Here is a 144,179-nt window from a genome sequence, read left to right on the forward strand (position 1 = left end):
AGGGGCCACCTAGGGATCTGGGGCAAAATCAGTACTTGGTTCTGCTAGTGAAGGCAGGGGACTCGATGACCTTTCAGGGTCCCTTCCAGTTCTAGGAGATAGGGATATCTCCATATATTAATGTAATTCCAGGCTCCTACCTTTTTCTCCAGATTTCCTGAATTACTTGGAGGGTATAAATAAAGAAACCACTTAGAAGACAGACAGACGACTGAGCAGATACCAGCTTCCATGGTCTTCTTGCTCAGGGGAATAGAAATAGATAGTCCATGTTGATGGAAGGTTTCTCTCTAGCTTTCTGAAGAGATGTGGTTTACTCGTTAAATGTCACTTGGGGTCATTGGGTTATGTACATGTCCCTTGATAGAACAGAAACCCCAACTTCATGTCAGATTGAGTGGCACGGGTTGCCATTTATAGATACTAGAGAAGGCACATCCATGATAATCTTTGTTAAAGGATCATTCCTATCAAAGGCCCAGTGGTGAGGAGCAGAAGACCTGGGTTCTATTGCCAACTCCAACAGTGATTTGCTGTAAGAGTGTAGGCAAGTCACAGCTATGTGCCTAGGTTTAGCCATCTAATGGGAGAGTGTTTATGCACAAGCATGAAGCACTGAAAAATCCTTGGGCAAGCGGTGCTATAGACATGCAAAATACTAGTTATAAGAGTAGCAGTTTCATCACATGATTTAACAAACAAAGCTTATTGTGACAATCAGAAAAGCAAAGCATGGAAAAGGAATTATCTCAACAGTAACAAAGCACTCTCTAGATCGGGGTGGGCAAACTACGGCCCGGAGGCCGCATCCAGCCCATCAGACCTTTCAATCCGGCCCTCGAGCTCCAGCCGGGGAGCGGGGTCGGGAGCTTGCCTGGCTCCACGCAGCTCCTGGAAGCAGCGGCATGTCCCCCCCTCCGGCTCCTACATGTAGGGGCAGCCAGGGGGCTCGACGCGCTGCCCCCTGGCCAAGCACCGGCTCTGCAGCTCCCATTGGCCAAGAACCATGGCCAATGGAAGCTGCAGGGGCAGCATGCGGAGCTGCCTGGCCGGCGCCGCGCCTCCACGTAGGAGGGGGCACATGCTGATGCTTCCGGGAGTTGCTTGAGGTGCCTGGAGCCTGAACCCCTGACTCCTCCCACACCCCAACCCCCTGCCCCAGCCCTGATTCCCCTCCTGCCCTCCAAACCCTTTGGTCCCAACCAGGAGCACCCTCCTGAACCCCAAACCCCTCATCCCCAGCCCCACCCCAGAGCCCCCTCCCACACTCTGAACCCCCCAGCCTGGAGCCCCTTCCCCCACACCCACACTGTAACCCCCTGCCCCAGCCCAGAGCCCCCTCCCATATTCTGAACCCCTCTGCTCCCCCCTAGCCCGCAGTCCCATCCTGCACCCCAAACCCCCCATCCCTGGCCCCACCCCAGAGCTCACACCTCCAGCTGGAACCCTCACCCCCTCCTGCATCCCAACCCCCTGCCCGGAGCCTCCTCCTGCCCCCTGAACTCCTCATTTCATGAGCATTCATGACCTGCCATGCAATTTTCATACTCAGATGTGGCCCTTAGGCCAGTTTGCCCACCCCTGCTCTAGGTCAACCTGTATCACCACCACCCTGTCTTCCTGCTAGGACACGTGATTAAAGCAAGACTGTAGCGTGATGAAAGAAAGCAATGTGAAGACCACAGCCTAAACCTCTGGTGACCATTATAATGTGAGTTACTTACTGATAACTCCTCTCTAGGGTTACAGAATCCTAGAAAACGCAGGGCTGGAAGGGACCTTAAGAAGTCATCAAGTCCAGCCCCCCGAGCTGAGGCAGGACCAAGTTAACCTAGACCAGCCCTGAAAGATGTTTGTTCAACCTGTTCTTAAACTCCAATGATGGGAATTCCACAGCCTCCCTTGATAAGGGAGTTTCTTTATTTATTCCAGAGCTTAACTATCCTTCTAGATAGAAAGGGTTTCTTAATATCAAACCTAAATCTCCCTGGCTGCAGATTAAGTATTAAAGAATGCTATATTTAACAAGCATTGTACTGTCCTAAAGACTCATTTGTAGTACCGTTCGCACTTCACCATAGCAAAAACCGACCTTGTTTAACACACTAAAATGCTGAGCAGTTGTGTCATTTAAATAGCTTCTTCCATTTTTGGAAGAGGATTAGTAAGTGATAGAAGAGAACTATTTAACATTCAGGAAATGTAATGCACACGTGCAAGTTATCAATCATTGTAGGCAGATGGTAAATGTATCTCCTTTCACCACAAATTGAGCAGCAAACATTCAAATTCATCACCAAGACAACATATTTAAATTCACTTCTATTTTCAGTTCAGACATTCTTAACAAATTGCTAAGTAATGAAAATCAATACTTTTGTTCAAATAGTTGAGGGAAGATGCTGGAAAGTCTGAATCATTCTAGCAGAGCCATGGTCTAGCTATTTGAATTGTATAAAGTTGTTAAAAAGACACATTAACTCACGGCTTACATACGTATGTAGGTCAGAATGTTCTTTGCAGCTAAAAATCATCTGACTTTTCACCTCCAAGCTACTAGTGACGGAGGCCACAGGAGTGACTAGCAAGGTATTTCCAAATTTGCTGTCCCTGTGTGTTAAGCAGGAAGTTTCACTTCAGTCTTGGAATCATAGAATATCAGGGTTGGAAGGGACCTTAGGAGGTCATCTAGTCCAACCCCCTGCTCCAAATGCGCAGACAGATTTTTGCCCCAGATCCCTAAATGGCCCCCTCAAGAATTGAACTCTCAACCCTGGGTTTAGCAGGCCAATGCTCAAACCACTGAGCTATCCCTCCCCCCAACAGAAAAAGCCTTGCAGAATAAAATTCAAGGGGCCCCCCCAATTCCTTTTTTGTTGCAATTTCAATTGCAGTAAGTTAAACTTTAGTAGCCTTAACAAAAAGCCACGTTTAACTTTTCTACCTACAGGTAAGGCAGATGTATTTACACAAGACGTATTTAGCAAAAGCGATAGATAACAACGAGACTAGTAACACTCTTGTATAGATTACTGCAAATGCAGACCATCCATTTGCTTTGTTAGTTTATTGTCCAATGATTATCAGTTCAAATTTAGAATGATCACACAGTCTGAGAATTAAATATATTTAGGTTCTGGGGCCCTTTAGTGGAAATAACTGACAGTATCCAGCTTATTTGGGAGGTTGGGGATCAGAGGTCTGAGTGGAAGTCACCTCAAAGATTAAGAGAAGCCCCAACAAGCAAGCTAGGAAGAGGCAGAAAGAGCTTGCTCCACTTTCACCATAGAGGGTCACTGCTTCGAGGATACTGTATCCTGAAAGGGACATTTATCTAACCATTAGGAAGATTGCTAACCAGATAATGGGGTTGTTTTGACTTGCGGGCAATCAAGCAATTACTTTTTCCTCATGTAGGTGATTCATATGCCAATTAAAAGGTAACACCCAAAACCATGTCTTAAGATAAAAAATTTTATTTTACAATTTTATAAAGCAGCTTTACATTAAGCACAAATGTTGATCCATTTAATTTGTATATAAACATAATAGTACCTCTTTCCCTCTGCAAAAAATCATGTCTTGCTGTATATAAAACTAACATGTGCACATTGTGCTTAAACTGCAAAGTCTATACAGCTTTACAAAGGACTACCCTTTAGAAGGGCATCCTGTAAACAATTTATTGCATATTTAACACATGGTGTGTACCCCCCATGTCGAATGTAGAAAAGAATAAAGTACAATTACAAAGTGAGTGAAAATAGCAGCTTTCAGTGAATGTCTCACACAATGGCCAAGAAAAACAGCACTGTCACACTTCTATAGTTGTGCTTGTGTCACTGGTTTGCATATACCCACGTGCACTGTGTTTCTGATGAAATACATATGTACAATAATCCTAGCGAATGGGTTAAATAGACCTTAGCATCGAAGATCTTTTGTCAGTTTAAAAACAGAGGTACAAAAGGGATTATACAGTGAAAACAAATAAATGAAATTACCGGCACTGGTGTCAATTAATGCTCTCCCAGAGCCCACTTCTTTTTTAAAACGAAGAGGAATCCATGCTTTAGGTTCCATAAGCACTCCTGGCTGATTGCTTAATTTACATGCATATGCACTCCAACAACAAAAATGCAATGTGATTGCTTTAAAAATAGAATGGTACAACATCAGTTTCTCAGTTGAAATGACTAACCTATGTTTCTTAACAAATCTATTTGTCTGCTGCCGGATGGACTCCAATGTGAGGTATGAAACATGGAAAGATCAATGCCACTATTTGTTTTTAACACTCTTTTCCTAATCACTAGGAAAAGGCGTTCACAGTTAAGGCACTGATATTTGTCACAGAAGCAGTACCCAAACCTCCTCATTTGATTCTCCAAATCTAAAATGGGTATAATGTTGAGGAAACACACCAGAAAGCTGTCTCTGTCACTCAGATAGCGATCAGCTATTGGAGAAGTAGTTTTTTTTTTTTTTTTCTTTTTTGTAATTTGAGGAAAATCTCCTCTCTGAACACTTTGGTATTGATAAAGATTTTAGGGTTCAAAATAGTTCTGCTGTGACATCTACTTTTTGTTGGAATCAATACGATCATGTTATGTGTTTGCAAAGATCAAAAGAACTACAAACCTGTTTCGTACATTGGTGAGCAAAATAGAAAAGGCTTTTAAAGTCTTACTGTGATCTGCCACATCTCTCCTTTCACTGGTTTGAATTTATTTTGTCCCTAATACAAACATCTCTCCCCACTCAAACTCTCCTTGGTATTTTTTTTAAACCACACATAAAAATTAGGAACGTACAACAGGACCAACAGAAAAAAAAAATCTGTTAACTAGCGGGTGTACTCTACTATGCTGGAATGTGTCTACAACTTAAAAGGTTTGAGATCCATCATCTGTACTGACCAAAATATTAGCAGATATTAGTGATACAGACTACCATAAAAAACACTATTGGTCCAATGACATGAGTTGGTTCGTTTACTCTCTCCGAACTACAAGGAGGCAAAACACATGTTTAGAGCCTACCAAATTCATGGATTATTTTAGTCAATTTGACAGTCATAGGATTTGAAAAACAGTCAATTTCACACTGTCATATGATTACATCTGAAATGTTACAGTGTTCTAGGTGTGGGGTTCCTGACCCAAAAGAGGGCAGCGGGATTGCCACCCTCACTTCTGCGCTGCTGCTGGCTGGATGCCAAGCTCTAAGCCAGCATCCCTGCCACCAGCAGTGCAGAAGCAAAGGTTGCAAGGTCTGGGGAGGTGGGTTAACATATGTCCGGGTTTTCCCCGCAGCCTCTCCACCAGGATTGGGGGCTGACAGCTGGGGCCGCAGCCTCTCTGCCTGGGTCGGGGGGCTGTCACAGCCAGCAGCTGCAGCACTTCCTGCAGGTGGGGGAAGTTCCTGGAGGTGGGTCTGACCCAGGATTGAGAGCGGCCCCTGCAGGGGAAGAGGAAGTCCTGTCCCTCCTCACCCTGGTCTGGGACTAACAGCTGGAGCCCAGCCCATGGTAGGAGGTCCCAGCTGGGGCGCCCTCAGCCCTGCCCTTCCCCTACAATAGCCAGATTTCATGGGGGAGATCAGATTTCACGGTCCACGATGCGTTTTTCATGGCCGTGAATCTGATAGGGCCCTACACATGTTGAAATGAAAGACTGCAATGGCTACTGAAAAGACTTTATAAATATCAAAAGGAAATGTCAGGTTAATTCTGAACAATAATGTATGTCACTGAATGCATGGGTTCGACACATTCAGTTATTGCACAAGTACTCTTCCTCACTTGTCAGAGCAACTGAGAATACAAAAAATTAAGCCAATATTGTGGGTATAACTAAGCGTAGACACCTAGATTGTAATTTTAACATTAAAATGCTTGATCCACTTTTTAAAAAACAGTTTAAAAATTAAATCACCAGAAAAAAATCATATTGATACAGAAACCTCTCAAGTGTGGGTGAAAATACAGTACAAAACATCAGATTCCACAACAAGAGATTCCAACTACGGGGGGGAGGGGGGGGGAATGTTGATTAGCAAGCCTCAAATATGATTGTAAATTCAAATTTAAATGGTATGCTTGCAGTTTTTGTGCAGTCAACTAATCCCACTTTGAGTTGTGCTTACATAACTTAAGAAGCCTGAATGCTGGCTGTGTGTGTTTTCCATTTACACATCTTTAAAGAAACCATATGTTCAACATATTTCTTGATATATAGAATTTAAAACAAATTTTGTGTATTTTCCCCCCCAAGAAAAAAAAACTATTAGAGAAACACTTTTTAAAAGATACACTGTCGACTACCCAGGTTACAAGTAAATACACATTTACTGCATTACATCACATGATCTGTAATTCTGTTTCCAACATATATACAGATAATTCCATTTTAAAAGAGGCCACATACTAACTTTTCAGGCAAGTGCTGGACTTTAGAGACCTGTATGGCTTCTGTAAATTATCTTTTTCCTACAAAAAGGAAAAATAAAAAACTCCCCACCCCACCCCACCCCCAAACTCAGGAGTACAATTTTGTTCAGTGCGAATAATTTCGCTATGGAACACTATGGGCAGGTAAACAAGATAAAGTACCAGCTTTTATTCAGTCCTTTGACTGGACCCCTGCTTCAAATTCCACCTCCCAGACAGAAGTATTCTCATGCTGGAATGCAATTACTTTCTGAAGATCAGTTTTGAGGACCACTTTGAAATAGTCCACAAAAAACTTAGTATGCAACCTTTTAAAATGTACCTTTGTTTAGCTTTAAGGAGTCCAATAATTCCTGTCAACAGCAGATAGCTGAAACGGGGTTTTGGTTGTGAGCTCTAGTTGTGCTTTGCCCTGCCACCTTTAAGGTAGCTCTTCCATCTCTTGACGAATTCTTTGAAAATTGGGGACTCGTCAATCGTGCTTAATAGCTGGAGTTGGTTTATGTGGGTGGTGTGATAGTCCCACCGGGCCAGGTTGGGAGCAGAGCCTAGCATGAAATGACGGAGGTCGTAGATCGTTCCTGAGCCAGTATCATAGAGCGGCAGCATGGCTTTGAGGGACTCCATTCCTCGATCATAGAGAGATTTTGCCTCTTTCCCTAGCTTCTCACCTGCAGTTTCTTTTAAGTCATACAGTCCAATCAGAGAGTACATGAAACCGTTTAAAACAAATGAGCTAGGGGAGGTTGGGTACTCTTCATACCAGTCATGTTTGTTCATAAAGACAGCTTTCACTCCATGCTGCTCTGACGGGAGCTTGTACGGTGCTGTGGCCTGTAAAGCGGAGCTGAGGAATGTGTGGTCTTTTGTTAACAGATAAGCCCTGACTAACGTTGAAATGGCCTGCCCTTGTGCCATGGCAGAGTACCAGCCAGGGTCTAAAGATTTAAACCCTTCCCCTAACTTCCGTGTCACCATAATTGGCCAGCCACCTTTTTCATCCTGGTTCCTCACTAGCCAATCACTTGCAGCAAAAAAAGCCGCCATGTGGGCAGTTGTCGATATAGTGATGTTATCAATGAAGCCTTTTCCCTTTGTGATCAACCGAATCACTTTCTTAGGCATTATTTTTGTCTGCTTCACAGCTTTTGTATTGGAGAGACCAACTCCTTTCCTTAAGTCAGTTACCAGATCTCTAGTGACTGTGCTCCAACTGGTCCTAGGTCCAAGGCCATAGTAAATATCTCGGTCTTTAAAAGCGATCAGCTGAGTGTTCGAGACATAGTGTATGGTGAAGAGCTGGTTCTTCTCAGTTGTTTCTAGAACCACAGATATGCTCCCATTTGTGATGAATTTGAGGTCAAAAGAAATAATAAAATCTCTGGAGTTCCCAAGCTGCAGAGATGCCCCTTCAGTATTTTCTGGAAAAAACACAACACACAAACAAAAGAAAGCGGTTAGGGGTAAAAAATGATCTGCCAGGATGTATATTAATAAAACATTTAAAAGGAAGTTACGCCATGCAATTAGGTTTGCCAGATAAAATCTGAAATAATTCAATGGCACTTGACCTAAAAATCTGCATTTCCATTGTGTGTGTCAGTTCATTATTGCTTATTACTAAATTAAAAACACAGCATCAATTAATGGGTCAAGAATGACTCCCTGTACCATAAGGGAAAATTTCCCTCCTCTAGCCTACGTTAGCGCATTACTGCATTCTGTCTAGGAGAAGTGCCAAGGTATTGGCCAAATTGCTTCTTCAGGATCTATGCTAGCTGATCAACACCCCGGATGCAATGCAGATGCCCAAATGGACTCTTCAGGCAAAGGACAACTGGCATAAGAGGAGACAGAGAGGGAGAGTTGAAAAGAGGTAGATGGGCTGCATCACTGAGAACCTGAAATATGTTTGGTAGTATTAAGCTATCCATAGTAGACAGCAATATGAGCTAACCAAGCAACACAATTCAAAAAATATAAACCCCTCTAGCTACAATAAATCTTATCCTAATCCGGTCTGGCATTCTAGTAACACAGTATGGGCAATTTGTTCCAGCTGGTTATGATTCAAAGAAAGAAAAGCAGAACAAAAAGTCACTTTACATTGCATGTCCTCTTTCAATAAAAATCCGATTGTGTGTGCGCAAATTGGGTGTCTGACACTAATTTGGCATTCCATATTCTGGAACTTGGCACATAAAGCAGTTGACATGATTTGTGCCAACAGATTATTAACTGCCCACTTCTCTTCAATTCCCCAGTCAGAAAATTGTATACAGAGGTGCTGGAACTAGGGTGCCGCACCCCCGGCTTGAAGCGGTTTCCATCGTATACAGGGTTTACACTTTGGTTCAATGACTCTCAGCCCCCCACTGTACAAACTGTTCCAGCGCCCCTGCCTGTGTAGCTAAAATAAAAGGCAAAACACCCCACAGCAGATTCTACGGTCATCAGCTTAGATGTTCACCAAGTTCCACCACAGGGCCCACCAGCTAACTGTGCAAATCTACTGAAGGCAATGGGTGTTGCGCAAGCATAACTGAGGCCCTAATTGGGCCTGCGGGACATCTGTTACTGGCGATGCACCAGAAGGAAAGAACCTAGCTTGATTTACAGAGATTCCATTGAGCTTATTGGAAAAGAACTCTTTCTAGTTGCAAACTGAAAATATTTGAAACTGAAATTGAAAGGAAAAAAGAGCTCCAGCTATGCCATTTTTGGTCACACTTCAGACTAGAGCCACATTAAGCAAAACAGCTTGGAGAACTGAGAAAGCAACAGGTAGTTAGAGATCCATTGGGACTAAAATTAAAATCTATTAGCTGAGGTTTTGCCTGCTTGACAGTTGCAAGAGCAGGGAACTGATCAATTTAGTGGAAAAATGAACACAAAGAAACTTTACATTAATTTATTAACCTCTGCAAGGGCAAAACTCAGTGCTGTCTGGTTTTATTTATTTATTTATTTTTTTAACATATGTCAACCATTAAATAAGGTTCCAAAGCAATACACCATAAGGAAACCCTGTTTCTTCACACATTAGCTTTTAAGTACAAGACCAAATCTCCCCAAAACTGTAGTAGATGATCAAACAGCTAATTAGTTTGTAAGACTGTACAGGTCTTGTAGTTTTGAAAGCACAGAGGTATGATAAACGTTTAAAGACAGTCATTTTCAATTAATGTTTCTAATGGAATAAAATTCTCATGTGTGAAAGGTGATTGTTTCTTTGCTTGTGCTCCTTGATGTGTGAAATACCCCATCAATATTTCTAGGAGCAACAACTGAGTTATGACCCACATTCCCTCAAGAATACAAGGCTTTCCCCATCTACCAAACTAATCCATTATGCTTTGCATCAAGACTATCGTTTCACATGCTACATTGTACAATCTCAGTTCTACCGTATCTCCTTTATGACTGAATTGTATGTGGGTTTTTTTTTAAATAAAGCTTGATTTCCTTTAAGCTCTGAAGTTCAGCATCTGCCTTTGGAGTAAAGAAATAGCCATGTTTTGTTACACTAGTGTTCTTCTTTCTGTGAATGACTAACTCCACCACCACCACCAAAATTCTGTAAAATAAATTAGTTCTTTAAAAAAAAAAAGTTAAAATGTTGACTGTCCCCATCTATCACTACTACTTATTCCTTTTGCTTTCTACCATACAAAACGCTATGGGAAGAAAGGCAAAAGTTAAGACCCAAATAAAAAAGACCAAAAAACTAAAGGTTGCCCATTACTTGTACTGCATTAAGCACCTATAAATCCATTACTTAAGGCCAGCTAAGATGAGTGGATTCGTACTGTGGCCTTCAAGGTCTGGAGATTACTCTGCCATCAATAAAGGATGAGGGGAGAATACATAAAAGATCTTATAACCTTTCCTCTCCTTATATTTATCTACTACAAAGACACAAGAGTGTTCTGACAACTTTTTCCTTAGAGACCCAGGCCTAAGGTGCTGACTAAAATTACTTCATTGTCTTTTTAAGTAATGGACTCATTAATTCTAATGGGTATTGATTAGGAAGAAAAATACATTCAGTCCTTACTAATGAGGCTGTCTTAGTACAAGGGGAAAATGTTGCATAAAATAATGCATTTTGTTGCATCGATGATTTGTTTTGTTAAGTATGAAACAGAATATGACAACTCAAGAGGAAATAAAAGTATATTTTAGAACACTGAGTGGAGAAAGGAGCCGTAAACACATGGTGTCTTAGCAGCTAGATACATACTGACTGGGAAAACTCAGAGGGGCTGGGTAAGAACAAAGGCTCAGAACATTGGCTATAGCCGCCAAGCAAACGGTGCAGCTGGGAAGGTAACCTTTCGCTCCCCATCTAGGCTAGTTGTAGCTGTGTGTCACTTAGAGCAGCCTGAAGGCTATTTGACATTACCTCAGCCACCCATGACCCCCAAGGGACTGACATGTAGCTGGGGCTCACAGAGCCCAGGGAAGCCCTCAGTCTAGCTTTTCCCCAGCCATACTCCCTTACACTGGCAGTAGGAAGCCACTACACCACTGGAGGATCCTCCTATGCTGAGATGACCCTTCAATTATCAGCTACTTTGGAGTTTCAGGGTCGGATTCTACCAGCAATGGCGCATAAAGCAATTGTGCTAGACCTCTTAGGATCTGGGCCAAGGTAAGAATACCAGAACACCTTCGGCCAGATTCCAGGGCCATCCGGTGCACGGAAACTCATGCACAATGAACAGAGGGTAGGTTACAGAATTAGACGTTCTTGATTTCCTCCATTAAACAGTAGTACATCTTTCAGTTCAGGAGGGTTTTGAACATGTTGGTTATTTTAATGTACAAGATATGCTAAACCCACCTTATGGATTAACCCTTGCTGCATGAATCTGCAGTACTGTTACAGAGCAATAGAATATTTAAAAAACCTGAAGCCACATGTAGTCCAACTTCCCCTCTTTCCTTAGGCTTAGGAAGGCCTGAATTGACTGACTAAATATCGTAAAACTTGTATGCCAAGTTTCAGCACAACACAAGCATTTACATTCTAATGAAAAATCTTTGGATACAGGGATTGATAATGGAAACACTGATGGGAGCCCCCTATCTGTAATTCGTTAGCACTAAGACTGCAAATTTATTTTACTCCCATTTCCTATTCTACAGACTGGTTCCAAGGTTATTTGCTTCCTCCTATTCCTGTGATAGGATTTCATCTGGAGCTTTTCTGTTCTTTATCTGTGTGGTAAAATCTCATCTATAATACAGCTTCTGTTCACTTTAGAGTTAGTTACAAAGTTGAGAGAGAATATAGAAGGAAAATAAAAGAGACAGACAAAGGAGAAGACAGGTTTTCAGGTGAGATTTCAAAGATGAAAAGTCAACAAGGTTATAGACATATGTATTTAATAAAGGACTCCCATGGTAACATCTGCAGAAAATTAACACAAATGGCTTATCTGTGATGTAGTTACAACAACACACCTGGAGCGACAAACTGTTTAACATTAGTGAACCTGGATTTATCAGGTACTGTTAAAACAGAACAGCCTTTTGGTACAGTCCAATCAACAGGTCTGCTGCTTTTGTCCTTGTCTTCAGCTGTTTCATACACCTCTATGTGAGGTGGTTTCTCAGTCAGATTTTTACTATAATGACTTAGCCCATATTGTGCAATCTGGATTGGGTAGAAATAGCCTTGAGGTCCCCACTGTGTGGATAATGGCACACCTGTAATATAGGAAAAACATGAATAATTGTTAGAATATTTAAAATACAGTTTAGAATTCTGTCTCCCTTCTCTCCCCCACAGTTTTACATAAATAAATGCCATTTACCAGAAGTAACTTTCACCATTAGTTCTCAGGCACAAAGAAACCCTGTTCAAAAAAGGTGAATTATTCTCCTCCCTTTTACCAAGGTCTGCAAATACTAAAAACTGATATCAAAACCGACCAGATGCAGAAGGCAAAGTGAAGTTCTCACCACGTTCTACCATACCTGGGCATTTACTTGCTTATTGCAATACCATACTTTAATACATAAACATTTTTATGGATTTTTCCTTCCACTCTGGAGACCATTAAATCCCTCTAATACCACATAAATCTTTGCAAATTAAATGTAAAACAACATTAGTAGAATTTTACTAGCATTGTTTCATGGTGAACCTGCAATTTTACTCAATACTTGCAAATCTAAACTATTACAGCTCCCGAACTATAAGGCTATTACAAATACATCTTGAAATAATGTCTGTGTAATCAGAGATTTCCCCCACCCTGCTCTTTACAGAATTTACACATACTTTCTGGTCTAAACTTCTCTCCTTCAGGTTTAGCTCAACATATAAATAAAAGACATGGCAACCTAAACCTTTGTCCCTTAAGTTAGGGTTTCTCTGCAAAGGCTTCCTTATCCCAGACCCTAGTTGCCTCTGAGGAGAAAGCCACTTCCTCCCCTTATATTCAAAGTGGAATTAAAAAGTCACATCTACCAAAATCAGTCAATAAAAATTAACTGGCACATCTGTGCAGAGCTCCTACATCTGCTAACAGTTGGGCCCCCAGAGACCTGCTACAACCTGGTAATTTGTATAACTGAAGCTCAATGCGTAATGTAATGCTCTTGAAACCTCATTCATCAATACATTTTCTAACATTCTCTCATGACCAAACCTCCATGATGTGCTTAAAAAGAGCTCCCCCCCTTGTAGTCAGCTTCCTTCTGTCCAACTTACTCATTAATGTCCATTCAGTAAGGACCACCCCCATTATCATAGCCATAACTGATAACAGACAACATATCACATCACTGACTGACCAGGGGAAGCAAGTGGAGCCTTAGTATATGGAAAGAGGCTTTAATTTATATGCCAATATCTGGATAAATGGTAATATGAAAAGAAATGCACACAGAGCATGAAGCACGGATAAAAATTTTTCAAAACCTGCTGGAGTTTAACAAACATGATTTACTGGTCTTCCAACTTAGTCTCAAAGCTGAATCTTAAAATGGAAAGTGTCTTGAATCCCCTGCAGGAAACAAAGGATCCCAGCCCTTCAAACCTTTGAATGGCACAAAGTGAAGAAAATTAAAAAGTGAAAATAAATACGGTGGCATTTGCACCATTTTTGTCCCTTGGAAATGTCCAGCTTGGAAGCTAGCAATCCCTGGAACCTGGTGTAATGAAAAGATTAAATTAAATTAAAGATGATACATGTTACGAATAATAAGTGTTCCTGAAAGTAACTTGATGGACTACTTCTGCCTGAAGAGTAAAAGCATCAAGGGAAATATTTAAGTACTATGTATTATCTCAACTGCTGGAAGCTAGCTCACTTATTAATACTGAGTGTTCTCAGTTAAGGGTGCATGTATTGGGATCATAAGATGAAATCTGCTATAAAAGCTTTACTTGTAGTTGTTAATTTAAGAAGAGGACATGATTAAATTTTCCAGGTCACAGGACACAAGGCAACATATTACCTTGTACAAAAGAGACAAGGTAAAATATAACACGAGCTCTTCTGGTGACAATATAAGAACTACTCGATATAGACTCCCATCTCACATCGTTCTATTAGTTTGCCTTTGAAACCTAAAACCTTTTCAAACGGTTTTACTTTGATATCCATCCTCTCCCCCACAAACAGTCATTATTTCTCCTTGGAAACCTGTCTGCCAGATGCTAGCAAGTCTATTTCCCTAACTACATTAGGGATCTTGGCACCGCATTGCAAGACAACAGCTCTAAATGGCATAATGCAGAAAGCCAAATTTATAGGTAAATGACACTTGACACGTTGATTAAATTCATTCATAGAAATGTGTGGTTGAAATATACAGCAGCTAGACATATTCCAGATCGGCGTGGAGCCTACATATTTTGCAAGTTGAGATGCTGCAGGACTTGTCCTGCCTGGTTTTATATTGCGGTTCACTTTGCTTTTCAGCCTAAAAGTCAGCAGTACTGCAAAGTGACCAACTGCAGTGATCTTCCAGATACAGTCTACATTTAACATCCAAGACTGATAGCACATTGAGCACCACGTATGCGCAAAGAGGGGAATTTTTAATGAAACAGACTATCGATTAGAAAGTCTGATGTCGATAACCAGACTTTCTAAATGATATTCTACATCAGACTTTCTAATCAATAGTGTGTTTCATTAAAAATTCCCCTCTTTGCGCATGTGCGCTGCTTACTGGGTCTCTAATTTATTTGTAATTTTGGGAGAGTCACAAGACTCAGCAACATGCACTCTCCCTTTCCCCTCCAATCAGAGACGAATTATAGTCAGGCATCTTAGGGCTGGTCTATGCTCAGAACTTACATCGGCAGAGCTACGTCTCTCAGGGGTGCGCTATGCCATGGAGCTATGCCAGCCTAACCCTAGTGTAGACAGTGTGTGGTGGACGGAAGACTTCTTCCATTGACCTAGCCACCACCTCTTGAGGAGGTGGATTACCTATGCCAATGGGAGAACCTCTCTTGTCAGCATAGATGGTGTCTACACTGAAGCACCACAGCAGTACTGCTGCAACACAACAGCTGTGCCACAGCAATGTTTGAAATATACAGACAAGCCCCTAGGGGGGAAAAAAGTCTACATTCAGAGCTAGGCCACCTTGCAACCCAACTGAATTGGCATTAGTAGAATTAATAAAACACCTTTCTTGTAGGGCACAAGAACAGCTCCAGATGTCCCCCCTCTCTTTCCATCTCATTCCAAAGCAAGGTGGCAGTTTAAAAGACAGGAGGAGAGTACCACTGCATTGTGAGATATTAGAGCTAAGATGTCACCTGGCAAACGTCCAACATTAAGATAAGATGATTTTTTTTAAAAGCAGCTACAGTGAATCCAAAATGGCAGTTATGGGACACCGGAAAAGAACACTAATTTAAAGAATTGAATTCAATAGTCTTGAAGTGATATTTTAACACCATCTCCACTAAAAATAATAGTTTTTAGAAATGTGTTTTGATAGGGCATCTTATATTTTTTTCAAAATATATGCCAGAGACTAAAATAATTTAATATATTGACTGAAAAGATATAATAGTATTTGCTTGGCTGATACCTAAATTAGTAGGAATGTGATAATATAACCTGGAAGGATCATAGTACATGGTATCACGATTAATTCAGACATGGTTCATTCACTCCTGTGCATCTTTTAAAACAAACCAATCTACTGACGTGCAGGGGTTTAGAAATGACCCTACCCTGGAAGTTAGAGCTGATACTAGCATACAGTGAAACATCACAAATGACATTACAAATTACTGAGTTTTCCAACTAGTAAGTTAATTATCGTTAGGAAAAGCTCAGGAATACAACACCACATTATGCACTTTGTTCATTTATTTCACAAGTGCAGTTTAGTTTTAGTTATTTATAGTATGTGACAGTATGCCAGTAAGTTTGCTATAGTACGTTTTGTAAAATTAATTCTTAGTTAGGAGATCTCACTGGAGTTTTCTGCTATTAAATCTTTCCTATGAAATGGAATGAGAGCTGTTTGTGTACGAATTATCGATTGAGTGGCTCAGCAAATTAGAAAAGTTCTACTGTACTGTAATTTTATTCAGAGTCTTACGAGATAATGCTTTAATGGCTTAAATGCCTTCCCATTCAACTCACACCATTCTTCAAAATCTCTCCTGTAATTACACAGAAAAGCATGAACTCTCATAGTACACACTTGAAAAAATACTCTTCTCCGGCCTTCAGAAATCGCAGTGACTCTGTTACCTTGTTGCATACAACCTGTGCTGGGCCAACCTAGATCTGGAAGAATCTAATTCTGCACTGTTTTCTGCTTGTACACATTTCTTGTTTTGCTCTAAAAATGTTCCAAAGCAGAAGCTTACATTATTGTGCTAGCTCAGACATTTATAAACCCAAACACATAAAATTCATAATCTTGTTAAATACAACATAAAAAAGAAAATACAATAGACGGTTTAGCCATCGGGTATTGTATGGTCTGCAGAGCTCTGCTGTATGGTTTGTCATCTCTCTCCATGGGTGCTAGTAAAGCATAAGAGTACTTTCTAGCACTGCAGGTGTCTGCTGTAAACCAAGATTAGAGATGTCAGGACGACACTAGAGGAATAGTAAGGGACAGACTAGAATAAACTTGGATGTCACTCATGACTCACATCCCCATTCTTTCTTAGGGAGGCTGAGAAAATGAAAACAAACATCTTGAATATCAAATTAGGAGAGCCAATTTTCAGATGCATTTCATTCAGTTGTAAAATACATTCCCCACCTACCTTCAACACCACTTATGCACTTCACTCTATCTCGAACTTCTACATTGTAGCCCTCAAAGGACATGAAGACTCCATCGGGGTGGTAAGGTGCTCTCTGTGCATATACTTTGGAGTAGCTATGAGAGAACTCAAATCTGTCATAGCCATCATACTGAGCAATTTTCCCATAAACCTCAAAGTATTTCTCCACCCAACTGAAGGGCAGAAAGACCTCGTTGCCCTCTCTCCTCCCTTTAATTGTATGCTCATCATTGATCAGACAGTCAATTTCTTCATATTTAAGTCCCAAAATTTTGTTTCCATTGCTATTGAACCCTCCAACAACAGGGGGTGCTTTCTGTTGCTCTTGGGGGGACGCCTCCTCGCTCTGCTGCTTGGCTAGGTTGTTTACATAGTTGTTACTTTCAGATGCAGCTGTTCGTTTTTCCAATCCGTCTACTCGGAAGCCATTGTTCAGGTTTCGGGGAAACTGAGTAGTTTTATCACTGGAGCATCTATTCCACAGCAGGACTGTGACCAGAGTGAAGAGCGCGCAGATGATGATCAAAGTCTTATAGTTGACCCGAGCTGCCAAGCAACGCATATTCACACCATACCTACAAAATAAAAGGAGATGTTCTCAAGTATAAATGTGAAGCAGATTAAAACAGGGGAATGGACGGTTTTTGCTTTTGCTTCAGTCAACAGCGATAGAGCTGGTGACAGGGCAGTGCACCAACATGTGGGGGAGAGAGGGGGGAAAGGTGTCAGTTTGGATTCAACCTCACCCTGGCTCCGGTGGGAGGGGGTACAGGGGAGGTGGGCAGTAACACCTTCCGTGATTCGCTAGCAAGCTCTCTGTCCGACACATGGATTCTTTAACAATAGTATCCGGAGGGAGATGCGTGAAGCGCTCAAACAGAGGGAAGCGTGACCGAGGGCTTTCATGCAGCGGGGTTGTGCGCAGACATGACTGAATTAGGAGCAGCATATAGTGGGGTATCCCCCAGGATCCCTCTCGGTCACCTCCATCCCAACAAACCGATTGGTAGCTCACATCACCAACTTTGGACTATAACAGAAAGGCATTTATCAACACAAATTTGTTGTGCAGCATGAGCAGGACACACCACAACTGGCAGTAAGCTTTAGAGCCACAGTATATTTTTTCAAGTAAAAAGTCATAAATCTAGCAACGAAATGGTCAGCAGCAGGCAATTAGAGCTGCAAAAGCGCACTAATCACAGTAATCCACTCCGCAGCGCACACAGACAAGTCAAACAAAGTACACCGCTACCCAGTGAGACATGATGAATCATTTCTGCTCCAACTCCAGAAAGAAGAGGGAGTCGGAGCGGAAAGCTCAGACAGGTAATAGAACAGTAATTGGTTAAACGCTAATGATGCACATAATACTACCTATAAATCATAAATTTCTGACAAATGAAAAGACTGAGCTCTAAACTTGGATGTGCTTTGCTTTTGTTGAACTGAGATGCCACTGAAAGATGTTCTTAATTGGTGTTTTTAAAGAACTCTTTGTGGTTTGGAGTTCTGTGACAGGCTGGCACACCTGTTGGCTTATGTGTATTTGGAGAAGAGTGAGTAAAATGTTTATCTAAAGTCATTGCTGATCATTTTAAACTGCCTCATTTCAAAGATTAAATCTCAATCATTGCTTTCTTCAAACAGAGACGCTTTTGAGATGTTAGCAGCTAATGCTTAAAAAAAAAGTACTTTAAGTGTTTAGACCAATAAAAAAAGCGAGCGGATTTAAAAGAACTGGAAATATACAACATTTGCGCCGTGTGGACCTTGACATTCAAACCTAGATCAATTTTTTAAGTTTCAACTCTTCAAATACACTTTTTAAAGTCACAGTTTATTACTGGAGCAGGCAGGCAACTGGACTAGATAGTGCTAACTACAGCCAGATCTCAGGCTGGGAAAGAAGCCAGGGAATTAGAGGCCTCTCTAAAGTAGGAACAGAAATGGGAAAATGGGAGAACATCCCAGGGGGCTACAAACTCCCAACAGAAGTGTTTTTGGGACAGATTTCTTGCACAAAGTTTCCACAGGGTTAATAACATAAAAAATGAGCTGGAAAGGCTTCTCTCATAGCAGAGGTCCCACTCCCCCTTACCAGTTTTCTTGCCAAAAATTCCCCCTGCCTCCCCTTCCCCACCCTACATTATAGTAGGTGAAAGATCATGGTGAAAGAACACATCAAAAGACCTAAGACTGGGAAATATAGGAATAATGATAATAAATTTAAATTATAAAGCATACTGGCATAAAAAGCTAGTTTTACTCAAGGATGAAGCAAAAAACCTGACACCACAAGGAAAACGGGAGCATTTTTAAAAAAAAACAACCCACTGAATTACACAATGTGTTGCAGACTACTATGTTTTCAATTTTTGATACCTGGATTTCTCTTGACCAAGGAGCTTAATCAACAGCTTAATTCACATATATCCTTCAGGCCAACATCTTCTCCCTTTGAAATGTCTCCTGAGTTGATGGCAAAGAGTGCCCAAAGGTTAAACATGTAAGTACCTGATCCGATTTGTGAAGCACAGAGCTGAGTTTTTATTTAGCACTGTGCTGCAGGAGCGGCCCGTCTTGCCAAGACGCTTAGAAGAAATGCTTTTATAAAAATCTTAGGGCTACTCTCACACATAGAATTCAGTATGGAGGTGAGACATCACTACATAACTGAGAAGCAGTCAGAAGCGATGGGGCAGAGGTGAGGACTAAGAAAGAAACAGCAGATCTGATCTGGGCCATTACACAAACCACCCATGCTAATAAATAATTATTATAATACAGGCTGAAGTACTACAGATTAAGACCAGGAAGTCAGGTCAAGAACAGTTACCACTGCAAACATCTCATTGTATGCAACCATCTGTAACAGACTTTTCCCCCTTAGCTGATTGGTGTACTAAAGAAGTATCCACTCCCACCCACAGATCAGCATTAAGAAGGTATCAGGATGACAACATAAGATTTCTTGTATCTGGTGGCACAAACAAAGTAATGGTTTAATTGCAATTGAGGAATATGAAAAACGGCTTGTGGGTTCTTAAGTTTATTTCTGAATTCAGAAAATGTTTGGCCCACAACATTTTAATAAATGCCATAACTGTACAAAGTTGTAGCACTATGTACTGCCTTTGGGCAACTACAGAAGGAACCAAAAGGAATACCCAGCGAAATAAGTATAGGAGTACTTGTGGCACCTTAGAGACTAACAAATTTATTAGAGCGTAAGCTTTTGTGGGCTACAACCCACTTCTTAAAGCTTATGCTCTAATAAATTTGTTAGTCTCTAAGGTGCCACAAGTACTCCTGTTCTTTTTGAGGATACAGACTAACACAGCTGCTACTCTGAAACCCGAAATAAGTATGTTAGCTCTTAATATTCTTTGAAGCACAATTGAATAGACAGAGCTGGTGGTTACATTTCACATTTAAAATAGTGGTCACACACATACCCCGCTAAGGAATATTCACACAACTCTCTGAATCGACCTCAGATGACTAAATGAAATGTTGCAACAATGGCTGTAGTTTCTGCAGACAGACAAATATGCACGAATGATATGAACAACAAGGAAGGTTCTTACCTTCAGGTTGCCTTTTTTTTTTAAATAGAAAATGAATCACCTCACTAATTTTATACTTCCATATTGTAAGCACCATCTGGCCATCTGAAACTGGACTTTAAATGATAAGTGGCCTCTTTTCCTGAAAGCCTAGTTTACTACAAGCTTTTAGAGAATATAAATTTGTATATAATTGTATTTTTATGGAAATGCTAACATAAGAATAAATCTAATTTTCTGCATCAGCAGATAATTTTTAGTGATGATGCTTTCAGGATGACCTCAACAAGTACACTTTGCTTCTTTTATACAGAGAGATAATTCACTTTTAAATGGAGAACAGTATTTCCTATACTTCACCCCTAGCCATAAAGCACACTTTACATTTAGTTAAGCCATCTGTATTATGGGGGGGAAGGGGGAGAACAGCTCAATACATTTTTACGTGCTTATTACTGCATATTTAAAACAGACTATTAGATGTCGTTTTATGGCAGTGAATAGGCCCAGCTGTCCCCCAGTTATAGAATATCTTTGTTTTAATCTGTGTGTGTCCAGTGCATTGGGAGGCAGCACGTCTGCTGGTTAGAGCAGAGGACTTGGACTAAGCACAGCAAATTTCTGCTCAACCTTTCCCACCAACTTGAGACGCGATCCTGGGCGCCTGGATCCTCAGAGCCTCACTCTGCTTAATGGAGAGGATTCCTACTATTGTGACAGCACTGAGATCCTCCGGTGAAAAACAGAAGCGCGAAGTATTAAATTAAACCCAACATTTTTGTAAGATGACCAACAGCAAGCTGCAAGTAAACTCTGGGATGGGAGCAGACAAAAGCCAACCACCAAACTTCAGAATACCTATCATTAAGAAGGAAATCGTCTTCAGCCTGCTCTCTGGTTAGAATTCTCTGGGTATGCCAGAATTAGTGTCATGAGCAAGACCTGTCATCCTATACCACCAATACTCTGAGTTGTTGCCTATGCAATATGGCCTCCCTTGACTTGGGTCACACAGATTGACGCCTACCATTCTTCTAAAATGACAGCTCAGATTGGCAGCAATGGCATGGCTAACCATCTTCTTCTAGGTACCACTGGGAGAGGAGGAGACCCAAGTTGCATTTGGCTCACAAGTGGAAGAGAACGGTGTTCGCAGTCCAGGATTGTGAGCATATTTGATCACAGTGACAACTGTTCACCTCCATTTAGAAGCCTATTAGTGGAGGATTAGGCACTGCTACAGTTTGGGGTTAAAGAGCCCAGGAAGCTTTGTGGGAAAGGCTGCCTGGTGCCAGTATATTTTAACTAGAACGATTCAGAAAGAAAAAAGTGAAACATTTTGGAAGAACCATCATATTAGATTTCATCGTGCAATGAAGAGGGCCTGATCCAAAGCCCATTGAAACAAATGGAAGTCTCCAATATCATCAGTGGGCTTTGCAACACATTGCAAGGAGAAAAGCATTCCTGATGCACTCAAGACGGGAAAATGATGGAACATTAATGTTGGAATTAAGCATTTTTTGTTTTGCTCTAGCCCAAGTTTAATACTACAAAAATATTTGTAATTAGCCCCCCCAAACACCATGTTAAATAGGACTCCAAAATGGTATTTAAAAACACATGCAACCTTTATGAACATTAGCTGAAGACACCACAAAACCAGAGGTATCCAGCACTCACGTTAAGAAACAGATCAATTATCTGCAACCAACAAGTCCCTTTCCTCCCTTGCTTTTCGCGGTTCTGAATGCGCTTCTCTATTATGAAAAATATTTAACATGTAAAGGTAACTGTTTTTGAACTACTCCTCAGCTCCTCCCCTAAAGTCACAAGTCCAGTTTATGACAATTTCACAGCAACCACCTGTGAAACCACAGATAGGATTTTGGGTACAGAACAAGCAAAAGGCGGAGAAATGTAGTTGTCAGACAAATGCCCATAGTTACCAAGAACAAAAACACAAACATTCTCTGAACTTGCATAGACATCTACACTTTGAGACATTCCTTAAATCTTTAAAGCAAGCGTACACACTAGATGTAAATGGATGCACCAATAACTGTACAAATCTCAATAATGTAAAGCAGACCTACAAAGGATTGTTTTAAATTGAAATTGTGCCTTTTGTTCTTCATTATGCTATATAAAGGAATACATTTTATTTCAGGATTTTTTTAAAAATTAAGGTAGCAGATATGGGAGGGTCTGCTCTCTCTCTACACTTACCTCCGGGTCCGGCGCGAGGTCTAGACGCGATAAATCGATCCCGGAAGTGCTCGCCGTCGACGCCGGTACTCCAGCTCGGCGAGAGGAGTACGCGGCATCGACGGGGGAGCCTGCCTGCCACGTCTGGACCTGCGGTAAGTTCAAACTAAGGTACTTCGAATTCAGCTATGTTATTGCATATCTTAGTTCGAAATGGGGGGTTAGTGTTGACCAGACCTCTGTATATCAGGGGTATTATGTCTGGTCTTCCTGGATTTTGCTGGAGTATACTAGGAGAATCTCTGGATGTGTACTGAGAGTTCTCACACCATAATTGAAGGTATAGATTAGATTGTCTTTCATAAAGATTCAGCATCTCTTTCTCCAAAGTTTCCATTAGTATTAGAGTTCTAGGTATTAGCAAAATGCAAGCATTTCTAAACAGCCTGACAAACGCCCAACTGCTCAGCTGTTAAAAGTCGTTACTACCTGTGATTATTGAGACCTACAACTAATCTATGCACCCATCTGTTTGATGTTATTGTGACCAATTCCCCCTCTCATTTGTCTTCGGATTAACCAGTACAATGGGGACTCTGATCCCCAACTTGAAGTCCTTAGGTGTTATCACAAGAGGAACAAAGTTACCTTTAAAGAATAAGTTTCTAAAAATATAGTGAATCCAAATTACCTTTGAAAGTTCAGTATATTCTTGTTGAAGCAAAAATTACTTCACAGAACCCTAATTAATATGCAAGACAATATGCAATATATTATTGAGAAAATAACTAGTCAATTTCAAACACGTTAATGGATATAACTTAGAACAACTTATTTTGACCACACAAATGAAGTGTCAATATTCTTTGTTTTGAATACAAAGAATAAAAAACTAGGCTAAAGAAAAACTAAAACTTCAACTATTCCTGCTACTACTGTTATATTAATTAAGTCTGCAAGCAAAGAAGTCTTGGTACTCTGTGCTATGAATTATAAATGAGGAGTCACTTTATACCTTGGGCTGAGAATGCCAGAATTTAATGCAGTGTTATTGTAAGCGTGTTGGTCCCTGGAACTAGAGAGACAAGGTGGGTGAGGTAATATCTTATTCTTTAAGAGCTCCGTGTAAGCTTGAAAGCTTGTCTTTCACCAATAGAAGTTGGTCCAATAAGAGACATTACCTCACCCACCTTGTCTCTAATATCCTGGGATGAGCATGGCTACAACACTGCAAACAACTAATATGCAAGGACACCTTGCCCTGGAATCACCTAAAGGTAAGCAGCTCATGGGTCCAGGCTGCTGTCAGGTCTCCCTGCACACTGGACACAAAAGACCTATTTATAAAGAGATCATGGCAAAGGAGGATGTAAACTGTTTCACAGCCTCTAACCATCAACTCCTCTGACTTTATCTACAGCGGTAACCCAATCCAAAGCAAGCTTGGTGGATGAGAAGCGCTCCAGCAGGAATCCTACACATATAACAGTTTGTTTTGCAGATGCTCCTTTGTTCAAGCCTCTTCATCTCATTACCTACAGATTAACATACAGGAACTAACAGACATGTTTACTGGCTAAATCTTTTCTTGACTAGGTTACCCCCAGGCCAGACCGGCACACCCCAGAACAGCAAACAGGCAACAATCAGAAGCAGCTAAACATGTGCGCCTCCAGTAAGTCTAGCTATCTGCTCTTCAAATCAGTTGAGAAACTGCAGGACTAAACTTATTTCTAGATCAACCTTTGCAGAGCAATTTATTGACTAGAGATCAAACGGACAGGTTAGCATCTCAACTAGGGAACAGTAGCAGAAGAAAGCAGGCAAGATCTTTTCTGAACTGGACGACACTAGTACAGATGGATTGGACTGGAGCAGCAATAACTAAACATTAACTAAACATTACCAAAGGAAGGGAAAGAAAACGAGAAAGCAGAATAAGCAGGAATAGATGTTTCCTGGAGAAAGGATGCACACAAAGAAAGGGAAAGCTCAAAACCAACTCCGCAAGCTGTGGACAGTAGTCTTCTGGGTTAGCGAGGCACCTAGGACAGGGCCCCAAAAGAGAACATTTTGCTGCAGAATGTGTATAGGGAAGGGCAGGTGCCTGCCTTATACAGCTCCACTTGTGTGTGTGCGCAGCCGTGTCCCAGCCAAACAAGTGAGATTTGTATTCCAAATGTATTGATCCTAGCAAGCGAAAAAGCACAGGATGTTTTGCTCACCAGCCATGAGAATATGGAAATGTGTCCAGCAAGAAGTGGACATCTGTGAGGAAGTCCCTTTGCCTGTAGCTACAAGCACAGAATAAAAAGTTACCTATTCTCCAGGGCGTTTTGGTCCTCGGCAATTTTTTTCTGAACAATTTAAAGACCTGCTCTGGCTGGTCTCCCTGGGGAATGACATTAGGGAAGAACAAAAGTCAATAGTGCTAGTTCCCAGTGACACCGTGTCACGGAGTTCTCTGGAACTGTGCCCCACAAAGCCAGTCAGGACTTAGGGGAGCCTCCTCTCCCATGGAGCAGACTGTCTTCAGGGCAAGAAGCTCACACCGCTTCCATCTTCCTGGGTCTGACCTTGGAGCATTCAGCATATGCTCCTCCGTGCGCTTCCCACAGTGAGTCCGCCCAGGCGGGGTCCTGGGGAAGCCAAAGGGTCCTGCATGCACCCCCACTCCATTTCGCAGTCAGATGTGACTCTTAGCCAGCCAGTAAAACAGAGGTTTATTAGATGATAGGAACACTGTCTAAAACAGAGCTTATAGGTACAGAGAACCAGACCCCTCAGCCGGGTCCATTCTGGGTCCCAGCGAGCCAGACAATCCCGTCTGCACTCACTCCCCGTCCCCAGCCGGCTCCAAACTGAAACCCCCTCCAGCCCCTCCTTTCTGGCCTTTGTCTCTTTCCCGGGCCAGGAGGTCACCTGATCTCTTTGTTCACCTTTAGCTATTCCCTTGTAGGGGGTAGGGTCCCAGCCATTTGTTGCCAGGATACAAAGTGTCAGCCATTTATGCACACTGGAGACTTAAGAAATGCATAGGGGAAACTGAGGCACCCACACAGTATTCAGAGGAAACATTAAGAACAGTCCCACTTTGTCACACAACAGCCCAAAGGAAAAGGATGTCTGTGTATGGCTATCACAAACCTTCCCACCGAGGATGGGCCGCCACAGTGGTCTACTGGTCAGCATGGCTTCTCAGGTGACCCACGTTTGAACGCTGGAGTGAAATCCTGGCTCTGCTGAAGTCAGCATCAAAATGCCCATCAATTTCAATAGGGCCATGATTTCACCTGGTCTCTTCCTCTGAAGGTCAGTGGAGGCTGGGAGTGAGGGAATGTGCGAAGCTGCAAAGAAAAGGACGGGCACCTTGTATAACTAAATGCAGACCTCCATATGATTAAGCAGGAGCAGCAGATAGGCTCAGAAAGGAGTCCTCAACTTGGATGGACATATACTGTATCCAAGCAAAGGCCTTGAAGATAGGTGGAAAATAATTGTGGATCTGTATGTATTTCTCAGGGCTTCAAGGGCACAGAAATCTTATGCTCTGGGAGCAGGAGAGAGATCTTTTACAAAACAGACTACTGGCGAAAGAATTAAAGACAGGATTCTGGGAGGAAACACTGGCACTCAGAAGAGAGTGACCCAAGTGAATCAATAGTGGGGATTTATGATGGATCACCAAGATAGAAATAATGAGGAAAAACAATCAGACTTCAAGTGGTTACTGCAGCTTGTAAATTTTCAGAAGTCTGGAATGACCGGAGGGTAGGTATTGTCACAGCTTTGGCAAGCCGAGTTCTGATTTGGCACACAACTCACAATCCCATGAAAGAATGAGCAGCGCACAAAAACACTGACCCAGCTTTTGACCCAAATTGTTAGCATTTAAAAATTGAGAATATGGAGGGACTTTTTAGGGAACTATTGTTGCTCTGAATTAAAACAAAATCTTTTAAGCTCCAGTTTACAAAGGCAATTTCAACACTAATGAAGCATTAGGATGGGGAAAAAAGGTGTTGGGATAACTAATTAAGGTGTAAACTTCATCAGAATGATGGATTTAGTTGAAAACTGCAAACTAGTCTTTGGTTCCATTTTCAGTCAGGCCCAAGCCAATTATTGGCAAGGATTTTTAAACACATCATGTAAACCCCTCACCTCCTAATACACTGTCTACTCATCATTCTGTCTCCTGGACTAAAGAAGGCTCCTGACAGCATGAGTCGATGTCAAAGGGTGTCTTTGTTCCAAGGCCTGACAGGATGTAACTGTGGAAAAGCTTGATATGGAGGAATTAGGCCATGTCTACATGACAGACTTCTGATAGCACACCTACGTCGGTCAGGATGTGAACAGGAGCGAGCCCTAACCCATATGATGTGCTGGCAAAGTCCCTAATATAGACACAGTTATACCTGAAAAACTGTGCTTTTATGGGTAGAGCTTTTTTCAGTTGGGGGGTGGGGGAGGGAGAAGACAGAGGAGAGAGAGAAAAATAAGCTCTACCAGTAAAAGCACTACTTTGCCAGTATAAATTGGTGTCCACACTAGGGCCAGGTCTACACTACAAAATTGTACTGGCATATCCATCAGGCATGTGAAAAAAAATAAAATCTCACCCTTAAAATCTCACATAGCTACTCCTGCAAAAACCCCAAGGTAGACACAGCTTATATTGGCAAGAGTTCGTTTGCTAGTATACGCGGCTTAAGTATACAGGCCAAAGACCTCCTCCTGCCAGAACAAGCAGTGTCTCCACAAGGGGGTTTTGCCAGCAGAGCTATACTGGCAAAGCTTTTATAGTGTAGGCTAGCCCAAGGAGCTCTTTGTGGTAGATTATACCAGTCAAGTGCCCCCTAGTGCAGACAGGGCCTTAAACTGGAGCCTTCAGATGGAGGAGAGGTGTTAGTACCAAAGAATTCCACAGAAGTGCCTAACCACGCTCACCTTATGCAAGCAAATAGCTCTGCTGATTCCAAATTAGGCTACTTGCATGAACAGTGTCAGCAGGATGTCCCTGAAGATCAGTAAGTCAGAACAGACTAACCCATTGTGCAGAATGATGAATAAGAAAAGAACTTTCAGGTAAGAAATTAGTCTATTTACGATAAAGGTCAGGGCTATAGTTATTGCCCGTTCACTCAAGACACATCATAATGCAACCATGACACGCTCGGAGTGTAAAGTAATGTTAGATGGCAAGAAAAATGTCCCAGAAAAGGACTTTGTTACCATGTAAGATGATGAATCGAAGTCCCCTCAGCACTAAAAAAATAAATAAATAATGAAAATGAAGTTGTCCATTATCAACCTTCACTATGCTACATACAAACTATGAAACAGTTTGTAGGTAGGGCAGCACACTCCTTTTTTATTTGTTCACAAAAAACTGATAATTAGTCATAGAAAAAGACAAATAAAAGAATAAAACTTACAAATTGATTTGGTAAACAGACAGGACCAAACAGTTCAGGTCTACAGAAAAATCTTGCAATGCTACTCAAAGACAATTTTGTTCTACCTTCCTTACAAAACTTCACTATCCAGTAAATGCAGCAAAATAAGTCCTGCAATTTGCTGGCCAAAACCCTTAGTTTGCAGTTCTGACATGCCTTCAAAATACATGGTTATCATTTTGTAAATTCAGTGTGCCTTGATATATGCTAAGAAGGGCAAGTTCCCCCCCCCCCCCCCCCCGCCAGCTACTGTACTAGCTAGTTTGAAGTGCTAATGTAATTCTGACAACTTCACCTTACAAGCTGTTCCCAATCATATTTGCCATTAAAGATGCAGGGTTCCTCATTATTCAATCTAAAGAATTCTCACTTGTGAGGAGGATGCAGAGATGTAGAATTGAGGGGGAAGGTTTCACTGGTGGATAAAGAGCAGTGTCAATTTGCACTACTCTCCTTCACAGATTGTAGCTATAGTGAACAGTCTGCAGTTAAGAAAGGAAGGTATATTGTACAAGAAAAGGGAAATTAGAGAGACCAAGCTTATTAAACTCTACAAGAAAATGAATCAGCCAAAGGAGCTGTATCTATTTTTTATTTAGCAAATATCCTTTTCACATTCTAGATAGCTGCTTTGCAAGACTTTGTGCTGGGGGATTCTCTCTTCATCCAAACATGTGCCACTCCTACACGGAGCTATTGTAGCAGGTCTGTGTATAGTTACCCTGAGGAAGCCATCACCATAATGTTTACATAGCTACATAACTGGTCATTGACCTTCTGTAGGTCACTCCTGGGCAAGCATGGTCTAAATTAGGCAGCAATGGGGGGGAAGGATTTCACAGCATTCCAGTGCAGCATACTGGAGATTCCAGGGCAGCTTTCAGATAAAATACCTCCATTAAAAAAACCGAATATGAACATGAATACAGTCAGTACATAGTTCCTTGTGCTACTGAACACAATAGTTAATTGTATACTGACCGTACATTTTTAATGGGATGCAGACCTGTCGGCTGAAAACGCACAGTGGCACTATAGAAAGCAGGGGTAAGTTGGAGGTTTTGGGAGCTGGGGAGAAGACAGCTCTGGCTTTGGATGCCTGGGAAAGGGTGGGAGGCAGTGTGCGATTGTGGGGTAAAGCACATTAACTGAATGTTTCTCCTAAAACACTCAGCAATGAAATGATCAACAACGTTAATCTTTAAATCATCACTGGTGGTTTCCCAGGCACCACCCCACTGAGATGAACACGGCAGTTCACACCTCCCTTATAGCTATCATTACTACAGACAATATGCCATTCCTTGGCATGTCATGCGCGTTTTGGAAAGTTTTCTTCACAATGATATAGGCTAGATTTTTTTTTTTTTTTTAAAATGAACACTTAGGCTTTGGAGCACCCAACTCCCCAGCCACAGAAAAGCAAAGCACACAGGATCCCAGCTATAAATCGCCTGTTTGCCAAGAGCCGTATGCCACAAGCATCCAAATACAGGCTCATTCTTGCTTGCTCAGTCACAGCCAGAAGGCTCAGAGTTTGTGGAAGAAGCAGCTCCTCATAGCAAGTTGAGTAGGAGATCTGATTTCCAGTAATCCCTTCATTTGGCTTTTTGATCCCAATTCCCCACCATCTCGTTTCAGAAATATTAATACTGTTGCCCCTTCTTCCAATACTAGTGTCCCATTCTGAACCCGATGTCTCTCATCCTCTGCCTGGACGCAACAGTTGTTTGGGGCTATGGAGGTCAGCTTTCCAGTGGAGGAAAAACCAGTGACAGGGAGTCTGGGTATACTAAAGCACGCAGACTCTTACAAGTACACAATAGTCCGGTCACAACAGTGTGCAGGCAAACCCTTCTTCCAGAAATCTCTGCACCAAAGCCCGGTTTCTCTGGAAGCAACTCGGCACTAAGACTGAGGCAGAGCACAAGCTCCCCCGCTCACCGCATCTTCTCTCAAAGGATCCTTGCGTAACCAAACTAATGATTACATAAGCATTTCTACCAAGAATAAAAACTTGTTTGTATGCCAAGAAATAGCTCTTAGAAGAGGTGTAGCCTTGTTATGGCGGAGGTCACCAAGAGGCCCTACTTTGCACCGTTATAGTCTGAACACTTTGCCAACAGGTATGAAACCTTCTCCCAGATCTGGCATCCATCACGTCTGCAATGTCTGCAGTGCCCACTTGATCTAAAAATCACCTCCTGCCTCACCCCCAAAGATTTTGTTGGCTGTATCCAGGCTAGGAAGTTAATGGGAAAAAATCCCACCAGTGCTGCCACAAATTCACCGGCAAGAGCAGGAGCCATAGTGTAGATAAGGTGATGGCAGCTTCCAGCATTTTACAATCACTTCATTTGCCCCTGCTTAGCATGGGCTTGTAGGGCACTCCCAGGCACTCTGCTAACCACAGGCAATGGGCTATTTTAGTGCTACAGTTCTTTTCCCTAACATTGTATGGATCACTCTTGAATGGACTAAATTCAATGATTACATAAAGCGGGGGTGGCCAACCTGTGGCTCCGGAGCCGCATGCAGCTCTTCAGACATTAATATGCGGTTCCTGGCATAGGCACTGATTCCGGGGCTGGAGCTACAGGTGCCAACTTTCCAATGCTCACTGTTCAACCCCTGCCTCTGCCACAGGCCCTACCCCCTCTTCCCACCTTCCCCCAAGGCCCTGCCACTTCCCGCCCCCTTCCCCGAGCCTGCCACACCCTTGCTCTTCTCTTCACCCCCCAGAGCCTCCTGCATCCTGCATGAGGCACAGGGAGGGAGGGGAGGCGCTGATGGGCGAGGCACAGGGAGGGAGGGGAGGCGCTGATGGGCGGGGCGCCTGGCAGGCGGGGCAGGGGAGCTGCTGACCTATTACTGTGGCTCTTTGGCAATGTACAATGGTAAATTCTGGCTCCTTCTCAGGTGCAGGTTGGCCACCCCCGGCATAAAGCTTTTTCAAATGATTAAATTCTAGCAGTCTTTCGGCATAGAAAGCAGAGAAACCTTAGCAAGCATGAAGCACAAACTCCATTTTCCAAACAGGCTATATCAGTTGGTAATGCATCAGAGTATTCAGTTTAAAAAGTAATGTGTTTAAAAACCAGTCAAAAATAAGTTGCCCACCGAGATTTTTAAACTTCAGAATAGTTCAGTACACTGACCTTCTGTTTACTACATATGAAGAAAGACTGTATTTTAACTGAAGACCAGGGATTTCTGCTGAGTAGTGATAAGCTACCGATTTACTTTGAAGCTTCTATACCAGGCTAAACTATTTAGTCAAGGGGGGGGGGGGGACCTGAATAGTAACAGCCCATCTTAGATATGTTAAATATGATACGAAGAAAAACAAAAGCCAACAACAATTTAGCAACCAAATAAATCTGACAGACTAGAATTCCAACAGATATCCTGATCACAATAATGAAAAAATAAATATTGCTATAGGTACCTAAGAGTAAAGAAAAATGTTTGAAGCAGAACATGTATATTTAAGCTGTCATGTTCAATACTATAGAAACAGGTCAGTTTGTCTCAGTTGTGGTCATTTTCCTTCATAGGAAAATAATTTAATAAAAACTCCATTGTACTTCTGTACCACTGATGTTTACTTAAGCCTTGAAAGCCAGATTTTTTTCAGTATTTATGAAGCCTCGCTGACAGAAATTCTGCAATGCTCTCAAACACTAAGTCTGCCCTTCGAAAGCTAATTAAAGATAATTTGTTACTAGAATTGGCTTCATGAGTGTTTGCCAAATTCTGCTTCACAACATATTTATTCCCACAGCAGCAGATGATGCAACAAAACTAGAACTACAATTCTGAAATAGGCAGAACTGAGAAATAGATGAGAATATGGCTGCATTTATTTTAATAAATATACACATTGGCAGGGGCATTAAAATATCTAGTAGGAAGTCTGTTTTAGTTGAACGTTAATCTGTGAAAACTGGTTTGAGTACAAGCGCCTAATTTACTACATTAATTATAATTAATCTGCATTTAATCTATATGCAGTTAGCATTTTAATATGTTTTGACTAAATAAAATCAGAAGAGAATGTGAACAATACATATGGTTTCCTTTTGTGCTGAGAAATTATAATACTGTACAAATACAAATGAATAGACCTAACATAATTGAATCTAGATCACTACTCTACGCTGGCTGACTCCAAGATAGATTTACTATTTAATTATGGCAGTTAGCAATATTCCATCTGTATACTACATGAAAGGAAGATCTAAATTGTAAAGTAAAATGACAGCGTCCAGTAATATACCCTATAATTCTCTAATGTGACTAGAGCCTAATATAATTTCCTTTATTGTTCAACAAATTCCATCTACTGCTTAGATTTAGAACAGAAGTCTATTTACATTACATTGCTGTGACGAGGAGTTGTTTTAAAAAAAGCTTACTATAATTTTATATCAGTGTATTTGTAATCATTACCCTAATTAAAACAGCGGATTCCTTATTTCGTTTCAATGCCAGCCACACTCAGAACATTCATATTTTTTAATAAGATTTTGAGCATCATTCCTTTGGTGTAAAACTGCACAACTGATACCATTTTCATGTACACTTAGCTCCTGGCTAGACAGATTTGGTGAGAACTGAAGGTTAGATCACCTTAGAAAAAGCATATTCACTCATTCTCTTCAGACCCTGGCCCCCTTCAAGGCCAAGCTCCCTCGTGTTTTCTTCCAGTTCTGACAAAAAGCACATCTGTGTGCACACAAGCACAGACAGCTAACACAGGCTGGGCTATCAAACAGGCAATATATGCAAACTACCTTCCAAGTCAAATTGCAACATTTTTGCACTATGCATATACATATACAATATACTAAAAATAAACAGCAGCACACAGTACAGATGTGTGTCTATCCTTAGTCTGTAAAGGTAATCAGGAATGGTTTAATCAATAATGAAGTTGATTCTGCCTTGATGCAGAGGAATGGACAAAGTAACAACTTTGTCAAATGAGGGTGGGGGTTTCATTTTTTTTTTTCCTTCATTTTTCCTTTCACATCAGAATATTCTTCAAATCACTGACGTTTCATGGTAGATAACCTGTCTTTATAATTGCAAGAAAGCATTAGTTTTACATTATAGAATTTCATAATTTCTATCCAGATTTAATATATCATAATAATTCTGTATATTACTTTAAACTCTTTTGTAATAGAATTTTTGACATCTAAGCCATAGTCTTTGCTAGACTGTTTTTAATCTTTCTACACTTGACAAATGACAATATTACTGGGTTTCTCATGCAGCAGAAGCCAACTTATCTGTGCAGCAGTAATGTCATGAGCAAGATACACAACCTGAGGAAGGGTTTTAAACAATAAAGAGCTAACACAGCAAACATAAGACCTATTTAAGTGTTAGTTGTAGGGGCGTTTGTCTGTCTCCCTCCCTTCTTTCTCAAGCCCACTCATGCTGTACAGACTCTTGAAAGCATTCCCCATCAGATTTTATTAATTTTAAAAAACTGATCTAGGTCAAAGTTCAGTCGTGTCCTCCTAAATCTACATTACCACTGAAACATTTCAGGCTAGATGACAGAGCCTGAGACACCTACAGGAGTTACACAGCCAACAACCTGAATTCAGCTTATGTGCACAAATACCCCACTTGTGGGTGCATTTGTGCTAAATGGATGTGCAAATCAGACATTCAGTTACATGCCTATTTTTAGAAGTCAGGACTTCAGTTATCAAAGTAAGAATGCATAAGATGTCTGTGTTGTGTGCAATGATGTAGCTGTGACGGTCCCAGGGTATTAGACAGACAAGGTGGGCGAGGTGATATCTTTTATTGGACCAACTTCTGTTGGTGGCAGACAAGCTTTTGAGCTACACAGAGCTCTTCCTCATGTCTAGGAAGCTCACCCACCTTGTTGTTAAACTACTCATGCTAAAAGAACTAATTCCAACTTGTATATAGCAGCAAGACACTGTTTCCCAGACCTGAAAAAGCTCTGCGCAAGATCGAAAGCTTGTCTCTCTCACCAACAGTATTTGGTCCAATAAAAGATATTACCTCACCCACCTTGTCTCTACGATGCCTTAGTCATTCTACTGAATTAGAATTTAACATAAAGCTTTGTTACAACTCATTTAAATTTTCTCAATATTTTTTTCCATATTTATACGCCATACTGGGAAACACAGAGTTAGTGGAAATTGCTGTCGTGATTATGAGCTCATTTAGCAGAAAGTAATAAATCTACTTGCTCTCCAGATGGATTAGGCTATTAAAACACTTGTTAACGGCACAAACTCCAAAATCTAGCAACTTCTTACAAAAGTATTACTATGCTTTTTAAGGTAAGTATTACATTGTTAACATATGAACGGCCATACTGAGTCGGACCAAAGGTCCATCCAGCCCAGTATCCTGTCTACCGACAGTGGCCAATGCCAGATGCCCTAGAGGGAGTGAAACTAACAGGTAATGATCAAGTGATCTCTCTCCTGCCATTCATCTCCACCCTCTGACAAACAGGCTAGGGACACCATGCCTTACCCATCCTGGCTAACAGCCATCAATGGACTTAACCTCCATGAATTTATCTAGTTCTCTTTTAAACCCTGTTATAGTCCTCGCCTTCACAACCTCCTCAGGCAAGAAGTTCCACAGGTTGACCGTGCGCTATGTGAAGAAGAACTTCCTTTTGTTTTAAACCTGCTGCCCATTAATTTCATTTGGTGGCCCCTAGTTCTTATATTATGGGAACAAGTAAATAACTTTTCCTTATTCACTTTCTCCACACCACTCATGATTTTATATACCTCTATCATATCCCCCCTTAGTCTCCTCTTTTTCAAGCTGAAAAGCCCTCGCCTCTTTAATCTCTCCTCATATGGGACCCATTCCAAACCCCTTATGTTAGTTGCCTTTCTCTGAACTTTTTCTAATGCCAGTATATCTTTTTTGAGATGAGGAAACCACATCTGTACGCAGTATTCAAGAAGTGGGCGTACCATGGATTTATATAAGGGCAATAAAATATTCTCCGTCTTATTCTCTATCTCCTTTTTCAATGATTCCTAACACCCTGTTTGCTTTTTTGACTGCCGCTGCACACTGCGTGGACGTCTTCGGAGAACTACCCACGATGACGCCAAGATCTCTTTCCTGATTAGTTGTAGCTAAATCAGCCCCCATCATATTGTATGTATAGTTGGGGTTATTTTTTCCAATGTGCATTACTTTACATTTATCCACATTAAATTTCATTTGCCATTTTGTTGCCCAATCACTTAGTTTTGTGAGATCTTTTTGAAGTTTATCAGAGTCTGCTTTGATCTTAACTATCTTGAGAAGTTTAGTATCATCTGCAAACTTTGCCACCTCACTGTTTACCCCTTTCTCCAGATCATTTATGAATAAGTTGAATAGGATTGGTCCTAGGGCTGACCGTTGGGGAACACCACTAGTTACCCCTCTCCATTCTGAAAATTTACCATTTATTCTTACCCTTTGTTCCTTGTCTTTTAACCAGTTCTCAATCCAGGAAAGGATCTTCCCTCTTATCCCATGACAACTTAATTTACGTAAGAGCCTTTGGTGCAGGACCTTGTCAAAGGCTTTCTGGAAATCTAAGTACACTATGTCCACCGGATCCCCCTTATCCACGTTTGTTGACCCCTTCAAAGAACTCTAATAGATTAGTAAGACATGATTTCCCTTTACAGAAACCATGTTGACTTTTGCCCAACAATTTATGTTCTTCTATGTGTCGGACAATTTTATTCTTTACTACTGTTTCAACTAATTTGCCCGGTACTGATGTTAGACTTACTGATCTGTAATTGCCGGGATCACGTCTAGAGCCCTTTTTAAATACTGGCGTTACATTAGCTATCTTCCAGTCAGAAGCTGATTTAAAGGACAGGTTACAAACCATAGTTAATAGTTCCACAATTTCACATTTGAGTTCTTTCAGAACTCTTGGGTGAATGCCATCTGATCCCGGTGACTTGTTACTGTTAAGTTTATCAATTAATTCCAAAACCTCCTCTAGTGACACTTCAATCTGTGACAATTCCTCAGATATGTCACCTACAAAGGATGGCTCAGGTTTGGGAATCTCCCTACCATCCTCAGACGTGAAGACTGAAACAAAGAATTCATTTAGTTTCTCCACAATGACTTTATCGCCTTTAAGTGCTCCTCCTTTGTATCTCGATCGTCCAGGGGCCCCACTGGTTGTTTAGCAGGCTTCCTGCTTCTGATGTACTTAAAAAACATTGTTATTACTTTGAGTTTTTGGCTAGCTGTTCTTCAAACTCCTTTTTGGCTTTTCTTATTACATTTTTACACTTAATTTGGCAGTGTTCATGCTCCTTTCTATTTACCTCACTAGGATTTGACTTCCACTTTTTAAAAGATGCCTTTTTATCCCTCACTGCTTCTTTTACATGGTTAAGCCACGCCACGGTGGCTCTTTTTTAGTTCTTTTACTGTGTGTTTTAATTTGGGGTATACATTTAAGTTGAGCCTCTATTATGGTGTCTTTGAAAAGTGTCCATGCAGTTTGCAGGGATTTCACTCCAGTCACTGCACCTTTGTTACCAAACAAATAGATGAAGCAGAAGCCTAAGCAAAGCTGAAACAGTTTCATCACCCTCTCATTTTATGCTTTAAAACTGTAATACACTAAATGCCAAAAGTCTCAAGATAGCAATGTCTAATCACTGTAACTAGCCTCTCAGGGAAACAAAATCGTTCACCATATCTTGTAATATATTATTTCAGGTGTCAGGATCCTTTCATTAGACAGGTAAAATTGCAAACAAATTCTCATTCTTGTTTTTAAGAAGTGTTTTAATTTCTTTTGGTGTTAGTTGGCACATCATCTGTGTCACTGTACAGTAGTTACCTGCTCTGGACTGCCATAACTGAGGAGACTGTCTCATTGTCAAGAGACGTAGGCAGGTGGGAATTTAAACTCCAGTCACTTTCACTAAGGCATATTTGAAAATTTTTCCAGGCTGACCTGACATCAGTTTAATTCACTGACTACAGTTAATCCCTTTGTTCCTTTAATAAATCATTTGTAAATGTGAAACATGTCTTGATAATTTTATGTAGCCAAAACATTTAAGGTTTTGTTTAATAAAAATAAATGGTATATGCTGCTTTGTCTAAATTCCAGGTACCATCCTAATGCAGCTTGACACAAATCATGAGCAAAAAGTTGATCTAGTAAATAAGCACTATATCATTCACCACTTGCTAACATACTAAACATGTACAATTAATAAGAACCTGAAAATATTAAGCTATGTAATTGCTTAAATAAATGTTTATAGTTATAATGTATCCTCTTAGGTAGCAAAGAGATCACTAAATTTGGTGTAAAGGCTTTATTTAGTTTTAAATCAATATGCTTTAATGGTTATACCAACCAATGAGAATGCATCTTTCTTCAAAAAAAAATGAAAGTACAAATGGAAAAGATTAAAATAGTTTATTTAAAATTGCCTTGATTTAAATCAATCCACGCTGGGTGAAACAAATTGCACCATCTCCTTTGGTAGCTAAGAAGAGACAAGAGACACAACTACATAAGACTACTGGACGTTTCAGAGATGCAAGAAAGGAGAAATAGCAAATAGCTTATTTGTGGATCTATAGGTAGCAGCCACTCTGCATTCCTCAAAACAACCCTGGGAGCTGACTGGAAACAATGAGCAGTTTCACAATCGTCTCACGTCACGTAAGGAAGTTACTAAAAATAGATGAGCACCTGATCCATGGACTCATAAGGAAGTGCAGGAGAGTTAGGAGTCTTGCCTTAGGTCAAATCCAGCAAGCATATCCTCCTCCAGTGACATGTACCCTGGCCCAAACCCTGTCGTTATTCATTCTTGCTCCTTTCAGCTGAAAATCCATGGAAATCAGATGAACTGGCAGATGCATTCTTTACATTAAGACAGCATAACAGCTGCGTACTGGGTGGTCAGATCGGTTGTCAACTCACATCCCAAGTAATTCTACAGGAAATTAACAACAGCACCTGAAGACCACCACTGAATAAGCTTGAAAGCTTGTCTCAACACCAACAGAAGTTGGTTCAATAGCAGGTATTACCTCACCCATCTTGTCTCTCTAATATCATGGAACAAACAGGATTACAACCACACTGAAAACAGCAAAGTCTTTCAAGGCTAGTTACCAGGAGACTTCTGAAGTTCCAACGATCATTAGATACGAAGGTCAAGTGTCTAAACCACCTCCTTCAGCCATTCCTAAGGATTTTAATTGTCTGCTGCAGATTACTGCTGATTAGTTTGAAATTAAATTTCAGAAAGAATCAAATCACATGCTGCTATGAATGGTTAGTTGCTTTAGGAAGCAAATAGCTTTTACTTCAGTAAAAATGGCTTACAATATTTGTTAGTTTGAGTGGTCTCACCTTTTATCCTTGCAAACATTGGGGCTTCATTGGGTCTACGCTGTGCCCTATGATTCTGCCACTTATTATACTTATGCAGTCTTTGCACAGGTCACATTTAATCATGCATACTGGCAACTGTTACAGATTATGTCAAGCCCTATTTGTGAACTCCCTTTAACAGTGTGGGTAGAGGCTAGAGAAATTTGAAACTGGTATAACTCCCCATCTTCCCCCTTGTGGAGGAAGGATGGAGTCATTCTTGAATTAATTCCTGCACATATACTATGGTAGAAGTGCTAGCAATGGACAGTTCAGCAGGGCACTATGGTTTCCATTCTACCTCCATTTTTGGTTGCCCATAATGTCCCCTAATTTTAGCTTTTTGAGCTCAATGTTTCAAGAGTGATCTATGTTCACAAATTTATTTTTATATATATATATATTTTTAAGTTTAAGCAATCATCCATTTGGGAGCTCTATGATACAGAAATAACCAAGTCACCTGCCATTTCTCATACAATACAATTTATTCTACAACCATAGATACGCAACATCTCCTAGTGCTGCCCAGAGCTCTGCACGTTGAGCTCAAATATTTATGTGACAAGTATATCATAAAACATCCTTACACAACATACTGTGTATTAAACATAATACAGTAATGGTGACAGGGTGTTGGCATATATAGGCCACCAACATTTTCAGCTATGTTACCTTTGTAGCTGAATGACTCAGCCACAGATTTGGATCTAAAAGGCTGTGCTGGTGGCTGAAAAGCAAGTGTATCGTATGTGGCTGCCCCTTATATTATTAAAATATACACACCTTAGAGAGAAGATACTGGTTAAGCCAAAGTCAAAGATACACTGGACCATTAGGACACGGAATATAGGGCAGGTATATAAAAATGGAAAAACATTATACGATATTATGCTATCAGATTATGGGCAAGATTGTACATATTCTATTATATTGGAGAAAAAGTATGTGGTCATGTAGTTAAACACCACATTGATGTCATAATGCATACGCACATGGGGCCAGAGTAGACTTGAGCATTCAACTTTGTCTTGGCAACGTCCATGTTCTCTTAGCAAAGCTATTGATAGAATGGAAACTTATTACCTTAGCCTGAACTTTTTGCTGGAGATCAAAAGTTTTGCAATGTGGCTAACCCTCCAAACACTGATCCAACAAGTCCTGCTGCCACTTCACAAGCATCAGGGGGCTAAATTCATCTGATGCAAGAAGTGTGTCCAATACACTGGAGATAAATTTAAATTTTGATCACTCTGCTGGAGAAGGCACAAACGGGACAATGCTGGTATAAAAGGGAAATTGCTTTGGCCAATGCCCATTAGACAAAGGTCTCACACTGTAAAAATACGATACACGTGATACCTTTGAAACACAGGGGCAGTTTTTATACACATGCTCCAATATATTGTCAGTCTAGTCTATTTGTTGGAGGTAATCCCCCTCGGTTTTACTTTCACTATTTCTGGATGATTAATTTAGCTTGCTATTTCTTGCAGTAAATCCAGGATACCATGGGCTACAATATCACAAAAAACAGATTTTTATCAATCAATATTCATGGTGGAAAAGAAGTTTCCATTTTCCTTATTCTGTATCCATCTCTCTCTGGGCTTGGGCTTCTCATTTCCCCAAGATAATAAAAAGAGTGCCAAGATGTGTGTTGATGAATACAGATCTTGTAGTACACACACACACACACACACACACACACACACACACAGAGTGCAACATTGCACATGGCTGTGTTACACTTCCACTGAAAGTTACCTTATTTGCAGCTTAAGTAATTTGAGACCATATACTTGTATAATTTGAAAATATAGTTTTCCTCCTTTTATTCTCTCATACAATACATAAAATAAGTCAAAGAAATATTGGAAACTTTGCCTTAAGTCAACTTAAAATATCTAAAATAACTGGTTGACTATGCCTTTATTGCTTAGCAAATTTTGGAATTCTGTACAGATGGTGCTGCATGAAAGACCTATGGCTGACACTTAATCAGCAGCAGAATTATTAAACATTTCAGTGAATTTTTGCTGTTTCCAATTACATATCTTCAAAGAGAATGGTCTGCAGAACACCGAAGAATATAAAATAGGAAAAGTTTATAAAAACTATTTTCCACTGAAGGTTTTGCTGCTTTGATTGCCGCTACTTACCCCAATGGATGTATTTTCCCCCCTAGCTCTCAATTATGAGATAAAACAACAATTGTAAATATTCCCTCTCTTCTCAGAGTACATAATACAAGATATTGGCAGTGACTGTGAACCTTATCACTGATAAATGTGAATTAAGCATGAACCTATGATTTCCCAGATGGACTATTTTCAAAAGCAAACAGGAAGGTTACAAAACCAAATTAACTTGAGCTCAGCAGCAGACTTTATTCACCTCCCACTTTGACCTCATGGCATGCTCAGCAAAGGGTAAAGATTCCTTTTTGTTGGCTTGAATATTCACACCGAACACACGTAACTGCAATTTGCCAGCGTCCTAGAGGAACACCACAAGTATTTTACTGAGTTAACAGTCAGCTCAAACAAAGTGAAAAGTGTGCGTCACTTTGTGAAATCTTGCTTGCTAAGGCCTAGCCTGGTAAGTAAAAAAGTGTACATACCAGTAAACAGTGGCCAAGTTCTAGATAGTTGAACAGAGAAAGTCCAAGAGCTAAAATGATGAGCATTTAACAATGGATTCTTCCACCTATGTTATATCGGTCTATTTTTGGGAGGGATACTGCATTTTCTCCCTTTAATTCCTGAAAACAAGCCCTATCTGGTACTCCGTACTCTGTTTAGACTCCAGCATTAACTTCACTGACAGATCTGTTTAGGACACATTCTCTTTTTACAGTTTTTCATATCCTGCAAGCCAGAGGAGCACCAAGCATTGGGTAGGAAACAGACTAAGATAACATTCAAATCCTCTTTTCTATTGAAAACTCACCACAAAGGCAGATCTATCTTTTACACAAAAACAGAAGAGGAACAGTTTATATACCATATTTCACAATATGCCCCATGAAAGTGCATATGTAATAAGGTACAAGATTGCACAGTATCCTCTTATAGTTACTGCTTTTGTTCTTCAGAAAAAACTAATGAAAAGCTAGAAGACAGAACAAATGATAGGTTATAAAAATCTGCTGAAAGTCAGTTGATAGCAAAACAGTTTCAGACGCAGAGGGACAAAACTAACTTCCTTACAATGAATTGGTTATAAAGGAAGCAGCTACTTAATGTCCAATAGACAGAGAACAGAATTATGACTTTAAGAGGCGGTCCAAAGAAAGGTCAAAAGGATTTCAACCTCTGTTCTTTATAACAATAGGAGCTGTGGAATAAAGACAATTCCCCCACTATATGTGCTTTGAGCTCATTGTATCCTAAGTTTTAAGACTTTTGCAGTAAAGCTTTTTGACTTCGGGAGGAGAGGCAAAATTAACAATGAAAGGAATTTTGGGGGGGAAATATTCTGACCACTGTTAATGCTACATTCTCGTTATTTGCAAGATTACTTTCAGCCAGTTGATCTGAGTTTAGAATTGCCGGGTTGGGATGTAACAGGCATTTGAACGTGGAACATATTACAGGGACGCTAGTTTTTAAATTCATTTTGGCCACTAGGAATTTGAGTTGGCTGGCTAACATAAAACTTTTATATTATGCCAAACCATTCTGAGAAGGCAGTCTGCTTGAGGGTCAAGGATGTTAGCTCAAAATAAGAGGCAGGTCCCATGTAGGATATACATTGGGGTTACACATCTCCCATGACCTCTCTGTCTGGAAGGACATTTTCTTTAGTGTCCAGATTCAGGCTTTAATAATTCGCTAATTAGATCAACCTGTAGTCTTCCCTGATCTTCGAGATTTTCCGCTCTGCTGGTTTTGCTATTAAACTCTATGTACAGTAGTTTTACATTTTTCTAATTTGAATCTTTGCCATATCCATTTGCAGCTCTGTCAGGCACAGCTAAATGTTTCATATTTTACAAATCTTATATTAGGACCCTATGAGAGGACTAAAATGGTCTTAGTTATGCAAATATTTGGGGGCTTTATTTTCAAAGTTTTCACCTATGCTTTACTGCAGTGGTTCTCAACCTTTCCAGACTACTGCACCCACTTTCAGGAGTCAGATTTGTCTTGTGTACCCCAAGTTTCACCTCACTTAAAAACTGCTTACAAAAAATCAGACAAAAATACAAAAAAGAAGTGTCACAGCACACTAGTACTGAAAAATTGCTTACATTCTCATTTTGTCTGTATGACATTTTAGTTTGTGCTGACTTCACTAGTGCTTTTTATGTAGCCTGTTGTAAAACTAGGCAAGTGTCTAGATGAGTTAATATACCCCTGGAAGACCTCTATGTACCCCCAGGGGAGGGTACATGTACCCCTCGTTGAGAACCACTGCTTTACTGTATACACACTCTACAGAACACAACCCATAATTTATGGAAAAATGGACAACCTCCCACCAAATCTAGACCTAAGTATGTACTTGCATTAGTTGTATACAAGTCGTTTATTCAGGAAGAGTGGTCTTGAATTGTACCAGCAACAAACTTGCCAAGGAATTTGGAATATGAGAGCACAGGTGAGTGGAAGAACAAAAAACAAACAAACAAAAAAACAAAAACAAAAACTGTACAGCCTCATATCCATCCAGTCCTTCCCCACAAAACACTGGACTCAATAAACACCAGCTATGTTGATTCCTGAGAACATTCAAATGTAATATTCTAAAGGGAACTACAGGCAAGTACCTATTCTATTTGGTCAGGTTGCTCATTATTATTATTTGCATTGTGGTAATGTCCAGCAGCCCCAGACAGGATTAGGGACCCTTCCAGCAAAGGTCTGTACGGACAGGCAGGCAAATCCCAGCCATGCAGAGCTTAATATCCAAGATTAACTGCTATCACCAAATACTCCCTCAGACAAAGTTTTATTAGTCTCATATCCCTGCAGCCTTAGCAATTACTTAATGCCCAATGTCACTCCTTGGTTAACTATTAGGAGATCAGCATGTTTAAATGGTTTGTCCTTAGGAAACCTAAAATAACGGCATTACGGACTGCATGGTAAGGCACACCCTACTACAGGACTGACATTCTAGTCAATGTGTCATCCATCAGAAAGACCGAAGGCTATTTTATTGGATACTACTCCATTATCTCTGCCTTATGGGTCCTTCTATGGATGGAATTATGGTGTGTGGGGGAGGAGAGACCTATAGCGATTAGTCCAACACCTTATAATGCAGTGAGCCTGGAAAGCTCTGCTCTTGATGCACAAGCAGAAGGTAGTTTACACACAGACATGTAGCCAGGTCTTTTAGTAGCCTGTACTGTTAAGGTTTAGGATTGGCTATTTCTTGACTCAGGGAAAAGGTTTGAGTGATGGATTATATCTGTGTGCTTCATAATGATGCACTAAAGAAAAAAATAAAGACTTAAAATGAGCTGCCTCACTGGTGGAGCTAAGCTTATCTGCTTTAGACTTTTCAAATTATTACAAAGTGTCCCTATGACTAGGAAATAGTGATTACACCATAGTTAAAGGGGAGATATTTTCTAGGTGGAATCTAATGTGATTCTACTACTACCCAGTAGCGGAGATGGTTTGAGGAAATAGTCTAATAGACAAAGTAACATTTTCACAGTCAGCACTGTTGCACAGCTGAATTATTTTCAGTCTTTACAGAAGGGAAGTGCACTAGAGGGATCTGACACAGCTGTAATGTCATATGAGAAAACCTAGCTGCAATCACTGGTTATTTAGGACTGGCAGTGCAGTAAAAAGCCATCCTGTACCCTGCATTACCCTCTATTAAATTATAACCAATTGCCAGACTCTCTCTAGTAATGGCTGGAATGCTCCCATCCACGAATGGCCCAGTTCAAAGTATAAACACTAGAGACTGTTACAAGCAGAAAGGTAAGGAGGACAGATCAGGGAGTGAATTCCTAAAGCTATTACGTTGCATTGAATTCTTAATGCAACTGTTTCTCTTACACAGACCTCCTCCTACTGCAGTCAGCTCCAGACTGTGAAACGTTACAGGGGCAAGTGTTAATTACTCAACGGTCTCAAATGTTGTTGCCACACAGAGCAGACAATAAAATAAAGCATGGCTGTAAAGTAGTCACTTCCATGAAAATTCAAAGTTCTCTTCTCCAGATCACCTTTAACAGAGTAGTTCTGTCTTTAAAATGGTGTTGGGGTCTTGATCCCTTATACATGTGACACCCCAATTCACTCGAAAAAGACAGAAGGGGAGGAACAGACTTTCCTTCTCAGTATACTCAGACTAAACAGCTTCCTCTGCAAAAAACCAACCAACACTCAAGAGAAGGATAGCCTTAGTTTGTTTCCCAAACCCTTTTGAGGTCCATCTCTCATTTCTCCCACCACCCTTTGTTTTTGCTTGTCTCTTCCCCCGATTTTTCCTGCAGGTTTCCGTATTCCCCTCCTTTGTTTCAATCCTCCATTAGATGCAAGGTCCTTATCTTCCACTTCAATGGGGCCATATTAGTAAAGTGCTTTAATATAGCAGACATGATTTTCTGCTAATGTGGAAGAAAATAAGTAAAGTAGGGCTTTTGCTGACCCTACACATAACTGCCTTGATCAGGATCACATCCGTTTTACTCGGTTGACAGGGAAGCACTAAAGAGAAGCAACAGCACCAACAGCATCCTCTTACAGGGGAATTTCCTAAGTGCAGAGAATAGGAACCACATCTTCCATGCCAACACCGGATTTAGATCCCCTCCGTGGGGAGTGTGGCAGACAGCTGTACTAACTGGAGTCTTGCACAATCGAACTAAAATGCAAGGTGAAACTGCCTCAGTCTCTTTGGATCCTCAAGGAAAACACGCAAAGCCTAAACCATGGCTAAATTCAAAACACTATCTGCTACTCTCCCAATGCAAACAGGTCCTAAAATCTAGTTTACTCAGCTCCTGGAGAATCACCCCGGTGTAGGAGAATCCTTGGGCAATGTATCCGTATGCTCTCCACTCCTGGTCAGCATTGGCTGGACAACGTAATAGCATCTTGGGGCCTTTAGCCTGCTCCAACTTAACCTCAGGAGACCTGACTAGCTCACAGCCAGCCTCAGACTAGGGGAGCACAAAGCTAGCTCAATGCACCGTTAGTACATGTACGTTAATATCCTCTAATCCTCACATGAAGCTAAGGGTCTGGGCCATAGAGTTGCCTCCAACTTCAGGATACTGTAGCCATTTGGTGTTTTGAGAAAACCATGACAATATTTATAAATCTGGAGACTAAAAATAGATAGACCACAGCAGACTGGAGAGAAATCTGTTGTGATCAGTTATCTTTTTCACAGGGGAAGACAAAATAGCCATTCTAAGCATGTTGCAAATTATTTTACACTATGCTCCAAGAAAAAGGAATGAGCTAAAGTTATAGAACAGCAGAAGTAATGGAAGGAACAAAATGTGAAGGAAGGAAATGTTTCACTTTATTAGTTCAGTACTCGTGATTAGCAAAAAATTTTATTTTCTGGGATTAAAAGGATTACGTGGACAAATGCCAACATCTCTCCCTCTCTCTCTCAATATATACATAAATGGTCTTTAGGATGCTTCTGTTATTTTTTTTTTTCTATCCAGTAGCCTCTATGACTAAAGGCTCCAAGTACTTAGGGGAGCCAGGAAGATACAGATCTCTTGTATACAAAACAGGAATAAGAATTAGCAGACAAGGTTCACAATCTACCTTAATCCAGAGGCTCCCTCTAAAAAACTTTGGTTTAGCTTCTCAAAATAGATTAAGTGTTCTTATTGCTGAATTATACAAGGAAATATTTTAAAGCCCACTATAAAGAATTATATGCAGCATCCCCCCCTCCCCCAAAAGTGATACTAATTAAGCTTCAACCCCTATACGTCATATAGCCCACAAAGAAGAAAACTCTGACCCAGGTCTTTTTACTATCGTTCAGGGAATATCTCCCGCTCTGCTTTTCTGCATGGCATCAATCTTTGGTAAAAAGTCAGCTAGAGAAACCTTGTTTGTCCATCAATATAAATTAACTAGAGCAAAGGAACAGCAGCGACCTTTTACTCCGTTTCATGAGAAAGAAATTGCAACAGAACCATCTTTGTACTGGCATGAGTAGTCTGATTTGTCTGGGTTTGCAACACGGTTTTTATTTCCTGCATGAAAGGATTAGCTCCCGTCCTGTAGACTTCAAGGTGCAACTTCCAACAAGACTCACAAAGGGATTTTTGTCTGAGGGACTGCAGGATTAGGCTTTGTGAGCCTGTGTTCAGTTGGGATCTGGGATTTTAGGAGCTTTCTTCAGTCCTAGTAACAGTCTAGATAAACATTCCTCAGCTACACGGTCGTCAAATACAGGTCTGCACAGCTCAGAGGATGCTGTAGTCTGAGTACAACAATGGAATCTTTAGACTATTTCGCTACTTAAGCAGCTGCTGTCAATAAAGTCTCTTAATTTACTCCCCTACCAAAAGGTTTCTGAACAGACAAGATCAGCTAAACTCATGATTTTTTTGATAGACAAACTTGCACCTAAAGCCCACCAGTATTTTGCTTAGGCTTATCACAACCCTAACATCTGGTGCTCAGAGAACTGCAGAACTCAGCTTTACCCAATTTTGAAGCTTCCAGTGCTTTTTAATACGCTATCTCATTCCACTACATCATACTAAAAATATAAGGAAAAAGAAATAATTACTGTTTCTCTCTTTGTGCCTTTCCAAACAGCTGAAAACCCTGTAAACCAGAGACTGATCCCATTCTCATTGAAGGTAAAGGGACTTCTGACTTCACTGAAAACAGGATTAGGCCCCTGTCTGGGAGTTTTGTCCCCTTCCCAGGAGCTTCGTCCCCTTCCCCATCAGACATATTGGTTGCCTCCTTCACACAGCTACATATGACAACTATCATCCAAGTTTCCAACTGATTCCAGGTCCTCAACATGGAAACTGTGGAAGATACTGTGGTCCAAGGGAATGGAGAGATGTATGGGACACACGTGTGGAAGGCAGCTAAGCCCAACCTACAAGAAAATAAAGCTGGCCCAAAGAGTTCTCCAATTGTCTAAGGAAGATAAACGATCCTTACTGGGGATTCAATATTCAGAAGAATCAAAAAGAACATTCTGCAAGGAACAGGTGGACAAGAGGACTGTGTTGCCTTCCTGGAGTCAAGAGACAAGACATTACTTAGATTGGATAAGCTTCTGAAGTCAGTGGGCAAGCATCCACTGGTGATGGTTCACATCAGCACTAATGCCAATGCATAATAGAGGACTTCAAGGAACTTGGAAGCATGCTGAAGAAGAGCCTTCAAACAAAATTGTCATATCCTTCTTGTCTCACAAGTGATGGAAGTAGAGCCTGGAAGTGGCGAGGTATGTGGAGGAGCGTTTTGGTTTTGTGGAACACTGGTTCATCTTCTATGGTTAGAGGAGGCTGTATAGTTTGGATGGCCTCCTCCCTCTGTAGAAAGGGCAATCTCCCCAGGGACAAGCTATCTAGCATAGTCAGTAGAGTGTTCAACTAATAACAAAAGGGGAGAGTAAGAACAGGGAAGATACGAGCATTCCTTTAGCACAAAATCAAGATATTGATAACATATGCTGGAGGTCTCATGCTGCCAGTACTAAAACATCCTTGGAATTTCTAAACATTATACATGACAGTTCCTTAAATCAAAAAGTGTTGCATCCAACGCTGAGGAATTCTATATTAGACTTCATTTTGATGTATAAACAGGAACTGATCACAGAACAAATGGTACTTAAGTACAAGTGGCCATGACTAGATCACATTTATAATGCACATACAGCATAAAAGTCCAAACCATTTATTTTTATATGTATAATTTATGTATGTATACAATTAATACCAATCAACATGAGTTTATGGAAAATAGATCCTGTCAAATTAAATTTGATATTTTTTTTATGAGATTACAAATTTGGTTGATAAAGTTAATAGTGCTGATGTAATATACTGAGATTTCTACAAGGTGTTTGACTTGGTACCATATGACATTCTGACTAAAAACTAGGACAGAAAATTAACATGGCATCTATTAAATGGATTAATAACTGGCTAATTGATAGGTCTCAAAATGTAATTGTAAATGAGGAATCATTGAATGGGAGCGTTTCTAGTGGGGTCCCACAAGGAACGGTTCTTGGCCCTACGCTATTTAACATTTTTAGTGGAAGAAAACAAAAAAGAGTCACTTGATCAAGTCAGCAGATGACAGACTGGAGGAGTGGTGAATAATGAAAACGACAGGTCGTTGATACAAAGCAATCTGGATTGCTTGGTAAAATGGGTGCAAGCAAATGACATGCATCTTAAATTGCTAAATATAAATGTATTGATCTGGGAACAGAGAACATAGGCCATACTTACAGGAAAGTAAACATGAACCAGTCTGTCTACGCAGCGTGGACTTTGGTGGAGCTAAGGTTAATGGAGAAGAGCAAGTTTGCTGCTGAAGATTGAAATGTCAAGTGAACTTTTACATACGCATCTTTGTTTCCTGGTCCTCTCCATTCTATTCATCCCCAATTTATTACATTTGTTTTAAATCAAGAGTGAAATCCTGGCCACTCTGAAGTCAATGGGAGTTTTGCAATTGACTTCAGTGGGGCCATGATTTCACCTCCAAGCGTGCAAGCTCTTTTACTTCACGTCTGTACAGCTCTTAGTGTAATTGGCACTAATCCCTGAATGGGACCTGTAGGTGCTGCTGCAATAAAATTCATAAATCATTATCAATGTTGTGAGGGAAAAAAAGGAGCATTTTTTCCAGAGGAGGTATTGACATCAAAACGGAACACAAAATAACCAGAGTCATGTAGCTCTCTACAAATGGAGTGTTTATGAAAAACCCATTAGTCACAAGTAAGAAGCCATGCAAAGGTATTTTCTCATCTTCAGTAATCTTCCAACAAAAGACTATAATTTCAGTCTTGCATCATTTTCCTCTGGTAACAGGGAACAATCTGTCACAGGGACGGGCAAATGTTTTCGCCTGAGGGCTGCACCGGGCTTCGGAAATTGTATGGAGGGCCGGTTAGGGGACACTGCCTCCCCAAACAGCCAGGCGTGGCCCAGTCCCTGCCCCCTATCCGATTCCCCCTGCTTCTCGCCTCCTGACAGCGCCCTCCGGACTCCTGCCCCATCCAACCCCACTCCCCCGTTCCCTGATGGCCCCCCCCCCTCTGGACCCCGTCCCATCCACCCCCTGCTCCCTGTCTCCTGACCATCCCTGGAACCTCCACCCCTGACTGCCCCCCACCATCCCATCCAACCCCCCTCTTTCCTGTCCCCCCGGGACCCCTGCCCCATCCAACCATCCCTTCTCCCTCTCCCATTACTGCCCCCCACCACTCCATCTAACCACCCCTCTCCTTCCTGACTGCCCCCCGGCACCCCTACCCCCATTCAACCCCTCTGTTCTCCCCCCCCCCCCCGACTGCCCCACCACGCAGCTCATAGCACCGGGTCAGGCCGCAGCTCTGCAGCTGCACTGCCCCAGGAGCTCGCAGCCCCGCCGCCCAGAGCATTGCGCCGGGGGCGGGGCGAGCTGAGGCTGTGGAGGAGGGGGAACAGCAAGGAAAGGGCCGGGGGCTAGCCTCCCAGGCCGGGAGCTATGGGGACCAGGCAGGAGGGTCCCGCAGGCCGTAGTTTGCCCGCCTCTGATCTGGCATATACAAATGTTCTTCAATCACACATTTTAAGATAGGTTGCCTACCCCTGGTTTAGAATCTATGGCACGCATGCTGATTTTCAGTGGCACTCACACTGCCTGGGTCCTGGCCACTGGTCCGGGGGGCTCTGAATTTTAAATGAGGCTTCTTAAATATTTTAAAAACCTTATTTACTTTACATACAACAATAGTTTAGTTATATATTATAGACTTGTAGAAAGAGACCTTCTAAAAAGGTTAAAATGTATTACTGGCAGGCAAAACCTTAAATCAGAGTGAATAAATGAAGACTCGGCACACCACTTCTGAAAGGTTGCTGACCCCTGGTCTACACTGATGAGTTCTCCTAGTTAGCACTAAGGTAATTCAATATTTAGAAGAACGTTTAAGGGCCTATTCATTCAGCACATGCACTGGTTACAATATCCTGAGACACCTGGTTAGGTAATGTTTTCTACCAATCCCAGGTTATTTCTCCCCCAAAGTTAGTTTTACCATCACTGTTTTATGCATTAGTTCTTGCAGCTATTCTGAATACATAGCTAGTACCAATTATTCATTTTTATTGGTTACTTATTTCCCCAGTATGTGTGCAGTCAGGCTTCATTTTGTGGAAGAAGGAATTCTCATCATTCTAACAAACAGAATCATCTTTACTTGCTTTCTGTTTTTGTGAACTGCTATGAAATGTCAATAGCAGCCTAGATCTTTTCATCAAATGCTCACAAGCTCATTAAAAAGTAGCTTCCTACAGCTCTCGTAATTACAAGGAAATTTTTACCAAGGTACAATCTTATCCTTATGGCACACTCAAGATGGTGAGAAAAAACTGCTTCTTTCCTATTTTCCCCCTCCACTTTTAAAAGAAATCAATCTAGCTTTATTGGGATACAAGAAAAAATAGCTTTAGTAAACTTTATGTAATTTTTTTAGCCTTCTGAATTTGTCCAACTGTGATATAAAAGTTACTTTATATTAAACATTTCTCCTGACCTACAAATGAAATTTTCATTTTTGCCAGAGAAAAGGCAAGCTTTCACAGACACGGAAAATGTGAGCCTAAATATAGTTATGAAATTTAACACATTTGATTTTCAATGTGTAACTAGCATATCAATTTGAACATTTTGTAAAAAGAGACTGATTTTCACCAGACCGGACGACACTCATCCTCCAAAAATAGAAGCAGCCTTTTGCCGCTTCAGATACCGCTACAAAAACTAACCCAAAGCTCAAGAGGTTCTGTGTAACCTCTTAAAGATCCAAGCATACCTTCCCCAATAGCACAAAACCCCATAAATATTTAACTGAACTGAAATAATTACTGAAGATCACTAACCAAATTGACTTTACAGTAAAAATTCAATTAAACTTTTTTTTTTTTTAAGCATTATTTACAACTGTTTCAATAGCATTTCTCCTCTACACAATTTGCATTCTAAGTAGAGTCATCCTGGCGATAGTCTCTTGGGAAAAATGAATCAATTAAAATTACATTTTTTTAATCTGAAGTCCTTGATTTGGATTTATTAGAAAACCTGTTGCTGCTAAATCAAGAAAGAACACTTTTTGCATTAACAATTCCTAAAGCACTTGACTAGATACAAATTGCATTATTTTTTATTGATTTTACATTAGGATAAAGATTTGCTTTTGCAGTAATTGTGTAGGTTTCGGGAATAATTAAAAGCATTCCCAATTTTAAACCGACAACAGAATGCTTACTTTTTCATGACTGGAAGCTTTGTTTTAATAAAAGGGTTACAATATTCACAGTACAGTGATTAAACATGCCTGGACTAGCACGGTAGAGATTCCAGATCTCTCTACCAGGAGATATTCTGCAGAACTTTAAAAATAGCACATTAGTTTAAATGCCTTAGAGTTTGATTGTTTTTCTTCATCCAAAGAGACGCTTACCACAACAGATGAGTTTTTACCAAAAAACTATTGCAAGAGAAAATGCATTATCCTCAGCTAAAATATATTCAGCATCAAGATTTTCACTGAGCTGAGGTAACAACAAACCTTGCACTGTACCATATCAAGAAATTGAAAGAACAGCCCATTTTTTAAGGCAACAAACATACGCTGAAGATCACAGAGTTGCAGATGTTGTACATCTGTAAACTGTACTTACTCGTTCTCTCACTGGGATTGTTTAAGCTCTGAAGACAAAACACATTCCAACCAAGTTCACTACTGGATACATAAGTTGTGGTGCGTTTTTTTTTATTAAGTTATTTGCCAGGAAAAACAACTTTGCCCGGACCAGTTAAGTTAGGGTTGAATACACATTTGTCAACAGCTTTATTTGTGCCTCATAGTTAAGTTCGGAAGTTAGGAAGTTTAGATTTAAGTTTCTTGAAATGAGATCAACTTGGACAAACACACACTCCCCTCCCCAAATGTCTAAAAGGGCATACACAAAGCATCACCGACAACATGAAAATAATTGCATTCTAGCTACCTGCCTAAGGTGTTTATCAGCTACTGTGGTCACTGCTATCTGTGATATATTTTAATGGCCTGGGAAATGGACAGCCCAAAGGGTACTTCTGATAACTGTTTCTGAAGGAGTCTTTTAGCCACACAGGGAAGATGGATTATTATGTAGCTACAATGTGTGTCTTCTAGCCAATATGTGACAGAGTGGATGAAGTACATTGGTTTCTTTGGAGATGGTGAAATGGTAGAATATATTCAATCCCGTGCAATTTCTGTACTGCCTATAGATAATATATTAGATGTTCACTGTGAACCGGAGGATGGCATAAACAGGATGGTTCTCATATCTGTAAGCACAATACAGGGAGGTATATTGGGTTCTCACTACAGGTAAATTAGATGAGGTACAGTCATTATGGTTGTTGATAAGAGTTGCTTTAAAAAAAAGCTTCAGGAGAATCTAGAGCTCTGGAGAGGTGTCCTTATTGTAGTAGAAATCCAAATTTCAACCACAAAACAAAAAACAGCTGGATCACCCACAGGGGAAAAAAAAAAAAAAAAAAAAGGGTGGGTGCTGAACACCCACTGGCAGTCCCCCAATCAGCGCCTCTCCCTCCCCTCCCTGCTTCCCGTCTGCTGGCAACCCCACCAATCAGCGCCTCACCCTCGCTCCCAGCGCCTCCCGCCTGCCACGGATTAGCTGCTCCATGGCATGAAGGAGGCGCTGGGAGGAGTGAGGGTGGGGCACGCTCAGGGGAGGGGGTGAAATGGAGGCAGGAAGAGGCAAGATGGGGGAGTGGCCTTGGGGGAAGGCGTGGAGTGCGGGTGGGGCCTGGGACAGAGCAATCCTCGGCACATTAGAAAGTTAGCACCTATGGCGGCAGGCCATTAAAATGGCTGTCTCTAGGTCTATGGATAACTTACTTCCAAACATACATGGTAGAGAGTAGGGCCTCTGTCAGGTTAATGAGATTTCATTCAGACAAAGGCTGAAATTTGGGTATCTTTTACAGTTTAATTGAGTAAAAAAAACCTGATCATTGGAATCTCAGTTTCCGTTGTAAGTGAAGTGTACTTTTTGTATCAATATTTACTGATTTGCAAGCTTCTATCAGATCATAAATACATTGGAAACAAATTCATAATGATTGCTCTATAGACAAAATAGCGTCATTAATCTAATGAGAGTATATAAAGAAAAATGTGTTGAAACTGACAAGGATACTATACCTACCCATTAATCTTGACCATATAACATTACTTCAGGCAAAAGAGCTATTAAGCTAAAGACTGTTAAACCACTCTACAAATGGAACCTATTGATCTACTATAAAATTAGTTTATTGGCAAAACAGTTTACAGCATTCTGTGAAATTTTATAACAGTTTATTTAGCATGTACTATGCCCACTACCATTTTCAGGAACTTCAGATTCAACAATAAGAGAGTTACTTTTGAAAAACTGCAAGCGTGTCTCTTTGCTGGATCTACACAGACCGCTCCTTGGTCCTGCTTCATGCTCAAGACCCTTCATGCAATTCCCTGGTAGCGCAGCATAAAAGACAATGCCATTGTTTCTCCACTGTTCTTCATGTGGCAGGACTGGGCACAACAGTCTTCTGCTGGATTGTGAGAAGCACTACAGAAACTTGAGAATAGATGTCTCTGCCACCCAACTTTATACGGTAAAACTCATCTCATTCTGAAGTTTGACTTTATTGACAAAGAACAGGATAACAGAAGTCCAATATAAACCTTCTCAGGTTTGGTTGCTCTTCGGGTTCCTAGTCCAAGAATGCTAGCCCACTCTTCTATTCTATATAGATTCTGACACCACACACACACACACACACGACCGTATCTGAACACCTTCCATTAGCGCATTAAGTCGTATGACTAACATTGTCACATGTTCGTGTTCTCATCCTCTCACCAGGGGGAGAAGTGCGTGCAGATGAATGGTTTTTCTGGATTTTGTGTATTGAAACATTGGTTCAAATGAAATTCAGACACCACCTTGGCGATGAACTTCATGTGCAGCATCAGAACCACCCTGTCTTGAAGGAAGGAGATATACGGGCGGGGGAAGGTGCGCCATGAGAACTCATAGCTTACTTACTCTCGTAACCAAAGCGATAGCCAACACAAAGACTGTCTTAAAGACAAAATGGTAAATTAAGCACTCCCTGAATAGTGACTCCGTAAGTTTCAGGACAATGATGTTCAGATCCCAGGCCAGGGTCGGTTGTGTGACCAGTGACTAGACATGTATCAGGCCCTTGAAGAACCTGATACTGTTGGATGAGAAAAAGAGAGAGTGATTGCATCAAAGGGCAGTATGCTGAATTCACTGCGAGATGGACTTTGATCGAAAAGTCCAGATTGCTTTGACTGCACTAAGTATTCCTGGTACAGTGGCCTGTTCAAGCATTTGGCCCTACTGGGTCACCAATATGGAAAATTTCTATCACTTAATGGAGTAGGTTCTTCTTGTGGCTGGTTTCCTGGTGTACACCAGCATATCCTGGACAAGCGATGAGCAGTCCTCTTCCATGGTACTCAAACCAGCATCCAGGCCATCAACTGTAGTGACACTGGCTCTGGGTGAAGTACTTTGTATTTGGAGATATTCCAGGTGGGCGTCCCAGCCACTCCTGGATGCATCCACGATCAGTGTTCTAGATGGCGACGGGGTTTCTAACATTTCTCCTTTCTGGATATTGTCAAGATGTAGCCACCCGGTCAGTGCTCTGCAGACACAAGATGGTATTACCACTGATTTGCTCACTGGCGTTTCCTGGCTAATATACTGATCAGAGCTAGAATTGTAGGGGCCTCAGGTGAAGTCTGGCAAGCAGCGTCACATACGTACATGCAGTCACATGGCCCAATACTGTAAGAAGAGTCTGTAAAGTGAAGGTGGGGTCAGTGATCATCCCATTTACCAGGGAATAGATTGCAAGGAATGTGTCCTGAGGTAGATATGCGTAAACTACTTCCAAAGCTATTCTGGCTCCTATGATTTCTAACATTTGCACTGGATGTTCAGGGATGATTTCTCTTGGTTGATCAAGAGAGATCACTGCGGCTGGGTGAAAAGGGCTAATGCAGAGTCTCAACTTGCCATGGATTCTTTTCAGGATCTATCCCTGCTCAGCCAATTCTCTAGGTAACAGCAGACACCAAAAACCACCCTTTCTCCTTAGGTGCACTAATGTCCAAATAAAAACAGATGGGTAAACTAAACAGAAAAAGAGTGAATGATTGCTTCACAACATAGTTAAGGACAAATGCCGAAGTGGGTTGGGCAGTGCGGGTTCCCTCCTGCTGCCATGGATGCTAAAAGGAAACTAAGCGAAAGTCAGGGCCGCTCCACCCTTTATGCCTCACACGGGAGCACAGGGTACAAGCTCAGCCCCATTGGACGCAGTTATTCAAAACATTCCACTTTCATGTGCACAAGGCATATATGCACCCACAGCAATGTGATGCATATTCAAAGAAGAAATACACCTTGCACTCGGAGCAGAAGGTGGGGAGGTTTGTGATGGTCCTTAGTTCCCTGGGAGTTTATTCACTAGTGGAACCCAATTCCAATCGTTTTGCCCATCCCATCTCAGCACACTCCAGCACTTGGGAGGGTTTGCCTGCTGGTCCCAGGGCCAAGTCAGTGGGAGGGCTGGCATCAGGGGCTGAAAGGATCCCCACGCTTGTTGGGAGTGGAGACTTGGAAAGGGCAGCAGTAGAAACCGCCAAGCACTTGGGCTGGATGTAAATAATTTATAAGAATACAAAAGTATGACACAGGCAGACTCTGCTGCTGCCACTGCTGTGCACTCATTTCTTCAGCATGGTTTAAAACGCACCTATTCCACCACATCCTCAACAAGATCTAGGTATTTACTGAAACCTCTGAATACACACTGGCGTCTCTCCCTGTGTCAACGAGAGTATAAGAGCAGCGATCACTTGAATTAATGGTATCATATTAGTACGTGAGGTGAGGGGCTTAATTTCTGTGGGCGTGATTATTGCAAGCATAGGAGTGCCCACAAATCTAGGTGCTAGGTAAAGACCCAGCTGATAATCAGGACCATTAACCACAACTATCAGGATGGGTAGGCCAAGTGTCTTCATTAGCATAAAAGTTTATATATAAAAAACCAAGCAGACAGATTAATTTGATCTGAAAGAATTTCAATTTCAATTTTAGCTGAAGTTAGCAAAATTATAAGAAATGTGTTTTAAAGGTTCAGCACCCATTTAACATGGTTAGACAAGTCAAGTATTTGTCTATACAAAAAAAATGCAATTAGCAAAACTGCCAGAAAGGATGCAGATACCATATTCATCTTCTAAGGAAGATGTAAATAGGAAGACGCAGCCCCTGACACGAACATTTAACTTTACAGATTTTCATTTATAGAAGGGGAAAACCAATTATAAAGAACCGCAACATTTTCAGACACCTCTCAGCAATTAAGTCTCCTCTACATGTGACATATTGTACTAGTCTTGGTACATTTTATCAGTCAAAATAATTGCATCCCAAACCAAAAGCTATCCATACGATTAGGCAGTGCGAAGATATTTAAAGTGCAACAAATAAATTGCATCACATACTTTCTCGCAATATTTGTGTACGGTTAATCTCTTGACTAATTTAAGGACGCATTTGGCCAAAAATATGGATCAACTTTGTTTTCCCCTAACGTGAACATAAGGTTTCAAATTCATGTATGAATTAATTTAGGTATTTTTCATCTCTAAGTAAACAGACTATCCTTCCTGTGCAAGAAATACATACAATGTTTTATGTGACTTCATGGGGCTCTTTAGCAGGAAAGAAAAACCAAATAAAAAGATCTAAAAAGGAAATTCAAGCATCAAGATCTACGTAGTTATATTACTGACTCCACTATTAGTTACTAAGCTTATCCAAAAATTCAGGTTAGCCTAAGATATGTTTTTCAACACTAGCAAGAGCAAGTGATAAGGATTTCACATTTTAATTAAAGCAATTCACTCAAGAAATATATTCAACAAGAAAAATACACCAGAATCTAAATGCTTGTTCAATAAGAAATGCTAGATTTTGTTTTGAATTGAGTCAATTTTTAAAAAAATCTCTAGCCTTCCATCTCATGAAGACTACTCCTCCCTGATAACAGATCAGGGAAGGGAATACATTCTGGAAGTATTCACACAAGACTGCTTCCAAGATTACGTTCTCAAGATGATTGTTATGTATCTTCAGATAAGACTAAGACTTAAACCCACTGTACTCCAAAGACCTAGATGTGATGTAAACAAAATCCACTCAGACATTAGAGCGTTAAAACTAAGCACTAATTTTATGTGAAAGACTGAAAGGATTAGACACACTACGGATTACAAAAAAAAAACCTCTTAAAATATTTGTGTACTGCTGGGCACAACACTAGTTTAAAAATCTCAGACAAACCTCTAGAAGCAGTGAAGGGACATATCCAATACGTCACTCTGAACTTAACAAATAGGCAAAAAAGGAGGAAAAATTATTGCTCTAGGGCTAAGCTACAGCTTAAAAGGAATCTTCATCCACGGGCTGCTTCAGAGGCAGACCCTGATCCCATAATGTCACATGAAAGCATGCAGCGGGAACCAGATTGCTCCATTATAAATTTCCACTGAATCTTGCCTCCTTCCTCAGCTGGAGTATATTTAGAAACTGTACACCCTTCCAGACAATAGTTTTCTTACAAGGTGTAACAGAATATTAACTCATGGGATAAATGGGGACAGAACCAGTAGCAATAAAACATAGCTCCTGCAGCAATGTTAGTTCTGACTTTATGCTGTATCTCAAGCTGACCATTGCAACAGTGTTTTGAGTTGAATATCGGCCTAATACTTTTAAAGCAGCAGGAAAATTTTTTGCGTTTTTGTTTGACTCTTTATAAAAAAAAAAAAGAGGATTTTTCCCATGCCTGTTTTTATATTAAAAATATCACGTCTTGTCAACAGTGTCTTCCAGCAACAACAGGGTACACAACTACAGCAGGTTACTAGAATCACATGAAATTTTTGGGTGCTATTAAAAACCAAAATGCTAGGCACTTCATGTAGGATACAGAAGAGACTGCCCTCGCCTGAAAGGATCTAAGCTATAAGAGAAGTGCACAAGAGGAGAGACTTTTAGTCAGTGTTTAAAATTGTCCACTTTTGTTGATACCGGAGTCACAATCTCCTGATGAACACTTAGGAGAAAAAAAACCTCTTTGTTAAAGATTCATACATGCCATTCCATCAACTGATGTCAGAGAAAGCTCCCATTCCAGTTCCTGAGTTAAAACAGAGAAAATAAGACTTGATACAGCCAAGAAAAAATAGCCTTCTACACCTTTACATATACACATCATTAACCAAAAATAGGAAGTAATTTTTCCTTCTTTATGTCTCCACTACACTATTTTATCTCAGGTGTTCTTTTGTTTTGTTTCATAAGATATTTATAAGACTGGCCATTGAAAAAGCTGTTAGTAGAGCCTACAGCTGAAGGGAAGAGGACAGAAACTGCTTTGTTATTCTGCCTTCATTTGACTTGTGTTTTTACTCATTGATTTGGACAGCTCTGATACTTCCACAGAAAGTCTGCAGAACTGAGGATAGTAGAAAGATTTATTGAAAGATTTGCAATTGGTAGCAAGTATTGTCTTACTGGAGCTCCATCTTTAACGATACATATAACATGCCTCTGTTTGTTCTTAACATTAGAGGAGCAAAAGAGCTTGAAATAAACTAGGTGATGTTTGTGCTTTAGCCATTTTCAGAAACTTGAGCTGCTGTGCAGACTGACCTTTATTTGGTATATATTTCCATATAATTATCAGCTGGGAAGCTGAAATAGCAGTTACTGCTTTTACCCTCTTCTCAGGCTATGTTCAACACTTATGGCACGTACAGTACAAACACTGCACATCACCCAGCACAGGTACAAACAGTGTCGACAGCGAGACACCACTCAGGTGAGTAAAGACACGATAGAACCTTAGGGTAAGTACGCTGCATGCCCAAGCAACGTCTCCCACGTTTACTCCCACATGGTATTTTTAGCAGTGTCGTGTCAGAGCCCAGCCCCACTGCCTCTGCCTGGCATTGGCTTTCACTGCCACATTGCAGTGTGGATACAGCCTGCTTTTCATTGTGGCATGTACATACACGTACCCTACACGCTGCTGCCAGTGTACACAAGGCCAAATAGACAGGTGCACTTCTTCACACGAAAGAGCTGAAAGAATTTGAAGACCAAATTTTCTAACTTGTGCATAAAAAAGTGAGTGGAGGGTGCAGATAACCCCACACATCTGATGGCAGGCATACAAATTCTGTAAGGCACACATCAGGGCACGTGCATGCACACCTGCAATGTGTTCAAACACCCCAACCTGAGCATGCACCTTAGGTAACACACCAGAAAGACACTAAAAATTCATGCACCTTTTGCACATGTGGCCCCTACTGTCTTATCAGGGGATTTTAAAGAAGAAATGTTAATGTTTACTAGATAAAGCTACTGCCTCGCAAACCAACTTTATTACAAAATAAGTAGTGATCTGTTTCTTGGATCTAAATGTTTATTTTATTTTTTACCTTCTATCTTTAACATTCAAAAACCTGCAAATATCCTTTGACTGCTGTAAAAGCCCAAGGAAAGTTTACACGTTACTCCTTTTTGTTTGAATTCCAGATATCCTACTAATGCCTGTGCGGTCATAGGTTTAAATCCTAACAATACTATTCTTCTGTCACAAATATTTGAGTTTATTAGGCCCAGATATATTTTATATATATATATATATATATATTATATATATATATAATGTGTGTGTGCGCGAGTATAAAACATTTAGTTACTTGAAGTAAAGTAGGTACACATTAGCCACACCACACTCTTTAAAATTACTTTTGTGCTACCTATTTGGAGAACATCTCACTACCACATTAAAGTACTAAAACATGGTGATGTGGCACTTTCACCGTAACTGCAAGAATACATACTCAGACACTGCCCCTGGAATTCGACCGGGCTCATCTCCACAAGTAAACAGTTGAATAATACACAAAATAAAATGAATTTGTTTTTGTGGAAATTTCCAAACAGAAGTTGCCCCTTCTGAATACACCCTACTGTAGTCCCACTCAGTTAAAGCAGCTTTGATTGGTTTATTCAAGACTGCTCATGGACACAACTATAACATAAGGGGGGGGGGGGGGGGGGAGAGTGAAGAAGAGCCACTTGGGATGTCCCAGCAAAATCCTAACCTCCAGGGTGAAGGAGACCGGTGAGATTCCCTGAAGGATAAGAAAGGAAGATAGTAGCAGTTGCCAGTGGTTTGTTGGAGGAAGTCTCAGCTCAAAAATGGTAGCTTGGAATCAAGTGAGTTTGAACCTCAGTACCTGAGACAGTGTCTCAAATGAAAGAACCAGGCCGCATGGGAACCAAATACTGGATTTCCTGAATTGTTCTCATCCTGCCCAGCTGAGCGATAGTGGACTTCACATAACCAAGAGTTGGCAACTGGGTTGCACAAAGGGCCCAACATCATGCCATTCACAAGAGTGGTGATGCGCCTTTCCCCATCTAAAGTGGGCAAGACTTTCCTGAAAACTTAAGTTTTACAGGTTGCTGGTTAAAGTGAGACTTGGGAGCTGTAACGAAGTGGGTGTTTTCCCTTGTTATGTTGTATGTGAGCCTATGCGAGTTTTACTGTTTTGCATGAACACTGTGCGTGCCTCAGTTTCCCTATGTATTGCACCAGTGCCTAGATGGTGGGAATAAGGGTCTGAGACTTTTGCTGAGACCCTTGGGGCCAGGTGAGGAGGCTCCAGCTGCCTGCACGTAAGTGATGGCCAATGCCCTTCGTAACCTGAGACCCAGGAGGGGGGTGCGACCACGTGACACTTCGCCCGGAAAGCGAGACAAAGACCAGGAGGAGGAGCAACAGGCGTATCAGGGGTCAGGCTTCTGGAAGCTGGGCAGTCTCCGGTTTGGGACTCAGAGGGGGGAGTCCAGGGCGTCAGCCCAAGGTCCCCCTCAAAATGGACTTTGCTGGAAGTCACTGATTTCTGTGCTAACAAGCTCTGTTCTATGCTATACTGTTTTACAACACTGGCTGAGAGTCACGGCTGACTGTGGAGTTGGGGGGCAGGACACTCTGGCTTCTCCAGGGGTCCCATCCAGGTGGACCCGCCAAGGGGAAGTGTTCGGTGTGAACAGGGATGCTGAATGCTCTTAGGTCAGACCAGGAGGGCCATAGCCGAAGAGGCTTTTTGCCCTGGACAGCGTGCCCAGAGTCCTGGCTGGCGTCATACAGAGCAGGTCCAGAGCATCGAACCTGTGACTCTGTCACAGGAACTAAAGGGGCAAAAATTGTAAGAAACCCACAATTCTAAAGACTATTGGATGTTGTCTAATGGCTACCCATTTGCAATACAATGAGTGCCCAACACACACTTCAGGCACCTAGTTTGATTGTGTGTGATACATACAAGTTCCGATATGTACAATTTGGGAGGGGGGGGGACTGGGTAAAACTGCGTAGATTTTGGCGTGGTTAACACAGACTGCTACGACAGATGTATCAGGCATCATTAAGTAGAACAGGAGAACAGCCCAAAGTGTTTATGGAAGTGCTTTTAAATTCACGGCTAGCTCTGAAAGTTCCCATAGAGGCCATCAAAGGGGGAGAGGGCTCATTGTTTATACATACTGAGGAACATGAGTTGCCCTCAAGCACATTTGGGTAGGAGATAAGGGCATTCCACTAGGAGTGGACTGGAGGCCTCAGAAAACAATAAAAGGACCAACCCACAGAACTTGAGATGTGATCTGGCCCTACTAAGAACTTCTGCTCCAGCCTGCTGGAAGCGACACAGTTGAATGAGGGTTCACACTACGGTCAGTTTCCCAAGCTGTGTGCTACGCTGTAGGTATTACTACCATACTCTCATTTCTAGCCAAGTTAGCCTGATTCTCTTTATATTGCTGTCAGAATCAGGCTCCAATATCATTCAGAAAAAAATAAAGCTATTTTAAAGCATTTGCTTATATACACACAAATTACGTTTTAAGACCGACATCTCTATGCTGCCTGCACTGATCTGTCAGAGCACACCATATAGTCGTGCTTTAAAATAATGACATAGGACCAGACGGAATGACATGGGTCCACCATGTCATGGAAGTGGAGCCCCGCCACTCCATCATGTATATTTGTAAACTTTTTTTTTTTTTTAAATATGTTGTATAAGACAAGGGCAGACTTACTTCCCTGCAAAGGCCAGCACCCCCTTTTTAATCCCTTTGACTGACCCTTCTGGGCAGCAGGTCAGTTATTCAAATAATTTTACCACCACTTTAATGCCACATAGCAATCTAATTTCTTCTTAATTAATGTCCAGTCTCCTTAGAGTTGGATATATATTGTAATGAACCCAAAACCTCCGATCAGAGTTAGGGCCCCATTCTGCCGGGCACTGTACTAAAAGCATAGTGGTCCCTTGTCCCGAAGAGCTTAACTGTGGTCTCCCAGTTCTGATCTGCCCAATTGTCTTAAATATGGGATAACACGAAGTGCAAAGGTATATTGATGTGTTTTGGTCATAAAATATACTTTTCAGTTCAAGTCAGCAAGCCATTCTTCACTGTTGCTGCACAACTGAGGCTTGGTCTACACTACCCCCCCTAATTCGAACTAAGGTACGCAACTTCAGCTACGTGAATAACGTAGCTGAAGTCGAAGTACCTTAGTTCGAACTTACCTTGGTCCACACGCGGCAGGCAGGCTCCCCCGTCGACTCCGCGGTACTCCTCTCGCTGAGCTGGAGTACCGCAGTCGACGGCAAGCACTTCCGGGTTCGACTTATCGCGTCCAGACTAGACGCGATAAGTCGAACCCAGAACTTCGATTTCCAGCCATCGAACTAGCTGGTAAGTGTAGCCAAGGCCTGAGGCTTGGTCTACACTACCCCCCCCAATTCGAACTAAGGTACGCAACTTCAGCTACGTGAATAACGTAGCTGAAGTCGAAGTACCTTAGTTCGAACTTACCTTGGTCCACACGCGGCAGGCAGGCTCCCCCATCGACTCCGCGGTACTCCTCTCGCCGAGCTGGAGTACCGCAGTCGACGGCGAGCACTTCCGGGTTCGACTTATCGCGTCCAGACTAGACGCGATAAGTCGAACCCAGAACTTCAATTTCCAGCCATCGAACTACCTGGTAAGTGTAGCCAAGGCCTGAGAGAATTTTTCAATAAACCTAGATCTTTTCCCTTTACCATATTAACTGATTCAGTGTCATTTAAAGTATATTAAATACTGCAATATAGCAGACTTAAAAAACTGAATAATTCATGAAGAGAAAAAAGGTCTCTACACAAAACTAAGACATTTTACAAACACCACTTGCTCCCCCCTCCCCCCGCCCAAGTTTTATTTTTTACTGAACTTAAGGGAATTAGCGTCTCTGACATAGTTATAGCAACAGCAAAATAATCATTAGGAGCTCCTTCATACTACTGTTCTACACCATCCATCACTTCAGAAACATGCTTAAGACAGGAGTCTGAATTTCTCCAGGATTCAATCTAAAATGCTTCTAAATATGGATAATGCCTAGACTACATTAACACATTAAAGCTTTGTAGATTGTCATCAGTGCTTCCACAGCTTAATTTCATCTACCCCTCACAATTCAGATCTGCAAGCACTTTCATCCTAAAAAAAAAATCATTCCAATTTAAATATAAAACTCATGATGCCTGCATAAGCAGATTGCAAAGCATGTTTAAGAGGATATATATTTAAAACCCGACAGCAAAACTTTATTTACTCCCAAAATCGTCAAATTCTATTGCCTACAAGTTAATAAAAAGAAGCATATTCTACAATCAGTTAAGTATGAGGTTTGGGGAGTATGCTTACTTTGACAAATCAAACTAATTTTTCTGAAAGTCGGAGGCTGACTTAGTAGAAAATACACTAACGTGATGGGATGTTGTACATTTGAAGTGATTGATACAAAACTCAAATGGATCTGCTGCATTCTTTTACATTTAGAAACTGCACAGAAGAAGGAACAATTCACAATACTCATAACACAAAATGGATGCTTTGTACGCATAGCACTAGTGTAACTCTGGAAGAAATTTGTCTCTCTGGTTACGTAACATTCTGTTACCCCCTGAACTGAGGATCCATGTTAGCAGTTCAACTCCTATTTCCCGCTACCATTTACAAATTTAAAAAATAAGACAATTTAAACTCCCTCTCATCTGACAGTCCTACAGCTCATAATGACAGATCATGTACACGAATATAGGTTACAAACATGGGAAATTATGGGGTCAGGTTAGTTTGAGATTCACAAGAAGTACCTTACATAAGCCAAATAAACTCATCACATGGAGTTAAATTTTAAAGAAAAACCACTGACAAATAATTTGCTATTTTCTTAGACAAAAAGGGTTTCTGTATATTAGTTTTTAGAGTTTTTAGTAATTAAAGTATTGCTTTAATATAAAACACTGAAATTTGTTTTGGTATAGCAGTTCAAATCGCTGCTTTTATCTGTAAGCCAGACCATGTCAAAGGAACACCAGAAGTTCAAGACAAGTTTTGCTGGTCTCTAATTTTGGTTTTCCTCCTTTGTAATTTGGTTTTCTAAAATTATGTGCAGCTAACTATACCACACACAAGTAAGGAAACAGTTTAAATACAACTCCACCAAAAGGAATATCAGGAGGCTTCTTTTTTATTTATAGATAGATAGATAGATAGATAGATAAAAAGAGCATTTTTTCAAAAACTAAGTTATGTTAGTACAAATATGCAATGTTCCAGTCTCATTCTTAAGAAAAAAGGTAGTATATCACTACTCATTTTTATTTAATATGACAATAGTAATTAACATACGTTTATAAAGGGAAAAAAGGCTGTTTGGTTAAAAAATTAAATGGTTAGAGATAAATATGCACTTAGCACTTGAGTAATTTTATGTTGCCATGATAACCATAACAGCTGCTTACCTGATCTCCTCTTTCATTGGTTTATCGTATAGAACTACGACATCTCTAAGGTAAAAAATGTTAAACACTTCCTTTGCCCTGTAACCCCCTTGTAGTTACCGAGTTTGCTTACAAAACAAATGAAAAAAATTACATGAAACCTAATTTGCATGACAGGTCTACTATAAAATAAAAACAACCAACCAGCTCCTCCTCCAAGTAAATGCACTATAATCACACTGTTTTATCCCTCATGATAAATAGCCTGCTTTAATTCCTCTGGCCAAACAGAACCCAGTTATCAACACAACACCTTCTGTAAACATAGACCCATATGCCCTTTGCAGCTGAAAGTTATTAAATTGAATGAACATTAACCATTTAAATGCCCAGGGTGCAATGTACGTTTTAAATGCATTACACTACAGAATCTCAGATTAGATAGAAGAGTTAAATAAAAAAAAAAACACACACAGTAAGCAGCAAGATGAAAGGGGAAGGTACACTTTTCTTAAAATATTCTTACCTTAATCAAACGAAGGTCTCTAAACTCTAGTGCATCTCAGATTTCAAATTTCTAAAATACATTAGTTTCAAATAATCACCTACAATTTTCCTTTCCAATCTCCTAGGAAAAAAAAGAAAAAAATAATGTATTTAAGCACCTGCTGTTTTGCCATTTGTACTTAAATTTTCTGTCTGTAAAAATCCTCTTACTCAGCTCTGTCTGCTCTTAAGACAGCACTGCTGACGAATTTCAAGGCTCAGTTCTTGACATGCAAAAATCACTGAAGGATCAAGAGCATAAATGTCACTTCCTCTAGACAGCGCATCAGCTGCAAAGGAGTCTAATCTGCTATTCCCACCACAATCCTACCTAATTGAAGAGTAAATCCTGACATCTGCCTCGTGGTGTCATAAAATGCATGGCTTTCATTAAACATTTTTGAAGAATTCAGATTTAAATCCCATATTTAAAGGATTCCATTTTTAAATAAGCCATCATGGTGTTCCACTTGAGAAACTGCATAAAAGGAATAGATAAATGAAAAAGCTAACCAAAAATTGGAGCCCAGTTTGCAACCTTAAACAAATTATGCTGTCTGCACTTGGACTACAGAGGTAATCAAAACCCTGAAATTACAAAATAAGTTTTAGAAAAAAATATCCTAAATTAAACATTCTTATGAAGTGCTTTGTTTACAGTGTCTGTGCTGATCCCACAATATTTGTGAAGATTTTCCATCTACTTTGTTAGTTTTGCATATTTCTAACACAATCCAACTGAGAACAGGAATAAGAAAAAGTATTTTACAATGCAGTGGTCCCACTTTCCTGAAAACAGAAGATAAATTGCTATGTGCATAAAGTTACAGATATATGCTATACTTGATTCAAATAGGTGGAAAAACATTTTTTCCACAACTAAAATGTTTTAAATGATCTAATTTAATTTTTTAATTCACTTTAAACCCCATGTAATTAATTTTTTCCAAAAAGTAGCATTTTAATCATCCCATCCCCAAACACACACCTTGGCTCTCATCTCTTTCCCTTGCATTCCTGATATAAATTTAACAAAGACCCCTCTGTTGAACTGCTTTGCCTTCAAGTCTCTTGGTTTTAAAAGGATTATCCCTTCACTAACAAACTGGTCTCCTTAAACAGAGGTGTGTTTATCTGCTGCAAGAACAAACTTAAAAGACACAATCTACTGTACACCTGAAACTAGAATTTTCATATTCTAAAGCACTTGAATGTACTCACTGTTCTAGTCCAACAAGGTAAATTTACTTTTAATACCCATTACAAATTATGCCCAATTCAACTCAAGTCTGCATGACATTTCTTCATACAATCCTCTCACTGGAGGCCCAATTTAATAAACAAAGACAGCTTTAATAATTCAAATCTTACTTTCAAAGATGCGATGCGCCTGTCAGAAGCTTTCCGCAATATAGTCAGTAAATTTCTTCAGTCTCTCCAAGGCTTTGCATATATTTAAGCCTGTGTCGTGCCTTTTGAATGCTGATAACTACAGTGTTTCTTTTCTCTCCTTTAAAGGATTAAACATAACCACACAGGCATTTTTATTACTGCCTCATGCACCATTAAATTGTCAGTTTTTCTTCTAAAAGTCTTTTTTCTTTTCTTTTTTAAATGTGGCCTTCAAAACATCTTTACAACAAAATGTTCATTTTCCAGCATTTCTTATTTATAAATTGAAGCAACAAAACCAAAAACCAGCTTACAAAACACTTCATGTTTTCTTACAACCATCAAAAGTTAAAGGCTGGGAAGAACAGTTTAAAAAAAATAATCAAACTCTAGTTACTGTGTATAGTGGAATGTGGACTTTTAAAGATTATAGCACACTAGGGTAACATCTCCTCAAAAGCCCCAGAGATTCTAAAAAGCATCCATATTTAGTTTTTAATAACAGCCTTGCTTTACTTTCCAGGAATAATTTTTACTGGCTTCCTCTACCACCTTCAAGTTTCAATGGCCAAAGTTCCCAGGTTCAACAAAGCCTTTGAGTGACCACTCAGGAGATTGACTACTAAAACTAAAAATCAGTTTTACAGCAGAAATGGTCTGGTCCTTAATGTTTGTCTAAAAGGTAAGTGAAACTGGAGACACTTTATAGCGATAGCTTAAACCAGACAGTTGTCTGCTAGATTGGGATTCAGGAGACCTAGGTTCAATCCTCAGCTCTACCACTGCTTTGCTAGACTTTGGAAGAGTCACCCCCCTGGCCCCGTGCTTCAGTTTTCCCCATCAGTAAAATGGGGATAATGAACCTGATCTCCTTTGTAAAGCATTTTGAGACCTATGGATGAAGAATTCTATACAAGAGCTAGGCATTATTATTATTAATGGAGGTGGCCCTCTTTAGTTTTGATTGGGTTTAAATATAGGCTCTAGCTTAGTATACCCAGAGAGAGCCAGGTGTTGCGACATTGTAAGTCTAAATGAGCCTTTTGATTTTTATTCACATCTCCATCCCAAGCTACCTTTTAATCCCAAGTTATAGCCCCAGCATTCCCCTACATTCCAGCTGTGCTTTGTATTAGGTCTCAACCAAACCATATAAAATTGTTTCCGAACACTAACTTGCATCTCCCCGGAGACACACAAAACACTCAAATCCAACAAGCAAGCATCCCAACTAAAATACAGTCTTGTGGAGCATTATGCTTCCATGGATCTTTAGGGTCTTGAAGAGTTTAGTGACTATGGAGAACGGGTTCTTTAGGAACATACTCAGAAGGTAAACAACACAGTATCAAGAGGCTGAACTGGGTGCCACCACATCTCATGCTGCGAATGGAAACAAAAGCAACTGATCACTGTTCATTGTGAAAGAGACTAACAAGTAATCAGTTAGTTTAACAGCCGCACTATTACAATTCCATTAATCTAATTCTGTCACTGTCTTCAGCAGTTTCTCAGAGATGGGCAATCTGAAATGCACAAGTGGGCTACTCACTACCTTCTTCACAGTCCTGACAACTGGTTGCTACTGCGGTTTGCACGCTTTCCACACTGATAATTCCACTGATAAAAAACACAAGCCAAGAGAGAACTGCCAATGATGCCATACCAATTCCCTACCAGAATGGAGGAATTACTATTAGTATTGTTCAGCTTCAAGATGGGAACAGCAACCACTTTAATAAGTGAGTTTTATACAGTAGTTCCTTATAGCAATAGTCAGTGGGCTTGTCGTCCCTTACCAGGAGATCGATGATGGTGATCGATGCATAGGCGATTGATTTAGCGAGTCTAGTGAAGACCCGCTAAATCGACCGCAGATTGCTCTTCCGTCAACTCCTGTACTCCACCAGATCGAGAAGAGTCGGGGGAGTCGACAGGAGAGCGTCTCCAGGCAACAACTGTGAGTGTGGACTCCGTAGTAAATAGATCTAAGTTACGTCAATTTGAGTTACTCTATTCACGTAACTCAAATTGCATAGATTAGATTGAATTTCCCCTGTAGTAAAGAGAAGGCCAGTGAATCCCAGATATCCCTGTAACCTTCTGCAGGGACAGCAAACTAGAGGAATTATTTGTCCAGCAGTAGAAAGTTGCCACCAAGGCCACTTCTTGCTGACTCAACTGACAAAACAACCCTTTTGCCTGTCAAGATATGCCCCGATGAAGCCTAACATTTGGGGTACCAGACCTTTCCCTAGTGATACCAATAGGTCAGGCACTTAAACATGATGATTTTAGATCTCCTCTTCATTCTTAATATAACACCCATGGAAGTATATGGAATTTTACAATAACACAGTTAAAATGACAGTAAGTCCCTGCATTACAGACTTTGCACTTCAGAAGTGTACAAATGAGGAATGAACTAACAAGGAGATTTACTGGAGTTGTGTGTGGATGCTATTTCCCTTTTCAAGGGGATAAAATAATACAATCAGTGAATAAAAATGAGGGAGAGGGGCAAGGACTGGATTTCAGATTCCGGAACTAAAGTTTCACCCATGAGAGGGTACCAAGCTCTTTCTTGAACAGGACCATGCTCTGGCATGATTTCAAAGGTACCATTTATTTCTTTTCAAGGAACTTCATGACATGGTTCTGCCCTCAGCCAGCAGCGTGTGGCATTAAAATACTAATGGAAGGACTTAGCAAGTTACACAAAACGATATGAAGAAAAAAATCAAATACAAAGGGAACCGTTTTTATACTTCACTGAGAAAATAGCTCTGAGTTTTAAAAAAGACAAAGCTTAAGAAAGTTACTATTCCACCACACACACAAAAAAAACCCCAGCCTACTTTTATTTAAATTTTCCTATAGCACACCATAAAAGCAAATCTCAACACATAGCTCATTTCTGTTCTTTAGTACAGAACTCTAATACGATCATCAATTTGTTTGAGAATTTGGTAATAATTTTTACCTAGAACACGTAAGACCCATTAACAAAAGTACTTTTTATTTAAAATGCTCACTGCTTTTCCCCCTGCCCCAATAAGATAACAGAAAGTAATGAAGTGAAGCTGACCAATGATTCAGTAAGTCAAATGGCTTTAGAATAATATTGATTTAAAAACCTGTCACAAGCTCTATGTTAAAACAGGATCATTGATAAAGGATATTTCCCATGTGCCATCCTCACTCCACTTAGGCAGAGTTGTGTCTATTCATTAAAAGGGACTAGTGGAGACTGGACAGGAGGACCAGTATAGCAATCTGGGGTCCATATGTGAGAGAAAGATTTATGTGGAGAGGTCTAGCGATAAGAATGACCAACTTCTGTTTCTATCTTGTCCTGGCTTGTAGAAAACAAACAGATACAGGACCTGAAACTAAGCAGGCAGGGAAGTCTTCATGCTGAAGTGGATCCCGAGGAGGATGAGATCCAGGAGGGGGCCATCGAGCTTTTGCATCAATTAATGGGACACGGATGACAAAAGAGGACCAGAAATTCAGCACACTGCCAACTGTGTCTCCTGGAAGGAAGGTGCTTCCTGAGGTGAGCAGCTATTACCACCACCATGTGGCTGGGAGCGAATGAGAGACCAAAGGTGGGGAACTGTCCTGGGACGTACATTTGACAATGCAGATTCACAGGTATTGTTGGTGCAGACATCTATGGCAGTCAAAGAAATAAAACTGACCAGACCAGCTAAGGAGATTAAATATTTAAACAGGTGTGTGCGGACAACTGATCTCCAGAATGCTTTGTTTAATTTTTAGAGCAAATAGGACACTAAGGATAGCTCACATGGAGGTAATTTCACCCACTGCTTTTACATCAGTGAAATGATGGATGAACTCTAGCTCTCTTCTCTGGGCGACAGAAGAGGATAAGCTGCACAGTGGGGTTGGAGGGTGGGAATCCACCATAACAGTGGATCTGACCCAGCATCCTAAGGCAATGAGGCTCCAGTCTAGAAGGCAGCTCCCTGTTGCTAAGAAAAAAGAGTGACGGAAGATTAAGGAAGAATAATTCTCTGTGGAGTCTGCACTTCATGGCTTCTGCAGGCTGAACCCTCACCTTGTAACTGCTAGAAATGCCCTTGCTACCTCAGTAGTAGCAGGAAGACGATACTGGAAGTTAGGCAAGAGGTAGAAGTAGCTATGCCAATGGTTCTGACCTGGAGCTAGATAGAGGTATTATGAGTAATTTAAGGGGAGAGGTTGGGCCTTTATGCAACAAAAACCCAAATTCAGACAATTCCACAAAGGCTCTGGTAACAAAGCTGGCGGACAAAGGGGCAACAAATACAAAGAATTTATAGGCACTCTTCAGAAAAAATACAAAAACAAATTTATGATTCTTCTGCTTTCTAGTGTGAACTATTTTTGTGTGTGTTAGTCCTTGCCCCTTTCCCCTACCCCTTCATTTTTCTAATTTAGATTGTGAACTCTTCAGGCCGTGAACCATGGCTAATCTCAACAATATGCAGAGGCATGGCACGAGATTAAAATGTTTTATAATTGGGACTGACCTGGCTACTCAGAAATAACTGACATAAGTGCATATACAAGGACTTCTAACGTCCTTGTTCAGATAATCCTTTTCACTGACTGCCTTTTGTGTCACTGACAGCTGTGAGGGGGAGAAAAGTGCATCTAATCATAGCATTACTGCATTCAACAAAACTATTGTTGAAATGATACTACAGCCAACTGAATTCATGTGTCAAGATGGACAAGAGCTCCACTAGTATTGAAAGACAAATTTAGACAAGGTATGGGAGCTAAAATTGGAGACAGCTATCTGCATTTCTCATTTCAAAGCGTTCTACAGAAAAATGCAATGCACAGCTGTGAAGTTAAATTTTGGTATTTGTTTACAGTTCTGAAGCTAGCTTATACAGTTATTGCAATATAGTATTATGACACTACACTATAGTATTAAGCCATTACTACATGCCTTGCGTGGTTAGAGGACTTGCAGCCTTAAATTTCAGTACTTCCAGTGCAGTATTAACAGATTACCAAGTTATACCCTATTGTATCTTATATAGTTACTGCAACAACAGAACATTATGCTAGTTTCCAAATTATAACTGAATATCCAAATACGAAAGTTTTAGACAGTCAGCCTCAATGTCTTTTTATTGAAGTCTGTGTTAAACACGAAAAAAACAGAATTTTAGCACAGAATAAGCCTTGGTAGAATACTATGGAAACAGAATACCGGATATGATTTTTATCCCCCAACACTGCCAGCATTTATGCTCACTGCAACTAAACACCCAATTCTGGCACATCCCTAATTCCAGACAGTCTGCACCATGACATGCAACTTTACCCAGAGTAAGACTGTATCTCATCCAACCAGCTCCACATTCTTACAGAAAAAAGTTGAAGATGCTCACTCAAGAGACAATTTTTTCCTCATAAAGACTCATACCAGGATAAAGAAACAATTTTGGACACTAGGCAGAGTTTAGTAGGGGAAAGACAAGCTGTTTGATTACTCATGAAGCTTCTCTTTTTAATAACAACTAAACACTGAAGGACAGCATACAGATTCACAGATTCCAAGGCCAGAAGGGACCATTGTGATAGTCTACACTAACCTCCTACATAACACAGGCCATAGAACTTCCCCAAAATAATTCCTAGAGCAGAGCTTTTAGAAAAACATCATATCTTGATTTAAAAAGTTGTCAGTGATGGACAATCCATCAGGATCCTTGGTAAATTGTTCCAATGGTGAATTACTCACTTAAAAATGTACGCCTTATGTTCAGTCTGAATTTATCTAGCTTCAACTTCCAGCCACTCGATCGTGTTCTACCGCTCTCTCCTAGACTGAAGAACTATATAAGCGTCAGAGCAAGTCAATGTGGCCGGTAAGTTGTCAGTAATTTGCCCAGCTCTAATACCTTATGTCAAAGGGTTAACTAGGTCAATGAAGAATTTTTATGCTGCTCCCTAGAACTGACATGACCTACAGACATCTGATTTTTACATCAAAAAAATCTGGACTAGTCCTTCATAAACTCAAGAAAAAAAAATAATAAAGGCAGAAAGGTTACTTTCCACACACTTTAAAAAAAAAAAACTGCAATTGTTTGCGGCACCCTCATTCAAGTCTGCAAACCAAGCTTTTCCTTGGGTGTTTTCATCCTCATATTGGGAACTTCATCACCTGTTTTTAAATGGAGCAGAAGTTAATGTGGCTTCCTGTTGCGCCTTCTTGTTGATTTTAGCGAAAGTCAAATGGCATTTGACTGACAGCATGGGGCCTTGCCGAGAATTAGGAAAATCAGTATTTCCTTTTTTCCCCCTCCCAACATCTCTACAGTGCTAGCATAAGCAAGGTTCAGTGTTCATTGCTGTATCATATTAATGTTATGGTCTATCCATTTTCAGTGCTAACGAATGGGCAGAGTCTAGTGTTGTATTGAAATAGTGACTATATTTTAAGTTAGATATTTGATATACAACTATCAAAACCAACACTTAAGTTTATTCCTCTCAAATTTCTTCCTGTTATCCCCCAATTTCTGCATTATTCTCTCCTCCTCCAGCTCCATTTTTGCCCAACCACGGAAATAGAGCACAGATTACTTTTCAATAACTTCAAAACTCTACTGGTTCCCAGATGAACAGGATGGTATTTTGGTCCCCTGCGTTATCAATGTGAAGGCAGCAATGTTGTAATGAAAAACATTTGATCTAAAAGGCTATCCAAATAGCACAAAAGACTTAAAGGTTAAAGAGTACTTATCATCAGGTAATGAATGGTGGGCCAGATGAAGCCGGAAGGCTGATGCCTTTAGAGTTACATTGAGAACACATGGAATTTTATATTGACATTTGTCATTTATTAAAAGCACTTTTCAGTTTAAATATGATATTTAAAGTAGGGATGACACCCAATTAACTGCTCAGTATCAAGATTACATTAATATTAATGAAAAAAATCAAAGGAGAAAGGGAGTTCTTAATTGTCTGAAGCCACATGTAGCAAAGCTGAAGTAATGGCATCCCATCCAAAAAAAAAAAAAATTAAGCATCCATTTTAGCCAACTTAGTTTCCATTCTGATTTTTAGTCATTTTAAATGCTCAGTGATTTGAGTCCAACTCTCCCCTTCTGGAGGGGGGCACACAGAACCTGGCTGCAAAGATGCTTTGAGTACTGCAGATTCCACTCTTGCATCTGCAGCAGAAGCCTGAACTAGCAGGCAATGTCTAGCGAACAAGTGCGTGGCCCAATTCGAATACCCGGCAGTGGTCCAGGTCTTTGGTGGCACTTGGGCGGCAGGTCCTTCACTTGCTCTGGGTCTTAAATAAAATAATTAATTAATTAATGGAGATATCCTATCTCCTAGAACTGGAAGGGACCTTGAAATGTCGAGTCCAGCCCCCTGCCTTCACTAGCAGGACCAAGTACTGATTTTGCCCCAGATCCCTAAGTGGCCCCCTCAAGGATTGAACTCACAACCCTGCGTTTAGCAGGCCAATGCTCAAACCACTGAGCCATCCCTCCCCCGCCTTCCGCGGCACTGAAGGACCCGCCGCCAAAATGCCGCCAAAGACCCGGAGCGAGTGAAGGACCCGCCGCCCAAGTGCCGCCAAAGACCCGGACCACCGCTGGGTGAGTAAAAATTAAAAAGTTAGGCGCTCTTCTTTAGGGCGCGGGGCCCGAATCGGGGGATTCAGCCTAAAGCCGGCCCTGCACCCAGAAGCTCACTTAGATTCTCTGAAAAGCTATAGCTTCACCTCACAATCTTTCTGCTATGGCAAGGCTGGTCCTTTACAGGTAGCATGCCAGGGCATATCAGATGATGATGATGAAGTGAAGTCTCTTCTCTTCAGCTAAGTGTGGGATTTTGGGGGGGGGGGGGGAAAAGACAGGTAAGTGGATACTTTAGTTGATGTTGAATTCAGAAGAAACCTTGGGGGGAAATTTAAGATGGAGGCCAAAGGATTCCTTTTCCTTGTGAAAAACCATGAGGAGGGTCTGCCACGATAGCTCCCAACTCACTGACCATCCCGGCCAAAATGACAGCCACTAAAAAAAAAAAAAAAAAGCAATTTTCAGGTGGGGGCATGGCACATATCTTGTTGACACAAGATCATCAATCTGAACTCTTGGTGACAAGATTGAGGGACCAGTGAGTGCTCTGACCACTGGTTGGAAGGTCCTAATCAGGCCCCCCGTGAATAATACTGTAGTAGAATTAGTGAAAACAGAATGTCCATCTACTGATGGGAGGAAGGCACTAATCACTGCAAGGTGGACTCATAACGAGCTAGTAGAAAGTCCTGAGTTTTTTTTATTTAGAGACAGGAGATAATCTAAAATGACTGGAGTATCTGCAGTGACTGGAGAATGTTGACAGTGCTGCACCCAGGCAGAGAAATGCTTCTATTTAGCTAGATAGCAGGTCCTAGGTGAATCGTTCCTACTTTGAGTAAGGATAGCCTTTAACGGGTGCTAAGCAGGAGCATTCTATTTCAGACGCCCATCTCAACACCAGACAGTGAGGTGGAGTGAACTTGGATTAGGGTGTCTGATTCTGCCCCCGACCCTGCTCTAGAGTTCAGAGGTCTGGGAAGGGGTGAATCTTGATGAGAGGCAGGCTGACATTGTCAGGCGGCTCTGGGAAGCAACACTGCCTTGGCCAACTGGATGAGAGAAGAATGATGTTGGCCCTGGTGTGGTGTATCTTTTGTAGGACATGTGAAAGCCGGGGAATGGGAGAAAAGGCATATTTGAGAGAGTTTTCCATGACAACAGGAGTGCATCGCCCTGGGAGTTCTGGCCCATGGCTCCTCTGGAGTACTACTATGGAATTTGTTTGTTTTGGATGCAAAGAGGTCGCACTGAGGTGTTCCCCACTCTGTGACTATTTCACTTAGGAGAGAGTGGTGGATCTCCCACCTGTGGCCTTCAGAGAAGTGCCTGCTCAGGAGTTCTGAATACCTGGGAAGTATGATGCAGTTTCTGATGCACCAGTTCCAAAGCTTGACTGTTTCTAGGCAAAGGGGAAGAGATCTTGCTCCACCCTGTTTATGTAAAAGACCATAGTGACACTGACATCACTTGGATATGGAATGACTATATAAGCAGGAGGAAAGCCCTGCAAGTGAGGTGAAGTCAGTACCGATTGCAAATCCCGACCCATGCTCACAGATTAAACCGGTGGATGACTGTCCTTATGATTCCGTGCTGGAGTCTCCAACAGATGCTTCTTCCTGCACACTTTACCCTCCAGTCTGGGGGTTTTCAGTGGTGCCGGTCCTTTAGGGTTCACGTGCAAAGGCTCACCCACCTTGACAGGCTTGAGGATGGATTACATCTCTTGTGGACAATCCTTGACAGGGATCTGTCCTTGCAACCATGACAGTGCTCCCATTCTCATGGGAAGCCTGGAAGAAAAGTCCTTGGGTTTAGGTATTGAAGACTTCTCTTCTAAGTACATGCTTGGCTTGTCTGTTGAGGTCAATGCACTAAGAAGGTGGAGAGGGCAAGTCTCCCTGGCCTGGATCAGAGGAGCCTCAGAGCCTTCTCCATCAGGTATTTCCTTAGGTGAAGTTCATGAGCTTCACGAGTTCTTGGTGGAAACGAATGACAGATATTATGCCTTGCAGAAATATGTGCCTCACCCAAGAAGCAGAGGCAGCGCTCTTGATTGCTGCTGATGGAGAAGGAGAAAGGGCAAGAGATGCAGTTCTTGAACCCCTGGACTCTGGGCATAATCCCGGACCATGGGGACAGCATAGGTTCTGGAACTAGGGGTGCTACAGGGGTGAAGTGGACTCCATTATATAGACTGTTTACAATTTGGTTCAATGGCTCAGCATCCCCCTGTAAAAATTGTTTGAGGAGCCCTGGTGGAGGGAGTCCTCAGCTGGTGACAAAAAACTACATTAACTATGCTATAAAACTCTAGCTATACTAACAGGCTAAGTAGCATAAAAACCATTTGCAAAACTATTTATACGTTTTATCAAAAAAGCTGGAGAACACTGAGAACACAGGATTCCAACTCAGACCACGTGGCAGTAAGAAGGAACTGGAGAGACGCTAGCCCGCATTGCCTCCTATGCTCTGGAGCACGAGGAGATCCACTGCACATATGCAGTCCAATGGACACTGTTAGAATTTCCAGACTTGGGAGCATGGCACATGCACACCCACCTGTAGAACACACATAGCGACCAGCACTTGAAGAGGAAACAAGGGTTATGGGACTCTGTGATACCCAAACATATTAGAGATATCTGGAAAGTATAACTCAGTCTTCCTTGCTTTTGAGGGCTTGAGCTTCATGCAGTGAATTAACATCAATCCTTGCATATTTACTCTTAAACTGGAGTGTACTGCAAGATTTTAAACATTAAATTAGAAAGTAGAAATGCCTGTCATATGCAAAGCCTCCTTTCCTTTAAGCTGCATATTCATATCCTATGAGGAACAGGATCACAAGGAAGAATATTCCAGAGATTCTTTCTGTCAGTTTCCATACAAAACCAACCTGAAACCGGTTGACTCTAACCCAAGCATTCCATGGAACATCATTAGTCAGGCGCTCCAGCTTTAGAGGTGGAGATAGGACTTTCCTCCAACAAGGGCAGCACTGTATGGTTTTTGGACTTTGCAGCTGGGCTAGTTTTTATTGGTATCTAGTTATCAGGTTCTCTTCAAATTCAGAAGGGCTTTTTCGGTGTACAGATCAAAATTTATGAAAGGCAGAATGACCACCCATTTTGCCTCTATGGGCTGTTAGGAGATGCTATTTGGAGTGTGTTTTTAATTTGCATGCAAATAAAGATGTTAAAAATATTAGAACTGGAATGCACCATTTTAAAATAAAATTGAGAATACATGATTAAGAGTAGAGACACAGATCAAACTGCACTCACATATGCTTGGATATTCCTTCATGATACATGACGACAATGTAAAAGCAATGTCAACTGTTTCACTGCGGTAGTTTGTGTTTTATCCGCTGGCTGCAGTCACTAGAAAGGGAAATGATCACACTTGAGCAGCTTTGACGTTCATTCCAGTAGAGGGCACTAGTATACAATGAGAGGACAGAGTAGATTATATAAATTTTGCTTTAATGGGAGAGGGGGGAAAAAAAAAAAAAAAAAAAATCGAACCTTGTGTTGGAGAAAGACAAAAAATACACTAAGGTGTGTTAAGAGCCAACTGGATTAGTAAATGGTCTAAAAGTCAGTTTTAAGACGCTAAATGCAGGCTACTGAGGAAAAAACGTATTTAAATGCATTCTTTTAATCTAGCGTTTAGCAAGAAGTCAGCATCTTTACATGGTCTATACACAGCAGAAAGCTTTGTATATTACAGGGACAACACTCGCATGAAGTGCTGTAGCATGAATGAGTAGTGTAAAGAATGTTTCAATACGTTTAAACACTAGTGCCATCGAACTCTGGTATCCCACTTTACAGTTCCTCAACCAGATGTTGCATTTGGACAGGACAGGACTGACATCTAAGTTACTGACCTCAAAGCAGTGTTTCTTAAACCGTTGAAAGCGAAGTCTCTTTTAGGGAAACGAAACCAACTGCACACATATATTGGAAGATGTATCCATTAACAGGAGTAGGCCTCCACCATGCTTCCTTTCCTCAAGCATATCCTTCATACCCATGCCCAACCTTCCCCCTGCCCACCAACCACACTCACTTCAGGAAAAGCCTGCGTTGAACTTCAAATATGGTCTTACATACTTTGTCAGATCTATTGCTGCTCACCAACGTTGACATTTAAAGCATTACTGGCGTTCACGATATCACCCACTGAAATGAACAGGGTATTCACACCTTCAGATGCTCTCCAAAGAAGGCTTCCATCAACAAAGCTAGCTTCATTCAGGGAGCTGGTGTTCCTACACCAACAGAAGACACCCTTCTGTCAGTGTAGGCCACATCTACAGGGCTATGCCGGCATAGCTACACCAACATAGTTACACCAGTATAGTCCATGTAGCGCAGACATGCCCTTATAAATATCAATTTAAGACCCGTGCTGGAGGCACTCTATCCGACAAGATTTTGTGGGAGCAGAATTGAAAGCTCAAGCCTTAAAGAACAGATTGAAATTTGAAGCTTGATTTAACAGACAATTTTAAATGTCAGATAAGGCTTCTATTAGCGAGTCAAGCATGTGGGAAAACTTGTTAACAGTTGTTTAGTGGACTGCATTCCCACTGAGAGTCAAATGACCTCACATCTGAGCAAGATGGCACTTATTAAATTAGCATTTCAGACCCAAGAAATGTCTTTTGCAGTTTTTTGTGGTGAAAAAAAAATGCATTATACCTTATGAACTCTGTCTATCGGCTCACACAAATTCAGTTATCTTTTAAAGACAGGATGAACTACTGCTGACTTGTTTTATTCATCATGTAGACTAATAATGCATTTAAAATGTTGTTAGTTTGTAGTTGAATCAGCTGAAGTGACACAGTAATGCAAATCACTGCATTTTTTAACAGGTGGGGAAGTCAGCTGAGAAATATAGTTCGTACAGGTTAGTATTAAACAGCCACACACTTCTTAAGGGCTCAAGTCAACATCCATTAAATTTCAGACTTTAAGTTAGCTTGGGACTTGAACATTTACACTTTTCCAGAAAAGTGCATGTCCTTTAGAAAGCACGTGAAGAGACAGCAAGCAAGTGCTAAGTTAGCCTGTTAGTACAATTGCCTTCCACTGCCTTCTATCTGAGAAATGGAGAAGCATAGTCTAATGGTGCGGTATATTCATACTGGATACATACTGCAGAACATCAATTTCACCCTCTTGCTGTTAAAAACACCATAATTGATGCTTAAGACTACAGCCACCTGAAGTTAATTATTGATCTACAATTGCTCATGTAACTCCATGCTCTGTAACAGACATAACAATATGGACCACTTGCACAGCAGCCTTTCAAAACACATTTGAAGATTGAAGGTAAAACTAGGGAAGGAGGCTGCTCACTATTGTAAAGTCTCCCAGGACTCATGAACAAACAATTCACTCAGAGTTCAAAGGGTATCTGCCTCACTTTCAGTGAATAGACAAACCACCTAATAAAAAGAAACACCCAAAAAAGTCAGCTGAACTTCAGGAACTACACCTCTACCCCGATATAACGCTGTCCTCGGGAGCCAAAAAAAAAATCTTACCGCGTTATAGGTGAAACTGCGTTATATCGAACTTGCTTTGATCCGCCAGAGTGCGCAGCCCCCCACCCCCGAGCGCTGCTTTACCGCGTTATATCCAAATTCGTGTTATATCGGGTTGCGTTATATCGGGGTAGAGGTGTACTGCAATTCCCAAATATGCTGCAAGAGATTCCTGAAGTGGATTATCTCATGAATTGAAGCACAGTATTCTCAGAGAACCATCTCAAAAGCCATGCCAGAAAAAGTCTGTTTTCTTACCCAAGTAACCTCCTCAGAAAAAACAAAGATGTTAGACAGTAAGACCTAAGCCCCCCACCTGCCAGAGACAGGGGAACCTCAGTGTGAGCTAGTATAACAAAGCTCTTCACATTTTTTTTTCCCTTTTCTCAGCCTGCTAATGGGAGGAACTAAAACCACTTGTGAGCGCTGGTACATCATATTCCAGCCTGGGTAGAAACAATTTGCCCTCACTCTTAGCTATATTTCACTCCTCTGTTGGATGAAATATAAATAGCTCATCTGTGTCAGAGGCCCTATAATGCTCATAGCACTCATGTAAGGGATGGGGTTTTGGAAAAGTCTTATTCTACTCCTGCAGCCACCATGAAGTTCCACATTAACACCTGTTAAATCCTATGTTGTCTGATTTGTTAAGTATAGCACTTAAATGTCAATGTTCCAGAACTAAAAGTAACCTTTTAAAAAAAAAAAAAAAAGTGTACCAATTTGGATTCAAGAACTTGGAGAGTCCAATAAGAGGCAAATGATTGATTAAAAAAGCTGAAAGGTTTGTATACCCAAGTGTTTAGAAGTGATTTACAAATCCAAGCTTAATCCTACACTGAGACTATCAAATTTGTTCATCTCCTGATGAGGGCCATGCTAAACTGGTCCAAGTCCTATAACAAGGGGAGCAATAACTGAAGTTCTTCAGGAGTATTACAATATGAATTCCCTTTAGTTATTGATCTGTGGTAATCTTTTTTTTTTTAAATCTAGTTCTGGAGCAGACATGCTATGAACACACGGAAAATGCTGTAAACACTTTAAAAATTCTATGCCATGAACAGCATTACACAGCAGAAAATCTTTCCTGCTCTAAAACACATTAAATAAAAATATTTAGGTACTTAAATCTCTAAGGGTTTGGATAGTAAGCCCTTTCTACTTATTCTAGATCTCCCTCACAAAAGTGCAATGTGGTTAGCATGTCTACTTGTTTTCATTTTGATGCACCAATTTTCTGTTTTAAAAATGTGACCTACTTTACATGACCACGTAGGATTCAGGTATGTGGAGGCATTAGATTGTGTATTAATCGTTATGCCAACAGGAAGTGCTCCATGTCAAGTTGGAATTTCACTGCTAGTTATAAAAGCAGCACCAAAACGCGAATAAAAGCTAGGAGCCATCCTGGCAATCCACTATGGACACGTAGAATACTAAATCCGTTAAGCATAGTGTTCAGTTATGCAGTAATTGGAGCGCCACACTTCAAAAACCAGATGTTCAAATTCTCAACAAGCACTACATTTAAATTAACCTAGAAACAAGAACTAAGTGTTGACACAATATACAAGTTCTCACCCCTTTACAGAGTACTGAAATATAAATTAATTTCCCAGACCTGTGAAGAATTTTCTAAATTTAAACCTTAATAGGTTTTAAAGCTTTCCCACAAGTTAGATGAGAAACACTAAAAACATGACCACCTGAGATACGGCTCCATCTAACACAAAATCCATGTTTAAAGACACCTGCTAACCAGCAACCTACATCTATCAGAGGGCAATCAAGAGGTGGATCTGACCAGGAAGGTGAAGTGGTAATGAAAGTAGTCCAGCCTCTCACTGGGACCTCCAGCTGCTGTAGAAGACTGAATTCTCACTAGAGTGCTGTTTCCAGAGCTAATCCTGAGTATCCTTCTGGAATCACCTTGTGGCTAATAAGCATTTGATAAGTTGGAAGCCCCTTCGGCAAGTTGCTGAAAGAGACCCCCCCCCCCCCCCTTGCTCCTGTAGTCTTCCCCAAACCTCCATTTTTGGGGTCCAATCTCACCTCCTAGAAATCTGAGATTTTCCCAACAGAGTAAAACTGACAAGATTTGCTAGTTTTGCCACTGCCCTCGGAGTTCTGAACTGCAGCAATGAAACTCACCAGAGCCTTGACAGTTTTCGCTTTGATGCTTAATAAGGCTGTGAGCAGCAGCACTGGGATCAAAAGGAACACTGAATCAGTTTACTTTCTGCTCATATTCAGAGGGCCAGCAATTTTTCTTTTAAATTAAGGCTTCAATCCACAGAACCTTATATTAAGACTTGCAATCACCAGGAGCTAGTGGATTTTTCAATCCATTCATGCACACAATAAGATTCACATGAAAAAAAATGTTAAACAGAGGAAGATTGAAGTTCACGACTCCTACAGTCTAGGTTTGGTCTATACTGGGAGCTTACCCCAAAGCCATCTATCCATGAGGTAGCAACACCAGCACAAACAGGCAAAGCCACTAAGCTCCACAGTTGCAAATAAGTAGTACTCACGGTCATTAGCAGTTTGGGTGAGTGCAGTACATCAGCGGTTGGAATAAGGGCAAATCCCCCCCGTGTAGACAAGGCTTATTCCCTGCTTTTCCACTGACTTTCTGGTTCTCTATTTCCCACCATCGTTAGAACAAATGTTACACTATTAACCTACCTCAAAGGTTTAGAGGTTTGTAAGTCTCCAAGACCCATGAAAGAAAGGAACAACAGAACTAGAAGAATTGCAAGGAACAGAAAAGTGCCAGACTGTATACCATGTAACTTTCGGTACTTGCTAGCAGCCACTGCACCATGGCAAATCCCAGTAAAAAAGTACATGGGGAGACTGAAGATCACATCTCCAAACTTACAGTCAGCACTGTACGCAAACAGAGAAATACAATATTTTTTTAAACCGCAACCTTATTCTGCCCCTTACAGCAGACTAAGGGATCTCACAGAAACCATTACCTTCATTACTGTAAAAGTTGTGCGACCCAGTTTACTTTGTTGCTATCTGTAAAGCAGAACCTACCAAAGACTGAAAACTACACTTTTCCCCTGCTGTTGTCAAAGATACCCTGATGTAATTTGTTGACATTTATCATTAAGGAGAGAGACTTCTGAAAGCCTTACAAAGGAATAAAGCTTCTTAGGATTTAAAAAAGCCTACATTAACCAGCAGGGATGGCAAGAATGGATTAGTCCTACAGATTGAGACATTACAGTGAAACACAAAGTTCTGAAATAACTAAGCTAAGATGATGTATTGAGTGACCTTCAGCACTGCTAACAAACTGTCCTCAAATATTTATCTACCAAGTTCAGAATGAGAGTTAGGTTGACTGCAATAAGTTAGTCACTCAAATGTTAGCTGCATTTTTCTTTTGACTACACTAGGTTAGACATGCTTTTTTAAAATTATATATACATTTATTCATTCATTTGCTACATACACAATACAAGAACAAATGCACCATGAAATTCTTAAGCTTTCTGGGAAGCTCTTTTCCACATCTATTAACAACATCTTTTCTACCTCTGCAGACAATCTCATGATGCTTTGAGTAAGTAGAGGATAGAATATTTGCAGAAATAGCAAGATGATGTGATGGAAGTTCCATTTAAATTTATAAACTCTGATCAAAATTCTCCAATTCAGTTTTTTTCCTGGGTTTGTCGTCTTGCAATTTCAATGCATCTAGCGTATCCGAACCTCCACCTCAAAATGAATGCACCCTTTGCGGCAAAGTTAGAACACACAATGAAAACACTAACATTTTGGAACAGGAGCATTTGGTGTTTGTGAGAAAAGTCTGAAAACTACATTTAAATTATCTGCAGAACGGCTGCTTCAAGGCCATGTTGAATTAGCTTAATAATATAGATTTGTAACATGGGAATTCATACCTATTTATACAAGCAGTTAGAGCACCTGTAAAACCATGACCAATGGTCTAATCCAAGATGCACTGAAGTCAAAGGAAATCTCTCCATTAATGGTAGTTCAGTGCCTAAAGCCCAATTTTTCAAGAGACCTCAGCTGCCATTTTGGCACTCAAAAGACGTGACCAGCACCCAGCTGCTTGTGCTGAGCACTTGACAATCTGACTGCTCCCATTTAGGTACCCAAATGAAACAGAGCTTTTTGAACAGTCTGACCCTAAGTGTGTGTGTGTGGGGGGGGGGGGGGGGGGGGGCTGCACAACACCATACTGTCGCCTAAGACGACAAAAAACACCCTTCTACCCACCCTGGCATCAGAGGCCTTCAAGCCTTACCCCCCCCCCGCCCCCAAAGTAATGTTTATTATAGAGACCCCCTTAATTTGCTTTTGCTATACCCCATCCCTTGTATCCACAGACCATTTTGCCTAGTCTACACTTAAAATTCGCTGCTATAGCTATTCAGACAAGTGTTTTTGCTGGAACAGCTATACTGGTTCCCAGGCAAAATAAGCTATACAGACAAAAGTACTTTTAAGCCAGAATACTGCATCTACGCTAGTGCTTTTACCAGTATAGAAAGACCAAAACCACACCCCTCTAACCAACACTATTAGGCCAGCAAAAGTTTTAGTATAGATCTGACTGAAGTCTTTTAGAGTAAGGGCCATGACTTCATACCAGCGTGTACAGTACCTATGCTGCATACGAATTCTAAAGCAGTCCATTATCCTATTCTTGTACTTTTCACAATTTCAGGGGTGAAATAAAGAGAGAGATTAAAGCTGTCCCAAATTCTGCCTGGAATTTAATTTAACTTGTAGAATTGGTATAAGCACACCCAATTCCAATTCCCGAGCTTTCTGATCACAACTATTAGTTACATTTTAGAAGTATATCACTTAAATGACCTGCAAGAACTGGTGTTATAACTTCTGATTTTTAAAATCATCACTTTGTCCCAATTATCTTTTAAAGCAGCCACAATGTTACAAAAATTAGTTCTCACCATTTTGAGAGTGTGTAAAGTTCAGTTTACTTGGGTCTCTGTTTAGATTGATATATTTTCCTTCACTTTATTCACTTCTTTACAAGCTTTTGCAAAGCTCCATCTAAAATCCATTGTCCTGACAAAACCCTTTGCTGTACTCAACAACTGAACTTCTAATCTGCCTACAGATTAACATGAAATGCAGTTTTCAAATATAACTGTTACATTATAGTGTCGTATAAAGATTCTTTTAGATTGACAAAAGAAAGCTGGAACCTGAACAGCAAGTGATTCCTCCGTTGCACTTTACTCCCACCCACACATCCCCTTTTGGATATTCTAGCACAGAAATTGTACCAATTGATGTTGTACTGGCACCGCCATTCAGTTGAGGAAAAAACTTCCAAATAAAACCCATCAACCACAAAAAAAAGCAACCCTCACTTGGTTAGTAGCTTTTTTTTAAGCCTGTGCTTCTGGCCTTGTGTTGAGAAATCTCTTTACTACTCAGAGAAGCTATCTGAGAAAGTAGACAGGATCCCTGAATTGGCCCTGCTGAACTGCTGAAGCACTGGAGTAGGCGGAGGGTCTACTGTTAAGCCAAACAAGGCTGGGGACTCCTTTGAAATGTTCCTAAAATACAGGGCTTTTTGGAGCTGTGCTCCGGCTCCGCTCCAGCTCCAGGCAAAAACCTGCAGCTCCACTGCTCCACACTCCGCTCCAAAGCCCTGCCCATAAAGACCCCATCCTTGCCAGAAAAAGAGAGAGATGGGAGGAAACAGACTTCTAGAGAGCTGCTGAGAAAGCACCTGGCTTTGAGCCTAGAGACAGAAGCCTGGGAAGTGGGGTCTCTGCATGTTCACCAGGTGTACCTGTAGAGGGTACCTATAGGATACCACATGAAAGGTGGGGAAGTACCTTCTGCTTGCCTCCAAGCCTTTAAAAAGGTGGGTGAAACAGCAGCTCCATGCCTGATGCAGTAGTGGATTCTCATGATAGGGACCTTGATATTTTCTGACAAGACGATTCTGCATTTCAGCATACGCAGCCATTTAAGACGTGCAGAGAAACCTCTAACCCAGTAAAAAGCACATTCTCTAATCAGCATAGTTTTTAACAGAAAATTGGATAAAGAAATAAGACTAATGGCTTTCCAACAAAATTCACTGAAAGAACACTGTCCAAACTCAAATACCCAACACATTCTACTATTTAAACCTAATAGCAGCTTACGAGCATATAAAATGGTGTCTTAGGGAAAGATTCAATTGCCTGTACTGTATGTTAATTTTATGAACAAAAGGTAGGATAAATGTGACACCCGAGTTTTAAAGTCATATAGATATAAAATTAAGTTTTTAAAGCCAACTTAGAAATTAAACAGACCTTCAGACTGACTCTCCCTGCAGTTTTATAACATGTAAATTAAGATGCTTACACCCTCCCTCGTACAATACTTACTGTTCTTATACATGAGCAAATCAAGTTTATTTGAGCTCCAGGGATCTGAACAGAGGCTGTGCGCCCAATTCATCAGCACTATATTTTGATTAATACCATTCTCCACATCTTTGCACTCACTTCACCTTGGGCAGTGCAGGGCAATGGGGAAATTAGGTTTTACATATTCAGAAATGTCAAAGTATATAAATGTACTACAGTTTAGTAAATGCCAGTGTGCACGTCTCAGGTTTGTAGCTTTCCATTCCCTACCAAGAATGCACCCTTATAATCCACAGTCAATTCCAGTACTATCTCAAGCCCTCCCATTTCACCAGTTTTCAAACCACATTAACAAGATACAAGAAGGTGAAGCAGTGAATGGCAACTCTTTTAGGAGAGGCCACTGGTGACATGGGTCACAACGCCAATCAGGTATTAGAAGAAAGTTTGCCAAAGGCCCCAGGGTATCTCTACACTGCAATCAGGAGGTCTGACTGCAGCACATATAGCTTGCTTTAGCTAGCTTGCTAAAAATAGCCATGGCATCAAGGGCTAGGCAGGGTCCCACCTCCTGACTGCAGCGGATACACCCTTTCCCTACTATGGAGACAGGACTCAATCTACCTACCTGCCTTTTGCAGTTTCCCCACTGCAAGCCAATTTGCACTTCCACTGAACTTAATGAGCGTTTCGGCACCGACTTCAATGGAATGAGGATTAGTCTAGAAAGTTCTGAATTGAATCAACTAAAATAAGTGATAGGATTGGTATGTAGACTTTTCTATTGTGACAATAAGGCTGGGATTGCTGGTATATATTGCTAGTTTATTTTTAAGTATTTTCTCATAAATAAAGTAGTAGTCCACCCCCAGTGGAAATAGTCTTTAGCCTTGGGGCAATCATACATTAACCTAAACACTTCTGACTCAAACAAAAGAACTCTTAATGTTATGAAACTAGGGGGGAAAGGTAACATTTGAACAAGAAAAACCAGAAGAAACACCTGGATTGACGGTACCATGGAACCTCAAAGATAGGAACACCAGAGTTATGGTCTAACCGGTCAACCAGACACCTAGTACATCCAGAAGTAACCCATCGGGCAGCAGCAGAGACCAAAAAAACCCAAATACTGTACTGTGCCTGTATTGCATCTTAAAGGTAGGCACATCTGGGCTGCCTGTCCCCACCACTCGCCCCCACCCACGGGGCAGCCACTTACAGCAAGACGCTGAGGCGGTCAGCCCAAGGCAGCAGGAGCCAGCCAGCGGAGCAGGAGCAGCTCTGGGGTCTGCACCACTTTCACCCCTCCTCCCCTGCCCCCGTCGGGAGGGGGACACGCTGTTTTTTTACCACCTCCCCTCTCCTCTGGGAGGGGGACACACTGTTTTCTCGTACACACACGAACCCCTCTGCCTGGAGGAGGACAAGCTTGGGGCTGACTAGGGAGCTCAGCTGCTGCTGGACCCCGGCCCGGAGCGTCCGCTGCTGCATCTGGAGTCCAAACTGCTATGTTCAGAGTTACAGACAACCTCCATTCCTGAGGTGTCCATAACGGAGGTTCTTTTATAAACACTTTTCTTAGGATTTCAAAGGAAAAATCCATTGCACAGAAATAAACTACATTTCCCTGAGATATCATTGTCCACTTGGGTTCAAAGAGCATCCGTTGCATTAAGCCTTACATTATGCCTAGTTATGGAATGCATGTTAGTAACACAAAAGAAAGATTCTCTTCAGGGTATGGGACTTGACATTTTAACAATTGTTGTGCTAATATTTTACTTCTATGCCAAATTTACCCATAACACAAGTGAATTTCAAGATGTCACAGAAATTGCCAGCTTTCATAATGCCGTGAAAGTGACCTGACAAATTCTCTCCTCAGTAGGTTCTTACAGAAAAGAAAGTTATTTCCTTCTGAGGTTGGGGGTTTATTAGATTATGAAAAACTATCTTCAGACAAACCTGGGAGGTACAGACAAGTTTTAAACATTAAGCAACTAAGTCTGCAGGATTCTGTGCTACTTTTCTCTGTTTCTAATACAAGAAGTCATGTGTGTATGTCTGTACCAAGGTCTAATTAAACCAAATCTGCATACAATTTCAGATTGTGGCTAATTCTCAAAAATTAAATCTGAGAATTTTATGTAGTAGAAAATAGTTATGGAAGCTTCATTTGAATGGCAACTAACAAGTGTCCTACCTTAATCCTAGTGAGGTATAGAACCAACGTGTTCCATTTATTTTATCAAGTGTGTTGAGACAGAAGTTAGCGATCTACTATAGCACCCAACTTATTGGTATTTACGTTCAATTCTTATTTTAATACAGTAGTTTATGGGCTGAAGCTTTGTTTTTAATACAGTGAATATACTGCTCTTAAAAGGTACCAGATTTAGAGCCCTGAAGGCTTCATCCACAGAACAGGATCACAGAAGTGTAGTGACAATTCAAGTACTCCCCATATGGCCTCCACTATAAATCTTAATTATGACTAGACTGCCAGATTTTAAGATTACACTAAAATCTAGCCCCCCAAAAAATATAGCTGAGTAAATTAAATTTGTAACCAACAAATCATATTTAATCAGGCAGCCTATAAGTCAGATTTTAATCACCAGTGACACCAGCCAAGTTGTCACCTCTCAAATCAAGAAATACCAGCTCATTTTTAACTCTAATGGTGCTAGCAGTGCCGGCACAATTCAGAAGATCTGTGCATAAGGTGGCGTACTCAAGATAAAGACAGTAATTAAAACCTGATTTCCTCTGAAATTAACAATGAGCATTCTTTTAGAGAATCTAGTTACCATGGTTTTCGTCTCCATGACACGTCCAATATTTCAACTGGCATTCAACAGTTATTAAAAATCTAGCCTAAAAATTATGCAAAGTTAATTCTGAAGAAAGATATTTTATAGTGAATGAATGATCTATTATAAAAGGTATATCATGCCATAACTTTGCACAGCATTTTACACAGATTAACATATACCCAACACCCTCCTCCACCCAAAAATCACATTTAAATATAGGACATGAAAATAGAGAAGTCAAGATGATTGGAAAAGAAAGGACAAAGCAGATTTTGGAGAAAGGACACTTGGTGGATGGGAAAACAGACATCATTCCAAGTACAGAAAGCAGTTTGCAAATAGGGAAAGACAAGAGGAGAAAAGTAATGGAGCCACAAGGTGAGAGTGAGTAACGTGCGAGAGAGATGGAGCAGGGAACGAGATTCGATGTAAGCAGAAGTTATGCAACAGCTAAAATGAGCATGGGACGTCTGAACTGTTGGTGGAAAGAGACCAGGAGCCAGTCAAGTGAGTTGAGAAAGGGGGATGACATTAAGATGAAGCCAAATTCTGCTCTTGATTCAGAAATTACATCTATTGTGTGATTTCAATGGAGTTACTCTAGACTTACAGCTGTGTAAACAACAGTATCTATCAAGTGCTGTCAATTTCCCAGGAAAAAACAGTTTAGGACAGGGCACTGGTAAATATTAGCTTTAACCAGAGGTCCCCAAAGTGTGGGGCGTGCCTCCCTAGGGGGGCATGGAGGAATAGTCTGGGGCGGGCGCGGCAGGGGCAGGGCCCAGCCAGCCCTCCCTAACCCCAGCTCTGCTCAGGTCCCACCTCCCCGGCTCCTGGCCCCATGCGTGGCCCTGTCCCCAGCCTCAGCAAGGCCCCACACCAGCCCCCAGCCTCGGCTGCTGGCCGTGGCTCTGTTCCTGGCCTGGGGCCACGGCTGGGGGAAAGGCCGGGAGTGGAGCTGAACCTGGCCACAGGGCCAACTGCGGCTCCTGCCCCAGCCTTGGCCCCCTTGGTCCTCTTACCCCATCCACATCAGCCCCCAGCTCTGCATGCTTCTGGCTGCTTAATGCTGCAAGCTGACAACCCTGCATTACTGGCATTTTCATATAACAATGTTTTCATTTCCTCTTGTTTACACAATATTAAAAACTGAAGTGTGTCATAACATGTATACCTTCCTTGAGAAAATACTGAACCAAAATGTATACAGACATTCCAGTATTCAGTTTTATTACATATTAGTATTATGCCAACTGCAGTTTTACTTTATTTGTACAAACTTTAATTAATCTACAGATCCACTGTCTTATGTAACCACACTTTGAATATGCAACTAAAACTAAGTAATGTGATGTGAGCTAGTATTAATGGGGCATTTTAACTTCCCTGATATCTGTTGAAAGACTAATACAGCAAAACATAATATGTCCTGCAAGTTCTTAGCATGTGTAGTGGACAACTTTCTGATTCAGAAAACTGAGGAAACAATTAGGGGGTCTATCCATTTTTGGAGCTGGTGTTGACCAACAGGAATGGAATTTAGTTGTGAATGCAAAGGTGGTCAGGAACTTGGGAGGAAGTGATCATGAGGTGGATGAATTCAAGATCCTAGGAAAGGAAGACATGAGAATAGCAAAACAAGGACACTTGCTCAGAAAGGCAGATTTCAACCAACTCAGAAATAGTAGGCAAGGACCCATGGAAAGACCATTTAGGAAGAAAAGGAGTGGAAGGGGCTGGCAGTTCCTAAAATGATGTAATACCTGATGCTCAATATCAAGCTACTCTGATGCAGAAGATAGATAAGAGTCATAGGAGGCCAATGTGGCCACACATGGAGCTTTTTAGCTATCTAAATAGCTAAGAGGATACATATAGGAAATGGAAGGTGGGGCATGTTTTTATACATGGGAATAGCGCAAGTGTGCAGGGACAAAAATCAGGAAAGTTAAGGCTTGAGTTACAGCTGGCAAGAAATGGTTCTACAAATACATCAGACAAAAAAAGAAAGATCAAGGATGGTGCGTCCACGGCTCAGTGGAGAAGGTGAGCTAAGTAACAAAAAATGCTAGGAAGGCAGAGCTGTTCAATGTCAACTTTGCTTCAGTCTTCACACAAAAAACATGTGACCAGATGACTAACAAAGTTACCATAGACAACAAAGGGGAAGGGAGGCAAATCAGTATAAGTAAAAGATCTTCTGACTAATTTGAATGAATTCAAGTCAGCAGGGCCTGATGCTATTCATCCTGGGTGCTGACGGAATTAGCTGAAGAAATCTCAGAGCCCCTGACAATAATATTTACAAACTCATGGATGACAGGAGAAGGGCTAAGGTAGTGCCCATCTTTAAAAAGGGGGGAAAGGAGGAGCTGGGGAACTATAGACCAGTCAGCCTGACCTCGATACCTGGGAAGCTACTACCGCAAAGTATAAAACATTCAATTTGTGATTACCTGGAAGATGAAGGGGTTATTGCTAGCAGCCAGCATGGATTTACTACGGAGAAATCATGCCAAATCAACTTGATTTCCTTCTTTGACAAGAACCATGAGGAGTCCAGTAGCACCTTAAAGATTAACAGATTTATTGGGGATAAGCTTTCATGGGTAAAAAAACCCACTTCTTCAGATTTGCCCAAATAAATCTGTTAGTCTTTAAGATGCCACCGGACTCCTTGTTGTTTTTGTGGCTACGGACTAACATGGCTACCCCTCGGATTCTTTAACAAGGTAACTGGTTTGGTGGAGGGGGAATGCAGTGGACATAACATACCTGAACTTTAGCAAGGCTCTTGACATAGTCCCACAGGACAGTCTCATAAGTAAGGTGGAGAAATGCAGGCTTAGTGAAACTACCATTAAGTGGCTACATAACTGGTTAAACAGTCATAAAGAGTAACTATTAATGGAATGATGTCAGGTTGGAAGAAGGCCTCAAGTGAGGTTCCACAGGAATCTGTTCTGAGTCCAGTATTATTTAACATCTTTATTAATTACCTGGATGTAGGAATAGAGAGCATACTGATCACATGTGGAGATGACAAAGCTAGGGGGAGTTGTTAACACTTCAGAGGATAGAGCTAAAATTCAGAGGGATCTTGATAAATTGGAGAACTGGGCTACAGACAACAAAATGAAATTCAGCAAAGATGTAAGGTGCTACACGCAGGGAAGAAAAACCAAATTTACAAATACAGAATGGGAGAACTGGCTTGACAGCATCACGGCTGAGAAGTATCTGGGAGTTGTGGTAGATCACAACCTCAACACGAGTCAACAACATGATGCTGTTGCAAAAAGCAAATGCAATTTTGGGCTGCATTAACAGAGGCATAGCATGCAGGTCATGGGAAGAGATACTACTGCTTTACTCTATGTTGGTTAGTCATCAGCTGGAGTACTGTGTCCAATTTTGGTCACCAGTTTATAGAAAGGATGTAGAGAAACTGGAAAAGATCCAGAGGCAAGCAACAAAGACTATCAAAGGGATGGAATGCAAGCGTCATGAGCAAAGACTGAAAGAATGGGTATGTTTAATTTGGAAAATAGGAGGATGGGGGTGGGGGAGGAAGAGACATGATAGAGATCTTCAAATACTTGAAAGGCTGCCATAAAAAGACGGAGAAAAGTTGTTCTCTTTTGCTACAGTGGGCAGGACAAGAGGCAATGTGTTCAAACGACAGCAGATTTAAATTAAATCTCAGGAAAAACTTCCTAACTGTAAGAACAGTAGGACAGTGAAACAGACTGCCTAAGGAAGACATGGAAGCTCCTTCATTGGAGGTTTTCAAAAAGAGGCTGGATAGCCATCTAGCTTGGGTGGTTTAGACATAACAAATCCTGCATTTTGGTGGGGGTGAGATTAGATGACCCTTGCTGACCCTTCTAGCCCTATGGTTCTATGAAACAGTTTTTCAAATGGAAAATGCCTTAAACTGGGCCTACCTAGCTTTCCCCAGAGCAGTAAAAGCCATTATTTTACCTGGTAAAAACCTCCTCCTCCGGTTAACACCCTGCCATCCCTGTATCTATCCCAGGGGTCGGCAACGTTTGGCAGGTGGCTTGCCAGGGTAAGCACCCTAGCGGGCGGGTCAGTTTATTTACCTGCTGACGCGGCAGGTTTGGCTGATAGATGGTCAATCTGTTCTGAAGGCCTCTGGAAGTCAAAATATTAAATGCTTTAGAATTCCAGTAAGACTTGAATACCACATTATTTCATGTTTCAGAGTGGTAGCCATGTTAGTCTGCATCTAAAGTGCCACAAGTACTCCTCATTCTTTTTACATTAGAATATGTAATTCATCAAGCTTTTAAAATAAAATAAAAAAAACCCCAAATGATAAAGTAACCATTTTGAGAAATCTCATAGTAGTTGCATAAGAAATCTGCCTTTTAATCTTATGGCTCAATCAATTGTTTGGAGAAAGACCCATTTAAACTAACTTTATTGAAGCCCAGCTTTTCATTTCACGGTTACCAGTGAGGGAACAGAAAGTCTCCCGAAACAGCAAGATGCTATTAGGCAAAGAAAGCCACAAAATAATGATATGTATGTAGGATAAAAAGACAGTGCTCTGATTATTACCACCACCTATTTATATTACAGCAGTACCCTGACATGTCAGTCAAGGTAAGTGCCCCATTATGTGGAGGATTGTATAAATTTAGAACAATGTCCCTTATTTTATTTTTCAAGTCTAAAATCAGTACCCCAAACTAGTTAGTGTAATTCTATAATAAAGACAGGAAATGTCTCAACTAACCGATGACTAGATCATCTCCAAAAGAATTCCTTTTCCAGTTGAGGTAGCACTGTAAAAAACAGCATTATAAAGCATGATATTGTCAAAGAATCTGTCGGACAGTAAAAAGAGCTCAGGACACTTGCTTTGCAGAAAATTACTGCCAAATGCTGCCAGACCCAGCTTTTCTTCTGTCTGGGCCACTGGCCAGACACTAATATTTTAGGCACCTACTAATTTTTAGCAGTGTAAAATATTGCATAATACCACCAACGCAGCCTTCCCACGACTATTTGAGGATGCTTTACTAAACTTTATCTCATGCTTTAACATTTTGCTTTTGTTTCCATACTGAAGGTAAAAGTGAAAGATTTATACGATCTGAAGAGAAACCAGAGTATATACTACTACTAGGAGAAAGGAGATATGGTGGTTCACAAGGCCATCACTTCAAAAGCGAATGCCCGTATTTCCTTTCCCAATATGAATGCTTTCACTTTACTTTTAAGTTGCTTCTCATATTTGAGAACATGATGGCAGAAACCATCACCTACTGGGTACAAAAAACTACATTTAAAAAATGTTAGTGTCACTTTGGTTAAACTCACTGAACTAGTTTAGCATGTCATTAGAATCATTGTCATGAGCCAACAAGTTACAACAGCCAATACACGTCTTCAGAAGCATCTTCAGAATCATATTACGGTGTAAAAAGTCCTGTGGCACCTTTAAGACTAACAGATGTGTTGGAGCATAAGCTTTCGTGGATGAATACCCACTTCGTCAGACGCGTAGGTATTCATCCCCGAAAGCTTATGCTCCAACACATCTGTTAGTCTAGAGGGTAGGTGTACACTTACCCGGTAGTTCGGCGGCAAGCAAATCAAACTTCTGGGTTCGACTTATCACGTCTTGTCTGGACGAGATAAGTCGAACCCGGAAGTGCTCGCCGTCGACTGCGGTACTCCAGTTCGGTGAGAGGAGTACCGCGAAGTCGACGGGGGAGCCTGTCTGCCGCGTCTGGACTGAGGTAAGTTCGAACTAAGGTACTTCGAACTTCAGCTACGTTATTCACGTAGCTGAAGTTGCATACCTTAGTTCGAATTGGGGGGTTAGTGTAGACCTGCCCTTAAAGATGCCTCAGGACCCTGTTGCTTTTTACAGATCCAGACTAACATGGCTACCCCTCTGATATATTACAGTGTGCAAGTTTTGACAATACTGTATGCATATTTTAAATCTGTAAAACAGTTTAACTTGTCAAGTTGCTCCCTCCCCCATCCCCACAACGGAACAGGATTCAGTTACCTACATAAGGAGGATTTGTTGTAGAATTACACTTCAACTTAATACAGACATTTATATATTACCATCACTGTGGTATCTGATAACTTTACAAATTCACTGAAGTGAAAACAAGGACGCTAGACAGACATCAACTGAAATATTTGACCCAGAAAAAGTTTGTTAATGGTGCCAAAGAATATATTTGCAGGGCAAGATACTTTTACAGAACGTGCTTGGATAGTGTCATTTCACTTGTTACAACTCGCCAAATTCAGAAGTGCATAGCGTCCTTACAATCTTTCCTGTTTAGCAAGTGCTGACTGAAGATTTATTAATAAAACTGGCAATCCCTACATCTACAGGCTGTATTGTTCAAGTTCATACTATCTTTAAAAAGGCTGCTCCCAAATCTGATTCTGCTGGCCTTGGTTTGCAAAACTTCCATCAAAGTCAGCAAGTGTTGTTTAGGAGGACTGCAGGATTGGGTTCACGTATACATAATTCTTCAAGCTATTTTCAGGGTATGGAGTGTTTGCTTGAGCCAACATTAAGATTTTGCAATATTATTTATATTCATGCATGATGCTACCAAGGAAAAACAATCTTATTTGTGTATATATACATACACAACGGTACAACTGTTATTAACAGACCTTCCCCGTACTAGAGTCTTACTGGTAACTGTATACACGAATGCATTTTTCCATACATAAATTTCATGCAAAGGGTTATTTTCATATTGCATTTTTGAAGGGGTACATGCTATGCAGAAAAAAAATGCAGGTGTAACCCCCATGCCTGCTTGGTGTGGTGCTGTCCCTCTCTAGTGGCACCCAGACCATCTAGAGCTTGATGAGTCTACTACAGCCGTGGCTAAGAGCCAAACAGCTTTTATCTCATTCAGTAGAGACGCATGCTGATGACTGGGGTCCGTTCATATTACACAGGCATTGTAGTTCTGATTATCTAACCTTAAATTTGCCTGCACAAGACTTTCCAATTGCTAGGGTGCTGAACCAATGGCTTGAATTGTTTTAATTTGCCCTCCCACAGAAAAAACTGTTTTAATCATGTATTCATTACTTTTTTTTGCTATATCCTCTCCACCCTGGTCAATGGTCACTGTCTGAATGCACAATAAGGTGCCAATGCAGACTTTGACCAATTGAATGAAATTCAAACGTAAAGAGGCTAGATATTCTAGCACTAACATGTCTAGCATAAAAATGCTCAGCTACTGATTATTAATGTATCCATAACACACCAAAGCTTCAGTTTATGAGATCTACTGCATGCTAATAGGGTACTGACAATTCTTTACATAAACATCAGATAGAAGTAGACCTGTTCAATAGCTTAATGTACTTTCACATGATAGAAGTAGACCTGTTCAATAGCTTAATGTACTTTCACATATGTAGGCTATGAAGTCTTTTTTTACATAGGGCCTTAGGGGCTGATTCAACAAGGTGCCGAGCACTCTCAATTCCCAATGAGTTCTTATATGATAAAGTACAGAGTAAATAAGTATCTACAATACTGAAATTACATTACTGACATTAAGAGGGGAGAGGGGGAGAAGAATCAGTGATAACTGGTGAACAAATACTTTCAAGAAACGGATCATGGAATCAACATCTAGTCAGATGAATTGCTAACAATCAGAGTAGAAAAGCAACCTTAGCTGCCTCTCTGCATGTGAAAATCAGATACAAAGCCGGTAATATCAGGCAAAAAATATTGAGGGAGATCATCAAACAAACCAAAGGATGATCTAAATACTGTACTGTTGAGCAACAGTATCAAAAGGAAGACACACCTAACTCAAGGATAGGGGCTTCCATTCTCAATCCTTGTTTCCAGACACCCAAGGAGCCTATTTTCACCACTGACAAATAGGGAGTATCCAGAAATGAGCAATGTGAGAAGACATGAGAATTCTAAAAATGCGACTAAAATACTCCACAGCCCTCGCTATTGTCTTTAATCTATACCCAGTTTTGAGGGTTGAGACAAGGACAGTGTTACAGCTCCAGCATTCTGTTAGATGACAAGTTTACATTCTTAAAATATAGCAGCACAACAAAAAGGGGTGTGCATTAATAGGTTGCTGATGCACATCTTGGGTACACTGCTTTGGTCTTCAGTTGCACAAGACATACACCAACAGAAAGTCAGGCCTGGCTTATTGCTAGCAGAATACAAATTAATTTATTTTTTAAAATGACCTTTGAAAATAGTTTGACTAAAAAAACACTCACCTTCTTGTAACTGTTGTTCTTCGAGATGCGATGTTCACGTCCATCCCAATCAGGTGTGTTCGCGTGCCAGATTTTTCCCCAGCAGCATTTGTTGGTCAGGGTCAGCTGCCGGATGTGCGGATATAGCCTGTCGATATAGCCTTTCGGGACCATAGGATTGGCAAAGACCGACCGTCCCACGGTGCCCAGATGGAAGGCGGAAATGGCTGCCAAGTGAACCCTTACTGATGACATGGACAGTCCCTGCTGCTTGAGATGGAGAAGTAGTCCAGTATAAGTGGTATGGGGCGAGCATCAGGGACGAGCAATGCTGTGCCAACCAAATTGAAAACCTCTTCACCAGGGCTACCTACCTTGCCAAGTGGGAGGATTTCCTACTGCCAAGGGGGACTTGTCTAACCGGGTCGGAACAGGAGAGCTCCATCAGGTTTAGCCATGGAGCTTCCACGCCGTGAGGTGCAGCAACTCGAGGTTCGGTTGCTGGAGATGGCCATGATCCTGAGTTATTAAGTCTGGGAGGAGCGGTAAGGTGACTGGGGCTTCCACGGACATTTCCAAGATTGATATGTACCAGAATTGGCTGGCCACGCTGGAGCTACCAATATCACCAAAGCTTGATCCCTCCGTATCTGGAGGAGCACTTGTGAACGAGAGGGACAGACGGAAACGCACATAGGAGATGGCCTCCGCAGGGGAGGAGGCACATGTCCGCAATGGAGCCCAGGCTGTGATTCAGGAAGGAGCAAAACTGCTGGCACTTCCTGTTGCATCGTACCCTTGCCCTTCAGCTCCTGAGGAACCTCTTCCACTGCCCCCGGCAATAGGAGCGAGTGCACCTCCTGTATGAGAAGTCGCTCATGAGAAGGGTCCCTGAAGAGTGATGGGGAAGGGAGGTGGAAGGGCGGGAGGGCCGAGAATTGCTAATACTAACTACACTAAGAGGTAAGCAACGACGTACAACGGACACTGCTAACGGTGCTTGCCAAGGCAGGAGCTATGAGAGGTTCAGGCTAACCGTCACAGATGGCAAGAAGGAACTGAAGGGGTGATGGGGTCAGCAGGGCTCTATATTTTGTGCCATAAAGGTGCAACTCCAGGGGGGATCCCAGGTCGACCCGACGGATGCTGCTAGGGGAAAAGCCTTCCAGCTGCCATGCACGCACACACACACCTGATTGGAATCGACATGAACTAGCACTCAAAGAACTTCTTAATCTATCCTTTCAAAATGAAAAGCAGTTCTGGGATTAAAGAAAATAGCGGAAAGACGACACCGAGCTTTTCTCTACTATGTACTATATACACTACATTAATTTTAATCTTGACATAATTTACAGGTCCCACGAACTGACACATACTTATTCTTATACAGCACTTCTCAACCACAGAGCTGAAACAACTCAAAGGTGGGCAAGTAATAGTATCCTCATTTTTTAAGATAGAAAGTTGAGATGATTTGCCCAAGGAGCTGACACTAGAACCCAATTTTTTCTTAACTATCTGGATCCTTTTCCTCATCCCTCAGAAGCCCAGTTGCCCTTTCAGCAGTTAGTGGCCCAATAGTCACTTTGAACTATCTATACTAAAAACCTATGTTTGTAATATTGAACCTATATAGTTTTTATGATAGAAAGTGCCTAGAGATCCACAAACTACTGTTAGTAGCAGCAACCTTTTCAAGGCAGAGAAGGAAGGGGAAGTGCACTGATTGGGGAGAAAGAAGCAGAGGGATGAGTTTAAAACCGCTGCATTCTTCTCTATCCCCATCTCTGCTCACCGCATGCCCAGCTGCCTTTACTCTATAGTCTTCTCCCAGCGATGAAGGTCCCACCTGCACAAATATGTGCCAAAAGTTCAGCCAACCATTTAGAATACGGCTTTAGACAAGCTATATACCCAGCTACTAAGCATTAAAGTGCTGTCTTTGGACAAAGTTTTAATATGCGTACCATAACCTCTTAATTGTTAAACATCTCCATATCTTCTTAAATAGATGCCCTAGTAACATGTGTCATGTCATGACATACCAGATACATATAAACACAAACATACATCTCTTGGATGTTCCACAATATCCAAAAGATGTAGAAATCCACCCCCCCCACCATATTTCAAAGAACAGTCTGGCACCACTTATTACATACTTGGGGGGGGGGGGGTGTAAGAAATATTAATTTGTTTAAAGAACATTCCTGAGCATTGCATGCAATTTCATAGATGATAGTGAAATCTAAGTTTCTCCTGTTGTATATACTTAAAAATAAAAATTCAACCTCCTGAATATTTGTAGGTTTTCCTTATATAGTTGCAAATTTAAGCCAGACTGCATCAATTGAGTAACTGAGACTCCTTACTGATTCAGACTGATTTTACCTGTTTATCTAGATATCCTATATATTTTACTCTGCTACTCCACAAATCAGTTAATTTTCAATGTATGGAAGATCATATCTGGAAGAAGTTATTTTTGCTTTATCCCTTAAGAACGACCAAGCTTTATTTTAGTCCAAAATAAAATAAGTGGGTTTTTTTAAATGTAAGTTTGATAAATGGACTAATACAATTTTACTTCTACAACTTCCTAGGCCTTTTGAATTCACCCACTAAGAAAACTATTCACAAAATTGTTTCTTGACATAGATGGATATAAAGGGGCATACATATTTCCACAAAGAACATTTTGATCTCCATAGTTATATTTGAATGTTATATATTCTATGAACAGTGTGAAATGGAAGCAGTTTCTCCTGTTGGTGGTGCTTACTAGACCCATGATAGCTTTGGCCCTTAATCAGCATCATGCCATGGTGCAGCATATTCACAAAAAAAAAAATGACCTAAATTGGTCTGCCTATTTTATAAATGAAGCATCAAGAGGGAGGGAGAAAAAAGACATTTTCATGGTTTCAGATGATCTGACAAAAAAAGCTAATCAACACCACAACTATCTTTGAAGAGCATTAGCATTTTTATGAAGTTTCTACATCAAAACCATGAGATCAAATTGGAGTGGTTCCATGGATGAAGCCAGAGGATACAGGTATATCTAAGGAAAAGGCACTCCCCACTGAAACGGTTGTTAGAATCACAGAACTGTTGCAATATTGTAAAGCTATAATGTCAAAGATTAAGTACTCCTAAGTTTTTGTATTTCCCAACATAAGTCTAACAAATCAAAATTCTTTCTGTCCCACATAAGCAGCTAATATTCTGCCCCACTTCTATGGAACCAACCTCACCGTCAAGAGGGAAATCCATGCCTTTTGGGAGGCCAGAATAATGAGTCAAGATCCAATGTTACAGATCAGAGGAAAATATGCCCCTTAACAAAAGGGTTAGAATATTCAACTTTGTATCTCTATGTTTAATTCATGTTGTCTTTTGACAGCACAAGTAGCTGGCAACAAGACACTGGCAACAGCCAGGTAATAGGGGCTAAATCAGGGTCAGAAGCATAGCCTGAGCTTTAAATATTTCTGCTTTAATCAGTCCACATCACACCTTTAAGGAGGTAGTAAAACTATCTCAGTTCCACATGAACAGGTGCTGGCATAATACAAAGAGCTATTCACAAGCTCTCTTCTATGCCAGACTGCACCTGCAGTAATGAAGCATACAAAGAAAAGGCTGCTCTTGACCAAGTATGTGGAAAACAGCTAGCATAAAAATTCCCAAATAATGTCTCCAGTTACCATGGAACATTTCAGATCCGGTTATGTTAGTCTTGTAAAATTCTACACACCCACTCAATTGGGATGAGTAAGTTTACTCACCCATCAAAATGATCCGTTTCTTTACAGGATCATCCTAAGGGTGGCTAATTTTTATCGGAGTTTGTTCAAGATTGGGTTACTCATACAATGCTCTGGCAGCAAAACCCAGTACTTTACCAGTACTCTGATGAATGAACCAAATATCAACCTGCAATCAGTGCCTTTATCCCTTCCTCCAGAAAGAGCTGCTATTGCTCTCCCGTCTCCGCCTGGACCTGGAATTTCAAAATCTCCATCCTGAAATGTGAAGTCCCTTCTACTAAGCAACTTGAGAAGGAGAAAAACGAAGCAGTTTCATTTGCTTTGCACAGAAGCCCAAGTGACCATGAAAGCAAGAGTGTAAAACTCTGATGCCGACACAGAAGAGCGTGGAGCTGAAGACGGGGTGGCAGGGCTTGACTGAAAACAGCTACCACCATGGCTGTCAGCGTAAAGCAACTAGGTCTCCTTTCCGCAACAGTCTCGGAGTGTCTGACTTCCCACTTGGCTGTTTGTTCTGTTGTCTCTCAGGGAGTTTGGACACAGTCCTGCCTATCACCCTGGCCCACCGCTCCCAGGTACCATCATCCTCCCTTCCACTCGGTGCACCAGGGCAGGGCTGGCTGCTGCCAGACCCGAACCCATCGGGCTGGGGACCAGTGGGGCAGCCTGACAATGGCTCGGCAGGAACAAGGTGGAGGGAAGAGACTGGGAGACTGCACAGACCCCCACCCAGCAGCGATCTGCCAGGAGCCCACGTGGCCCCAAGGCAAGGCAGGGGTCAAGCCAGAGCCCCCCCGCCACGGAAGCGCGACCCAGAGCCGGGGCAGGGGGGGGGGGTTGTACAGTGTGTGTGGGGGGGGGGGCTGAGCGCCACAGACCCGGACTGTAACCCCTGGGGGTGAGGGAACCACTTCGGGCCGGGGGGGCTGCAGCCGCTCCCCCCGCCCCACCTGTCAGGAGCCCCCGCAGCCGGCCCCGGGGGACGCGAGCCGGGCAGAGGGGACCGAGGCGGGAGATGGCGGCGGAGCCGGCACAGCCCCACGCCGGGTCCCGCCGGCCCCGCCCCGCCCCGCCGGCCCCAGCAGCGCGGCCCCCGGCAGCTCCCACCTGTGCAGGGCGGGCGGGCGCGGGCCTCCCTCGGCGCAGCAGCTCCTGCCTGTCCCCGGCCCGGGCGGAACCACAGTGCGCGGGGCTCCGGGAGGCGGCGACGTGGGGCCGCGGCGAACCCCGCCCCCGCGGCCCACGCGCCCCCCGCGCCGGCGGGGCGGGGCCACGCGCGGCCCAATCGCAGCGCGCCGCCCCCAGAGCGCCGGCCAATCCCCGCGCGCCGCCCCCAGAGCGCCGGCCAATCCCCGCGCGCCGCCGGGCTAGAACGCCGCGCTCGCAGGCAGCCGCGCTGAGGCAGGAGCGCTCCGGGGAGCTGCCGCCGAGCCCGGCAACGGGCGCCCCAGGTTACCCCGGAGCCCCCCTCCCCCTCGGAAGCGCCTACCTGGGCGGGGCGGGCGGGGCGAAACCACGGAGACGGGGGGGGGAACGACTCCGCCCTCACTTCCCGCGAGAACCCGGCGGGGGGCGGGGACACATCGCCCAATCACAGCGCTCCGCCCGCGATGGGGGCGGGCCAGGCGGGGACCCCGCGTCCAATCGCAGCGCGCCGCCGGGCCCGGAGGGGAGGGGCTGCGCTCGGCGCGGGGGACACGCGCCTCTCGCCTGCCGGGGCCGGGCCGGGCTCGGGCCTTGCGGGAAGCGGCGCCGCGCTGCGCCCCGGGAGCCCCCTGCAGGGCGGAGCGGCCCTGCAGCCCCCAGCCCGGCTATCCCTAGGGCGGCCTGGCCGCCTCCTCCCGGGAGCCCGGGGCCAGTCCGGAGCCTCCCCCAGTCTGCACTGGCCGCCGACCGGGCACCGGGCTGGATGCACCTTTGCAGCCTCTCCCCTGTCTGGCCGCCCGTACGGTGCCCGCTGGCCCTGGGCTGGTAGCTGCGGCAGCCTCCCTCCGCCGGGCTCGGGACTGGAACCCACGGGCTCCGCTGGGCTTTGTCTACACTAGCGCTTCGGTCGGTCAGAGATGTGAAAAAACACCCCCCGGACCGACCTACGTTTCATAGACAAAAGTGCTGGTGTGGACAGGGGCGAGAGACTCGTTCCCACTGACATAGCTACCGCCGCTCTATGGGGGTGGTTTACTTATACATAGAGCGGCTTCGTAGGAGACCTTACAGCAGCCCAGTCTGTAGGGTATTCATAGCCTTGAGATGCCACAGGGAACAAGGAGGGGGGAAATAAGCTTCAGGGGAGAGAGCTCTAGGCTCCTGGCTTTAAGGACGTCCCCTTTGAGCTGCCATAGACCATGGCCTTTGTGCTCTCTGTTTCCCACCAGCAACCCTTGAACACCTGCTCTACCCACGAGTCTCTTAGCAGAAGGCTCAGATACTGGTATCCACCTCCTATTGCCAAGACCCGGGTTGCTGCACCCACCCAGGCTCTGCACCCACATCACTAGAAGTGGGGAACCTCCAACCATGTTCCAGAGTCCCCAGCCAAGCCCCCCAACAGCATGAAGCCTGGGCCTCGGCCTCTTTTGTTCTCTTCTCATTAGTGAGGACATCAAAGTGGTTACAGAATCCCTCAGTCGCAGCCTCCCCATACACCAATCTAACTGCCCCATAGAACCTAGTCATGATGTGATGACCACGTCCTGGTGCAGCTTCATGACAATTGTTAGGGTAAGAGCCCTTAGAGTGGCTAATACATGAGGGATGAAAACTATCCTAAGAGCATCTACTCCTGCTTTCATAATGCAGCTTTAGGGAGTCACTGATTCCCTTTCTAAACCACAGTATATGGGCATATTCAGAATGTGTCTGTTTTAAAATTCAGATCTCTTGGAAGGGAAAATCTGAACCTCTGTCCCATTAACACAAACAGGTTGAGTGTGATCTCCATTGAACACTTGCCTCTTCTCTTTTTAAATCAGCATAAAGACTAATATTGTGGATGTGCTTGTGGAAACACCGAGTGACTGCTTGGGGACCACGCACTCCTATGGTGACTCCACTGTCACAGGCTGGCTTGAACACTTCTTTTAGCAGCGGTACGAGGCCCGGGAGTTCAAAACATGTAGCCCGACATTTCTCCCCACTGCATCCACCAATCAGTTTGGGACCCCGGTAGCTAGTCGTTGGTGGGTAACCACTACAGCCAACAACAAATTAATGTAGTTTCCTATTTTCATGTCTTGAGTTGTGCATTTTGCCTACATCCTCCTGCCAACAGGACTCACAGAGAGCCACCCTCAGCTGAGTGAGTAGGCACTGTGCTAAATTTGTCTCATCTAACAGTTACTGAATGAATATTTCACACTGAATCTCAAATTTTGTAAGTACAAAAATTAAACCAATTTATCTTTTTAAAGCAGTCTTTTTATAGCCATGCTCTTGGTGCTCCAGATTTTTCTGCCCCATGGTTTTAGGAAGAATACAGATGTTTTTTGGAAAACCTACTCAGTCCACTCCGCACATTTAAAATCCTAATAGTTAAAGATACTATATGATTCTCCTACAATGTAGTGCTTTGAAAACACCGTGGGCCAGCTCCTTAATTGGTGTAATCTGTGTAGCTCTATTGAAGTTAGCCGCATAGTCCACACCCTGTAAGGATCTGGCCCTGTGTAATCTTCAGAAGTATTGCTATTTTGAAGTAAAGCCTAACACCCCTTTCAGAGAGCAGGTATCTTTTCAGTTCATTAGAGCTGAAGCAGGGCTTCTGCTCACAGCCACAGTCTACTCAAACATCAGCACTCTATTCTTCCATTTACTTTGTACATGTGCTAATTATTTTGTCAAGAGGAATTACAGGAAAAATAAAGAGATTCATAACTACATATGCTGGGATTTAACAGCCACATTTTTCTTCCCTCTCTTAATAGCCTTAAAAAAAAAAGAGAGAAGAAAAATAAATTGAAACAAAATCTGAGATACTTTCAATATGTTTAATTCATGTTCCTCTCAATTTGATTAGTATAGAGATATTCTTGGCTAGTGCTGTGTGAAAATTGCAAAAAAAAATCTTTGCAAATTTTCTCAGCACAAATCTTAGTTTAGTTCTGGGCTGCTTCATGGCTCACAACTTTAGGTTTTCACACAATTATTGCATTGAAACATGCACAATTCCACCACACTTCTACAGCTCCCCTTCTGCAAACCTTTACTACCTGGCTAGCAGTGCTCACTACTAAGAAAGGTCCTACATAAAGTAACAGGGTTATTTGTAGCAGCAAGCACTTCATCCGTAGATAGAAAGACATTTGCAGGATTGGTTTCTTTGTCCCAATCCATGGATAAATTCTTAAGGTCAGATCGCTGGCTCCGGCCAAGGACAATGTCCTAATAGGGGCCAGTCCACAGCCCAGGATAGAGTTCAGCAGGCTCCAGCCATGCCCTGGTACGTTCTTCCGTGCTACTGGGTGCTGGGAGAAGGTAGAGGAGAGCCAGCTTTACACTATCTGGGGATTTCCCTATGCAAGGGGAATACCTACCTGCCCAATTAGGACAGCTTTCTGACCAGTGCAAAGTGGGGGGGGGGAGGGGGGGAATCTGACCACATGGCCTTTACATTCTCACTGGCTTATTGTTTGGTCAGGCCTTCTCTGCCAGTCAGTTCCAAAACCAGGTCCTGGGCTTGATTTTCTTCTCATACCATTTTTCTGCTGTTGTTACACCAGTGATAACTCAGGATTGACACCGATGGGCTAAGGGGGAAATTATGCCCTCGACCTTTAATCCAGCCTTACTTAGATATTTCAGATCCAGGATTCTTTCGGTTTTAGTATAAACTTCCATTGCTCAATTACAAGTGTTGCCTGAGTCACTTAGGGCTAGCTCCACAACGGGAACTTAGACTCAGCATTGCAATGCCTAACGTTAGGCCCCCTACCACCTACTGGACTCCACAGCACCAACGTACCTGCCCAAGCTCCCTACACCAAGGGAAGAGTTTGGCACCTAAGAAGGGGAACTGCAAAAGCCAGCAAGCCGAGGCCTGGTCTGCTCTACAGTTAGGTCGATGTAAGGCAGTTTACATTGACTTAATTATGTCAGTACCTACATTAAAGCCTTGTCCCACCGATGTAAATGCCCTGCTACACCGACCTCAGAACTCCACAAGAGGGGTAGGGCTTATGTCGGGGTAGTTAGGGTGACGGAGTGTCCCTATAGACATTGCGTTACTTGCATTGGCTAGTGGCTGTCTTGTCATACTGCTCCATAGTGGAGCTGTGAAATGGACAAGAAAGTTGGGCAGCTAGAGCCCAACTGCCCCTGGCTCTCCACTTCCAGCCCAGCTGCTGCCCGGAGGCTCCCCATTCTCCACTTAAGGAGCCAAGAAGCCCGGGCAGCTGCCCCCTGCTCCTGCCCTGGCTCTCAGCCCCGCACTTTGCCCCTCTTCAGTCGGTGGAAGCGCTCCCGGATGCACACCATGGACAGAAGGAGGGCAGCGTGGACATCAGCCATCACAGTAATTCTTGTGCTGGCTGTAAGTCGACCTAACAGATTGACTTAGGGCTGTAGTGTAGACATCCCCTGAGGCAGAGCTAGCCTTTGTGAGTGCCCTAACTGCTGGGTGAGGGGGATTCTGGCAGGGCTCTCTCAGTGTCTCCTGTTGAAGCTGTTCCACTTTGTATAAATAATTAAATAGTAATTGGAACAGGGACTTGACTCTCCCTAATTGCCAGGCGTGCCCTAAGCACTGCCTAGAAAGCCATTCTTGTACTCTCGCTAGTATTTCAGACACAGTGGAACAGCTTCAACAGAGGGAGACTTATCCCACAATACCCCCACCCAATTACATGGGAGAAGAGAGAGCTGGGTTCAAATTCCTACTCCACAACTGGTAGAGTGGGGATTTGAACCTAGCTCGCCCACATTTTAGACCAGTGCTCTAATGCCTGGGCTAATGGTTACAATGGTGATGTAGTGCTTTCTACTCATTGTCTGTGATCTGAGCACACCTGTTGGATCCAATCCCATAGGCAAGACAGGTGGGCAACAGCTAGTGTAAGGATTCCAGTCGGGATTAGACACCTGGGACATAGGGTATGTCTACATTGCAGCTGGACGATGCAATTCCCCACTCAAGTAGATATACCCACACTTGCGCTGATCACGCTAGTGCACTAAAGACAGAAGCATTTCCACTTCCACCCATATACACGGAGGGTCTTGGCAGGATGGGCTAGGGGCCCTGAGTACGATCCTGTCCATGTGTTCAGGAAATAACTGCACTGCTATTCTTAACAGCCTAGCACAATCAAAGCTAGTGCCGTACGTCTACCAGAGCTGGAAGTTACTTCTTTCAGCTGTGTTGCAAACATACCCTTAGGTGGCTGTGTGCATACCCAGCAGCAGAAGTGAAAACACCTCGGAGACGTCAGCAACAGAAACGAAGGTGCCCTCAGGGTTAGGCAGCAGCTAAGGAGGGGGATTTGAGGATCTACATTTTGGATTGAGGCACCTAAATCCCTTTGTGTGTCTAGCACTTCATGAACTCAGGAGGATAAAGGTAGATTGACCTTTCACTGATTTTAAATTAACCTAGTGAAAAAGCACTCAGTAAGGGCCTTAATTAAAGCATTATCTTAATCACCATTGGACAAATTGTAGAAGAGGGGAAAGTATCGTATGGTGCTTCATTGTTATGTTACTTAAAATGATGTCGAAGGTCACATGCAACTGAAGGATCTTAAAATTAAATCGTGATTCGGATGACTTTTCAAAATGTGAACAGAATGATTTTTAAAATTTCTCCCAAAGATTGCTTCCATCGTTGCATACACACAACACTCCCTCATCTCAATTATTCATTTTTTTAGGTTACATTGGGAAGACAGAATTGTAAAGTAAAATGCAAAGAGATGTGAGGATTCTGAAAGGTTATTGCTTTTTCTTTCCTTTTTTTTTTTTTTTTTTAAAAAGAACACAACAGGTACTTATAACCTTAGTCATCACAGCAAGTCACTTTCAGAAATTCACAATGGCAAATGAATTCAAAACCCTAATGATGCTTTTACATTCCTATGCCAGAAGTAATAGGTCACATACAATACATTTTTTATATTTAGCACCTTTTGTATTAGAACTTCTCAAAGTGCTGTACAGAGAATATAGTTCAATATAAATTGTCAGTTTCCCCACACTAAAATACAACAATAAAAAAGAAAACTTCAGATGTAAAGGCCCAGTTCTTTTACCTTTTGGCACATTGGAGTGCTTAATGCCACAATTACTTCTTACAGTAAGGATAGCAGAACAGGCCAAATGGGGCTAATGGAATATTACTCCCAAGCAGAGTGTTTCAAAAGTTCAGCACATAGAAGGCAAATGTCTTTGCTGTAAAGAACTTCAGCCTATTTGGTTAGACAATCAAAAGCCCAGTGTCAGTTCAATACAACATGCAGAAGGGGAATGAAGCACAGAAGTGTGCAAAATGCAACATTTAGCTTGACAAACTATTGGTCAATTAAATAGATGATCATAAAGGTTTGAAAAGTTTATAAGAACCAAGGCAATGTCACAACCTCTTTCAACCCTTTCCGTAAGTAGAAAAACCACTAGATTTACACCCAAATACGAAGTAGAAATACATTTCTTGGAGCTGCCTCAGCTCCTCTTAAGTTGGCATTCTTCTGCTATAGTCCAGCCATGCCTGTTTAGCAAACAATCCACAGCCCAGCCATGCCTCGTGCCCCTGGTATCCTCCCAACAGAGGGTCTGCCTGGGCCAGATCTCTAGCATACACTTTTCGCAGTAGCTACCAATGTGAAATGTTCTTTATCCAGTTGTTTCTTTTGTGGACAGTTAGCGCTTCAGCATCTACTGAGACCAAACGTTGAGGTCATCCTTGGCGCTAGCTACAGAAGTCCTCAAGGAAATAGATATTGTAGAGCCTTGATTTTACAAACATTTTAATCTTATAAATGACCAGTTATACAAACCAGTTTTCCCAACTAAAAAAACCCCACATAACAAAAGTGATGTTGACGAAAAACAAATCAACAGCTCTTCACATCCCAATGCCTTCAGTGGTTTGGAAATCACTTTGTAGTGAGGTTTGAAGGACCAGAAGGAGGCAATACAGTGCACCAAACTGTAATCTATGTACTGTACCTACTCTAGTTTTGAGATGTTCAATTTTATGAACCTCTCAATCCTCAATTAGATTAATAAAATAGGGGTTGTACTGTTAAACCCTAGTTTAAATGACCACACAACATTTGAAGGTCTTCCACCATCATTGTTGGATCCTTCCATGCTCTTATTTTTGGAAACAGCACCCCAAATCCAAATAACTCTGATGTTGAGACAGGTTCAAAACCCTGGATCCAGGTTATGTGGCTTGGGCCACCCTCAAGTTTAAAGGCATATCACCAAGGCTGTAGGCAACACCAAGGATTGCTGTTCATTGCAGTGCTTCGTTGCCAACGTCATCAGTGGAAAACTCCTGGATTCCTCAGCAGGAACAGCATAAATGAATCCCTACTCTCACACCCTGCTTTGTGAATTGGGGCTTTGGTATTCAGTCACCATTGTGCCTTTGGGAATATACTTTTTTATTCTGGCAATATCAAAAATCCCATGAAGAATAAGCAGAACAGGAGAAAAGTCAGATTTTTTACCTTCCATAAATGGAAGAGTCTTCATTTACAATGGAAATCTTTTATTTGGCTTTGTTAGCTTCTTTTAGGAGACTATCCTCCACTGTGGCTATTTCACTTTAAAATACTGAATGCGAATTCTGTGTCAGAAGGTGATTAGGTGTGCTTAAAAGTGAGAGTTTTAACAGATTTTCTGTGCTCAGGTTTCAGCAAAGCACAGAGGGTTTTCAAGTAGAGCCCTAAGTATTATAATGCATTTAAACAGCATTTAAAGGATGTGTGTGATCCTAAAGCCAAAGTGAAAATTTACACTGCAATTATTATCTTGTTTTTACAGATTTTCTGCTGTGCATTATTTGTAAAATCCTTTACTTCAAGACAGCCAAAATATCAAGTGCAGTTATTTTCCTTTCAGTCTGTTACTGAGTTGGGTTCTAAGGTGATGATTCATGTATTAATATGTGGTTATTAGATGACTCCTCTACCTCTACCGCTGCTATCTGTCTTTGGCAATGGAAAAAAGGAAATTCATTCTTAAAATCTCAGCAACAAATGGAACATGCATAGAAATCAATCCTGCTCTCATTGACGTCAAAGGAAAAAATTCCATTGACTTCAATAGAAATAGAATTAAGCCCATATATCACTTATTAGTTTGATTTATAGTGCTGAGAAAATCCATACATCTGTTAAAAATAAGTCATAAGAATTAGGTGACTGTCGATGATATTTATCTCAAATAGGGAAAAACAAATATTACAGCTGTCAATTATAAATATTGGGTAGTCAAGTATCAGGGGGTAGCCATGTTAGTCTGTATCTACAAAAACAACAAGGAGTCTGGTGGCACCTTAAAGACTAACAGATATATTTGGGCATAAGCTTTCGTGGGTAAAAACCTCACTTCTTCAGATGCATAGAGTGAAAGTTACAGATGCAGGCATTATATACTGATACATGGAGAGCAGGGAGTTACTTCGCAAGTGGAGAACCGGTGTTGACAGGGCCAATTCAGTCAGGGTGGATGTAGTCCACTCCCAATAATAGATGAGGAGGTGTCAATTCCAGGAGAGGAAAAGCTGCTTCTTGTAATGAGCCAGGCACTCCGAGTCCCTATTCAAGCCCAGATTAATGGTGTTAAATTTGCAAATGAATTGGGTAGGTTACCTATTACCTAGAGCAGGGGGTTCTCAACCTGTTTCTTTCTGAGGCCCCACCCAACATGCTATAAAACCTCCACAGCCCACCTGTGCCACAATTGTTTTCATGCATCTAAAACCAGGGCCAGCGTTAGGGACGGCAAGCCGGGCAACTGCTCAGTGTCACACGCCACAGGGGGCCTTGCAAAGCTAAGCTGCTCAGGTTTCAGCTTCAGTCCCAGGTGGTGGGACTTGGAGCCCCGGGCTTCAGCCCCAGGTGGTGGAGCTTTGGCTTTCTGCCCTGGGTCCCTGCAGGTCTAATGCCAGCCATGCTTGGCGCCCCCCCTGAAACCTCGCCTGGTTGAGCAGCGCTGACCTAGAGGTCCAACCCAAATTAGGGCCCATGTTACTATGAATTGTGTATATATGTACACATACTAAGAGACAGTCCCCAGTCCAGAGAGATTACAATCAAAGGCCCCAATTCAGGATAACACTTAAGCACATGCTTAAGATTAGGCGCATACTTAAGTGCTGTCCTGAATAGGGATGCTTTACTGAATTAGGGCCTAAACAGACAAGACAGACAAAGGAAGGACTATTATCACCACTCTATAAAGGGGGAAGTGAGGCAGAGAGTGAGATAAAGGGCCTGATTTTCCAAGCACCCACAGGGCTCGTTGACTTCATTGGAGTTGTGGGCATGTCTCACCTGTAAATAACCAGCCCACAAGTGACTTTGCCCAGGTCACACAGGAAGTCTGGGAAGGGAACCCAAATCTCCTGAATCCTAGCCTAGTGCCTTTAGCATGTATCTGTCCTTCCTCTTACTGGAAGTTTAGTATTTGCAGGTCTCAATCTTGTAAACTTCCTTAAACACAAAAAGATAAACCACTGAAAAAAATCCAAGAAGGCACAAAACTCTCCTTTGCCATGATACTACCAAAAAGCTTGACAATGGATAGGCTGCTGGTATGAGGTGATCACTGCCTGTCATGCCGACCAATATTGTCTCATTGTTTCCTCGTACTCCCCTTTCTATATGTCTGTAGCCATCTGTTGTCTCTTTTCTGCTCTGCTCTGGTTAGGCCTCAGCTGGAGTATTGTGTCCAGTTCTGGGCGCCGCATTTTAAAAAAGATGTGGAGAAATTGGAAAGGGTCCAAAGAAGAGCAACAAGAATGATTAAAGGTCTTGAGAACATGACCTATGAAGGAAGGCTGAAAGAACTGGGTTTGTTTAGTTTGGAAAAGAGAAGACTGAGAGGGGACATGATAGCAGTTTTCAGGTATCTAAAAGGGTGTCATAAGGAGGAGGGAGAGAACTTGTTCACCTTAGCCTCTAAGGATAGAACCAGAAACAATGGGTTTAAACTGCAGCAAGAGAGGTCTAGGTTGGACATTAGGAAAAAGTTCCTAACTGTCAGGGTGGTTAAACACTGGAACAAATTGCCTAGGGAGGTTGTGGAATCTCCGTCTCTGGAGATATTTAAGAGTAGGTTAGATAAATGTCTATCAGGGATGGTCTAGACAGTATTTGGTCCTGCCATGCGGGCAGGGGACTGGACTCGATGACCTCTCGAGGTCCCTTCCAGTCCTATAATCTATGAATCTATGAATCTTGTCTCATACTTAGATTGTAAGCTCTTGGGAGCAGGAACAGTCCTTTTGTTCTGTATTTGTTCAGCTCCTAGCACAATGGGTCCTGGTCCATTAGTAGGGATCCTATGTCCTATCGTAATAAATAATAATTAATAATAATAATACACTTTGCTTTGCAAGTTAGGTTCCCATATTACACCTGAAAGGTTACAGAGCACTTAGTGAGGTTACATGTTGACATTGACTTATATGTGCAGTCAAGGGTTTTGTGACCATTACGGCCCACAAAGTCAAAGCTCAAGTAGTCCAAAAAGTAGGAGACTGAATTATAATGGGAGTTTCAAGCCTTTGACAATCGATGGTTACGTGTACACTCATAAAGGAGTTTTTACAGGCAGCGAGATTTACATCCTGCTGCGGATATGGGGGTGGCCTGCTCGGTGTGAATGATAATACGATGGAAGCTGCTGCTTGTGGTGCATCATACGCTGTATGTAGACAGAAGGAGAGGTGCATCACAATACAAGGAATAATTAAGAGCACAGATAGCTGGAAACATCAAATTCCTAAGAATAATAACTCTTTATAGTCATCCTAATTAAATAAATGTTGAGTGCCTAATGGCTTGCCATTCATTTGTTTCGGAAGTAGCTAGTGCTCAAAATGAGGCTTAAAGAGTTATTACTCTTTAATTAACTTATCTGCCACATACATTTCATGGTGAGTTTCCATCTGTTTCCCACTCCCGTTGCTTTTGGTGCAGGCCACAGCGTGTAACCGTGGACACACACATAGCATGGTCAGCAGCATCTAGAGTCCAGTACATTCTGCTAAGAAAGCGGGGCCCACTGGAAGCCAAGTGCAGCATTATGATTTCTGTTAGCAGAGAGAGAAAAGTGAAAGTCACTCTCAGTCCATGCTGTTCACAGAAGACAGTCATCTTATGTAGTTCAGTGAGGTTACGGATACCAATTTAAATTGGGTTATCGTATTTTAATTTTAAAAAAGGAGGACACTCCACGGGGCCCCGGCCCCACCCCAACTCCGCCCCTTCCCTGCCCCAGCCTCACCCCTTCCTCAAAGTCCCTGCCCCAACTCTGCCCCCTCCCCTGAACGCTCTGCCCCCTGCTCCTCCCCCTCCCCTGCTTCCCGCGAATCAAATGTTCGCGGGAAGCCTGAAACAGGGAGGCAGCAGGTAAGCTGAAGCTGGGGTGGGGCGTGGCGCGGCCCAGTCCGGCCCCCTGGCCAAGCGGCTCCCTTTGGCGGCCGGCCGGCCCAGGCCAAGAGGCTCTGGCCCCAGCGTCTCCCGCCTGGCTCAGCTCGGGCCCTGGGGCGCCGGCCTCCGGCCAAGCACCCCCGGCCCCTGGCCCCACACCCCCAGCCCTGGCCGAGCACCCCCGGCCCCGCACTGCCGGCCCCAGCCCAGCCCCCGGCCAAGCACCCCAGGCCCTGCACCGCCAGCCCCAGCCTGGCCCCGGCCCCCGGCTGAGCACCGCTGGCCCCAGGCCCCGGCCCCGCATCCGCACCACCGGCCCTGGCCCCGGCCGAGCACCGCCGGCCCCTCCCTCCCTATTTTCCCGGACCTGTCCAGCTTTTTGGGATTTCCTCCCGGACGGGGATTTGAGGCCCAAAAATCCGGACATGTCCGGGAAAATCCGGAGGTATGGTAACCCTAATTTAAAAAAACCCTCAGTCATAATACCAGTTCCTTATAAACACATTTCAAGTTGGGGGGGGGGGGCATCCCAAGTCCCCACCAGACCATGATTCATGTTATTTACAATGCCCTGCCCATGTTTGTAGCACTTGAGGATTTCTCCAAGCAAACCAACCAACCATCAAAAGGTCCTTTTCTCTCTCTTTCCTTTGAGAGAGGGGAATCAGAGGAAAAGGCAAGCAAAGGTGGTCTGGCTCTTAGGGTCACCCCTTTGGGGCTTGGCTTAGCTAATATCTGTAATTCGGGTTTGCCTCCAGCCCCTCCTCTTAGATCACCGTGCTTTATACCTGGTCCATGCAGTCTCAGGGACAGTGAGGCCTGAGACAGGCACCTTCATGGCTGATCTATTTCTGTGCTCAGCTATCTTCTTTATATTCACCACCCCTTCTTGTGGCAGGTTCTCTCTTTTTAAGCTCCCCCTCCCCACCCCTCCAGACAGAGAAAGCCTTACAGGTGTGCCTGGTTAGTGCCGGCTGAGCCCAGAAGAACTCAGTAGTAGCCGCCTCTCTGCTAGAGTGAGGGGGGGTTGCAAAGTTGTTGACAAAGCTCACTGAAGTAAAGCCAATTTCATTCTCCCTCCCACCCCACCTTGCTCTCATCTTATATGGTAGATCATTTGTGTGGTAAAACAGAAAGAGCGACCCAAGCGCTCAATATAAGCTTTGTACCCTGTCAAATAAATGATGAATGAAGAACAGGGATAATGTGATATCTACTGGTTTTGCTGAAGTCTGTTTGATCACTGGCCATTGGTATTCCGCAGAAGTTTCTAATTGTCACTTTGTGATGTGTAGCAGTACTGTGGTTAAATGCGCTGGGTCCTGTATCTGTTATTAACCTTTATGTTGTGCCTCAAGCAACTAGGGCAAAGTAAGATAGGAATTCTGATCAAGTTATATTTAATGCACTGTTTCTCTCGCTTGACTAACAACCTAGTATTTTAGTTTAAAAATTGAAAAACAAGATTACAGGGGGAAATATAGATATTGATGACTTGGCTATGGTAATGTCTTCTATTTACATACCTCGTGCTCGTTTTCCATAGGATGGACCCCAGATCATTAAATAAACACTGCAGTCTGGCAGGTAACGTCAGTAAATCACTGTCTTTCAAAGCATTTTTACTACACCATTGCTTGAAAATAAGGATTTTATTTCATTTTGAATTTATTACTGTGACTATGCTACTATTTATCTCAATGGCTCCGGTGTACATTATTAATGGGTTATTTTATTGTTCTTCTATCCAATGGGAATCATATAGCCAAGCAATTTTGGTATTAATCACAGAATCTCTTCTAAATTAGGGTCTAAAAGTTCCACTATCAGAAGGCTGGGCTTGGGGATGTTTTTGTGAATATGGTACCTAGAAAACAGCTATGTTGAAAGAGTAGCAGAAATATAGATGGTCTTGTTCAAAGACAACCAGTGTTGTTTCTCCCAGTACTCAGGGAGTTTTCCAGCAATAGGTCAGATCCTGAGCCAATGTAAATCTGCATCGCTCCATGTGAATCACAGATTCACACCAGCTGAGGAACTGGCCCAGCCCACTGGTTTCACTTGTCAGGGTCATTTAATGCCTAGGTGTAGGCTGGCATGTGCAAAGTTTTCTGTTGCTGTTCTCCTCCATCGAGCCTTTCATTAAACACGTTAGCATGTGAAGCTGCAGTGATGGAGTGATCATACAGGTGCAGCGGCAGGTCTACCATAGGAGATTAAGGGTTTGCTGCCGGCGGGGGAGCACTAGATTGACCAGCGTGTGTACATGTTACAAACTGCTAGCCATTTTTCAGGCGCAGGTATCTACTTCTCCATCCCATTACGCCAGTCTGGTGCTGGCATGTCTCCACTGAAGTCAGCAGAGCCACACTGGTGCGGAATCGAGCTCCAAGCCCCGCGTAAGAACCTGTGGGTTAAATTCCCCTTGTGCTGGCTTCTGACCGGGGAGGATTTCACCTGTGGGAGAGAAAGCGCTTCTGTCTAGAGCGGCAGCCATGTGACTGAGGCCTTCCTTTGGTTTGCGCATATCTTTCTGGCGCTGCAGGCCGAAGCCACAAGCAAGTTATTTTTGCATCAGACCATAAAAAAGCACAAATCCTCTGTTTTGTAATGACTGTAGCACTTAAGGACACACAACCCCCTCCTTCCCCCCTGCCCCCACAATGGATTCTCTGCTCTACCTTTTTCTGCTGATAGTAGTTGCTGGAACTAGCAGCGAGGAAAAGCACGGAGGGCGACAGATGATGTCACAGGCCTTTTAAGCCCCACAGTAAGAGAAATACCAGTACTAGATTGTAATGAGCAATTTGTAGCCTATATAAATAATTCAGATTTATTATTATTTAGCACTCTGTGGTTATTCCTGGCTGCCAGCCAGGGAAAGACTGAGTCAATGTGGCACTAGAGATTTTTCTGTTCATCAGCTAATCCCGCCGTCCTTGGTTTCCATTACTTCAGGAGGACGTTGAAAGTAGATGTTCAGCAGAAGTTCCTAATTTTTCTGCACCAGGACTCAGAGGGAAGGATGATGATGCTATGTTAATTATCATTAACTAATTAATAATGGCAATTGGCTATATTTATATTAATTTACTCACAGATTTTTTTTAAATATATATTTTACAGTTTAAAAATGATCCCCCAGGATGTTCTCCCCTTGTGTGTTTGAACCAGATTCAACTGAGGGCTCAGTCTGATTGCTCTTCCTAAGGTGAAATTCCCACTGAAATCAGAAGATGCTTCCCCAAGCAAGGATTGCAGAATTCAGGCCGGTAAAGCTAGACTGTGTCCACCCCTCGGTAGGTACCCAAAAATGGGAGGGGATGCAAGGTGCCTAGTCCCCATCCTGGGCACAGGCCCCAGTCTTTGCACTTAGGGGCTAGCTTGGGGCAGTCTTTGCACTTGCCTCTCTATATGGGAAAAGAAGAACTTGGCTCCACAAAGGCCAGCAGAGCAGGGGCCAGCGGAACACAAGGCATGCTGGATCTGTGCAGGAGGATGCTACAGAAGCCAGATGCCTCATGCATTCCCAGGGTGTTGCACCAGCCTACATCTCAATAGCTCCAGGAGCTCTTGCTGCGGCAGAGCCATAAGGTAACCGTTCATTTGGGAGGGAAAGTCCCTTCCTGAGAAGCCTGTGGAGGAGCCCTGCAGAGTGCAGGGCTGCAGGGATAGAAGCAGATATTATGATGCATCTGGTTAGCATAAGTGGTGAAATTCACTAAGCTGAGTAGTGAAGACCATACAGCGGGTGTGTTGCGGGGGAGGTTTTCACTATATTTTAGGATGGGTTTTAATTTGCCATTCAAGTTAGCCTTCTAGTGCAAAGGATTGGGTGTTCGATCTAACCATCCTTTCAACTCCCAGGCATACCCCCGTTACAGGACTCAGCTTCTCTACACTACCTGCACAGCCAGACACACTGGAGAGAGCTGCACATTCATGCGGCGGGAACCATCCCGGCTCACCTAATCTACAGTGTTGTACAACACGCCAGAGATCGAACTGGAGACCTCCAGAGTTGAAAGGATGAATCTCCACAGCTCCACAGAGTCTCCAGGCTCTGTAGTTGGGGCTGTCACAGACTCATGGCCTCTATAAAAAGAACAGGAGAACTTGTGGTACCTTAGAGACGAACACATTTATTTGAGCATAAGCTTTCGTGAGCTACGGCCCACTTCATCAGATGCATAGAATGGAACATATAGTGAGGAGATATATATACATACAGAGAACAGGAAAAGGTGGGAGTTGTCCTACCAACTCTAAGAGGCTAATTAATTAAGATGAGCTATTATCAGCAGGAGGGAAAAAACTTTTGTAGTGATAATCAAGATGGCCCATTCCAGACAGTTGACAAGAAGGTGTGAGGATACTTAACATGGGGAAATAGATTCAATGTTTGTAATGGCTCAGCCATTCCCAGTCTCTATTCAAGCCTAAATTGATGGTATCTAGTTTGCATATTAATTCAAGTTCAGCAGTTTCTCGTTGGAGTCTGGTTTTGAAGCTTTTCTGTTGCAAAATTGCCACCATTAAGTCTGTTACTGAGTGACCAGAGAGGTTGAAGTGTTCTCCTACTGGTTTTTTAATGTTATGATTCCTGATGTCAGATTTGTGTCTATTTATTCTTTTGCGTTGGGATTGTCCGGTTTGGCCAATGTCCATGGCAGCGGGGCATTGCTGGCACATGATGGCATATATCACATTGGTGGATGTGCAGGTGAACGAGCCCCTGATGGCATGGCTGATATGATTAGGTCCTATGATGATGTCACTTGCCTCTATGAATCGGACAAAGCACACGCTGGCCAGGGGGTTACAGTGGCACATCGGCTTTTGCACATTAGGGCTAGCATGGTAAACTGCTCAAGCGCTGTATGTGGGCTCCCAGTCCCACATGCATTGGGCAGGCTGCGAGGAAAAGCGTGAAGCAGTGCCCAATGCATGTGGGACTGGGATGCAAGAAGGCACTGCCAGGCAGAACTGTCACATGGTCGTGTTTACTCTGAGCGGGCAGGAGCAGGGTGGATAACTGAGCTTTGCTGAGCTGTAAACATTTAAAAAAAAAAAAGGCAAAATATCTAAATAGCTCATGAGCCTGGGGAGGGGGAGCTGGAGCAAGGCGACAGCCGAGGAGCAGGGTTGGAATGAGACAGGTGGCAAGTGGGCATATGTTTCTGCCAACTTGGGCTGCAAATACGACAGTTGGGAGACAGAGTCGAGGGCTTGGCCGAGGAAGGGGGGGTCTTTCCACCCCTCAGTGCATGTGTGAGTCCTGTCAATGTTAATGGGAGTTACGCACACCCAGCAAGGGTTGAATAGACAGACTCTGTAGAAACCAGACTTCTTCCCTGGGAGCATAATCTGTGCTGCCTTGAATAGGGCTGCATGGGGTGGAAGTCACCAAGGGATTAGGCCAGGGTGTAACTGACGGCTGGCTTTGGCCTGGGATCACTAGAGAGGATTTTGCGGCCAGTGCTGAAGGGGTTGACCCTGAGGCTTGCGGCTGCCACTCAATCCCGCAGCGGGAAGAGCTGTGCTGGCCTGGCTGATTCTGGGGACAGGCTGCTGGCTGTGACAGGGGGCACAGAGCAGTTCCTCTGCCATTTGCAGCCAGGTCCTGCAGAGCATTAGATCGGAGCAAGGAAGCCCTGCAAACTAACTCCCTCCCTCCCGCACTGGCTCGCTGAGATTCCTGACCCTTCTGCCTCACTCTCCGAAGTCCCGCAAAGGCTAGCACAGCCCTGGGGCCCTAGGAGACCCCCTGGAGCAGCCTACAGGGGTAAGTGGAGGCAGCCTGGGCTAATCCAGGGCCCCTAAGATACAGGTGCGTCTGGGTGGGATGGTTTTAGCAGGACGCCCCAGTGGCCTGTGGGGACTGAGGCTGTGTCTTTGGGCCAGTGGCTCTCAGTGCTGGGCGTGCAGCTCAGAGGCAGGCAGGGGTCCCTCGGGGCTCTCACTGTCCATCCCAATGAGAGAGGTCTCCCTTGTCACGCCCCAGTCGCCCCACTGCCACATATGGCCGCAAGGGCGGGAGCACTGGAGACCCCCTCTGGGGAGCAGACTGACCTGACGCAGGCAGTGAAGCAGACACAGTCTTCCCAGTTCTAACAAGTCAATTCTGGGAAATCAGAGAAAGCGTTGAGCTCGACGCCATGGGGGTAAAGTACCCGCCCCGGGCCGAATCCTGTCCCCTCGTCATGCTGAAGTAGCCAGGCGTAATGCATGGGGCCAGGGAGGTGGGTGTGTCATGGTGTCAGCTGGGGTACCAGGGGTAGAAATCCTGCCCCAACAGAATGCTAGTGGGATGGATCAGCAGCGAACCCTAGAGCTGGAGCAGCCCCTCCCTGGATGAAATGCACTGCTCCCTGCGCGGACGCCAGCCTGGCTCTGCTGAGGGGAGATCCACCAGGCGCGTCAGCAAATCCAGCCGTGCAGGAGCCGGGCCAGGCTGCTGATCTCCAGGCTCACCCGGGATGGCCAGAAGCTGCCTGCCTGGGCTCCCCAAATCCTGCCCCCGCCACTCCACACAGCGCAGCCAACCCAGCTCCGGTGAGCCCCAGGCTCCAGCCACTCAGAGGAGTGGGGCAGGACTCACCCGTCACAGGGTTGGATCCTCACGTATGGCGGTCACCGCCGGGGAGGCAGCAAAGCTAGATTCTGGAATGGCAACCCATCGTCACAGCCGAGTCCCTCCACCAGATCACAGCTGCCATCGGGGCCGCAAGGCGTCTCCTCCTTCCTGCCTTAATTCTTTAGCATGGTCACATCCAGGGTCACGGCCCCTGCCCCCTCCCTTCTTCATGCCCACTCATCTCGTTCCATAGCACCGATGTTTAATATTAGAAGTGTATTGGTAATGCAAAGGCCACGTTCTAGGCAGAGCAGGGTCAGCGCCGGCATGTCGATCCCCCGGCTAGAGTAGATGTTTAGAGAACAATGCTTCAGCCACTAACCTGTACCACCAAACCCAAGAAATACAGGACCAAGGCCTGGACTCCTCACTCAAATTACCTCTCCCTGCACCCAGTGGAAGTTTGCCAGAATAACAGATTGTCCGAGCAACAAGGGTTTGGCCTGCAGTTTGCAAGGCCACCTGGGGACCCAGTCCTGCCCCCACTCATGTCAGTAGTCAAGCTCCTGTTTATTTTAGTGGAAGCAGGATTGGGCCCCAGCACCGAGATGCAGGGACGGGGGAAGAAGTTTGCTCTCTGAACAGGCCACCGTGACGTTTGGCTGCACTGAACACTCTGGCTTAGCTGGCAAAGTAATCGCTCATCAATGCAGAGCTTGGGGAAGGATCTGGTTAAAATGGTCACATTGCTGGAGGGCCAGAGGGCTCCTTCCACAGCCAGCGTTCCCAGCACCTTGGGCGACATCAGACCACTCCTGCTCCAGCAGCCAGGCCTCATTCCCGCCCCGGCCCAAACCTGGGAGTGCAAACCAAAGGGCGATCAGCTGTTACACTGGTATTTGAGCCCAGCCAGTGCTATGAAGATCCGCATCCTGTATCTAAAATCAAGAATTAGAAACAGGGAGTCCAGCTTTGCTGGATGATAACTCTAGACAATCAGCCACCGAAAGATTGATAAAGCTATTACAACCCGCTTACGGCATCCAGGCATGAATCACGGTCAGCCGGACTGGCACACTGGATTCCCAGCTATAACTCTGCGAGAGAACACAAATGAGTGCCAAGATCAAATGCACCCCGAGCCTCTATTCAGCACAGCAACGAGGCCTGCATTTGCACAAATGCAGGTAGCAGGACTTATTTGGCTTCTGCAGCACAAGGGATGAAGTTGAACACTCAGCCTGGTAACACTGGGTACAGCTGAAATGGGGGGACATATTATTATTGTGTATTGCAAGTTTCTGCAAAGGGAGAGCTGGGTGCCAACATCTGGCTCAGAGTGACTTAGTAGTTTAACATCTGCCCCGGCTGTTATCTGGAGGTCCGGGGGGGAGGCAGGGGAGGGAGCTGGGAGGGGGAAGAGTCGCTTGCTTCTGAATATTCAAGGACCAAACCATGAAGTTCTTGGGATAGATTTTTAAAGGCATAAAGGGAGGTTGGCTCCCAATTCCCACTGACTTGCAATGGGTGATTAACTGCCTGTTGGGTTTTGGGAGTACCCCCCCTTGGAGCAGTTCTGCTCTTCAAACGCCACAGCTGTGCCACTGCAGGACTTCAGTGAGGATGCTCCGAGGGACGGGAGAGTCGCCGTTGGCACAGTGAATCCACTCCCGCGAGAGGCAGTGGCCTCACCATAGTGCCATCTCCACCAGGGGTGAGGTCAGTATAACTGTCACTCAAGGGTGTGGATTTTTCCAATAAAATCATCATTGGAGCCAGTGGGATTTGCCTGAGTGCGGGCAGATGTTACCAGGATCCGGCCTGAGGGGGAACATTTTCAATCCTCTACCCTGCGACAGAGAAAGGAGGGGTGGCGGCCTCAAGAGACATGCTTCGTAAATGACCCAAAGAATCGACTTTACTCGGCTGCTGCAGGTACAGGCTTTCCACCCGCAGAAGGAGCACAAGTTAATGAACTACGATCTAGATTAATCCCAACCTCTGAGACGCCTCGCTCGACGTAGACCCCGTTGCAGACCTCCATTGGGTCTAGGAGTGGAGGTTGAAAGGCCCCTCGACCAGCAGCCTAAAAAGTGGTAGGGAGCTGATTGGCCACATTCCCCTGGCTGCCTCCACCATATGGGGTTATAAAGAGCCCTAATCACAACTCTGATGGGAGGCAACCTTGCCTGGTTTCTCTTGCCAGGATTCCTCCTTGGGCACCTGGAGATGCAAGTCACAAGGAGTCTGGCCCAAATCTATCTCTGGAGCTATTCTGGGGTGTGAAACCAGCAAACAGCCTGAGGTCACTACGCCCCTTTAGTGGGTCCCTGTGAAATATATATTCCAAACCCCCTGCCATTTCTGTTACTGGCAATGGTGGCAAAAGCTGTATAGACCAAAAAACAAAAAAAAAGATGGGGGTGAATTTCACAAAGGAATCTGGGTCACCTCGTTTCAGTCCGAGAGGCTCAGGGTCCTGGGCCAGAACGAGGTGTTGCTATTAGGCAGTCTTAGACGTCTTCCCAGCATTCAATGCTTTGGCACACACAGCTGTGACTCCGCTCTTTGCGAAGTTGCAATGAATTAAAATGAAAGGTGTACCAGCAGCAAAAGGAGATAATGGCAGGAAATGCAACAAGAGGAGTAAACACCCCGATAAAGAGCAGAGGCAAGTTGGTTGAGTGGCAGGCCTTCAGGCCCCTGCGCTGCCAATGTGAAAAGCCGGCCGAGCAAGTCAAGGCTGAGAGCAGAATCAGCTTTCCAGGCAATGCAATGGCAGAGGCAGGACATGCCATCTGGGCGCAGCTTTGCTTCCTGACAACTGAGCCACGAAGAGGCATTTTGTGTCAAGTCTCAGAGGGGACCAATTCCCTCTTCTCCCAGCCAAAGGTGAGATGCAGTGACAACAGCTGCTAAATGAGGAGTGGTGGGTTGTTCCCAAGTTTGTGAATAATCTAGAGACTTGTTCTTGCTTCAGGGCCCTGACGTGAGCAGGCGAGGCTCTACATTTGCCAGCCTGGACTCCAATTCACAATGCCAGACATAACGGCTCCTTGGAGAAAAATAGTACATGTGTACTGCAAACTGGCATGTTTTCCTCCCCCTAACGCCCTGCTCCAAAGCTATTGCAGGGAGAGGTTCATGCAACAGATTCTCCCCCACCTGTCAAACATCACACTGATAAGCTACAAAGCAGCAGTTTGGCAGGCACAAAAATTGACTATGGCTGCACGGCTGGGCTGATCTTTCGTGGTGGAAAGTCACTAATTGATTATGTTGCCATAAAGAACTCCTGCCTGCCATCTGATTGTATTGACAGGAACTAAAGAAATAATACGGCTCTTAATATTATAGTCCTGCAATGAATACCGAAACAGGCCACGGCAATCTTCCTATTCACGTGCCCATCCCCTTGCCCTGAGCAATTCCCCACTTCTCTAATGAGAATGAATTAGACAGGGCTAATGCTGCTGCCAGGTCTCTAGGTGTTCATTATATTTCTAGGGGAATGACACGGCATTTTCCCAATATGCCAACATAAAACTATGTGAATGTAACCAGGTCGTGCTGCGAGGCACTACCCAGAGCTCTCTAGCCATCCCGACAGCGCATAGAAATGTTACTCTCTCACTATTACCTTCAGATGATGGACACAACCCAGGAACCTTTGCATAATCCAACGCCGGGCTTTCTTTTCCTGTTTTGTCTGGAGGTGAACACAGCAGTTCTAGAAGCTGGCCTAGAGCTCTCACCTAGGTGTGTATGTTAGACAAGGCAAGATCTTCAGCTAGTGTTAATAGGTGTCGCTCCACAGAAGTGCCAGAGTAGATTCACACCAGCTGAGGATCCAGGGAATACACTTTCACACTAATGAAAACTTCCAATAGTTCCATGTCTCTAACATGTGATCGTGTTTTGTTTTACATATGGCATCTAGTGTGTTGGTGCCAGGGCCGGGAGTCAGGACTCCTGGGTTCTGTTCCTGGCCATGCCGCCATCTTGCTCTGTGACCTTGGACAAGTTGTTTAGACCAAAATTTTCAAACCTGGGTGTCCAAAGCAGTATATATATAGGCACCAAAAATAAACACAACCTGATTTTTGAGTGCCTCTGAAAGTCAGGCCACATTTATTAAGGTGCCTGTTTATGACTTTAAGGGCTTGGCTTTGAGCACCCAGTTTGGAATATGTTGGGTTTAACTCTCTCAGTGCCTCAATTTACCCATCTGTGAAATGCATATCATAATACTTAGCTGCATCGCAGGAATTTGATGCTGCTTAATTAATATTTGCAGAGTGCTTTGAGATTCTCAGATGAAAGACACTATAGAACTTCAGAGAAATCTTATCCCGCTCTCTTGAAACAGCACACCGAAGAACTAGAGACAGTATTTACTCCCAGCTCATTGAATTCAGGCAGACTTGGAGCCTTTAAATGCCCTGCGTTATGTTTGATGCTCACTGTCACAATCTGATAGAGATCTTTGGCAGCAAAGTGACATATAAGCAAAGCAGACAGGCTCTGAATTATTGATATTCCAGGAAGCAGTAGCCGGGCTGCCATGTATTATCAGGACAGGAGAGTTAATGACTATTTTAATCAAAAACTTGAAGAGAATGTAATTGCTTCGCTCAACTCTGTTCAGAATACTCCAGCATTGTTGTTTGTAACCACATACAAAAGAGCCGGTAGGAAAGTTTGTTTCAAAACAACGTAGTAATGTACCATGTATGACAATTGATCTCTCAGACACACTTCCAAAGAGGCTTGAAACTCTAGGAAATGATTGCTTTCAGAGTAGCAGCCGTGTTAGTCTGTATCCGCAAAAAGAACAGGAGTACTTGTGGCACCTTAGAGACTAACAAATTTATTAGAGCGTAAGCTTTCGTGGACTACAGCCCACTTCTTCGGATGCATATGCATGCTGTAGTCCACGAAAGCTTATGCTCTAATAAATTTGTTAGTCTCTAAGGTGCCACAAGTACTCCTGTTCTTTTTAGGAAATGATTGTAAGGGTACGTCTACACTACCGCGGGTAGCTATTGATCTATCGGGGATCGATTTATCACGTCTAGTGTAGACACGATAAAATCGATCCCCGATCGCTCTGCTGTCGACTCTGGAACTCCACCGTGGCGAGAGGCAGAAGCGGAGTCGACGGGGGAGCAGCAGTGGTTGACTCGCTGCCATCCTCACGGCCAGGTAAATCGACTTAAGATACACTGACTTCAGCTATGCTATTCGCGTAGCTGAAGTTGCGTATCTTAGGTCGACCCCCCCCCAGTGTAGACTTAGCCTAAGAGACACTGTGCCATAACAACACCGACTGCTCTTTCTGCAAAGTCAAATACGCCTTAACGAATTCATTGTTCATTCCTAAAGACTTCTTAGCCAGCCAGCCCAAACGATCTGGGCATAAAAAATTAAGTTACTTCCTTGCAAATAATTCCTATGAATAAATGTTTCAAATGAACCTTTGGCTCCAGCATTATGCACATACTGTGCTAGTTATTGCTGACAGGAGTGGAGGTTTACAGTGGAAAAGTACTGCCCCATGCCAGGAAGCACTGAGTGACAGCCAGGAACACATCTGAAGCCAAGCTGGAGAAACACAGCCGAAAAGTTTACCTCATTATTCCTGCCAGCTGGTTCTGCTCGTGTGCACAGCCGCTGACACTCGCTCACTCGAGCAAGGCCGGTTTGGTCTGCAAGCGTACCCGCAGAAGGCTGAAATGTCACAAATACTCTTGCAAACAACTCTCAGGGAGGTTATGCACTCAGGGAGCATCCCTGCAGACAACCCAAAAGCTGCTTGTGACCGGGGAATGCGGGGGGAGGCGGGGGGGATCACAGCAATCAACTTAGGAGGGGATACTAGCATGGGTTCTCTCATCAGCACCACCATGCCAGATGGAAGAGAGGTCCTCAGCCTGGTGTTTCTTCAGGGGCCTGGGTATGTAGAGCCCTGCGTGGATACAAAATTTGTATCTGCATCCGATCCGCAAACGTGGCCCATGGCTATAAAGCGGCTCTCCGCAGTTTTGCAGGGCTCTCTGGTTATGCCTCCGCAACCAGCTGTGTCGCTGGCGTCTGGCCAGGTTGTGACGAGGGGTTTCTGCTGTGTCTGGGACCACCAGGCTGCATGAAGAGGTTTCAGCTGTGTGGCTCTGAAAGGTCACCCCCACTCCAGCCACCCAGTTTCACTCGAGTCCCCGAGCAACAGCGCGCAGGGGGTGGGGTGGAGAGCAGCAGCAGCAGCCCCAGTGGAGGGGGCAAGCAAGCGGCAGCGGGCTGGCGTTAGTGGTGGAGGAGACCTGCCTGCTGCCTGCAGTGCGGGCACGGACCATGCGACGGCACCGGCCAGTCAGGGGCAGAGGGTCTGATGGGGAAGGAACTAGCCCTGCAGTCCCCAGACAAGGTGCTCCATGACAGCATGTGCAAGCAGAAAGCGCAGAAGGCAGTGGCCGGGGAAGGCTGTGATGGGTTTTGCCCTATATCTCTGGCCTATAGCCTGCTCATGCAGTGGACACGGTGCAGGATTCTGCTGCACCGGGCGCCAGCTCCTGCTGGCGTTGCATGAATTAAGGTACACGGGTTGGAGGGGTAGTCGGCCTCCTGGCTCTGCCCCTATGGAAATGGGAGAGGCAACGTATCAATATAAATAACTCTACAGCAACAACCCGGAACGGTTCAAACCGTCCTCCTGCTAGGCCAGTGTCCTCCGCGGTACCTTCATGCTTGCAAGTGACTGTGATTTATGCTGCCTCAGCAAGAGGCAGGCGCTCCTGGTTGAAAATGGGTCAGTGTCGGTCCGTCAAATCCTAGTTTGCTTCTGCAGCAGGTTCACAAATGGAAGTTGAGTGAGAAGTCGCTCTCCAGCCTCAGCACGTGAGGCCAGACCGTCCACTGGTGCAGAGTGGCACATTCTCCTGACGCCAGTGGGACTCCATTGATTTTCATCAGCTCCGTTTCAGAGGGGTGCGTGACATTCTGCATGTGCAGAGGTGTCTTTCGTGGGGGGCTTTCGCCTGCACTTAAGCACGAGTAACTTTACTTACGCGAGCCGTCCCGTTCTTTTCTTTAGCAGAGTCCACGAGCCGCATCCTCAGCTGGTGCCAATTAGCTACAATGGACCGAGCACGTCCCCACCAGCCAAGGATCTGGCCCGATGTACTGATGGGTTAGAACATCTCTCTCGTCTTATTTTTTAACCTGCCGCTGAGACACAACCCCCTGAAGGGGATTTAATTGATTGATGCAGATGAATTTTCACCTGGGAAAGCCTGAATGTTGCTGGGGTGACAGAAATCCGTCATCGGCAATGAGCAAAGTCACTCACGTGCTTAAGTCTTTGGAGCGTCAGGGCCTTCGTTCCAATGACAAAAGCAAGAAATATGTCGAAAGACACAGCGGCGGGCAATGGAAAGGCAAGTGCTGAATGGCCAAAAGCGCCAAGGTCTATCTGCGCAGCACCGTACCTTCCTCTGCACGCCTCGTCTGGAGCTGTCTTGTGCCCCTGGTATTCTCCCAGCACGGCAATGTGTATCCGGTATAGAATGCCACCCACTCACTCACTAGCCCCTCTTTGTTGTTGTGTTTCATTCCCCTCCTACCACATTGTGAGACAGATGGCGTCGGCCTCAATATTTCAGAAACACGTTAAGGCTTGTTATTTCTTCCATCCCCTCCTTCAGCCTCCAGCCTGCCAGACGAGAGAGAGAGAGCCCTGTTTCCTGAAAGGGTCTAATCGTTATTGGCCTGCAGTGCCCAGAAACAAAGAACAGGAGGTGGAGGAGAAAGCAGAGGGCAACAGAGATGACATTTCTCGCTGGCTGATAAGGGAGCCTGTCTCCAGCCAGCAGCGGAAGAATGGCTGTTTTCTTTTAAAAACGGATCAAACCGTGCTGCCTCCCTCTAATGTTCAGCGGGCGGCACTTGAGTGTCTGCATCTGCTCAGCGTCTCCACTCTCAACACCTCTCTAATTTATACAGCATGCAGATCATCCCGTGCGCAGACAGCCCGCGGCTGCCTAGGGCTGCGCTGTCGGCCAGCTTGGCACGCAGAGATTTCTGCAGGAAAGCAAGGTTTGTTTTCGTTGGCTGCTGCGGAGAAAGGATGGCCTTGTGTCTGAGGTACCGCAGTAGGACCTGGGTTCAAATTCCTGCCTCTGACCTTGGGCAAGTTTATCTGGGCCTCTGTCCCACACGAGGAAATCGGGGCTAGAAGAAGTGGGCTGTAGTCCACGAAAGCTTATGCTCTAATAAATCTGTTAGTCTCTAAGGTGCCACAAGTACTCCTGTTCTTTTTGCGGATACAGACTAACACGGCTGCTACTCTGAAACCTGTTAGGAACAAATTTCTTTGTTCGGGAGGCACTCAGATTCCACAGTGATGGGGGCCACATAAAGTGTGTTCGACAACAGACACAGTGGAGAATTCAGCCTGCCTTTCTTCTTGCCCGGTGTGATGCAGTCACGGGGAAAGCGGTCTGAACTGCTGAGCTCGGCCTGTGCTTTGCCCTGCGATTTCTGGTGGAATGGAACAACTACAAGAGTTTTAATGTATCCACTTTCTGTGGAAAAAGAGAGGCGATAAGATAGAAATAACACTCCAATGCTGGCTGAGATTAGAAATCGGTGCTTCAGACCCATTTTCACCCTTCTGCCAGCGGGCCCAGCAGGCACTATCTATGGCCCAGGGAAGAGACTCATCATGGAACAGCGCTCTGCATTGCACAGGGGATCATGCAGTTCCCCCCCCCCGCCCCAGGTTCTCTGCCGTTTGGCTGCCCTGGTCCTACGTAACAAAGACACTTTATTCCCCCTGCGCTCCTGGTCTTCGCCTGCTGCCTCCCCTTATGATGGGTGGTGGTTTTGAAATCCTTCCTGCTCCCACTAGCGTCAGGCAGGCTGAAGATTCTCAGCATGGCCCGCACATGTCAGAACAGGGTTAATTTATCACCCGCTGGGCTCACCTCTGCCTGTGTGCCCGTCTCTCCCAGTGATGTCAGGCTCTGCACAGACAGGGAGAAGTGAGCAGACATGGAGCTCCACGGCTCAAACACCCGGGCAGGTTGACTGGAAAGGAAAGAATGCTCATCGCCAAGGAGAAGATATGCTGCAGCAACGCTAGCTGAGCGCATTAAGGACGAGAGCAACGTAGAGTGGGGAAGATTTGTCGACTCTCCTTCGGTAGCACTTGGCCTCACCACTTTTCAGCACATAATGTTTTCTCAGTGGCTCTCTCTGAATGCAAATTCCTCCCCCTCTGCTGCAGCACAACTGCAAATTCGGGCATCTGCACATTGGACACTGTCGGTAGCAAACAGTTGCACATACACAAAAGAGACTCCCATTACCCCAAGCCCTCCCTTAGCCCCCAGTGAATCCTGTCCCCATTGGCAGGGGAAGGTGGCCTTGTGGCTAAAGCAAAGGCTTTGGAGATAGCAGCTCTGTGTGTAACCCTGAGCAAGGCACTTAGGCCCAGGTTCACAAAGGTGTTTAGGTGCCTGACCCCCATTGACTTTAGTGGTAGGCAGGTGCCCAAGTGCCTCTGTAATCTGGGCCTTGCCGTTATGGGGGCTCAGGTATCCCATCCTCAGGGTGGGTTGAATGATTCTGAACTGCCATTCTGCATGCACCCCTGCTCCCAAACACAAAGCAACAGGTGTCAGGCTCATTGCAAAGTGCCACAGAGAGAGCCTCCGCTCTGAAATTATTTAGCTTGGGATTGCAGAGAATCAACCAAATGCACATTCCTTCCAGTATATGTTTAACGTGTCTGACACTGGCACAAATACACACACCACACACACCAGGCAGAATAAAATACCCAGTTACTCAGCAACAATGTGATTGTTCAATTAAGTGTTACCCCAACATTTTATCTATTAAACGAATCCCCCCAAGGCCATGCTGGAGACCCCATTCACCCCACGCCCTCGGTGCTCTTTCTTCTCTTTGGGTGACATTTACATGAGTCGAATGGCAGGCTCTGGCGAGAGAGCGCCTGCTGGCACCCTCAACAGCATCTGGCCCTTGGCAGGCTCCTCTATCTGTTGTGCTGCCAGGATAAAACCGTCTGCGGCTTCTTTGTGTAGTTAGGCTGTTGACGGTGCTTTAACTTCCTGGGTGGCATCTGCCTCTTCTGCCATCTCTGATGAGTAAGTTCCTATATGCTGGGAGGCAGGAGATGGTTAATTCTAGGACCAGACTTGGAATCCTAGTCTGCCGCCTCTTTCTCTACTCAGAGCGAATGTGAATTTAGTGCTGGTGAAAGGTGACAGGCCTGGAAATGGAAGTTCCTTGTTTATCTGGAGACTGGCTCAGATTGGGTGACCAGTAAGGCTGCCAAGGACGGTGGGATAGTGGCTTCAGGACACATGTTCGCTGGACCATTGTCAGAGAGGGTGCTGCGCAGCTGTCATATGGGAATGGCTTTCCAGCCACAGCCATCCTGTGTCAGCTGTGAGCCGTTGACGTAGAGAGGACAGTATCAATTGCGGAGATCGTAAGGGGCTGATCCAAAGCCCACTGCAGTCAGTAAAGAGGCTCCCATTAACGTCAGGCTTTGGATATGGTTTCAGATCACCACTGTTATATTACCAAGAAGCAACAACAAAATCCTGTCTCAGTAGCCCATAACCGTTTCACTGCATGAGCACGTACAAAAATACACCTACAGGTTGGGCTCTGGTAGCTGAGATCTGGGAACACTAATCATGTTTTTCCCGAAACAACCATCCTTCAAAGGCAGCTTCTAAAAATTCAAGAGACTTTCCAGCATGACTTAGCATGATTATTACGCACTTAGATCAGCAATCACCCAATGTGCCAAATTTCAACCTTTCCAACCTGTGTTCCACATACCTGGGTCATATATCTGACAATCTTACAGTACAGCATTCTGCACTTTTCCTAGAGGCCAAATGGTACTTAGCCCATTTCTACAGCAACGCTCTCCTGGCAGAGCCATTCCTACTGATCAAGTTTGTGTGTAGCAGTAGACTCACTCCTAGGACATGTCTTGGGTGCCCTTAAGCCCCACAGAGGGTGGGTCTTTAAGATGTGTGATGACAAGGTCTTGAAATAAACAGTCCCACCAGTGCACATCCAGTTCCTAATGGACTAGACTCAGGCAAGCGGTCACAGCATCCCATCTTCCACCAAGACCTCCCAATTGAAAGGGAGGGTTGCAGAGGGTGAAATCAGCTCACAGGTTACAAATTAATTCAAGGCAACATCTGGTGCATCCCAGACACAAAGCAGCTTTTAGAGATTAAAAGTGTCTGGTACGTGACTTTAGACTTCTCAGGGCAAAGATGAGTCTCTTCTGTTAGGAACCACCTGTCTCATGGGCACGATCAGAAATGAACCCTAAATAAGAGCAACAACCACCATGAGTAAAACTGATTGACAGTCGAGAGTCACAGGCACCTGAGTATGTCCATGCCCCAAAGGGAAAATTACCCAGCACACTCTTCGCCTTTTTCTGCAGAAGCCCCAGGCCCCGAGGGGGATACTCTCAGAGAGTAGCCCTTTGTTGCAAAAAAGGCATGTTCTTAACTCGAGTGAGCTAGTTAGTTCTTTAACTCAGGCTAAGCTATCAGTGAAGACACAGCAACTCAACTTGAGCTCAACCCCATGCTCTCCTATAGGCCTTAGCCAGAGTTGCTAACCCCAGTTAAAAGCAGAGTTGCCTGGTCTTCATTACTAGGTTAGCCTGAGTTAACGAACTAACCCAAATTAACACTTACTTTTGCAGTGAAGACAGACCCACATTTAGTGACAGTGACAGTCTAGTCTTTTTCCTGGTCTAAAGAAAAGCGCATTGTGGGTCAAGAAGATCAAATATGATCTCTATATTCAAGGCCAAAGAGCATGATGCCCTCTTGGGCGGGAGGACAACCTAGCAAGTGTTGTTATATCTTTTATATTAACATGTCTTAGCTCAAGTTCCTTTTGGTTTACACTGGGGGAAGGGAACGGGGGGTGGGAAGGGAATACTATACCAATGAAACACACACCCAGCTGTTGGGCATTGGTCCTTACTCTGTAATATTATGCAGGTACACCTCTACTCTTGATAAACTGACTAAATTTAATCACGATTATGAAATGACTAAAGCCTGAAAGACATTCTTCTCAAAGTACAGTCACTTGGTGGCAGATGGTAGGAGACTTCCAAAGTTACCTACATATTCCTAGGAGATGGCGTCTGGCAGTGCTCAAGCTTCAGGTAACTGAGGTAACAGTCCAGACTGATTGCTTCATTTGTAGCAAGAGCACGAGAGAGACATTCATCCTTCTTGACGATCTTGAAATCCCAGGGATACGTCTTTTCACTCGGCACACCCTCCTTGTGCCAGCATTGTAGTGGTTTTTCTTGAAATGCCCGTGGGGTCATGCACCTGCTTTGTAACTAATCTGGTTAAAAGTAGGGCATCCACAAACGTGTTTGATTAGCATACTCTCTGAATTAGAGTCCTAGACTATGGGGCAGGCGCCGTGTATAGCTTTGTGTCTGTACAGCACCTAACGCAACAGGGCCCTAATCCTGATCGGCGCATCTGGGCACTACCATAATATAAATCATAATTATGAGAAGAGAAACTAGTAGTGGCAGGATGGACTGTTGATATAATCTATAACTTATCTTGTCAAGCTAAGGCTGTGATCCAAACCAAAAGCCCATCAGATAAGTTTGCAGAGTAGCCAGACAGAAGTAAAAGCTCTCCCAAGCATGGTGACTATCATGGGCAATATGTCTTGAATTATCTAGCTAGAGACCACATACTTGTCTTCTGTCAGTTGTAAGAAAACCAACTAACCTGACACATGAAGTGCTCTCCATGGCAGAGTGACACCTCGCAAGTCCACGTAACCCAGTGGTTGGTTAGCACCGCCAACTCATACTTTTAAACTCTCGTCAGGACAAGACAAGCTGTAGTTTAGCACATGTTCAGTTGACCAAGTGAAAGCCTGGAAGCATTCATTAGATCAAACTAGCTAACACAATCTAATATCACACCTTTACATCCCAGTCTCGACAAAGCCCAAGGTCGTGTCCAGAATGTGGTGTTGTAGTAGATCAAGGTTGTAAAGGAGAGCGGGTGAAATAGATATCGTGGGTTTTCTTACAGGTGTTGTTGTAAACGCCACATTTATTAGTAATAAACACTGTATTATATGCATATAATATATTACACTTACACTCACACACACACACAAACACACTCCGTCTTGTTGTTACCAATTAGTTGCTCCCCTTAACTTCACTGGCCAGGTGAGTTAGATGGGGGAGGGGGTGGAGCCGGGCTTCTGCCGATCCGGATCGATGCTCCCATGTTGACAAGACGAGACCCGGGGTCCTCTGCAAGACACCTCACTTTTATAGCAGCTTTCCTCTTATGCAAATCTATACCAGATTCAAACTCTGTGTCTGTGTTCATTGGTCCTTTGTGCTGCTTTCTTCTGAGAGTTGTCCCAATGCTGCAAAGAGGGTGTTTCCAAAAGAAGGTGCTTGCTTTTAACCCCTGAGGCCGTTGGTATGTCTGCTTGTCTTTAATGAGCCCACTTGACACGTTTTATTGTCCTTGGGTCTGGCTCCCAGTCCCTCTCCAACAGTTGAGGCTGTCTGGAGGTGCTGCCTTCCATGCCTTCCTCATTCACACCTCATTCATTCAACAGGGCAATTGATTAAGAGTGGGGGGGGGGGGGGGGAGAGCTCTTGTTCTACTGCTAGCAAAAAGAAATTTTTCTTCTATCTTATTCTATCCTTAATTGGCCTCTCAGAGTTGGTAAGACAACTCCCACCTGTTTATGCTCTCTGTATGTGTGTATATATATCTCCTCATTATATGTTCCATTCTATATGCATCCGAAGAAGTGGGCTGTAGTCCACGAAAGCTTATGCTCTAATAAATTTGTTAGTCTCTAAGGTGCCACAAGTACTCCTGTTCTTCTTTTTGCGGATACAGACTAACACGGCTGTTACTCTGAAACTATTCTATCCTTAGGGGCTATAATATTATACCAAGGGCAATGCAAAGTTTCTAAATGAGGCTTTGATACAAAGTCCCATGAAAACAGAGGTCACACATGGGTAGACCCACCACAAGGTTATATGAAGAGGCACAATGTAAAGTCATATGAAAATTATCAGAGATTTATCTACAGTGTGAGGCAACACCGTCTGACAGGGACACCTTCAATTTGTTCAGCCACTGAGTTCAGTGGACTTGCAAGGTGTCACTTTCCCATGTATGGAGTGCACAGAGCCTTCATGTGTCAAAATAGCTGGCTCGCCTACAACGGTCACACGAGACGTTTAGCTGCACAAGAAACTGGATCACACAACTGTGCCTTCCACAAGCAGATAGACACAGAAAGAGAGGTCTGCCTGCGATGCTGGCACCTGTGCTCTTTGAATCAGAGCATGTGTTGGTAATAGAGGTGGCCTCTGATGCCATTCAAGGTTAATCACACTGAGCTGGTTCCATTTCCTGGACATTTCTGCCACCTCCAACAAGTTGGGAGAAGTAGCCTCCCTCCCGCGTACAGTCGGCAAGTGCCTGATGAATTCATTAATTCGTGACTTGCTCTGGAACAATTTAATCTTGCAGATGCTGAATCAAGTGCCCAAATGTAACCCTCAACTAGTTCACACAGCTCAGGTCCCCAGCGGCTGGCTGCGGTTGCTAGTGGCCTGTGCAGATCACCAGTGCTAGAGCCAGAGCATTAAAGTCTTGGATGCAACCCTTCCAGAGCGCTACCTCTGCGAAGATTTGTTCCCCTTGTCAACATGTTGGATGACCTGACCAATAGTATTTCAAATCTCTTCTTGCCCTGCAACAGCGCCAGGGAATATCTGGGGCCTGCGAGAACGTGATGGCCACAAACATTTAAGTAAACGTGTCTTGTCATCGCTAGCAATAAAAACCTAAAGTGCAAATGAAGAGTAAAAATATCAGTGGCAAATATATCTTTATTTCAATCTAAGTAACATGAGCAGGAAACAAGGGCTTTTAAAACTGCTTAGGGGCATATCCTCAGATAGTGCAGATCAGCAAGACACCATTGTCTTCCCGGGAGCTACGCTGACTTACACCAGCTGAGGATCTGAGCAACAGGAGTCTGAGTTTGACCTCACTTATCCCAGGGAAAATCAGGAGTGACTTCACTTTTGAAGTCAGTGGCTGGTTTGCCATCAGTGGAAAAGAGCTAAAACTCAGCACTGCGAATTCTTAGCTTGACAATGACCCTCCAAGTGTGACATGATGTGGGACTAGATCAGAGAGAATAAATACAGAATGTTCAATGTGAGGAAAGCCCTCCTCCGAACTCAACCCAATCATAGACAGAAACCTAGTCAATCCGGTGCACAGCGCAGCATTGGTGGGAGACAAAGGGAGAAAGACGTAACGTCAATACCCTCTTTGCTGGCGCGAGACCTAAGGATGCAGAGTGAGGCCTAAAGGGCAAGAACGAAGGAAGCTGCAGCCCCTCACAGCAGATGTAACGGACGTGCGTGGTGGTTAGAGCTAAGGTGAGTGCTAGCACCTTGTCTGTGCTGGGAACTCCTGGTGAAGATGAACAGATATTAGCAACGGTGGGAAAGCTTTGAAAAACTTCACTAATGAAGGTGAGGCACTAGAGCAGTGGTGGGCAAACACGCTGCTCCTAGATGAGTGGCTATATACGTGCATCCCCGTGGTACCCCACTATAGGGAGGAGGGATAGCTCAGTGGTTTGAGCATTAACCTCCTAAACCCAGGCTTGTGAGCTCAATCCTTGAGGGGGCCATTTGGGGATTTAGTTGGGGATTGGTCCTGCTTTGAGCAGGAGGTTGACTAGATGACCTCTTGAGGTCCCTTCCAACCCTCATATTCTATGATTTCAATGGGGCCTCACACCAGTGCAGGGATACAATCCTGTGGAGTAATTTACAGGATCGGGGCCAATGTCTAGAACAGGGGTCGGCAACATTCGGCACGCGGCTCGCCAGGGTAAGCACTCTGGCGGGCCGGGCCAGTTTTAATTACCTGCTGACACGGCAGGTTTGGCCGATCGCAGCCCCCACTGGCCGCGGTTCGCCGTCCCGGGCCAATGGGGGTGGCGAGAAGCCACGGCCAGCACATTGCTTGCCCGCGCCGCTTCTTGCTGCCCCCATTGGCCCGGGACGGCGAACCGCGGCCAGTGGGGGCCGCGATCGGCCGAACCTGCCGCGTCAGCAGGTAAATAAAAACTGGCCCGGCCCACCAGGGTGCTTACCCTGGCGAGCTGCGTGCCGAACATTGCCGACCCCTGGTCTAGAAACATTTATTCTTCTTAATCCTGATTTAAATTACCCAATTCTTAAGGCCTATAAAAGTCAACACAAGTTGATTAGAAAAGTATCTGATTAGATCAATCCAGCAAGCCTGGAGAAGAATGAACTATGGTGGGGAAGGGAAGGAATAAGAGCTGGGTGACATGTTTCACCCAAAACTTTTTGTGGCAAAAAATGCAGGTTCAGCAACAGTAAATCATTTAATAAATTTGTGAGCGTTTCACTAAGTTGTTCTTTTTTTGGGGGGGGGAGAATCTAAAAAACTCAAAATATTTCATTTCAATATTTTCTAAACAAAATGTTTTGGTTTTGTAGGTCAAAAACCACTTTTCACTTACAAATTTCATTCAGTTTTATTTTTAAAAAATGCAAAAATAACCCAAATGCTCAAAATCAAAACTAAACAAACTGTTTTGTTTGACCTGAAATTATTTTTTTCATTATTACTTTTCAGCACTGCCAGCAAACTTAAAAATCTTTAGCAGAAGCTCTAGTAGGAGTTATTGTATTATCTTGTTTCCAGAGGAAGTCTTGGAAGCAAAATCATATGTTAATTTCTAGCTTCACATTTTCATCTGCGCTAAATCTACGTTAGTGAGTTTGATTTTCCACTTTCCATCCCCCTCCCATACAGACTGAGCAGGAGAATATGGTAGAGGTCACCAGCAGTCTTTGTTTCTCTAATTTGAAGCCACCATCTAATTAGATGTCAGCCAAGCAAAATATTAGGAGTCACATAATAATTATATCAACAAAATCAACAATTTAACAGCAAAGGTTAATTACATTTATATAAAAATCCAATAGAAAAAATGATGTTCAAACAGTTGGGCAGACTCATTGAGAGCTAATGTTGCTTCTAAATTGAATTTCAAATGAATTTTACATCCATAGTTCATTTTGCTAATTCCATTCTCTGTATCCTGTAATTTGTTGACAGTGACTGATTACTTAAGTGAATAATATCTATGTGCCAGGACCACTTAGTAACAGAATATGCCTTGTGTGATCACTGTACTAAGGAATTCAGTTTATTTAAAAATTCATTCGGTATTTGGCTTTCTGAAGAACGATGACATGGCTTTGGCAATACCAACGGTTCGTCACAGCAGAAAATTCCTGTTTTATTTCTTTTTTAATAATAGGTTGGAAAGACATTTTTGCCTGAATGGCAGCAGAGCAGCCGTTTGATAGATCACATCATTTCAGCAGCTTTCGCACCCTCCTTTCCATTTGTCAAAAGACAAGAATAGCTATTGACAGTTTGCCATGAAATATTCTGCACAAATTCACCTAATTACTGCATGTGACTTCAAACCTGACCCAAAGCCCTTTAAAGTCAATGGGCATCTTTCCGCTGACTTCAAGGGGCTTTGGATTGGGCCCTTATAGAGCAAGTGCAAACAATATTGGTTACATTTCCCTTTCGAATTGGTAGAGGTCGAGGCAGACTCAAAAAGCCGCAGATCTTTGCCTCCCCTTAACAGAGCGGCTGGTGAAATCCAGATCTGCAGATCAGTTTTGAGGTTGCAATAAGGAAATTATAGATAAGGCTGCGTGTCTGTCACAGAAGTCACGGATTCCATGACCTCTGTGACTTCTGCAGTGGCCGGTGTGGCTAGCTCCGGGGCTGTCCGAGAAGCTCAGGCAGCCCCTGGCCAGCCACACCAGCCATGGCTGGGCCAGTCTTGGGCTACTGTGCTCCCCCCAGCCCCAGCAGTAGTTTGGGTACAGGAAGGGGCTCAGGGCTGTGGTGGTATTTACCTCGGGCGACTCCCCGGAAGTGGCCAGCATGTCTCAGCAATTCCTAGGTGGAGCAGCCAGAGGGATCTGCGCACTATCCCTACCTGCAGGTACCGCTCCCATTGGCTGCGCCTGGAGCCCCTCTGGCCTTCCCTACCCCTAGGAGCTGCAGGTCATGGCGGGAGCCACACAGAGCTGGGTAGGGAGCCTGCCAGCCCTCCCTTCCTCCCCCCCCAGCACCGGCGGGGGTCCAGGGCTGCGCGCTGCCACCTGCCCCTCCCAGCACCCACAGCATACACACCCCGGGCCGCCCCCTCCCCCCAGTGCCCCCGGCACCCCGGCCCAAGTTTTAGTTAGGGGTATATAGTACAAGTCACGGACAGGTTACGGGCTGTGAATTTTTGTTCACAGCCCGTGACCTATCCATGACATTTATTAAAAATACCTGTGACAAAAACGTAGCCTTAATTATAGACACCTTGGGATGCAAAGTTTAGATCCAGATCCAAACCATAGCAGAGTTTATGGGTCCATAGCCAGGCTTCTGGTTCAGGTCCCATCTGTAAAGGAAATGTAGGGCTGGGGTTTCCAGAGAGCATGATGGGTACAGAGCTTTTTTGAAAATTTGGCCGTAAAATGTCACCCTGGCAGCTGCTGTCCCTTCTGAAAGTCTTGCCATTTCCTTATGATGTCTAAATGGAAACTGAGCAATCGGGGAGGGAAGGGGGCGGGATCTCTCTTCACCTATGGGTTCTGAGCACTGGAAAAATCTGCCCAATCAAATGCTTTGTGCCTGCGTTCCAACATACATCCAGAGATGCTAAGGCCAGAAGAGTTCTTTGTGATCATCTAGTCTGACCTCCTGTGCATCACAGGCCAGAGACCCGCGCCACACTAATCCCTAGAGCCGAGCTTTGAGAAAAGCTGATTTTAAAAGCAGTGATGGAGAATCCACCACATCCCTCGGTAACTTTACTCTCACAGTTAAAAATGTATGCCTTATTCCCAGTCTGAATTTATCTAGCTACAACTTCCAGCCATTGGATCGTGTTAGACCTTCCTCTGCTAGACTGAAGAGCCCACTGTTAAATCTTTATTCCTGCTGTAGATACTGAAAGACTGTAATCAAGTCACCCCTGAACCTTCTCTTTGTTAAGCTAAATAGATTGAGCTCCTTGAATCTATTGCTAAGAGGCAAGTTTTTTAATCCATTAATCATTCTTGTGGCTCTTCTCTGAACCCCCTCCAATTTATCAACATCCTTCTTGAACTGTGGGCACCAGAATTGGACACAGGATTCCAGACACAATCACACCAGGCCCAAATACAGAAGTGAAATAACCTCTCTGCTCCTACTCCAGATTCCCTGTTTATACATCCCAGGATTGTATTAGCTCTTTTGGACACAGTGTCACACCAGGAGCTGAAGTGCAGCGGATTATCCACTCTGACTACCCAATCTGTTTTAGAGTCACTGCTTCCGAGGACAGAATCCCCATCATGTAAATACGGCCTATGTTCTTTGTTCCTAGATGTATACATAGACATTTAGCTATATTAAAATGCGTATTGGTTGTTTGCACCCAGTTTGCCAAGTGATCCATACTGCTCTGAATCAACGTCCTGTCCTCTTCATTATTTACCACTCCCTCAATGTATGTGTCATCTGCAAACTTGATCTGTGATAATTTTATGTTTTCTTCCAGGTCATTAATTAAAACATTAAATACAGAGGCCAAGAACAGAACCCTGCAGGTCCCTACTAGAAACACTCCCGTTCGATGAGGATTCTCCATTTGCAATTACAGTTTGAGACCTATCAGTTAGCCAGCTTTTAATCCATTTAACGTGGGCCGTGGTAATTTTATATCTTTCTAGCTTGTTAACCAAAATGTCCTGTGGCACCAAGTCAAATGCCTTACAGAGTCTACGTTTATTACGTCCACACTATTACCTTTATCAACCAAACTTGTAATCTCCTCAAAACAAGATATCAAGTTAATTTGACAAGAGCGACGGTCCTTCAGACAAACAGACGCTTCCAGCTGAATGCAGGGTTGCTAACGGTTGTGATTTTATTGCAAATCCTATAGTATTTGGTGCTTTTCTGAAAGCCACAGACATTGGAATTAAGAAATTACATGAGACTCTGGGCTTTCGTTTCAAACTCAGACAAGTTTCTAGTCCTTGCAAAGAGAAGCTGGAAAACATGAAGCAAATGCACCCTGAAGGCTCAGAAACCTGAACGCAAAGGAAAAAACCTCAACATTTATATTTAAAAAAAAAAAAAATCTCATGGCTCCTAAGCCAATTTCATGATTTTCTGGGACCTGGTTCATGATGCTGGAATACTTGGGGTTGGTGATACGGCAAATGTCATTTTTAGATCAGGAGAACATCCGAGAGGGAGAGCAAAAACGAGGGAGAGCCGCAGGTGTGGGTAAGATGTGTTCAGCGTAGCCAGGGCTGCCGGAGACGGGGCTTCGCCTCACAGCATGGATTAGGGTGATTTCAACGGGGCTAACTCGCAGCCTAGCCAGGAGTGAGGGTGGTAGTCAGGTGGGCTGGGGGAGAGGCGCTCATCAGACGAGCAATACGGGCCACGTTCTGGCTGCCCTGGTGTCAGCGCCCAGCGAGGCTGGAGGATAGAACGTCCCAGCGAGCTCCCCATAGCCCTCAGCCTCCCAGAGGAAACACGTCTGGGCAGTGAGGGGCGGCCACAGCTCCATCCCCTCATTATCAGCTGTAGGGTGGAACACAGACCTCTCCCAAAGGTGCAGCAAGGTCACCTGGGAGTACGTGTCTCCCCATTGCCCTGGATACATGCCCGTTTCCTGGCTTCAGCAGGCATAACGCTGCCAACACCAGCCACGCGGCTGGCCCGTCTTTTCCCCAGCACTGCTTGGGCCCTTGCTCTAAGAGGCAGTATTGTGCCCTAGTGAGCTATTACAGTGCCCATGTGAATCATCAGCAAGAGGGGCCCTGGCCATTGGTGGGGAGTGAAGTGCTGTCTCTGCCCCAAGGCGCCTGCAGTCTAAAGGCAGGGTGGAACGGGACAGCCTCCCGTGCAGTGTTTTGCAGTCAGCTACACTCAGGTACAACGCCGTCCCTCCCCTCCTCCGCAGCCGCCGTGGGCCCTCAGACGTAAAGGGGCTGCTGCCATTCTGCGGGGGGGGGGGGGAGAGGGAGGGAACTGGGGTGCCCCTGTGCATGCCAGAGCCCAGCTCTAGAGGGGCTCCCTGTGTGTCCCAGTGCAGCTGAGTGGGGGTGGTAAGACCAGTCGCTCTGGCATTATGCTGAGCTATTGCCCCTCACGGAGCAGTAGTGGTGCATTAATAGCTACGGAGGGGCTTCGTTACACGCTGCAGCCTATGCAAGATGGATTCCTCCCCCCGCCCCTCCATGCCGGGCCCATCTACTCTTGGGAATTAGCTCTGAGCATTTTCACAGGGTCTTCGTTAATGGGCATTCCAGGCAGCGGCCGTGTCGTGTGCCAGACAACTGGCACTGCATTTACAGCATTTGCTTTGGCCAGGTTTGCACCCCCGGTGCATTTGCTCTCTGCAGACATTAGAGCAATTGAGGTTTAATTGCACAAACGCTCAGAGACTGAGTTATAAGCTTGCATGCTCAAGAACATGCAGAGAGCGTACTTGGCATTCGCTTTCCACGAGCAGTCGCAACAGGAAACCACTTCCAGGAGTTACTCATTTCCACAGGGGAGAGAAACAATGCCATGTGACGGGTGCCCAACCACCTCTCTTGTGCCCCTGCAATTTTGGATTTTGCATACAAAGTCAGAGATCGTAAATGGAATTCCCAAAGCAATTGGGTCAAACAGTCGTGAAGAATATATCTGAGAAAATGACAGTCTGTTTCTGGATGTTCCACAAAAGAAGAGGAGATAAAATCCATTGACTAATTTATCAGATATGACTTGATTGTTTCACGCTATTTGCATTACGGAAAAACACAGCACGAATAAACTGGATGGACTATTGGAGAATATCGGGGGGGAAACAGTATTTGTATTAGAAAGTCTGTCTGTCTAGTCTATACGACAATGCTACATTTCCCATAATCCATTTGCACTAATGGTGAAGCTTCCTGGAGCAGCTAACCCAAGACAGGGGTTTCTAAGGTTAGCCATCTTTTTTAAAAAATCATATTTTTCCAGAGGTGGCCAATGTTACAAACATTACAAAAGCTAAACTAACCACAGCCATTATCCTCCGTCTCTCTGAAGCACCCTCTCTCCAAGAGGAACACAATTACATCTCAATAAAATTTTAATACAGGGAATTATGCACTTTGCAACCATCAAGCAATTAGCGGTTGCTATGCTACAGTCAGAATGTAATCACAGTAATGAAGCAAACAAAGGGAAGACATTGCTCAGGGGTTACATTATCAAATAGAACCTTGGGTTGTTTTCCAACGAAATCCTGATTCAGAGACTGTTGTTGCTTTGACATTGAAGAAAAAGAAAAAAAAAACCCTGGGCCATCAGTTGGTGTAAGTCAGCGTAGATGCAGACTTCAAAGGAGCGTACAGCAGCTGAGAATCAGTCCCCCTGTGTTTATTTGACAAAATGAGCAGAAGCAAAGTCAGCATGTGCCATGGAACTTGCCTCACACTTCATCATGGAGAGCCAGATTCTGCCCGGTCCTTTTGGGGATGGTCGGGGCATGGGGCAGGGGACAATTGAAAAGAGGGGTGGAAAAAGCATCCCTCTCCCCTGGGTGCCCCAGATAAGGGGCAGGCAGAACCGCAGCCTCCGTGGGCAGGAGAGGGAAGCTCTGTTCCAGGTGTGCCCAGCACGTCCTAGGGTTGGGAGCGAGGTGGGGC

At 43.3% G+C, this 144,179-nt stretch overlaps 1 protein-coding gene across 10 annotated transcripts; it reads right to left on the reverse strand.

Annotated features, from left to right (window-relative positions):
* Positions 1-6,539: 6,539 nt before the first annotated feature.
* On the reverse strand, positions 6,540-103,575 carry GLCE (glucuronic acid epimerase). 10 transcript variants are annotated; one of them, XM_054041931.1, is made up of 6 exons: positions 103,187-103,249; positions 67,592-67,730; positions 66,201-66,302; positions 16,722-17,317; positions 11,921-12,166; positions 6,540-7,872 (listed from the first exon to the last, which is right to left on the reverse strand). In XM_054041931.1, the coding sequence occupies exons 4-6, from the start codon at positions 17,302-17,304 to the stop codon at positions 6,848-6,850; spliced, it is 1,854 nt and encodes a 617-aa protein (XP_053897906.1). In that variant the 5' UTR covers positions 17,305-17,317; positions 66,201-66,302; positions 67,592-67,730; positions 103,187-103,249; the 3' UTR covers positions 6,540-6,847. The 10 variants fall into 10 exon arrangements, with proteins under 10 accessions (XP_053897906.1, XP_053897909.1, XP_053897908.1 ...); XM_054041934.1 differs by lacking the exon at positions 103,187-103,249 and adding an exon at positions 102,246-102,771; XM_054041933.1 differs by lacking the exon at positions 103,187-103,249 and adding an exon at positions 102,098-102,112.
* Between the last annotated feature and the right edge of the window lie 40,604 nt (positions 103,576-144,179).

Source organism: Malaclemys terrapin, chromosome 10, assembly GCF_027887155.1.
Source record: "Malaclemys terrapin pileata isolate rMalTer1 chromosome 10, rMalTer1.hap1, whole genome shotgun sequence".
Lineage (NCBI taxonomy): Eukaryota > Metazoa > Chordata > Testudines > Emydidae > Malaclemys > Malaclemys terrapin.

Excerpts from the sequence above, each read along its gene's own strand:
- GLCE (XM_054041930.1), bottom strand. Across the intron at positions 12,167-16,721 it reads GTGCATAAGTGGTGTTGAAG|GTGTGCCATTATCCACACAG; the intron begins GTAGGTGGGGAA and ends CCTATATTACAG. Across the intron at positions 7,873-11,920 it reads TAAACAGTTTGTCGCTCCAG|AAAATACTGAAGGGGCATCT; the intron begins GTGTGTTGTTGT and ends TGTTTTTTCCAG.